General features: G+C 49.2%; 5 protein-coding genes across 7 annotated transcripts; 2 read left to right on the top strand and 3 right to left on the bottom strand.

Annotated features, from left to right (window-relative positions):
* Nucleotides 1–6,792: 6,792 nt before the first annotated feature.
* LOC135882600 (vitamin D3 hydroxylase-associated protein-like) lies at nt 6,793–40,447 on the top strand. The gene is made up of 15 exons (XM_065409557.1): nt 6,793–7,002; nt 8,705–8,818; nt 12,351–12,494; nt 17,441–17,574; nt 19,764–19,970; nt 22,369–22,409; nt 25,376–25,500; nt 28,024–28,149; nt 30,359–30,456; nt 31,648–31,747; nt 34,094–34,137; nt 36,313–36,352; nt 38,752–38,860; nt 39,846–39,991; nt 40,319–40,447. Exons 1-15 carry the CDS (start codon nt 6,793–6,795, stop codon nt 40,445–40,447), a joined length of 1,767 nt encoding a protein of 588 aa, XP_065265629.1.
* A 7,282-nt stretch (nt 40,448–47,729) lies between these two features.
* On the bottom strand, nt 47,730–51,469 carry NSUN4 (NOP2/Sun RNA methyltransferase 4). 2 transcript variants are annotated; one of them, XM_065409288.1, is made up of 6 exons: nt 51,078–51,444; nt 50,058–50,212; nt 49,565–49,719; nt 48,964–49,088; nt 47,927–48,239; nt 47,730–47,846 (listed from the first exon to the last, which is right to left on the bottom strand). In XM_065409288.1, exons 1-5 carry the CDS (start codon nt 51,434–51,436, stop codon nt 47,963–47,965), a joined length of 1,071 nt encoding a protein of 356 aa, XP_065265360.1. In that variant the 5' UTR covers nt 51,437–51,444; the 3' UTR covers nt 47,730–47,846; nt 47,927–47,962. The 2 variants fall into 2 exon arrangements, with proteins under 2 accessions (XP_065265360.1, XP_065265361.1); XM_065409289.1 differs by having other exon boundaries at nt 47,730–48,239; nt 51,078–51,469.
* Nucleotides 51,470–57,100: 5,631 nt separating this feature from the next.
* LOC135882523 (cytochrome b-c1 complex subunit 6, mitochondrial) lies at nt 57,101–60,437 on the bottom strand. Its single transcript, XM_065409457.1, has 4 exons — nt 60,308–60,437; nt 59,282–59,314; nt 58,375–58,536; nt 57,101–57,384 (listed from the first exon to the last, which is right to left on the bottom strand). The coding sequence occupies exons 1-4, from the start codon at nt 60,356–60,358 to the stop codon at nt 57,352–57,354; spliced, it is 279 nt and encodes a 92-aa protein (XP_065265529.1). The 5' UTR covers nt 60,359–60,437; the 3' UTR covers nt 57,101–57,351.
* Nucleotides 60,438–61,338: 901 nt separating this feature from the next.
* LRRC41 (leucine rich repeat containing 41) lies at nt 61,339–71,812 on the top strand. 2 transcript variants are annotated; one of them, XM_065409068.1, is made up of 9 exons: nt 61,339–61,417; nt 62,379–62,449; nt 64,240–65,467; nt 66,664–66,906; nt 68,260–68,424; nt 69,197–69,295; nt 69,799–69,921; nt 70,897–70,972; nt 71,513–71,812. In XM_065409068.1, the coding sequence occupies exons 2-9, from the start codon at nt 62,423–62,425 to the stop codon at nt 71,745–71,747; spliced, it is 2,196 nt and encodes a 731-aa protein (XP_065265140.1). In that variant the 5' UTR covers nt 61,339–61,417; nt 62,379–62,422; the 3' UTR covers nt 71,748–71,812. The 2 variants fall into 2 exon arrangements, with proteins under 2 accessions (XP_065265140.1, XP_065265141.1); XM_065409069.1 differs by lacking the exon at nt 68,260–68,424.
* A 640-nt stretch (nt 71,813–72,452) lies between these two features.
* RAD54L (RAD54 like) lies at nt 72,453–88,328 on the bottom strand. The gene is made up of 12 exons (XM_065409070.1): nt 88,103–88,328; nt 86,742–86,866; nt 85,143–85,293; nt 83,128–83,254; nt 81,507–81,581; nt 80,787–80,917; nt 77,860–77,970; nt 77,319–77,442; nt 76,824–76,902; nt 76,538–76,717; nt 75,265–75,428; nt 72,453–73,562 (listed from the first exon to the last, which is right to left on the bottom strand). Exons 1-12 carry the CDS (start codon nt 88,326–88,328, stop codon nt 73,361–73,363), a joined length of 1,695 nt encoding a protein of 564 aa, XP_065265142.1. The 3' UTR covers nt 72,453–73,360.
* Between the last annotated feature and the right edge of the window lie 38,247 nt (nt 88,329–126,575).

Genomic DNA, 126,575 nt, shown 5'->3' with positions numbered 1-126,575 from the left:
ATCTTTGCTGCCTCTTGAGCAATCCTTGGGCTTTTCCTCACAGCTGGTACCTTTCACTCCCCCTCCAATTGATTATGTGGTGAGCAAGCCCTTCGCAAAGGCCTGTACTGACAACTTCTCCAATAAAGGGAAGGCTCCGTAAGTCAACAGCGCACTGTGGGATGTGTTCTGGAAAGAACCCTGGGCAGGTGCATTTTGGATCCAAAATGACTGTTCAAATCCCAAGTGAAATAGGCCTCACAGTCCTGCCTTATTTAACTCACAGGAATGGAAGAACCAATGCCTGTGTTTCTAGCCAGGAAGCAGATTCTTTAGCTGGAAGAGCTAAGATCAGCCGGGAATGGCTAGGGAGGATGGATTGAGTCAGCCAGCTTTATCCACCCATCCCACTGAGATGTATTCATGGATCACTGTTAGGACACTGGTTTGGTCTGGCAGGGGATAATATAAAGGGAATTACATGTAGGTTATGCATTCCCAGTCCCTTCGGACTCAGCGTGCTAAGTACCGAGCACCTGAGCTGTGCAGGGCCAGCTGGTCTGAAGAATCCAGCCTGCTGTGGGACATGGTGATTGCATTGAGTGCAATTATTTTTCCATTATCCACGTCCAATCAAGTTCTGGTTAGGAACCGGCACTGCTTAGTGTAGGTATCAAACAGCTGGATTGCCCAAACTACCTCCTTTCTCCCTTACCTCCCAGTGAAGGAGATGTTATGGATGCCATGTTGAAATCCCAGATCCGTTGTTCCAGCCTGCCAGTTTCGGTGCGGAGGATTTTGGCTCTGATCTTAAACCCCATGGTGAGTCATCTAGACGTGCATCTTTCTCATTCCCTCACATTGTCGTGGCAAATGCTCAGAGATCTGCAGTAAGAAAAAGGGTCAAGCAGATGGAGATAGGGGAAGAATTGCCTAGTGGTTAAGTTACTGGCCTAGGATTCAACAGGTGTGGACTGAGCTGGGGCAAGTCACTTAATCTCTCTGTGCCTCATTTCCCAACTGTAAAACAGGGATAACAATCCGGCCTTTCTCCCACTCCTATTTTGATTATAAACTCTTCAGGGCAAGGACTGCCTTTTACCATGTGTACAGCACGACGGGGCCCTGAATTTTGGTTTGGACCTCTCCATACTATTGTAACACACCTAATAATAAATATCTTTGGCTTCATCGTGTTAGCTTTGTTAAGTATTTTAATGCTCCATGGGCATCGAATGTACCTCCTTTACGGGGAGCACCTGAGTGCATCCCTGTATTTTGTTAAAATAAACACTATCTTTCAACAACAGTGAACATGTACAACACGCTGGCTGATTAGCGGGCCAGCTGTTGCATTTTCGTGCTGATTGCTTTAGGGACGCTTTAGGAATGACTGCCAGGAATAAATCAGCGAGGCTGCTTGGGGAAATGTAAAGACCGCGTTTTACATTTGAAAATTTGATCTCTCAATAGTTTCCTAAATGCATCTTATACAGCAAGTGTTTGCCTCCGTATTTGCATTGATGACTGTTGTGAGATGTAAATGGATAAGCACTTCTGGATCCTCAGAAATGCTTGCCATTTCCCCCAACCGGTATTACATTATGAATTTATATTTGTGATCATTTCCCTCATGCACCGTCTGAAAATGACTCGTCTGCTCCGAGCCCTACTGGGTCAAGCTCGCTAACTGAAATCAAGCTACAGCCGCTTCTTCCTCAAGCTGAAATAGGACAATAATAATAATCATAAACTTTATGGAGTCAGTGTTGGGTTTCCATGTCCTGCCTGTTGATGATCAAATTCTGGGCTCAATAACGCAGCTAAAAACATAGTTAAGGCATAGAGGTGAGAATGTCCTTTGTTGTTTGGAGTGGAATTTTTTCTGTAACAATCTGCATTCCATCTTCATATCCCTGACTGGATTATTTGTGGTTTGCTTCTGGTCTATCGGTGTGTGCCCTTTGTTATCTCTCTGTAAAGCAGCTGGCAGCTCACCCTTGGTGCTGCCCCTAGACAAACAGTTCCCGGTAATGCATCTAGGCAGATAGACTTAGAAGAAGGGGTACTTGTGAGTAGCAAAGAGAGGAGAAACACATCTGTTTTAAATTCTCATTGAGGTAGATCCTCCGCTGGTGTAAATCAGCATAACTGCACTGCAATCAAACGCGCTAAGGAGCTGGCCCCTAGTTCTTGAAAATTCAAAAGAGAGCAGTGAACCATCCACCAGTAAAATCATATTGATGCAGAATAAATGGAGCTCAGGTCTGATCCAGAGTCTGGCTGATTGCTATGCTTTGCTATGCAATTGCTATGATTGCTCTGTTACCGGGCTAATCTAAAATCGAATTTCCTCTTAGTTTCTCTGAATTGCCAGAGATCTGAATGACCTGTGTGGAGTAGAGTCAGAGGCTTTTATTTCAGACTTCAGTGCCAGCATCACATTCAAAGAGCTGTACTGAAATGGGGTATTTGTGTAAGGAATAGTAAGAAAGGGCAGACAGTTCGTTAGCTTATAACAGACCACGGTTGGATATATATCCCTGAGCTGGGTAAAGCTTGCTTCATTTCAGATGCTGCTTGTTCTGGCAGGATGGGATATGAAATAGGATATGAAATAGGAATTCAGAAGCAAAATGGGATGCTGGGTTGGTTTCCATTTGTATATCGGTATCCAGGTTGCTGTTGTAGCTCACAGCTATGCTGGTGTCCCAGCTCCGGGAGCGCACACTATACGCTTAAGTTACGCGTGTATTTTTCAAGGTAGAATTACAGCAGGATTTCCACACTGGTCCTCTAGACCGTTATTCTACACGTGTTTTGACAGGGCCGGCTCTAGCGTTTTTGCCGCCCCAAGCAGCAAAAAAAAAAAAAAAAGCCGCGATCGCGATCGGCGGCAATTCAGCGGCAGGGCCTTCGCTCCGAGAGGGACCGAGGGACCCGCCACTGAATTGCCGCTGAAGAGCCGGACATGCCGCCCCTCTTCGTTGGCCGCCCCAGGCACCTGCTTGCTATGCTGGTGCCTGGAGCCGGCCCTGTGTTTTGATTGGTTTTGGCCTGGGGCCAACAGAGCACCTCTGCAGGTGCTTAACTATAAGCACTTGCTTAGTCCCAGTGACTTCAGTGGGACAACTCAGGTGTTTAAAGTTAAGTGGGTACTTAAGTGTCTGCTGGGCTGAGACCTGCAGGTATTATGTAGAGGGGTACGTCTATACTTACCTTCGGGTCCGGCGGTAAGCAATCGATCTTCCGGGATCGATTTATCGCGTCATGTCTAGACGCGATAAATCGATCCCGGATCGATCCCGGAAGTGCTCGCCGTCGACGCCGGTACTCCTGCTCCGCGAGAGGAGTATGCACAGTCGACGGGGAGCCTGCCTGCCGCGTCTGGACCCGCGGTAAGTTTGAACTAAGGTACTTCGACTTCAGCTACATTATTAACATAGCTGAAGTTGCGTATCTTAGTTCGAAGTGGGAGGTTAGTGTGGACCAGGCCGAGGTTGCAAATGTCTGCGGGTTTTCACGCCCTTTTAAAATAGGGGTGGAAGAATAACATGGAGATTGTAGTCCCTGGTCTGAAATTTGCCCCATTTAAGTTTGAAGGTGTTAGTGAGACCTGAGTAATGCATAAGCTTTGTGCTACTCCTCTACACAGGGGTAATTTCATCCTGGATGAAGCTCTTGCAACAATCCGTGGCCAGACTCTGCGGCCAACAGATGGCAGCAAAACAAGGACTAGGACTAGAACTCAAGACATGTGGCTTGAAATACGTAAGCCTCTGCCCAGGGAGCAAAGGGAGAGCTGTCATTATAGTAAACTGATATATTCCAACCATGATCCAATAGAGGTGGGGTTGCCAATTTTGGTTGGATGTATTCCTGGAGGTTTCATCACATGACATATGTTTAATTAAAGATTAATCTTCGATTCCCGGAGATGCCAGGACAATCTTGGAGGGTTGGCATAGAGGGGAGCAATACACATACACACAGATCAGTTAATTTACACATTGTCTTTATATCAGAGGGGTAGCCGTGTTAGTCTGGATCTGTAAAAAGCAACAAAGAGTCCTGTGGCACCTTATAGACTAACAGATGTATTGGAGCATAAGCTTTCGTAGGTGAATGCCCACTTCATCAGATGCAAGCGTTGCGTCTTTATAGAAATTAAAGAGCTTAACACACAAACATCTATTCAACTAATGTGTGCTAAGGAGACTAGAGAACAGAAGGCGCTACCATAAAGGTTCATTGTAAATTGTGCCATGGAGAAAGATGAGTGAAAATGTTTACCAAGTGACCCAATCAAGACAAAACGTACAGTTGTGTTCCTTGTCCTCGTTACTAACGTCGTGCTAGGTTTCCGAAAGCCAAAAATGTCTGGAAAGAAAAGCTGGTCAGGGATTTTTTTGACAAAATGATTTTTCATCAGAAAATGCTAATTCGTCAAAACTGAAACTTATTGGGTCAGTTTAGATGAACATTTGGTCGGGAAAGTTTTTTCAGGGCCGGGCTGGAGTTCCTGAGAGAGACCGAGACCAACCCACTGCTCCCAAGATAACCAGCAGCTTGGTAAGTCACCTGAGATGGGGATACTCAGATTCAAGTCGCTGGTTTGAAGGAGGCAGAGCAAGGATTTGAACCTGGATCTCCTACACCCCCATTGAGTGCCCTAAGGGCTGGGCTATAAAGTCAGTGTAGGGCTGGCTCTGGCCAATGAATATTTAATTATTTATACCACGTGGAACACCTCCAACACGAGAGATCCTATAGCACAAGGTTTTGCACTTGGGTCTCCCACATGGCCGTGGCCATTCTGGGGTAGAGCTCCCTGGTGTCTTCTTTCCGTTTGTGGAGCAAAAACAACTGTCAAACCCCCGTTTTTGGCAGAAGAGAATTCTTGTTTGCTAGCCAGCCCTACGTGAAAGTGTCCTTTCCTTTTCTTTGTTCGCGCTCTTTGTTTACTTTGTGCCTCCGAGGCACCATTCTAGTGAGCACTTGTGCCGGGGAGTAACTTGACGTACATGAGTAATCCTACTGAGTTCAATGGGAGGACTCGCATGTGTAAAATTATTCACGTGCACATGTGTGTGCCGGATCAGTGCCTCCATTTGCACTCCCGTGCTTGAAGTTTGGCATGTGCTTAAGCATCTTGCTGGCTCAGGGCCTTAGGTGCTGATGCAATGTGCATCAAGGGTTTGATTTAGTTGTGGTTGGTCCTGCTTTGAGCAGGGGGTTGGACTAGATGACCTCCTGAGGTCCCTTCCAACCCTGATATTCTATGATTCTATGAAGGTCAGTGAGAGCCTATCCCTTGACTTGAATGGGCACTGGGTCACCTGGAGTACTGAGCCCAGAGTTGGGGGTCAGGAGGGCATTGGCTCTTATTCTGACTCTGCTACTGACTTGCTATTTGGCCTTGGGCAAGTCCCTGCACTTCTCTGCCTCAGTTTCCCCATCTGTGAAATCAATAGGGATAATAATACTTGCCACTCACTTCCCAGGGATGTTGGGAGGATGAATTAGTTAATGTCTGTCCTGTGCTCTAGGCATGGGAACAGCAGTATACATTCTAGGTATTACTTGTTTGACTGTGTTCTGTGAACTTTCCAGGTCAGTGAAAAACCTCTGGGAGCAGAACATTGCCCTGACAGTAATTGCATTTTCTCCTTGTGAGGTGGGGGTGGGCAGGGGGAATCAGCAAATAATGAAGACTTTCTATGGGGGTTGATGTTTCACCGCCACTTTGCTTACACAGCAGCTTCTGAGCTGAAATGGATCATATTAAAATAAAGCAGATACATTTCTCCCTGGGAATTAGGCAGGTCCAGAAAGGCTCATGCATGGGGTGGGGGGAAAGGTTGCATTGTCCTTCATCCTTGGAAGGGAAGCCTTTAAATGTACCTGAATGGGGGGAGGGGGATATTGAGAGGGAAGTGGGGGGTTGTGCTTTGTCTTAGGCTGTATTTTGTAGCTGTTGGCAATTCTGGGTTAGGCAGAGCCGCCTGAGTGACCCAGTTAAGCACCAGCTAATGCTGTGCGCCCCCTCCTCCCGCAGGTGGCGTGTGTGTATTTGGGGAGGGGCTGAGCGTTAGCCATGAGTGGGGATCCCATGGGAGCAGGGCTCCTGAGGAAGCCGTGGGAGAGAAGTTGGCTCAAGGCGTTGGCTGGGGATACTGGGCTCATATGTGCATAGACTTGCCCTCTGCTTCTGTTCTTCCCCTGATCCCCTCCCAACGTGGGGGGAAATCCATGGGGGGGGGGGTTCGTACCGTTTCCAGCAGGATCTGATCCTTTCCATGGGCTCCTCTAAGGCCACAAAGGGGGACTGGGTGTCAGCACTGGGATGAGAATACAGAAGATCCTGTTGCCTAGATCCGCGGCCTCAGCCCACTAGACAGCTTCACCCCAGGGGTAAAAGTCTCCCCAATGCAACAGGCCAGCACCAACCTATGTGCCACTTACATCTGCCTCTTCAACAACTAGGTTCATAGGTCCTGTGTGGGCCCCCTGCCCGGGGGTGAAGTTCATTCTCCATGTCCCGGGCAATCATTTCCTAAGCCACAAGGACTACGCAGATGTCAGCTTTGAACTTTCAACCCATTTTGGAGCTATGCAAGAGCAGAAAAAGCATCTGAATGAATCTCAACGCTTGGAAACACGGGGGGGGGGGGGGGTTCCAGCTGCTCCGGGTTGGTGGATGCTGCGTGGGGTTAAAGTGCCCTGCCTCTGCCTTGCTTTGGCATAGCATCTGAGGAGTAGCCTGGAGTTATAGCAGCTGCTCCAGGGTCACAGTGCAGAGCGGGTCTCACTATGATCCTAGATATGCTGAGGCAGCTGCTACCTGAGGTGGAGGTGGATCCTCGCCTAGTCTCAGCCCTGCTCGGCAGCTCGGCTGCAGCCATCCTGGTACTGAAATGGATGGGGCAGAGACGGATGCAGAAGAAGATGGAAGAGGCGAGGAGAAGGAGAGATCTGGGTTTGGGGCAAATGGAAAAGGCTGTTCAGCAATTTAAACAGCAGGTAACTTTCCCCAAGTAGGGATTCAAGTCAGTCTTGAGGCGTGGGTCTAAATTGGTGGTTCTTAACCTTTACTGCAGCCTGCACCCCTTTGGGTCTCAAAATATGTTCTCGCACCCCTCAAACCTAGATATATTTTTGTTTGTATATTACAGTAATTGTTTAAAAATGTATAATGTTAATAAATACACAGGTTTGATGAAACAAAGTAGTTGCACTTACGTGCCTGTGCTTAGTTTGTGTTTTCGATGATTTACTATCTAAAAAAATCTGGCATGTCTCGCACCCCCAGAAAGGGCATCTCGCACCCGCAGGGGGTGGGTGCACCCCAGGTTAAGAACCACTGGTCTAAATTGTCCCTAAACTCCTTCTATAGATCAGTATTCCTCCTCTCCAAATGCCCAGAAAAATCCACTCCGTGAGTTATTAATTATTATTCTTTTATTATGATTTATTATTTGTATGACTATAGTGAGACCCAGGCATGGCCCAGCACCCCCTTGTGCTAGGTGCTGTGCAAACATAGAACAAAAAAGTCCCTACCCCAAAGAAATTACAGTCAAAATAGAAGAGAAGATAGAGCTGGGGTAGCAGTCAGGAGATCTGAATTCAATCCCCTGATTTACCACAGACTCCCCATGTGACTTTGGGTAAATCTCATGAGCTTCAGTTCCCATCTGTAAAATGGGAGTAATGAAACTTCCTTTCTGCCACCCTTTGTCTGTCTTGTCTATTAACATTAGAAGCTCTTTGGGCTACTGAATGTCACTCAGTGTTTGTACAGCGCCTAACACAATGGGGCTCTGATTAGAGCCGGTCGGGAATTTTTCAGCAAAATGCTTTTCCAGCCACAAATGCCCATTTGTCAAAACCAAAAGGTTTAATGGGAAAGAATCTGTTTCAGGGAATTTCCCACTTCCAAAAACTTTTTTGGGGAGGGGGGGGAGAAATGTTTTGAAATTGTTGAAACGTCCTGTTCTGACATTTTCTAAACCAAAGGTTCTGTCTTTCGGGTCAAACCCCATTTTCACTGCAAAATTTAAGTTAATTTATAGTATAAAAATTAAAGAAATTAAGTCAAAAGGTCAAAATGAAATATTTTGATCGACCGGAACGGAAATTCTTTTGGATCATCGGTTTGTGACAATTTTTGCAATTTCAACTTTTTGTCCTGACTCGAGATGGGACATTTTTTGCAAATCTTGCACATTTTCCTGGCATGGGGAAATTGTTTCTGGCCCAATTCTAGCCCTTTTCTCCATAGAAAAATAGTAATAAGTTACCTCCCTGAGCTATTTCTCTGTATTTATTTCACCACTCCAGCAACCATTCTCAAATATAACTTATCTGGAGAGTAAATAGACCTGGTTTGTATTTGCAGGTCGAGAAATGTGTATTTGTGTTTTATTTAAAATCCAGTTAATAAAAACACAACAAAAGTGGGCAGGGCTGCAAAACTGAGGGCTCACCCCGGCTCCGCTGAATCGTCCTGTTGGCCTTAACTGGACTACTTGCAGATGCAAAGGTTGGACCTCGGCATATTTAAACCAGTTTTGGCTGGCCCCTGTACTTGTAGACACTTAACAGCTTATCCCTTCTTAGATGGGCTCAGGACCATTGCTATATGGAAGAGAGGCCATTGGGTGGCTGGAGCATCCCTCTCTCATCCTCTTCATAATGACTATAAGGCTTCTTCCCCTTGCAGAACCCAGGGATACAGGCCAGTCACATCCTCTCCCTGCCGCTTGTGGAGCTGGCTGAAAAACTGAAGGAAGGTTCCCTGTCTCCAGAGAGTGTCCTCTACACGTACATGGACAAGGTGAGCAGCACGGGTAAAGAATTAAGTGTGATTTGCTTGACTTTTCTCTTGTGTTCTCTGCCTGAAGTCATCCTCGTAGCCCTGTAGCATCCTGGACCTCAGAAGCTGCTCAGACATCACCGGTGATCAGCGTGGTGTGAGACAGATAGAAAGATACCCACCCAGCTGTATGCTTTGAGATTCCCTTGGCGGGGGGGGGGGGGGGGGGGGGGGGAAAGGGAACGACTCCATGTAAATCCAAAAGTCCATTATTTACTTGTTTATGGACCACAAAGGATCCAGGACTGTTGAGGAACATTTTAAGGGAGATTCCATAATCAGTCCATTGAAAGAGAACAGAAGACTGATGGCCTGTCGCCCCGGCCCAGGGAATAAAACAGTGCCCTGCCTGAGCCTGCTTCAGGCCCGTTTTCTCAGGGCTTCAACTTTATTTCTTCCACATAACATGAATTCAGCACATCAACCATCCCTTCCACCCTAACCCAAGGTCTTCTACAGGGGGCCATTTAAACCTTACAGGTCCCACTCTACTGGCCGCTGGCCTGGGTCACATCCAGCTCCAGAGCCTGCTGCAGGAGCCAACCTGCTTCCTGTAGCTCTCCAAATACTTGTATTTAAAGGGGAACAGGCTGGTCCAAAAAAGGAGCAGGCCACCCTCTTACCCAACCCCCATTTCCTGGGCCTGGAGTGTAGCTGTGGCGCATCACACTTCTCTCCTCCTTACCAGGCAGGGGAGCAGGGCAGAGGACAATTCCAGGGTTCTTCACCCTCCTTTCTCCCTTCCCAAGCCTGGTACTGCACAGGGGAGGATCAGAGGACAGACTGAGGAATTTGTCACACTGCCTTGATTGCCTGCAGGGGGGATAGAAGCAGAAGTGGGGGGGGGGGGCTGACACAGGCTAACGGGGTTCAGAGGATGTAGGCTGGGTGGGAGGCAGGGAAAGAAAGGTCTTTAACCACTCCGCCCAATGCCTTTCAGACCCTGGAATAGAACCCCTGAGCAGGGCCTGCAGCCGGGACCCCAGACCTGGGGGCGGGGGTGTTTCGGGGTCAGGGCAGAAGGCTGGGGGGGTGTGGGGGGGGGGGTTCAGGGATCAGGGCAGAGGGCTGGGATGTGTGGGGGGTGTAGGGCAGAAGGCTGGGTGTGTGTTGGGGTGTGGGGGTTCAGGGCAGAGGGCTGGGGGTGTGTGGGGGTGTGGGGGTTCAGGGCAGAAGGTGGGGGGTGCAGGGCAGAAGGCTGAGTGTGGGGGGGGTTCAGGGCAGAGGGATGGGGCTGTGGGGGTGCAGGGCAGAAGGCTGGGTGTGTGTTGGGATGTGGGGGGTTCAGGGCAGAGGGCTGGGGTGTGTGGGGGTGCAGGGCAGAAGGCTGGGTGTGTGGGGGGGTTCAAGGGTCAGGGCAGAGGGATGGGGGTATGGCGGGTACAGGGCAGAAGGCTGAGTGTGTGTGGGGGGGTTCAGGGCAGAGGGATGGGGCTGTGGGGGTGCAGGGCAGAAGGCTGGGTGTGTGTTGGGGTTGGGGGGTTCAGGGCAGAGGGGTGGGGGGTGCAGGGCAGAAGGCTGGGGTGTTCGGCTCGTGGGGGGGCCGGAAGGGATATGCCCTGTTCCACCCCCTTTCCCCAGGCTCTGTCCCTACCTCTCTCTGCGTCCTCTAAGGAGCAGGGAGCACGCTGCCGCTCTTCCCCCTCCCCCTCGCTAGGGCCATCAGCTGATTGGCCAGGGACGGAGAGGAGGCGGGGCAGGAAAGCACCACACTGAGGGAAGAAGCGGGGGAGGGGGGAAGCTTGGGTGCCGCAGGACCAAGCTTCTGCCTCCTGCCCCCGCAGGGGAGAGCAGTGGGCGGGGGGGGCTGAGTGGGGCTGGGGGCCGGGACCACAGCAGGGAGCTGCGTGCCACTCAAAATCGGCTCCCGTGCTGTGTTTGGCACGCGTGCCGTAGGTTGCCAACCCCTGACCTAGACCATTCCTGCCAGATGTTCACTCTGCAAGAGGAAAAGGCAGGACAACCTAGCTAAAACGCAAATATTAACCTACCAATATATTTCCCCCCTATTGGAGTGTATGCAAATATTAGTAAGATGAGACATCAGCTGGGAAGAATCCAGGATTCGTTCCCAAGGCACTGAGCTGGGACTCAAGAGATCAGGGTTCCGTGCCCAGTTCTGCCATAGACTTTGGGCAAACCACTTCATTTCTCTTTCTGCCTTGGTTTCCCCATCTGTAAAATGGGGATAATAACCCTTCCTTTCTCTCACCCTTTGCCTGCCTTTCCTATCTAGATTGTGGGATTTGGAGGCAGGGACCATCTCTGTGTGTACAGTACATAGTCCATCAATAGCTGTTAGCCAAGATGGTCAGGAACCCAACCCTATGATCTGGGGTCCCTAGCCTCTGATTGCCAGGAGCTGGGAATGGGCGACATGGGATGGATCACTGGATGATTACCTGTTCTGTTCATTCCCTCTGAAGTACCTGACATTGGTCACTGTTGGAAGACAGGATACTGGGCTAGATGGACCTTTGGTCTGACCCAGTATGGCTGTTCTTATGTTCTTGTGTTCTAGCACAGGAGCGGGCAAACTTTTTGGACTGAGGGCTGCATCCGGTTTCGTAAATTGTATGGAGGGCCAGTTAGGGGAGGGGGTCGTGGCCCGGCCCCCACCTCCTATCTGCCCCATCCAACCCCTCTGTTCCTTGACGGCCCCCCTGGGACTCCTGCCCCATCCACACACCCCCACTCCCTGTCCCCTGACTGCTCCCAGACCCCCGCCGCCCCATCCAACCATTCCTCTCATTCCTGACGCGCCCCCCCCCCCGGGACCCCTGCCCTATCCAACCCACCCCTTCTCCCTGTCCCCTGACTGCCTCCGGAACCCCTGCCCCTGACTGCCCCCATACAACCCCCCTTCCTGACCGCCCCCCCGGGACCCCTGCCCCCATTCAACCCCCTGTTCCCCCCCGACCACCCTGACCCCTATCCACACTCCCACCCCCTGACCACCGAACTCCCCTGCCCTCTAGCCAACCCCCCCGCTCCGTGCCCCCTTATTGCGCTGCCTGGAGCATCGGTGGCTGGCGGCGCTACAGCCGCACCACCCGGCTGGAGCTGGGCCACGCCACCGCCACCACAATGCAGCACAGAGACCGCGTCAGGCCGGGCTCTGCAGCTGCGCTGCCCCAGGAGCTCGCAGCCCCACCGCCCAGAGCATTGCGCCGGCGGTGGAGCGAGCAAGCTGAGGCTGTGGGGGAGGGGCCGGGGGCGTGCCTCCCGGGCCAGGAGCTCGGGGGCCAGGCAGGACGGTTTCGTGGGCCGGATGTGGCCCACGGGCGTAGTTTGCCCACCTCTGTTCTAGCATGATGACACCTGGCCTCTGTTGAAGGCTCTAGGCGTCTGGAATATCAATAGTTAGGTTTCTTGTTGATTGGTTAGTTACTCTTTGCACAGCCTATTGAAGGTATAAGGCGCTGTGGAAATGCCGTGTATCTAATTTTGCGATTATTCCTTAACGCCCCGTTCCCGGTCTTTCCGCGGAAAGGCCTTGGAGGTGACCCGGGAGGTGAACTGCCTGAGACATTTTATTCCGGAGTGTGAGGAGCAGCTACAGGAAGTGCGAAGGCAGCAGGAGAAAGGGTTATTGTATGGCGTTCCTGTCAGCATCAAGGATCACATTGGCTATAAGGTGTGTCCTTTATCATTTATGAAATAGCCCATCACGAGATGGAGGGGGCAATACGTTAGATCTTATGTGGGCCGTTGAGTGACTAAATAGATGCAGAGGACAAGGCGTGGGCTCAGTTCACTTCTCACATCGGTAAAAGGATCTCCTCTGAGGTCAGTGGAGTCCAGCTCATAGGCGTAGTTTGACTGCTGTATTTGGGGGGGCAGGGGAAGGGGCTTAATACTATTAATAATAAGTATAGGTCTGTAATGGTGCGGGACTCGCCCCTGCGGCGCCTCCTGCTGGTCGTTGGGAATTAGCTCTTTTCCAGCCTGGGCGCCCTCTGCAGGCTAGTGTTCCGCTTGTAGCTGGCCCCGTGTCCCTCCCGGACCCCGGTGCCCCTTTACCCTGGGGCTGCCCCCTGGCAATACCCCCACCAGTCTCTATGGGTCTCCCCTCTCTGGGAAACCCCCCAACCCTCTAATCCCCACCTTGCCTCAGTCTGGGCTACTGCCCGTCATCACCAAGGCCCCGCCCCCTGGGGCAGACTGCAGTGTAAAAGCCGCTCATCATAGGCAAGGGGGTTCGGACCTGCTGCCTTCCTCTGCCTCCCCGTGCCTCTGTGGGCCTTGGACCAGGCCCTGCAGCCTGGGGAGTTGCCAGCCTGGAGCTCCCCTGCTCCCCTGGCTCTCCCCAGCCCTGCTTCACTCCCAGTCCCCTTCCTGCAGGCAGCCAGGCCCTGCTCTCTCCCAGCCTGGAGAGAGAGTCTTCTGGGCCTCTGGCTCACAGCCTTTTTATACAGGCCAGCTGTGGCCAGACTGGGGCGTGGCCCAGCTGCCGCTGCTCTGCCAGTCAGCCCCGCTTTTCCCCTGCCCCAGCCCTCTGCCAGGGCTGTTTTAAGCCCTTCCGGGCAGGAGCCGGGGACCACCCCGCTACACAGTCTAACTTCTGGACTTACTGATTGTTAGAACAAATACCGTTCAATCGCCCTTGATTTTTTTTTCGTTTTAACGTAATTATTTGCCACGTTTCCCAGCGACCAATTAAAAATCAACATTAGCATAAAATCAAAAACTTGACTAACCGGACCCGAGCACTTTCAGGTAACTATGAATCACGTCTCCCTGGCTTTAGAGATACGTAAACACGCAATGCGCGCAAACCCGTTGCTACAACCTGTCCCTTTGCCCCCCTGCCTAAGCACGGTCCGCTCCCATTGACCCTTCCCTTTCACTCACCAGGGCTTGACACACTCAATGCTGTACACTGCACAGGTGCTTGGGACACTGCTCAGATCTTGTGTTCACTTGCTACCATGTTACCAGTGCTAATTAGAATATGAGCCCTATGCCTTGGTGCCGCCTTTCTGGGGCGGCTGGTAAAACCGAAACCGTCCCAAGCTGGAGCTCTGCTTAGGGTTGCCAACTTTGTAATATTTAAAAAACGGACACTCCAGCAGGAACCTCTCCCGCCTCTTCCCCCGAGGCCCTGCTCTTGCCCCGCCTCTTCCCCCGAGGCCCTGCCCCTGTTCACTCCTCCTTCTCCCTCCCCCTGTCGCTCATTGCTCTTCCCCTCTCTCCCCCACCTCTGCTGCCCGGGTCGGGAGGGACTTGCCTGTGGAGCCGGGGCTGGGAGCTGCAGCCATCCAACGCAGGTAGGAGGTGGCCCCAGCCGAGTAGGGGCTGGTGCAGGTGATGACTCGGCAACTCCCCCGCTCGCAGTAACTGGACGTTGGGTGTCCGGTCAATAGATCTGACCGGACACTCTCAGGTCCCCTTTTTGACTGGACTTTCCAGTTGAAAACTGGGCACGTGGCCACCCTAGCTCTGCTGTGAAGGTCAAGAGCTGCTCTCCTGCCCTCCCCTTAGGCAGCCCACATGGGGAAACTGACCTGGATGCACAGAGCACCTGACGTTGTTGGTTGCCCTCCCCCTCAAAGATACTCCATGGGGAGGAAGCCGGGCCAAATAGAAGGGAGAAATCTCGGGGGGGGGGCATCAATTGTCCCCTGGCAGCTCCAATATCAGGGCCAGGTCCCCAGACCCTACATCAGTTCTGCCCCTCACAAATCCCCCACATCAATTCTACCCCTTCAGGGCCCCCAGATGCCACAACAATTCTGCCCCCAAGTTCCCCACACATCAGTTCTGCCCCAACATCAGGTCTCCCCACCTAGTCCCCAACATCCTGTTGTGCCCCAATCAGTTGAGCTCCCCCCCCATAAGTTCTTCCCCCCACCCCAAGACCTCATTCTGCCCTCCCAACCCCCTGGCATCAGTTCTCCCCTGCCAGCCCCACACATCAGCTCCTCCCTCCAGGTTCCCTGTCTGCCTCTCTTTCCACCAGCATCAGTTCTACCCCCCCCCCCAAACCCGTATTCCCCAAATCAGTTCTGTCCTCTCTATTCCCAACATCAGCTCTGCCCCTGCATCAGCATGGAAAGAGAACCCAGTGCATGCATCAGTGCATGTGTAAGCGGGGGAACTGTTCTACTATTGTGGGGAACTTTCCTGGCTTATACGCTCCCCCAGTGGAATTGGCTAGTGAAAGGATCCGAATCCTCGCTCCCACTCCCTTTACCCAGAGGCCTGCCTGACCTCAGGGGCTCTTCTTCCACTCTCCCGTGTGGCAGAGTCCTTGTAACCCCAACAAGGCTGGGCCCAGGATTCCTGCAGGGCTCGACCCCCAACCTTGTCGTGGTCACTTAGGGCGGGGCGAGGGTGTCCCCACTCCGGGGTGCTCTCTCGGCACTGGGCACCTCCGTGACCCACTGATCATTACATGCAGTTCAAAGCAAATACAATTTATTAAACAGCAACCAATTTAAAAAAATAAGTTAAAAATGGGAAAGGTGAAAGGAAAACACGTCACCCCGCTCTGTGGCACATCACAGGAACGTAAGGGAAGTTCAGTCTGTTCCTCACACGTCCCAGGTCCCTGCCTAGGCCCTGGCTGTGCTGCAGGGATGCTGCGGGTCAGACACTTGCTCTGGCAGTGGCCACACGCCTCTTCATGCGCTAGGTGGCAGGACCCTTCTTCCCAGCGATCCCCCTCCAAGTCTGCAGGGCCTCTTGGCAGGGGGCATCTCCCTGTGCTGGGCCTGCTGCCCAGGGTCCCCCCTTGCTCTCCCCAGCTGCTCACCGCACCTGGCTCCAGACTGCTCCCACCCCAGCTCCACTTCCGGTTCCGGTCTGTGCCCTTGTCTGTCCGTGTCCCCGGCTCGCTGCAGGATGTTGGCAGCAGCGCTGGCGCTGGCCCAGGCTGGCCTTAGAGCTGCTGCACACCCTGCAGTGCTGTTGCAAGCTCGTTTTGAGGGGAGCTCCACAACAGAGACCCATCCCACCGTTCGACCAAAGGATGAAGTGGCCCAGAACCAGCTATGTGCTTTTGGAGAGGATGTGGCTGAAATTCTGCCCAAGTACATCCAGCAAGTCCAGGTGACCTGTTTCAGGGAATTGGAGATATTTATCCATCCTGATGGGGTTGTTCCAATTCTGACTTTTCTTCGAGATCACACCAATGCCCAATTTAAATCCTCATTCCTGCGGCTGCTCTGCCTCCAGCTCCCTGGGCTGCTTCTCTGGTTCTCTCTGGCTGGCACGGCTCTGCTCCCCAGCTCAGCTCGGGCCCCTGCTCTCTCCTTATCTCGGCCCCACTCTGTTCCAGGCAATTCCAGCTCACACGGAGGAAGGGACCCCCCGGCCTCCTGACTCCCTCATTAGCCTGCCCGCCCTGTCAATCAGGCTGACCTCTCCCCATTGTTCCTGGGGACTGTCAGTCTCAGGGTCCTGATTTCCCATCGACGCTACCTCTTCGTTTTGGTACTGGGAGCTGGCCAACCAAAACGCCCCCACGGAGTGTTAGTAAGGGGCCAGCAGTCCCCTTACACATGGATGCCAGTGGAGTCAGTCGCCAGATCACCTTGCCTTATCCTGGATCGGGGTCATTAGCGTCATCTGAAAGTGGATCCCTCTGTTCTACTCACTCCCTATCTCTAAGGCAGTGGTCCCCAAACTGTGGGGCGCACCCCCTTAGGAGGAGCAGAGGAATGTTCAGGGGGAGTGGCGGGGCCCAGGAGAGCCCCCACAGGGCGGGAAGGGAGCGCCACCCAGTCCCATTCTGCCCCCAGTTCCGCTCCAGCTCCAGCCCTAGACCCGCCCCCTGGCCGAGGCCCTGGCTTCAGCTCCCAGCCCTGACCGAGGCCTGGCCCTGGCTTCAGCCCCCGGCCCTGGCTCTGCTCCTGGCTGCCGCCAAAGCTGCAGCGCGGCCCCAGCCTCAGCTCCTGGGTAGGGTTGCCAGGTGTCCGGTTTTGGACCAGAACGCCCGGTCGAAAAGGGACCCTGGCGGCTCTGGTCAGCACCGCTGACTGGACTGTTAAAAGTCTGGTCATGGCGCAGCGTGGCCCGGGGTAAGGCAGGCTCCCTGCCTGCCCTAGCGCCACATGGCTCCCGGAAACGGCCGCCAGATCCCTGCGGCCCTTAGGCACCTGGGCGGCCAGGGAAGCTCCGTGTGCTTCCCGTGTCCCGAGTGCTGGCTAAGCAGCTCCCATTGGCCAGGAACCGCGACCAATGGGAGTTGCGGGGGCGGCGCCTGCAGACACAGAGGCAGCGCGCGGAGCCTCACTGGCCGCCCATGCGCCTAGAGGCTGCAGGGATCTGGCGGCCGCTTCCGGGAGCCACGGTAAGTGCCTCAGCCTGGTGAAAGTGAGTGAGGGTGGGGGGAGAGCGAGTGATGGAGGGAGGGAGGGAGGATGGAGCGAGCGGGGGGCAGGGTCTCAGGGTAGGGGTGTTCGGTTTTGTGCGATTAGAAAGCTGGCAACCCAGGTGCCGGGGGTCATGGACTGATTACATTTCGGGTAACGAGGCTCGTGATATAAAAAGTTTGGGGACCACTGCAATGTTTCTGGCTGACTGGAACGGTAAGAGTTTGAAATGCGTCAACCCTTTTTGTGTTTCTCCGCCCCTCAGGGCCACCTCTCCACCTGTGGCTTTGTGCAACTCCTCAGCAGGCTGGAGCAAGAGGACAGCGTGATGGTCAAGGTCTTGAAGAGACAGGGGGCCATTCCGTTTGTACTAACCAATGTCCCACAGTCCTTATTCAAGTAATGTATTATTACAAATATTATCTGGCACACTTCTCTCCCTACTCAATAAGATAAAAGCCCGGGTCTAAATTAATCCTGGGAGAAAATTGATGGGCTCTGCTGCGCTCCTTGAGCTTTTCCCTAATCAATTCACGTTCCATCAGCTATGTATTGTCTCTAGACACAAAGCAAAACTACATCTACTCTCTGTCTAAAGTGGCTTCTGTCTGGGATTAAGGGAAGCAGCAAGAAAGAAAATAGAAATAGGTCTCTGGGAGAGAGAGCACTGTGTGAGTGTCTCCTGCAGTACAATCTGCAGCCGCTCTGAGAACAAAATGTCCCCACACACAAGGCCTAGAGGCTCAGATCTTTAAGGTACTCAGGTTCCTATCGGCCTCTTTAAGCATCTAACTCCACCATTTATGTGATTCTGACATTATCAAAGCCACTGCTCCACTGCCACCTAACCTCGCAGGTGCCTACATTTCTGCTCTTCAGCATTTTCAAAGGCACCAAAGCCCGGATGCCGCCCCACAGCTAACGAGCTGCTCAGAGCCCTTTCTCAAGCCGAAGCCCCAGGGGAAACATAGGGTGAGTGTGCGAGAGGTATTGAGTGTGAGCAGGAGACGGCGTTTTGGCTGCTGGGGCATGGGCTGCCGAAGCACATGTGACCTGGCTCAAGCGCCTAACTCCAGGAGAGGGTTCGCAGTTGAGGATCCTGAGCAGAAGGAGGTGCCTATCTCTGGACTGTCAGCTGGGTGCACCAGGTAGCCACTTGGGCACCTGTGATGAACATGTCAATTTCCTGCAATATCTATAGGAGATCGGAATGTATCGGGTTTGTGTATCATTGTGGGCCAGGCATTGTATGTGATTCTGTGTGGGAAGAGCACCACAGCTCCTCCAGGGACTAAGAATGGTGGGGGGGTGATTAGGCGGTAGTGCCTCCGGAGAGGTCCCACCACCTGGAGAGGATCGCCTAGACTGGTTCAAAGTGGTTTCTTCAGATACCAGACAAAGAAAGGACTTCTGGATAAATAGCCTGAGTTTAAACTGCCTCAGCACCTGCTTTCTGCTTCAGCCAACGGACAGGGCCTTCTGTCCAAGGAGACCCCAGTCCTTCCTGGGAAGGGTGGGAAGGATTTTTGGCCTATTGAGGCCCTGTAAGACTGATGGGTGACCTCAGGTGAGCGGTTAGCATGCACGTAGGAGCTTTTATATGTTTTCTCTGTAATGCTTTTACTTTAAGAATAAATGGGCTTGCTTAGAAAGAGCTGCATGGGAACTTCTAACCATCGGCAGTTACGCTGTTCGTAAGCCTTTGAAGAGGCAGCAAAGCGCAGATGGTGGCCAGTTTAAGCAGTCTGGCTTGTTGGGGATATCCCAGTGTAGGCAGGGAATGTCGCCCGACTCTAGAACTTCCTACAGAGATGAGTTTACCGCCATTCCTACCCATTTGTCTGGAGGGAAGTTCCCTGCTGTTGCTGCTATTATTTATTCCAACTGCGCATCCTAGGGAAAAAACCCAGTCAGGAGAGAGAGAGAGAGACGCGGGTCTCTGCCCAAGAGAGGAGGTGGCTGGGGAGCCTGGAGCCTTGAGTGGGTGCCCTTGGTGGACCACAGAGGAGGGATACACCCGCAGTTGTCCTGAATTGTGACAGCGGCTACACGCCTCTTCTCTTCTCCCCCTCCCCTTGGCTTTTCACGCCTGGCTGGGCTCGGCAGGTCCTTGCTTGGCTGGCCGGCTTCTGAAAATCCCATCCTCAGGCACCTGGCTCTGCTCAGCCCCATCTTGGAGCTGCAGATTCCCTGGGGCAGCAGACCACCTGGGGGTTAGGCATTGCAACACAGAGCCCAGCAATGCCTAAGCCCCTTTAAAGATCTGGGCCCGAGTGACTTCAGATTGTCAGTGACAGTCCAGTGGTTGGGGTGCTGGCCTGGGGCTTGGGAATCCCAGGGCCAATTCCTTGCTGTGTCCTAAACCTTGGGCAAGTCAGAGAGTCCACCTGAGCCTCAGATTTGTTCTCCGGCATTGCAAGGATACATACATTAAAGACTGAGGCGCTCGCATTCTAGAGGGATGGGGGCCAGATCATTATGTTGGGCAGAAAGAAAAATGTCCAGCAAACTTCCAGGTTACTCCTCCCTCCTGGCAAGGATGTGAAGTAGAGATGTGACTGTCCGACCTGCTCCTTTCCTCTCTCCAGCTACGACTGCAGCAACTTGATCTTCGGCCAGACGGTGAATCCGCTGAACCACCAGAAAAGCCCCGGCGGCTCCTCCGGAGGGGAGGGGGCGCTGATCGCCGGAGGAGGGTCCGTCCTGGGCTTTGGGACAGATATAGGTGGGAGCATCCGCCTGCCGTCCAGCTTCTGCGGGCTGTGCGGGCTCAAGCCGACGGGCAACAGGCTGAGGTAGGTGCAGAGACCTGCCCCCAGCCTGCTGAAGGGCTGCACTCCGTGGTAGGAGACCTGCGAGTGATGGTGGCTTTATTGATTCAGATGGAGCCCCTCTCCGTTTCAAGGCGTATGCAGTACTGAAATCACATTAGTGACTCAGGGGGGCAAAAAGGCAATGGCTATCTGGTCACTCCAAAAAGCATTGCCCCTTTAGATCACAGGCCTTGTGCTTTTAGTACCAAATGTCGGGGGTTACCCCGGGACCTCTTCCACTCGGTCCCCCAAGAATTCAGTCCTCTCCCGTCTCATCACCCAGGTTCCTTTATTTGGCAGACAGCAATGCTACGCTGAGTTGATCAGATTCAAGCATAAGGGATGGGTCTAGGGCATGCCACACCTCCAAAGTTACACAGCAAACCTCTTCCTTTATATACATGTACATGTTACATTGCATTTACTCTGCATTGCATCACACGTTTTGGGATTGGCTTGATCACTTCGTAAAAACTAATCCCCATACAGCACACACTCTCCATGCGTGACCTAGACCTGCTCTACACTACAGAGTTAGGTTGATGCAAGGCAGCTTACCTTGGAGGTGTCTACACTTAAATTTCACTCCCAACAAAGTCACCGCCCCACTAGGCCAACTTAATAACTCCGCCTCCCCGAGTGGCGTAGAGTCAAGGTTGAGGTGGGTAGGCCGACGCAGTGTCAGTGTAGACCAGAGGTGGGCAAACTATGGCCTGTGGGCCACATCCGGCCCGCGGGACTGTCCTGCCCGGCCCTTGAGCTCCCAGCCGGGGAGGCTAGCCCTGGCCCCTCCCCTGCTGTCCCCCCTCCCCTGCAGCCTCAGCTCGCCGTGCCGCCAGCGCTCGGGGCGGCGAGCTCCTGCTGGGCAGCACGGCTGCGAAAGCCGCCGGCCTGCCCCGGTGCTCTAGACTGCGCGGCAGCATGGCTGGCTCCGGCCGGGCGGTGCGGCTGTCAGTCCTACTGCTCTGAGCAGCATGGTTAGGGGGCAGGGAGCAGGGGGGTTGGATAAGGGGCAGGGGGTCCCAGGGGGCAGTCAGGGGACAAGGAGCAGGGGGGGTTGGATAAGCGTGGGAGTCCCATGGGGCCTGTCAGGGGGCAATGGTGTGGATAGGGCGCAGGGCAGTCAGGGGGACAGGGAGTAGGGGGGGTTGGATAGGGGATGAGGTCCCATGGGGGGCCGTTAGGGGCGGGGGTCCCAGGAGGGGGCGGTTGGGGGACAAGGAGCAGGGGGGGTTGGATGGGGCGGGGATTCTGAGGGGGGCAGTCAGGGGGCGGGAAGTGGGAGGGGGCAGATAGAGGGTGGGGTCCAGGCTGTTTGGGGACTCACAGCCTTCCCTACTTGGCCCTCCGTACAGTTTCGGAACCCCGATGTGGCCCTCGGGCCAAAACATTTGCCCACCCCTGGTGTAGACACTGCATTGCTTATGTCGACTGTTACTAGATTTCAGGAGCCTTCCCACAATGCCCCCACGCTAACAGTACGAATAGGGTGACCAGATGTCCCGATTTTATAGGGACAGTCCTGATTTTTGGGTCTTTTTCTTATATAGGTTCCTATTACCCCCCACCCCCTGTCCCGATTTTTCACATTTGCTGTCTGGTCACCCTAAGTACGAACGTTACAAGCGCTGCTGGTGAGGATGTGCACTGTCGGCAGAAGGAGCAAAGTATAGACACACGAGCAATGTAATTACTGCTACAGCTGTGTGCCAACCTGTTCGGTTGCCTTAATTTTCTAGTGCAGATACGTCCTCACTCTTTATCTCTTCTTCGGATCCAGGCTTATTTTATCCACTGTTACCTTGTCCATTGTAAATGTGTCCCTTGGTGTTCTCCTTTATTTTAGCTAGCACAGAGACATTCTGTCTCCAGCCTGCTGATCCCTTTACCTCCCTAATCCTGTCTCCCAAGAAATGTAATTACTCATGTCAAGCCAGGCCTACACCAAACACCCAGAATTCAAACCTCACTGATAGTTTTGAAGCAGCCAGATTTTGTTACATTCTTATCTGGGGAGAGATACAATTCATAGAATCATAGAATCTCAGGGTTGGAAGGGACCTCAGGAGGTATCAAGTCCAACCCCCTGCTCAAAGCAGGACCAATCCCCAACTAATTGATGGGTTTCTCTGGATGTATCTTTCTGTGGTAATAATAATAATAATAATTAATAATAATTAATAATAACAGAACTTCTCTAGCTCAAAAATAAGTTGTGGGCTTGATGGAGGAATTGCAGGGCGAGGTTCTCTGTCTTGTGTTCTGCGGGAATTCAGATTACATGACCCTAAAGCTTGAAATCTATGAAATTCTGAATAATCTTGGGTGAACCCCTCTCTTTTAGCAACGTGACATGTTGTTCTATTTCTTCCTTTCACAGTCTCTCTGGAATTAGCGGCCCTATTGATGGGATCCTATCAGGTACATGAATTTTAAGTAACTTCCTCTTAAATATTGTGATGAACAAGAACATTAGGAATGAATCTTGATTGAACAGAAGACATCCTACTTCCAGGGTAGGGCTCTCAGCTGGAGAGTGCAGTGTGGTGGATGATTGTTTAATGGAATTTCTAACAAGAAGAAATGTTCAGAAGCTGTAAGTTCTTCCTAGAACTGAGTGAATTGGGGATGGTGGGTTTGGGTTGTTTTTTTGTTTGTTTGTTTGTTTGTTTGTTTGTTTGGCGGGGGGAGGGCGTTATTTATTTATTTTGGATCAGCACTGAAACACCTGGGAAAAAATAGTTTTTTGGGTCAACCTGAAAGGATAATTTTTCAGTTTTTCTCACCTAAGAACCAGAAAAAAAAAAATCATTGCAGGTCAAACAAAATGCTTCTTTTCTGTGTGTTTTTTACACTTTGTTTGTTTTTTTAATTTAAATCAAGCTAAATTTCAAAACAAAACGTCAAAACATTTTCTTCTGAAAGGGTCGAAACGAAACATTCAGACTTTTTCGGAAACTTGTTTCCCCATTTCCCCCCCCCCAAATAAAACGATGTGTTGAATGGGACCCAAATTCGGGACCGGTTTCGGTTGACCGCAAACTGCATTTTTCAGCAAATAAACTATGTGCTGAAAAAATGCCACCCAACTTTAGAACTGCCAGCAGAGATGAGCTTGCCTCAATTCCTACCCATTTGGCTGGAGAGACGCTCACTGCTGTTGTTGCTACACCTCTACCCTAATATAATGCGACCTGATATAACACGAATTTGGATATAACGCGGTAAAGCAGTGCTCTGGGGGGGCGGGACTGGGCACTCCGGTGGATCAAAGCAAGTTCGATATAACGCAGTTTCACCTATAACGCGGTAAGATTTTTTTGGCTCCCGAGGACAGTGTTCTATCGGGGTAGAGGTGTATTTATTATTTGGATTGAAATAGCCCTAAGGGGCACGTCTACACAGCCTGTGGACGTGAGCCTCCAAGCCTGGGTTGACAGACTCAGGGTGAAGTTGCACTTTGAAGTTGCATCTTGGTCTGGAGCCCACCTCCCTCATAGAATCTCAGGGTTGGAAGGGACCTCAGGAAGTCATCTAGTCCAACCCTCTGCTCAAAGCAGGACCAACCCCAACTAAATCATCCCAGCCAGGGTGACAAGGTGGGCCTTAAAAACCTCTAAGGATGAAGATTCCACCACCTCCTTAGGTAACCCATTCCAGTGCTTCACCACCCTCCTTAGACTTCCTTTCTGTCCTCCCACCTGTCTCGTCTGTTTAGACTGTGCGCCCTCTGTGGAGGGACTCTTTCTTACCACACGTGTATATAGTGCCTAGCGCAACGTGATCCCATAATAGTTGGGACTCCTAGATTCTACTGAAATACATCTAAAGAAGGCAATAGTTTTGCAGTGAGAATTAGGCGTACCGTGACCTCCCGGCAGGCAGCAATCGAGAGAATAGCTCTGCAGTGTGACCAGTGAATCTCTCTGAGAGTTAGTGGCAGCATCACAGGGAGACACTTGGGTGCTGTTCGCGCTCTCTTTGCTTCTGTTTTTTGTTAATCACAACCTGGAGAATACAGGAGGCCAAATCCCAGGCTCAGTGGGATTTTTGCTGGATCAAAGACTCAGTAAAAGCAAAGCACAGAGCTCAGGATTTGGCCTCTAGAAATTGGACATGGAAGGGACCTGTTAGTAGTTCATTTAGTCCAGTGATACCTAGTGGTTCATGAGCCAAATTAATGATCAACATTACCCAAAAAACCACAGTTGTGTGAATTCATTGTTTCATTTACTATAGTACTATATATTCATATTTAAACAGTATGATGGGAAATATTTTGTATATATAGAATCATAGAAGATTAGGGTTGGAAGAGACCTCAGGAGGTCATCTAGTCCAACGCGCTGCTCAAAGCAGGACCAACACCAACTAAATCATCCCGGCCAGGGCTTTGTCAAGCCAGGCCTTAAAAACCTGGGGGGGGAGGGATAGCTCAGTGGTTTGAGCATTGGTCTGCTAAACCCAGGGTTGTGAGTTCAATCCTTGAGGGGGCCACTTAGGGATATGGGGCAAAATCAGTACTTGGTCCTGCTAGGGAAGGCAGGGGGCTGGACTCGATGACCTTCAAGGTCCCTTCCAGTTCTAGGAGATGGGATATCTCCATTAATTAATTAATTAATTTATTTATTAACCTCTAAGGGCTGGTCTACACTAGGGGCGGGGATTGATCTAAGATACGCAACTTCAGCTACGAGAATAGCGTAGCTGAAGTCGACGTATCTTAGATCGATCCTCACGGCGCGGGATCGATGGCCGCGGCTCCCCCGTCGACTCTGCTACCGCCTCTCGCTCTGGTGGAGTTCCGGCGTCGACGGGGAGCGCGTTCTGGGATCAATTTATCGCGTCTAGACGTGACGCGATAAATCGATCTCCGATAGATCGATCGTTATCCGCCTATCCGGCGGGTAGTGAAGACGTACCCTAAGTGTGGAGATTCCACCACCTCCCTAGGTAACCCATTCCAGTGCTTCACCACCCTCCTGGTGAAATAGTGTTTCCTAATATCCAACCTAGACCTCCCCCACTGCAACTTGAGACCATTGCTTCTTGTTCTGTCATATACATATATGTTTTTAGTCTCACAGCAAATAAGTTAATAACTTACTTAATTGGTTAATAACATAGTAAAAGCATCCTACTGGTTAACAACTTAGATTGCAGCACATGATATTAAAACACTGTGTGATTTCATTATTAATCAAGGAGCTGCATTAAAGAGCCACTTGTTGCTCTCGAGTCCCTATCTGAGTATCACTGATTTAGTATATCCCGGGTCGGAGCAGGATTGTTCCATACAGAGTTCAATCTCTAGGCGAAAATCGTTTTTTTGCCACCTCAAATCCCATTGGTTAAATTATACACATGTTCTTCCATATTGATTCCAGTTACAGGAGCGGTAGGACCAATGGCGAGGGACGTGGACAGCCTGGCTCTGTGCATGAGAGCGCTCCTGTGTGACGACATGTTCCGCCTGGACCCCACCGTGCCGCCCCTGCCCTTCAACGAGGAGGTAGGTCATTGGAGAGTGAAGTAGCACTGGTTTCCTCAAGCGGCTGCTGATAGGATCTTCTCAGAGACCAGGCTCTTGAGGGTCTGTTGGAGGCAGGCAGTTGTTCCTATCATGCAGCCCGGAGCAAGCTTTAAATCCCCGTCTCTGTGCATTGAAACGGGCGCTCACCGTCCAGCACGAGTCCCCTCCTGAACAAAGCTTTCCAGGGAGAGGGACAAAGAATATTGGGGGTGATGGGAAATCTGCCCCAAAGGGCTTCCCGTTCCGGTGCACAAAGGCAAAAGCCGCCTGCAGAGTTGGCCTGCAGCGTTCTCGCCTGGCTGTACAAAATGGCTGCACTTTCTCACACTGCCCGCTTTAAACTTCCCCTCCTGGGAGGAAGGGTTGGGCTGGAAGGAGGAAGCAGGAACATGGGAAGTGGAGAAGGTGGGGGGAAAGGAATGAAAAGGAGACCTCCACTAAGAAACCCAACTGAACGGACAGGAGTGTTGCCAGCTCTTGGGACTGCATCGTGACGAATGTGATCGCTGGCTGCAGGCAGTCCGGCGAGGGCATGAAAAATTCCAGCCGTCCCCCGATTTATTGAGGGCGCTCCCTCAACACCCTGCCGCCCAGGTGTGACATTGGAGACTGGGAGTTCTCGTCCTGGCTCTTCCATTGACATATTCATCTTTCCAGGCCCCTTGTAACCCTTATTATTAAGCAAGCCTCCAAACAGCTCCCTTAGGGGAGGTAACAGCCATTCACCCATTTCACAGGTAAGATAACTGAGCACTTGCACAAGGGAACCATGGGTATGTCTCCACTGCAACATAAGTCAGTGTTTGAGCCTGGACTCAAGCCTAACCCCCCTTGCATCTACATTGCAATTGCACTAACCCAGGGCTTGCACCCAAGGTCCCAGAACCCTGCAGGGCTGGTGGGTCCAAGCTCGAGTTAAGCTATGACCCAGGGTCCTAGTCCTATTGCTTTGCAGTGTGGACACAGCCCCGCTTGACTCCCAGGAGTCAGCCGGATGTATCCCACAATTCCCTGGGACAGCTTCCTTAGTCCTCTCTATCCCAGCAATCTGCCATCCACTCCGCTCCCACCCTTTGTGTGTCTCCCATTCCACCATTTGCCCTCCCATTTGCCCCATGCCAAGGGCTCTGTAGGCTCCCCATTCCCCTCTTCCCCCATGCTAAAGGTTTTGTGTGCCCCCATTCTCCACGGCACCAGCAGTGCTGAGTGCCCCCCAATCCCATCTTCTCCCATGCCAAGGGTTCTGTGTTCCCCCTATGCCCCCCAGCAGCAGTGCTGTGTGCTCCCCAATACCCTCTTCCCTCCTGCCACAAGCTCAGTGTGTACCCCATTCCCCTCCCACCCATGCTAAGGATTCTGGGTGCTAGCCAATCTCCTCTTCTTCCAGGCCATGGACTCTGTGTGCCCCCCATTCCTCTCCCCTTCCCATGCCATGGGCTCTGTGCCCCCCATTGCCCTCTCCCCATGCCATGCCCTTTATGTGCCCCCCATTTGACCCTTTCCCATCCATATCAAGGTCCCCCATTCTTCCTTCCTGCCAGGGGCTCTGTGTGCCCCCCCATCTCCCCAATCCACTCTGATATCATTTCTTTCTGTCGGGGGGAGGAGGGGATAGGTCCAGGGGTCAACATTTTGTAACTGTCCCAGCTCGATGGGCAATGTGGAGATATTAAGCTTTGTTTTGCTGTTGTGTTTGTCATGTTTGTATGTTGGGGACTGGGAGTCGCTCCTTTAAGAACAGGGCCCAGTGGACTGAGAGCGCGTCTGAGATGGAGGCAGGGGGGCGTATTTGGCCTGTGTGGCTAAAGAATGGCAGAGCCTGCCTGCATGAGATTCAGACAGTTGCCTCCTTCTCAAAGGGGCAACGTTAATATTCTTGGGGGCTGGATGCCTGGGGGTTGCTACTAAGCGACAGACCATTTCACCTGGCCATCACCAGTTTGAATCCTGGCTGGCCTGGCTCAGGAGAGGTTAAAAATTAGCTGTTCCCATCAAATGAGCTGAGTTTGGTGAGACCAGTATCAGCAGCTAGGTCACAGACTAAGGGAAACGGAGGAGTACACAGATTCCCTGGCACAGGGCAAACTGGGGGCAGAGACTTGGCATAGATGGCAAGCAAAGATTGTCTGTTCTGTGTTTGTACAATGAGAGAACTCGTCTATTGAGAGCTTGTGTGGCCAGGGCTAAAATATCCTTACACTGCACGTTTGCAAGAGATGTTCCCCGCACACACTGTGAATGGGCAGGGGGAGTTTTCAATCAAAAGCTAACCCTCCCCCCCAAAATATGATTAAGGGTCTTTATAAAATCTCAGGCTTTGGGGCGAATCTCATGATTTTGGGGGTCTGACTCCTGGTGTTTTTTTTCACATTTGGGATTGGCAAAAACGTTTCCCCAAAACCTGTTGAGGTCCACCCAAGTCTGGGAAAAGTCCGATTTATGTTCTAACCCCAATACACGCCCAGCTTGAACTGTTTTTAAAGAAGGCTCCCTTCACTTCAGGTGTACTCCAGCTCTGCCCCTCTTCGGATCGGATACTATGACACAGACGGCTATTTCCTGCTACCTCCCTGCATGAGACGGGCTGTGCATGAAACCAAGGAGATTCTCCAGAAAGCTGGACACACAGTGAGCTTGGCCACTCCAACCTCTTGTTCTGAGCCTGTTTCTTTGACCTGGCCCATAAAAGTGAAATTGCTCTCCAGATGATTATCTGTCTTTCTATAGCACAAGAAACCATCCAGCAATGGCTGGTGGAGTGGTGCACGGAGGGGGGCAGGATAAATGACTTAGGTGGCAGTAGCAGGTCTCTTAGCCTGTGTGTGGAACCAGTCACTGGAGGGCAAAAGATCACTCATTCATATACACCAGTGGTCCCCAAGCTTTTCAGGGTCATGCCCCCCGTTACCCCTGTCTGCACCCTGCCCACCCGGGGCCTGGAGCGGGGCCGCGGCTCTGAGGGGTGGGACGCAGACAGGAGTAAGGGAGCTGAGTCTGGGGGCAGGTATGGGGCCAGGAGTGGAGTCCTGGTTGGGGGCCAGAGTCTTAGGTGCAGGGTCAGCAGCCAAGGATGGGGATGGGAGCAGAGCTGGGTGGCACTCCCTCTCCGCTCCTCATGGGGGATGGCCCGGGCCCCAGCTGTGCCCCCCAAGGGAGGTGCACCCCACAGTTTGTGCGTGGGTGTATATCAGAGGTCCCCAGAGCCAGTATGCTACAGAACTGTTCTGTTCCCTGCCATAGCAAAGGGAGCCCCCTAGTGGAGCAGCAGCACAGGGCAAATACTCTTGCTGCGGGATAACGAAAGGGGCCGGGCGTGGGGAACCGGTTACCCCTCTGTGGCATGTTCGTCTGGTTTTAGCAGAAGGGTTGACAGGACGCAAAGGTTGAGCACAGACGGGCCCGTGTGGGGCCAAGCGCTCTTGTTTATTACTGGATCCCAGCTTTAGCAGCACCACTACGGGGGTCCATAAGCGAGCCAGCAAACGCTCAAACGCTTCCGACGGTGGACACGGCACCTGTCTTGCTCCAGGGAGACGCTTCTCCCCAGAACAAGGGAGGCAGGGCAGAGAGAGCCATGCCCTTTAATTAGTGCTACAGGGTGACCGTGTTCTCTTGGGGACCCACCTCTTAGCAGGTGTCCGTCCTGCTGGGCCGTTCTAAAGGAGTTCTGCTGACTCGCTGTTGGCATTGTGGTTCATCACCAAGGCTACGTTTTAGTCACGGGTATTTTTAGTAAAAGTCATGGACAGGTCACGGGGAGTAAACAAAAATTCACGGCCCGTGACCTGCCCACGACTTGTACTATATACCCCTCACTAAATCTTGGGCCAGGGGATGCTGCAGGTGCTTGTGGGGAGGGGTAGCCTGGGGGTGCTGCAGGTGCTCATGTGGGGGCACCTTGGGGGTGCAACGGATGTTTGTGGGGGGCAGCCTGGAAGGCGCCATGGGTGCTCGGGGGGGAGCAGCCCAGGACCCCCGCTGATGCTGGGGGGGGGTGGCCCATGGCCCGGAACTCCTGCTGGTGCTGGGGTGGGGGGATTGGCGGCTCCCCGGAAGTGGCGACATGTCCCTCCCTCAGCTCCTAGCTCCATGTGCTGTCCCCGCCCCAAGTCCCAGTTCTGCAGCTCCCATTGGCCGGGAACCATGGCCAATGGGAGCTGCGGGGGCGGTGCCTGTGAGCAGAGGCAGCACGTGGAGCGAGGTGCTGAGGGAGGGACATGTCGCCACTTCCAGGGAGCCCCCCAAGGTAAGTGCCGCCCAGAGCCCTCACCCCCTCCTGCACCTAGCTGCGGCGGGTGCAGCTGGCCCCGGGGGCTGCCGGAGCTGCTCAGGTAGCCCCCTGGCCAGCTGCCCCGGATGCTGCAGAAGTCCCGGAAAGTCCCGGAATCCATGACTTCCGTGACACACTCGCAGCCTTACTCATCAACTCTGCCCAGGACGGAATGGAAGTAGGAATGGCTCTGGGAGGAGAGAGGATCTAAGGTCTGGGCTGAGCAGTCCCGAGGGAGGAGCAGCCACACCTACACAGAAGGCTTGAGCTGGAATCTGCTATATTATTAGATTCTAGGCAAATATAGCCATACCCCAGGAAGGGGGTGAGCTCTGAACCTGTACAGAGAGAGCGTGTCTTGGAGTGGGCTGCAAAAGCCACCAGCTTCTATGTTTATTCCCAAGCACGGCGCTTATTCCTGGGAGAATTCCCATTGAAACGAGTGGGGAAGCCACAGCAGTGAGCGTTAAGCCTGGTGATGTGTGTTTGCAGGATCTAGGCCCTGAGCTATTAGTTACATTCCATGGAGCCCGGCTGCTGGTCGAATAACCTTTTGCTCTCATGTAGCTGGTGCCCTTTGCTCCTCCTCGGCCTGACTACGTCATGAATGAGCTTTTTGTGAAAGGTCTTTTTGCTGATGGAGGCTGCACTTTACTGGGCATGTTGTAAGTATAAACCCTCTGTCCTTCTGGTGGGAGTTAAACTGTCCCCAGCGAGCTCATGTGTGACAGCCCATTAGCACAACCAGCAGCTCTATGTCAGGGCAGCAGGGCGTCTCCATGCAGGGGGGGACGGAGGATGGGTTGGCAGAGCGGAAAGAGGTGGAACGCGGGTCTGAGACTAGAGACTAAGTGACCTTTCCTCCTAGCCTCACCGGACTCACAGGCATTCAAAGCAGTCATTGCCCATAATGGATGGCAGACGACGTGCTGCTTCTAAGAGAGAAGCCACGGGGACTGGAGGGGTTCTTGCCAATAAACGAGTGACTGGACTGGAAATTTACAGTGGAGGCTGATAATGTCTGCAAGTGGGCGGGTAAAACTGGCCCCGGTGAGGTGATCAGAGTCAATATGCATCGATGGATAAATGCCAGACAGCACCTGGCACGCAAATCAACACCCTGCCTGCCACGGAGATGCCACTATTTATAGGCCATTAAATCAATGCAAGACACTACCTGCCCCACAGTGCCTCCCTGAGTCAATCAAGTACAGCCTAAGGGCCAGCAGCTCTCTGCAGAAGTTGTGGACACCACAGGTGGTTTGGCACACGTGGTACTGAAGCTGTAGGCCCAAGTTATACCACTTTCCAAACCTGCTCCAGCGAGTGACAGGGAGTGTATCTGGGCCAACAGACGTGGCTGCCCCGAGTTAGGCACCTAAATGCAGTCAGGCCTCCAGACTTACCGTGATGCAAATCTGGAGAATAAGGGCCAGAACTGGCGCTCGGTGGCTTATGCCAACTCACGCTAGAGGCCAAAACCCTGCAGTGCAATTCCAGAGTGACTCCAAGGAAGGCAACAGAGCTCCCCAAGAATCACACCCTCTGGATCTGCTCTTCCTCTCATTTCCAGGAGCGTCACCCCAGGGTGACTCCACTGATTTCAGCAGAGTTACCCCCAACCTCCGGTGGTGGAAGCTGGAGTAGAATCCGGCCCGTGGGCATTCTGCAGTGCAGTTTGCACCCATGCGTCGGCTGCTGCCTGCATCCCCAGCTGCGGGAGATGAATGCCATGTTTTATAGCAGAGGGAGTTTGTTTTCAGGCATTGAGACAGCAAAATTCTGGTTAGGAGTCAGCCAGCTGTTAGGTGTAAAGCAGTTGGCTTCTGCCCACCCTCTCCCCTGTTCCCTCCCAGTGCAGGGGACGCTGTGGATCCAGGCTTGGAACCCCAGGTGAATTGCTACAGGATTCCAACGCTGGTGAAGAAAATGCTGGCTCTTATGGTTCGACCTCTGGTGAGTCCCATCTTCTTATCTCAATGCTGGCTTGCGCCCCAATGGCCCCAGCTCACATTCCAGGGGTTTGTGTCCATGGGAAGCTGGTGGAGTTTGTAGCACAATGACTGAGGTGAGGCCTCTTAAGATGAAGGAAAGTGCTGCTACTTTTCAAACTCTCTTCATCTCACTTCCCTAGTTTTTCCCCTAGGCCCACCCCAGTTAGGTTTGTCGATGGCTATTGCTGGAAATTTGGAGAGGATGCAGAAAAGAGCCGCAAAATGATCCAAGGGCTGGAGAAAATGCACTATGCTAGGGGTCCTCAACCTTTTTCTTTCTGAGCCCCCCACCCCCCAACATGCTATAAAAACTCCATGGCCCACCTCTGCCACAACAACTGGTTTTATGCTTATAAAAGCCAGGGCTTGCATTAGGGGGTAGCAAGCAGGGTAATTGCCTGGGGCCCCACGCCACAGGGGCCCCCACAAAGCTAAGTTGCTCGGGCTTTGGCTTCAGCCCCCAGTGGTGGGACTCAGGGTCCTGGGCTTCAGCCTCATGCAGTGGGGCTTCAGCTTTCTGCCCTGGGCTCCAGTGAGTCTAACACTGGCCCTGCTTGGCGGACCCCCTGAAACCCCTTTTGAGGCCCCCCAGGGGGCCCCTGCCCCTGGTTGAGAACCACTGCCCTACAGTGAGAGACTTAATGGGCTGTGTTCAGGTTATTAAAAAGCAGATTGAGAGGTGACTTAATAGTGGGTGTATAAGTACCTTCACCGGGGGTGGGGGACCAGGTACGAAAGAGCTCTTTAATCTAGTGGAGAAAGGCAGAGCGAGAACCAATGGCTGGAAGCTGCAGCTAGCCAAATGCAAATTAGAAAGAAGGCACCAGTTTTTAACAGTGAGGGTGATGAACCAGTCAACCAAACTCCCAAGGGAAGTGGTGGATTCTCCATCTCCTCATGTCTTCAAATCCAGCCTTGGATGCCTTTCTGGAAGAGATGTGTTAGCCATTGAACTCACAACAAGGGGAGCAGGGCGAAATCAATCCCGTGTTATGCAGGAGGTCAGACTAGATGATTGAAAAATCCTTTCTGGCCGAAAAATCGATGAATCTCTGAGCTCAGTTACAAACTTTGGTTTGAATTTCCTTTCCCAGTGATTTACTCCGTATGTTTATTACTCTCGGCCTGAAGTAATTTTATCTTCTCAGGTTGAACCATTTAATTTCTCTGTGTTCATTTTTCCCATCTGTAAAATGGGGATAGCGCTGACGGACCTGTCAGGGGCATTATGGGGGTGAATGAGGTCCTGTTTGTGCAGCGCTAGCACCGGATGTTATAATGGTAATGTTAAAGAACACACAGGCGTTGTTGTAAAAGGGGGGCAGGGGCGTCCTTGGCCCAGAATCAGTGGGTGGCGTTGTCGTGTGCACTGGTTTGTTCCGCACCCTAGAAGTGGCTGCATCTCAGTGCTATGTATTTTGTTTGTAAAGGGCTTTGTGTCTCTGGGCAGGAGCTAAAGCCCGTCAAAGAAGCCCATTGACTTCACTGGGCTTGGATCATGTGCTATATAAATTATTAATTATTTATTATTAGGCTCAGCAATCTCTATGAAGTGCCATCCAAACATAACCAGGGGGCTATTGACTAAAAAGTCAGAGCCTCAGGGATGGTGGGAATCCAACTCCTTCCATTGTGACATAAGAGCGGCCATACTGGGTCAGACCAATGGTCCATCTAGCCCAGTATCCTGCCTTCCAACAGTGTCCAATGCCAGGTGCTTCAGAGGGAACGAACAGAACAGGCAATCATCCAGTAATCCATCCCCTGTCGCCCATTCCCAGCTTCTGGCAAACAGAGACTAGGGACACCATCCCTGCCCATCCTGGCGAATAGCCCTTGATGGGCCTAGCCTCCATGCATTTATCTAGTTCTTTTTTGAATCCTGTTGTGCAGTGGTTCTCAAACTTTTGTACTGGTGACCCCTTTCACACAGCAAGCCTCTGAGTGCGACTCCCCTTATGAATTAAAAACACTTTTAAAATATTTAACACTATTATAAATGCTGGAGGCGAAGCGGGGTTTGGGGTGGAGGCTGACAGCTCGCAACCCCCCAGGTCATAACCTCGTGACCCCCTGAGGGGTCCTGACCCCCAGTTTGAGAACCCCTGTGGTAGTGTCTTAGTCTTCACAACATCCTCTGGCAAGGAGTTCCACAGGTTGACTGTGTGTTGTGTGAAGAAATACTTCCTTTTGTTTGTTTTAAACCTGCTGCCTGTTAATTTTATTGAGTGACCATTTCCTGCAGGCTAGACAAGACTCTGGGTGCCCAGTTCTGATCCCAACTGAAATGTAATTTGCCTCTTTTCAGTTTCCGCGCCTGGCGGGTTATTTGGCTGCTCTGTGTGGAGTGAGGTAAGAGAGAGCGTCCCATTCGAATAACCGCACGGACATGGTGCATTTGCACAGCATGAGTTGTAGGGCCAAGGAAAGGTGGGCGTGTCCTGACCCTCTGGCTTTCACTTTCCTTCTGACATTGGCCCAAATCCTCGGTTGCTGCAAATCAGTGTAGCGGTGTTGACATTGACAGTGCTCTGCTGATTTACATCAGCTGTGGTTCTGTCCCATCAGCTTGAACTTTTGCACATCGTTTCACGCTGCTACCGGTAAAGTGCCATGAATTGTAACATCTGCTGCTTGCCAGAGTCCCACGGGCAGAGGCGAATGGATTGTAACCATGTAAATGGAATGGATTGTAACTGTGTTTAGGGAGTGGGCTGCAACTGTGTTAATCCATAGAGCGCACACGTTACGTGTGGGAAATGGAGACCACGTCTGACCAAGTGACTTACCCAAGGTCTCACGCTGAGTCAGTGGCTGAGCCGGCAATAAAGCTCCCGAGTCTTGAGTCTCATCCACCTGTTCTCACCACATTAGAGGCCACTTACCTAGTGTTTTGGGACGAATCTTGAAGTTCCCAAGATTTTCCCTGTGCCGTCAAGAGGAACTTTGACTAATTAAGGACTGAGAAAATACCCATCATGTCCTGAGCCCTCTATTCTGTATGAAGACGGAGCTAGAGAAGAGTATCTACAGAGGCCACCATCATCCTAGTATTGGAGTACCTCAAAATATAGGAACCCAGAACATAGAGTGGAAGGCGCCACCTGGGTCCTCGTGTCCAGTTCCCCTGCTGTCGCTGGCCATCCCATCATATAATCCCATTCATAATCTTATCAAGTTCCACCTTCAGATGAATGAGGTTGTTTGTACCCACAAACTCTTACTGGGAGGCAGTTCCAGGACTTCCCTCCTCTGATGGTTGGAAACTTTCTAATTTCTAGCCTGAATTCCTTCCTGGCCAGTTTAGCCCCATTTGTTCTGGTGCTAGCGTTGCCCTTTGGCTTGAATAACTCTTCCCCCTCACTGGTGTTTACCCCGAGGGTGGTCAGATCCCCTGTCAGCCTATGTTTTGCTAGGCTAAACAAGCCAAGCTCCCTCAGTCTCCTCTCAGAAGATGGGCCATCCATTAATGAATTTAGCCTCACAGCTCCTGTGGTGAGGTAGGCAACTTTTATTGCCCTCCCTGCACGGACGAGGAGCAGAGAGATGAAGTGACTTGCCCAAGCCACACTGGGAGTCTGTAGTGTTGGCATCCGTGTAGTGCTCTCTCCATATGCTGTCCCAGCCCTGCACAGTTAGGTGGTTCAGCAGACTTCAATAGTACTGCCCAGAAAGAAAGACCATTGGCATGGTGCAGTGACAAAGGCACTCAACCAGGTTTATTGTCCTTAAGTCGCAGTACTAGTGCTCTGACTCTGTGGTTACAGGTTCATTGACACATGACTGCCCAGGCGCAAGGAGTGGCTCCATCAGCAGTAGGAGGATCTGCTGTCCCCTAGGCCACACAAAGGGTTAAGGCGAAGTACCCTGTCATTTATAGACTGAGACAAACAACTTACATATTTCGTGACATCTGCTTGTTACCTCCCCTTGGATTTTGCTCCAGGGGAAAACATCTCTACGCATCACTTCTGTCAAACTCTCTTATCTGGTGTTAGGTCAGGGCATACCTGGCTAATCATCTGGAGTGTGTTGATACACATACCCCAGTATCTGTTGCTTCTTTGGAGTACTTGTGTTTTAGCAACACTAGCAATACCTTTGCCAAGGTCACGTATCGGACAGTGAACTTGTTAGCATTTGCTATAATACATGGCCTAACTTTGCTGACTACAGGCCTCAGATTTTACACCAAGCCCAGTGCTCAGGCGCTCTCTCTCTCCAACATGTGGAAGAGCTGAAAACTCAACCCAGATCTCCTGAGGCCCAACCTAGTACCTTAACAATTGGACCACCCTTCCCCTCTTTGAGGACTTCACTGTTCATTTGCTCGGAGGATAGAGTAAAACTATTTATCTAAACTGGAAACAGAATCCATTGTTCCTTCTTTTTAAAATGATTGGTAAAATAACGGTGTCTTATAATGGTAGCATCTCATCAATGGAGATGGGGGTATTCAATCACCTGTTCAGCAATATTTTAGTCTTATTAACTGCAGTCGTTTTAACATGTTCAATTACATTTCAGGTCCGAGAAACTTCTGTGGAAGCAGCACGCCCAAGTGACGGTAAATGTGATTTTTCTCACTGCAAAGAGGAAAGCGAAAGCAAAGCGCCACCCCTGAAAACGAAGTGCAATCATGAAGCTTCATTACTCAGCAGTGCCCACCTCCGAAGTTCAAAAATCAGGAGTGGTGCCCCCCAAAATCATGAGATTGGCCTAAAAATCACGAGATGATAAACAGTTATCAACTTGGGGTTCTTTTTATTTGCCTTTTAGTTTCCTAGTCTTTGGGGATGCTCCGGAGTCATATTTTCATGCTTTTCTCGGCAACTGAGAGGGCTAGAAATGTCCTTAGAGAAATGAGAGTGGAGATTTGCATGAATTCACATGACTCCAGGAGCTCAAATACCAGTTGTCGTGTGAATAGCAATAACATCACAAGAGTTGGCAACACAGCGTGATTGTAATTGCCTCTCAGCAGAGCCCGTCGCTTGTTCTGTTTGCTGCAGTCCTTTGGATCAGCGCATTGAGCTAAAGTGACTGTTACCCTTGTCTTACACACAAGACACTGGCTATTTGTGAAGTATCAGGTTGACTTTGTCAGCCCTGTTGGCCTTTAGAGCCCTAAATGTGTGCTAGCCAAGGCTGATCAAAACTCAACTGCTTTTCCTGCTCAAGACAAACCTTCCCTTGCAAGGGCTGAGGACAGAAATGAGGTGAGATTTGGGGAGAGAATGGGGGGGGGGGGTCTGTCTTCACTGTAGAGTTATCCCAGCTCTTACTCGGGGGTCAGTCTAATCCCCACTCCCATCCACACACACAAACTTCTGACCTGAGTTTAGTGATGATTTCAGCCTGGGCTAAAACCTGAGTGCTGCCTTCACTCGAGCTGGAACCTGCCCACAACTCCCCCGGCCACCCAGAAGGGCAGACAAATTCTACCACTATTCACTGGAAAGGAATCAGAGCTTAGTGCAACCCAGAGAACCCTGGGATGTGCCCCCAGGAGTCCTAGCAACAGACACAGGGGAGTATGGCCTCATGAGGATACAGTAACTCGGGAAGGGCTTTGCATTGTGGCTGCTTGTACCCACGGGCGATTGCCCCGGGTAACTCTGCAGCGAAGACATAGCTTGGGAATGTCTTAGGCGACGTGTGGTGCTGATGAGATGCTTAACTACTCATGTCCCTCCTTCAGCATCCCTCCTGCTGGGAATAAGTTGGCATACCCGATCCTGCATCTTGCTTGACCAGCACTTCTTCCCACGCATTTATACACTCAATACGCTGCACAAGCACGGGGCTCCATCCAGCTTGCTGGAGACCCCAGCTTTCCATCAGAGCAAGCAGTCCTGGGCTGTCGTGGGCTCTAGTGGGTGAAGTTCGTTCCCTCTCTCCCCACTTTTAGGATCCACTTTGAAACCTTCCCCGCTGCCCCATAGGTAATTCTATTATGACCACTGCTAGTTGCATATATTTAGACCTCCTATTCCCCCCCCCCATTAGCTTGCATTCATCTCAGTGATTAATGACACCCAAAAAACTATGTTAAAAGGACATTATTAGGGTTGCAAAGTCAAGCATTCAAAAGTTAGAAAAGCCCAGAAATAAGGTTGCCTGTGCAATCTTAATTCAGTTCTCTTGTGCGTATGCATTATGAGACAGTCGTTAATTACATGGTTGCATCCTATTTATTCCCCACCTCATTCAGGGTTAGGCCTCACCCCAAATCTCTGGTCTCAAGCATGTTCAGTCGCTGTGTGCGGATGGCCATGCACAGACTGGTCAGCGCTAGCAGTCGTGAGGGGCTGGAGCAGGCTCATTGAGGATGGACTCTTCCGAGATTTTAGCTGCTAAAGTCTAAGAAGTCTCCGCTGAGCATGTGCCAACTGAGATTTGTTCAAAGACTTATAAGTTGGCCAAAGTTGGGATAGCAAAGGGCACATCCCTGACACACCGCCCAGCCTCCTGCCACATTTCCAGCCCCTGCTCCCAATCACAGGGGTGGCAGAACTTTCCGCAGAAAAAGGTTGCCAGGACGTTTTAATATGGGCAAAACCATGTATTTTTCTTGAGCCTTGTTCTCAGAAAGGACTGGGCTAAAATTGTCCCCCAAAAAATTCAGACTGAGGCAGACACCCAGCATGGAAAATTTCTGCCTGAACGATTCAAGTTTGGCAAAATATCAGGCAGCTTTAATAATAGATGGTGCTACCAGCTCCGCCTATAGTAATCCTCTTATCGGGAGAGGCAGAAACTCTGCCTTGGCCTGGATAAAGCAACTGACAGGGCAGCTAGATCCTGTCTGCCATTGCTTTCTGGAATGCCATTCGTAGGGGTATCAGTCTAGCTCCTTTCCCAACACACACGTGGCTCTGCCTGCTGTTAGGCTACACAGCCATGCTAGGGCTGGGTCTAGAACCCGGGATATAACAGGGCTTCCGTCTTGCGTTCTCCACCCAGGCTTACCGCGTGGAGTTCATCGCCGCATGGAGGAAACTAAAGCTGGATGTCGTGCTGTGTCCGGTTCTAGGTCCTGCCTTCACGGTCGGCTATCCTGGGAAGTTATTCGGTAACCTGGCACTGGCTGGTTCCGTGATGTGGCAGCCATGAATCTTACCCTCACGGCCCTTCTGTTTGCACAGAAATGGCGCAGCTCTGAGAATCAACCTGCTAGAATTGTTAATACTGATATTTACTGCCAGGGATATCACTACCCGCCTCAGGAGACAGTGTGGTCTAGTGGGCAGGACAATGGCCTCAAAAACAGGGGGTCTGAATCCTAGGTCTAGTCTAATCTAACCATTGGTGTGGACTTTGAGACGTCCTTTTGGTTCGGTTTCCCCTCCCACCTCTTGTCTATTTTGACTGTGATCTCTTTCTTCCGATGTGTTTGCATATCAGGACTGGATCAGGCTCAGAGCCACTTGATGCTCCCGTAATGCTAACAACGAAACTGCTTTTTTCCCCCCTTTAAACTAGCTAGCTCACCCAGCTACAATTTGTTTAATTCCAGAATTCATGTAATTAAAACAATAGATACTATACTTGTGATTATCTCAGCCCTGTACAAGTGTTAACTATCAAAGTTCCCAACACCCTATAATGTCGATAGGGATAAATAAGCTCCATTTTACAGCTGGAGAAACAGGGACACAAATGTTAAATGATTTGCCCAAGGGCTTTGGAGGAAGTCCGTGTCAGAGGTGGATCTAGACGGCCAGAGATTCTGCCTTCTCAGTCTGTGCTGAGGACTTTCAACCACACTCTCTCTCCCCGCGGTGTAAACAGAAAAAGGTGCAGATCATTGCTGGTGCGGATCATTTTGCGTGAGTGCGGGGCAGACGGCTGTGTGAACAACGAAAGTCCCTGTTACCGATTTGCAGGGTTTGAGGGACGGCCCAGATGGTGATTCTCAAAGTGGAGTGCAACGCGTCTTGCGTTCGCAAAGCGGATGCACGCGACCTCCCTTGCGCACTGTCGAGATCCAGAACCCCGCGGCTGGTGCTGCCTCGCTGGATTCCCACTGGTGATATTCTGTGTTTTGCTCCTCCCAGCTGCTGTTTCCTCTACCATGTTGTACAACGTCTTAAACTTCCCCGCGGGGGTTGTGCCAGTCACTACCGTTACGGAGGCTGATGAGGAAGATCTGAAGCATTACACAGGGCACTACGGTGACCCCTGGGATAGGAGACTGAGCCAGGTCAGCAGACATGAAGAAGAGGGGGTCATGGATGGAGTGGGGGACTGCTGGTGCATGAGATTAATCTGTTGCTACACTATGAGAATATCTTCCCCCCTCTCGCTCTCCTTATTAGAGCAGGAACTAATTGAACATGAGAGAGGCCCGAACTGTGCAGTTCAGCTTCAGATTTCCCCCACATTTGGGGGGCATTGGGATCTGGTATTTGGGTTCACCCCATTGTCAGGATGGGTCCAGCTAGGAAGTTCAGATCAGGATTCCAAAGGCTATTTGGATCCAGAGCCTGACATCCCAGGTAACATCCCGCGGCTTGTCTCTCCTCTGCAGGCTGTGGAAGGAGCCGTGGGGCTGCCTGTCGCCGTTCAGTGCGTGGCTCTGCCGTGGCAGGAGGAGCTGTGTCTGCGGTTCATGAAGGAGGTGGAGACGCTCGCCCGAGGGAGGAAGAGAAAAGTGTGACCTCTCGGGGGGGGGGGGGGGAGGGTGTCTCTAAGGAATCCAGCTATTCCTTCCCAGCCAATAAAAGGATTGCAAAAGTCCTTTCAGCAAAACAATGCAAGGTTTCTCTCAAGTATTTACTTGGTGTCTAAAGTGCAGAATGAGAGCGTGAGAATCAATGTATAGCCGGAAACCAGCAACCAACCAACCCAGAATATCACCCAGCAAAACCAGGAGGGTGTGGGAAAGAGGAATTCCCCTGTCAGATCAGACATGTACAAACAGTTCTGGGTCATTTCTCGAACATGAGTGGGGGAAGAAAAGCTCCGGTCTCTTCTCCCCTCAGTGTAAATGCAAATGATTCCAATTATTGATGTCCTACATAATTTATACCTTGGATGTTCTTTGCACCACCACCATCTTTAGGTCGCTCAGTAAAATACACCCGGCGCATCTGACACAAGGGAAGCTGTGTGGTCCCTTTAAGAAAAGGGACGGGACAATGTTTCAGGGCTTGAGGCAGACTTAAGATCAGACTTCAGCCCGGGGAAGTTTTCAGTCTGATGCAGGAGGTTACGTGACTGCAGTGAAGACAAAAGAGAGTAGAAAATGCTTTTAAAGGAGCACAGCACGCCCTGATTGGTGTCAGAGCCAGAGTCCTCAAAAAGAAAATGGGGACAAGAGAAGGCATGAGGTCTTGTCCTGTCTTTAAAGTGAAGCTCTGCTCCAAAAATGGGACTGTGGCTCCTTTTTACTGGTCATCACTGAACTAGGAATCACAAGATCTGGGCTTTGTTCCCAGCTCTTCCAGTGTCTTGCTGGGTGAACTTGGGCAAGTCACTTCATCTCTGTGACTTGGTTTCCCTATATGTAAAATAGTGAGGCAAGGATGTGGGGGGGAGCAGAATTGATGTGGGGTCTCTGGAAGGAGAACTGATGTTGGGGCGGTGGGGGAGAACTGGCATCTTGGAAAACTGATGATGAGACTTGGAGGGGGCAGAACGCATGTGAGGACAGAATATTGTTTTGGAGGATTGAGCATGATCAGGGGCATAGACAATTCTTGTATGTGGGGGCTAGAGTTAAAAATAAAAAATAAAAAATAATCAAATGAAAAATTGTAGACGGTTCAGAGAAGAGCCACGAGAATCATTAAAGGGTTAATAGTGATAGACAAAAGGAGCTCAATCTATTCCTCTTAACAAAGAAGGCTAAGGGGTGGCTTGTTTACAATCTAAATATCTGTATGGGAAACAAATAGTTAATAATGGGCTCTTGAGTCTAGCAGAGAAAGGTCTAACATGATCCAATGGCTGGATGTTGAAGCTGACAAATTCAGACTGGAACTAAGACGTACACTTTTAACAGCGAGAGCCATTAACCATTGGAACAATTTACCAAGGGTTGTAGATTCTCCATCACAGACAATTTTTCAATCAAGATTGGATGTTTTTTTCTATAAGATTTGTTAGAGGGCTTTCCCTCAACCCGCCCACTTCCCTGGTTCTTGTCACACAGACGGCAAGCAGCAAAAGACCAAAAGTCCAAAGTGCAAACAATGCGATGTTTATTGGGGTTAATGTCCAAGCAAGCATATTCCGAATCCCTTCACACCAGTCGGGCTTATCTCTATATGCCAATAGAATGTGTTCCCAGCTCTGACGCCTCAGAGCGTTTACCCCGCGTCCCCCTTCCCAGCTGACGCCGTAGAGCCTTGCCAGTGTCCCTGTTCCCCGTTCCCTATTCCCGTTCCTCCCCCCCCCCCCTAGCAAGCATGATTCCAACTTCCCTTCCATTTCCTGTTTGACCCCAGTTTATATAGTAATATTCTCAGCTATACCTTAACCAATCATTTTACTGAAATTTAACTAAACAATCCTAACATATTGTAACATAATTCTCTAACCAATTATATCCCACCACCCTAATTAACTTACACCCAGCATAATTAATTATACAGCAGACAGAAACAATTAGAGAACCAGACCGATTAACAATAGAAAAGTGGGGGCTATAAAGATAAAACAATACAGAAATGAGGGTTTCACAACCACAACCATTGATAAGTGATTTCTTGCCAGACAGGATGCTGTCAAACTAAGTTTTCTTTAACCATCTTAAGATCTGTCTCTTTCTCTGGTGGCGATGGGCATTATCGGGACAGGATCGTCTTCCTAACAGCACCTTATTTCAGTGTGACTGGTTTGGGATGTGAGGATGTGACCGTTCGCTTCCCAGCGTATGGCTGCCCCTGCTGCTTAGCCAAAGGTCTTAACCTAAGAACAAGGCCTCAGACTCTCCTAGTGAGAGACGGCCCATACTCAGGCCGACTGTGATTTTGATTCTTTGTTTTTATACCCCTATAACTAGCTAAGTGATAAAAATACACCTAAGTTCTTAAAGTACAGGCCTTTACAGGCAGGCCTGAATATCTATATCCTAACAAGATTATTTGGGGAAGTTCTCTGGTCTGTGTTATACGGGAGGTCAGACTAGATGATTCCAATGGTCCCTTCTGGCCTTGGAATCTATAAATAGCTGTTGAATATCCCTTTAATGAGTTTTGTACCAGACTAAATTTGCCCAGTTTTAAGGAAGTGAAATAAACAAATAGCTGTTCCAAACTCACTGTTTCCTTTGTTAATGCAATCCCTACCTTTTGGGGGGAGCAAGCCGCCAGTTGTTTACATGCATGATGCTGCATACGCATAACGGGGCTGAATTAAAGTTGCACAGATGATTTTAATTCTGGGATTTCCTAACTCTTGAGTGCTTGACTCTGCAACCTTAATAATGGGCTTTTAATGTTGTTTTGTCTGTAATTTCTTAGATTTTTTTTAAAAAGCAAAACTAAAAAAACCAAATTCCATCATGTAGCTTCATTTTGACACCTACATGGCTCATCAGCAGGGTTGGAGCCATCATACAGAACTCTACCACTTGAGCTAATGCAGTAACTGATAGAGGATAACAACCTACTACTGCTATGTGGACCAGCACTGGAGGAAGGGGGATGAGACTCCCACTTGCCCAGTGTGTTTTCATAGATTTGCTGGTAGCAGAGTAATAGTGAGACATCAATAGTCAGGCATCTTGGGTTCCATTCCAGGCTCTGGAGGGGAGTGTGCTTTGGTGGGCACAGACTCGTCTGCCCATTTTCCCCAAGCTTGACCCCTGCTGTCCCATTCCCTGCAGCCCATCCCTGGCCTGCATTTTCCCCACCCCTGGCTCCTTTTCCCAGGCTTCTCATCCCAGTCCCAGTCTCCTTGCACAGCCAGTCCTAGTTCTCCTGCTCCGAGCTTGCTGTCCAAGTCCCAATCTCCCCCTCTCCACACTCATTCCTGGTCTCCTTGCTGTACCTAGACTTCACACAAAAGTAGTGAGCCAGCAGCCAAAAACAGGTGGAAAGTGCTTTCAAATGCACATACTAATGAAGCTTAAACAAATAAGATTTTTTTGTTAGTTTCTGAATAAATACAATAAATTCACAATGGGGTTTGTGCCTTTTTAAAGCTTTTTTTTTCTAAAATACAACGTACAGCCAGAAACTCTCAAAAACATGAATTCTGTACAACTCTGTAGATCACCCATAAAAAGGATGTTTTCTCCCTTATATAGAATGTCAACTTATGAACATGACATGAAGTCAGCATATCTTACTGCCATTCACAAAAATCCCTCTGAATTTCATAAAAATATAACATACAAATACAAAATACCCCTCACCTACCCCACAACGCCTGCTGTCTCAGAGTGGGTCCAGGAGAGTTCTGCTCCTCTTAAGCCTTGGCTCTGCAGGTTGGTTTGCCATTGGAGGGGAAATCATTGACGAGGAGTCTGGGTATGTTTTTCGTGCAAATGCTTTGCATACACACCAGTCCTGGAACAGGGGTGGTCAGCAACTGCATGCAGGTGAAATGTAGCCAAGTCAGCTGATTAGAAGTAACATTTGGCTTGTCCGTGTGGCGTTGGGTGGATGTTTTCAGGCAGTTGCGGCCTGTGGTTTTTCCACTTGTCACTGAAGTACATTCCCCCCCCCCCTTGACCAGAGCCCTGCGGCATTTTTTGCAGCATGGAGTCATGATGCAAACCCCACCCAGCCTCGTGATGTTTGGATGCAAATTCCCACCCAGTGTCATGACACCTGGATGCAAACCCCGCCCCCTGATTTTTTGGGCTGGTTTTTCCATGTTTTGGGGGCCAATAACACTTGGTTTAGGGCAGTTTTCTAGCAAGCCCTAGGCTGGTTTCCGGGATAGCAGCTCCGCCCTAAGGATTGACTCTAAGGGTATGTCTACACTACCCGCCGGCAGGTAGTGATCGATCTATCGGGGATCGATGTATCGCGTCTTGCGATACATCGATCCCCGAACGCGTTCCCCATCGACTCCGGAACTCCACCAGGGCGAGAGGCAGAAGCGGAGTCGACGGGGGAGTGGCGGCCGTCGATTCCGCGCCACAAGGATGCAAAGTAAGTCAATCTAAGATATGTCGACTTCAGCTACGCTATTCTCGTAGCTGAAGTTGCGTATCTTAGATCGATCCCCCACCCTAGTGTAGACCAGGCCTAATTAGCGAGATTAAAACACAGCAAACTCCCTTGCTGCTCACTACAGCTCTCCCCAAGGAATCCTCTACACCAAACTAAAAGCAGCACAGCGATTTCTTCCAGCAGTGAAATACAACTTGCCTAACAGCACCATCTAGTGGCTCCCCAGCCCTCATAACTGTATTAATTGTCTATGTCCAAAGACAGCTAGCATTTGCTAGAGGGGTTGAGCTAGAACTAGAGTCCTCAATGCCAACCTGCTATTGGTCAAATATGAACGCAAGAGACTTGTTCCATGAAGTTATGGGTGAAACTCATCTCGTTGAAGGCCAACGCAAGGCCTCTGCCCCACGTGAGTCCCATTGTTTTAAAGGCGTAAGAGGGGCATAGGAATGAACTCCAGCCCACGTCGCCATGTTCCCATGGAATTGTTTCTGCCTGACAAGCTTTTTAGTGTTTCCATCATTCTTCTGCACAATACATTGTAAAGACTGACTCTTCAGGTCCAACCTGTGTAACTTAATTATTTAAATGTAGCTTCTAATTGACTGGCTGGTTCCCTTTCAATTTAGAGGACTTATTGAAATAGACTAGACAAACATAGGGCCCAGCCCCATCCTCCGTCTAAACCCCCAGGGTGTACATAGTCAGCTCCCACCACTGGGATGAAGTCACCATCCCCATGGGGAACTGGCTCCACCCTCCATAAGATGCATGGGCCCCTCTTTAGCCTCCACCCCAAGCATGATGCATGGTCAGACGGTGTTGGGTCATGACCCAGGCTCTGCCCACGCTCTGTTTGCATTCATCCCCGGTAACAACTCCCCCGCCATGTGGCAAAGCCCTAGAGAATTCAGTACAGCTGTATATCCCTTTGGTAAGATTCTCTGTTCCATTCCAGAGGGAGATGGAAGCATTTCTCCAGAACCCTATGACATTTCTTTAAAACCCTGATTTTTTCATCCCTATTAAGCTTTGCAGAACTTTTCCATGAAGGCCTGCAGCTCAAGAGAAACTTATGCAAAGGTTCAAAGTTCCAGCATTCCCACGTGTTCCATGTTCCCTCAAGTCACAGATACCATGTTCTATAGTCAGCCACTTCGTCACCTGGTAAAAATGTAATTGCTAATTGTAGCTGATGCTAATATACACAGGCTAACCTATATCCATGTTATGCTGCTAATACTACCTGTCATACATATTCCAAGTAGTTAAGTATTGTATACAGATTATTAAGCATTAATACAGCAGTTATATAGCCCAAAATTGGCCTGTACCTTTGTTATAATCCTGTACACGTACGCTACGTAACCCATAACACCTTGCATTAGCTGACGTAAGCCTTGGCTTGAGTAGATAGGAAAACTGTCAGTCTCAGAGCATATGATTATTTCCTCATGGCAACAGGAAAGGAGTTACCCATACAGACCTAGGTGTCTTCATACCTCTTTGTACATGAAATGCATGTGTTCAGAACAAAGATAAGGGTGCATCATGACCTGGAATGCATGGATTTAGAACAAAAGTTAAAGGGCTACACCATGATACCAGAAACAAACAAGGTAAGAAGCTGATCAATTGAATCCAGTTTCAGGTGACATATACAGTACCTTTTGCTGGTAAACAAGTAGGGTATAAAAAGATGGCTTAAGGGATGCAACTTCGGGGAGCACACCTTCTACGTAAGGTGAATCTCACCGCATGGGACTCCTCTTCGCAGACTGGTAACGTATAGAACTGTTTTCCTGTACCGCCTGAATAAACCTGACTGACATTGGTTCCTTAAGAAATATACTCAAGACCAACTAACCACAGTGTAGTCAAGCAATTGACTATGCAATTGATCAACAACTGAGTTAGGGCTTAAGTCTCTTGTTTCTATATGGGAGGTTCTTATGGTGCAGAAGTTCTCTCAAGACTCCCTGCCCTCTCATTCATGGCACATCCTCTCCCATTCCTGACTGCTGACAATACCTGCAGCGGGGATTTTCAAAGGAGCCTAAGGGAGTTGCACCCCTAACTCCAATAGCATTTCAATAGCAGCAGAACCCCTATCTCCGTTAGGCCTTTTGAACACCCCACAACAACTGCTTCCATGGGGAAGTACAGGTAGAAGTTATTTCGTGTGGGTGTGGCTCTTGGCTACTCTTGTCTGCTAACAAAGGAGGGGACATCTGCTCACCGCAAATCAACTGAAACTACCACGATAGGACCTGGGACCAAGTTCTACCCGCCGCTCTGCTATTAGCTCATTGGGTGTCCTTGGCAGCTCTCCCACCCATCAGACCTCATTCTCCCTATCTAGAAAAGGGGATAGTGGTACTTACTTGCCGTTAAAAAACACTTGGTGATCTCCTGCTGGGAAAGCGCTACACAAGAGCTAATACATCACGTATATAGTCCTATCCGGATCTGACTGCAGGGGCGTATGTAATAGCATGCGTGTCTATAGAGGCTTTTACCTGAGGCTGCACTTCCAAACGCCAGCAGAGGTGAGGGAGGAAGTTATCACTGCAATGTTACAGATGAGGAAATGTAACACACAAAGTGACTTGCTTAAGGCCAAGCGGCTGCAGAACCAAAAGCAAACTCCAGAGTGCTCAACCTCCGCTCTAAGCACTAATTCCCTCTGTGGTTATTTTACAAATAAGCAGAGGAGGTTGGAGAAGAAAAACAATCAAGTTGCAAACAAATTTTAGCTAGATCCTGGGAAGTCCTGTTTCCAGAAACAGAGAAGACACATTACACTCTTATCATGTCTGCATCATTTATTCTCGGTGTTTGTGGCACAAAAGCAGACGTCCCTCCAGGTGTTTTAAAAGAATCACAAAGCAGTTCTCTCTCTGGAACCTCTGGGTATTTCATTACAGCCTGGAAAAGAGTGAGATCACCTCAGTTCAGAATGTCACAACAGAGATGCAGCTGGATGAAGACGAACTGCCCAATCTCACCTCCACCAGAGATAGGGGGTCAAAAAGCCAACACCCCTACTGTTCCCGGCGTAATTTGCAGAAGTACATAGGTCCAAAGTTTGCCGTGAGGTGGGGAAGGACAAGCTCCCCCAGCCTGCAGTCTGCAAAGAAAGAAAATGTGTCCTGGAAGAGTCTCCTGAAGTAGCTTAAGTCTTCAACGTGGACATTGATGTTGTATTCGGTTTCTGCTACCTCAACAGCTCTCTCCACTACGTACTCGTTCTGCAGCTGAGACAGGGAGCACGTGGAGTACACCACTTCCCCTCCCGGTCTGGCAGCGAGGAGTCCAGCGCTAGATGGGAGGGGAAGAAAAGGATGATTATGGGATGTAAAGGAGTAAGGCCCTGCTGTGACTCTGTGTGTCATTAGCACAGATTGTCTGCTGAAAAGGGGAAGCCAACCACCTGGCTAGTGAGAGATGGACAGGGCTTCTGGATGCCACAGTCTAGCCGGCTCCACACTATCACTGCAGTTGCAGGAGAATTTAACACTGCAATGATAATAAGCATTTGTCCCACAGTGAGGCAAATAGTAAACAGAAGCAGGATGGGTCATTCTGCTGGAAAGGAGACCATAAGCAGTAGGCTTAAGAGTTCATTCAGCCACATGTTCCAGGGACACAGAACAGGCTGAGAAAGGATGCAGAGGAGGAATAGTCTTGCGGTTAAGGGACTAGGTTGGGATTTTAAAGATTGGCTTCAATATTTGTTTTTTTGCTATAGAATCCCTGGGTGCCACCTCTGTGCCTCAGTTTCCCATCTGTAAAATGGTGATGCTAAAGTTTCCTGTCTCGCGGAGGTATTGTGAGGATACAAGTTTATTAACGTCTGTAAGGCACTCAGATGCTGCAGTTAAAGGAAGCTACATGAATTCTCCAAACAAGGTATCATTTGACTCCAATCTCTCCCACACGACATGCCCTGAGGGATGGTTTTCTATACTCAGCCCAGCAGCCAGTATGAGAACTTGGGTGGACAGACAGATCGCCTGCCTCAGATAGGGTCAAGCTCACTCACAGAAGCAGCTGCATCTGCAGCATTGGCAACGTCTGACGCTCCTTCAATCTCATTCGACTGAAAATGTTGTTGTCCTCTTCCATGACGGAATGTCTATCAGTCGTGCACGGCACATCCACAAGCACCTGCGTGATAGAGGACTGGGATCTCAGCTCAGTTCTTCACCTGATTAAAGCTTAGAAATTTGTTCAGAGTCCTTTTCCTTTGCCCAATTCCTCCACTATTCCTGCACACATTCTGATCTAGTCAGCTGTTTAGATAGTGCCCATCACCATGGTATCAGAGCCCAGGTACACACACTGGATTGTCATTGGTAGGTTGCTCATGAATCTGGGGGATAGGCAGATTGAGAGCTAGATTTTAAAAGGGCTGATAATTTCATGCTATCGCATTTGTAGCTATGTCAGCTAAGAGAAGGGAAATTAAACAACAGGTTCTCTCTTGCAGATCAACAGTTAAGGGGAGAATTCCCCCTTCTCCACCATTGCATAGTTGGATAAATAAATTATTGCCTTCCTCAGAAGCATCCAGCATTTTCCTCTACCAATGCCAGGAAACTCGGATAGACAGATCTGCCTTTTTCATATTTTCAGTCACTTACCCGATTGTAAGTGTCCCCCTCCAGTTTCCCCCAATTCCTTCCATCCCAGGATGTGATGCGCACATCAACGCTGATGTCTTTGGGAACGTAGCTACAGAGAACTCTGCGCAGCCTGTTACTACGGGAAGCAGAGATATCGTTGGCGGCCAGGTGCCCTGTCATGAGAGATACAACAGAACACACACTTAGAAAGAACGTGAAGAAAACCAACACATAGAGACAAACTGACCTCCCAATTGCCCAGCTCCTATAATCACAGGAGAGTGATCAGATGGGAAAACCCACCTGACATTAACAGATGGGCTTTTGCAGAACACTCCATGCCAATATAACTTGGGGAGAGGGAGCAGAAAGTCAAATTGGGGTCCATAAGGAATTTATCATTTCAACCCTGTCATAGTGAGCAAAGATCACCTGCTAACCATCTAACTCCATCTATACCCTGAAGCACCTTTGTGAACAGGTGAAGGGTGGGATTGCCAACTTTACTTACGGCAACATCCTGTCTGCAGAAGAGCCAGTGACTTGCCACCAGGTGCTGCACAGAGGTCAAGGACTAGGTCACCAGGCTGCACATTGAGAGCCAAGACAGGTAAGAGCGATGCTGCATCCAGCAGATAGTAGCCAAGGGTTCCTGAAGCGTCTGGTCTAGAAATCCCAAGAGATAATTGAAAACCAAGTGTGTTATGAAAATCTGAAGAGAAGTAAAGATACAGAGCTTGAAAAGCTCAGGTTAAAACACATGAATGCCATGTTCCCAGAGATAGTCACCCATCAGGTATGTTTGATGAAGGAACAGAAAAACACAATCCCAGAAAAATACAATGTTCCAGATGGAAGACACCAATTCGATGATGACCTAGGTCATCTCCAGGACACCAAAGAACAATTACTCAAAGTACATTGCTTAGTCTGCTTTAAATATCCCTATATTGTACGTATTTTACAAAACCCTAATACGCTTCTTCACCTCACTCCAGCACAACGTTTTCACAAGCTCTGGTAAAGCTGTGTAGAGCCAGCAGCTAAGCCAAAGAAGCAACATGTAGAAATTAAGTTCAATGCAGCTAAATACAATGCTGCATGTGATGAATTTGGGAGGGGAGGGGGCGAATGGCTTTTATTTCTGTTACTCAACAAGTCCTAGCTTTGAAGACGATTCCTACAAGGTAGCCTCAAACCCAGAGACTGAACATCCGCTTTCGAGGAGGGGTTAGGGGAAAAGAATTGTAACAAGTACACACACAGCACAACCGCCTCAAACTTTCCAATCAGTGTTACAAAATAGTTAATAATAATAATACCTAGCTCTTATACAGCATTTTTCATCAGTAGATCTCAAAGTGCTTTACAAAGGAACGCAGTATAATTATCTCTATTTTATAGACGGGGAAACTGAGGCACGGAGTGATTAAAGCGATTTCCCCACACCCACCCAGCAAGCCAGTGACAGATCCAGGAACAGAACCCAGATCTCCTGAGTTCCAGGCCACAATGCTTCCGAGTGCCATACCTTGCCGGAGGAAACCGACTGACATCTCCTTTGGAGAATGTGTAACACTTGATGTTGGGGCTGATGGACGCAGAAAGCGATGATGGCGTCTGTGTTTGTTCCACAGACAACTGTTCACTGTGGGTTTTTTGGGACGCTGTTTCCTCACCCCTCACTCGTTCTACAGGCGAATCCCACTGCACGGGCCTAGCTGCTTTCTGAGATTCATAAACAAAATCCACAGCGTTTAGAAGTTCCAGCTCTCGGCTGACCCTGTCGGCGTCAGAGAAGTTGTTGACGAGGGCACTGTATTTCTGTTCTGAGAGGAGGCTGACACGGATCGAGGGCCACAGGCTGCCAAACTGCACACTGTAGTTCATGTCGAAGTTCTGCAGAGCCAGCCGGATGGCCGAGATCTTGGGAGCAGTGCCAGCCTTCAGAGGAATTAAAACGTTAGGCACGTGAAAGAACCAAACACTTTTATACTGTGACCTTTCACCACTTCCGTGATTGGAATGATCAAGAGCGAGGCTCTGCTTTACCACAGTTACACTTGGCACTTCTGCCACCGCCTGTCCCAGGAGGAACGTTAACTGAGTCCCAAACAATCCAGCCACAAAACACAGAAAAGCTGGGTTAATTTGCACTCAGTCTGAAAATAGCAAGACTGGGTGTGCAGAGTGGAAAGGGAAGATGGCCTCACTTCAGCATGTTTTTACAGCTCCATTAAAGCCGTGTGGAACCAGTAGTTGCTTCTGTGGCTCAACATGTGGAAAGGAGGCCTTGGGACTGGTAGTGGTAGGGTGTTACTGGTAGGGAAGGGACAGAACCCCTGGGGCTGGAGAAAGGAGATATTAGACAAGGGGCTTTGGGAGCTGGGGATGTATGGATTGGAAGGAGAATGAGGGGGATCAGCCATTAGCTGGGAGGATTCAGGTTTTGCGGGGTTAAGTAAGTATCAGGGTTGGAAGGAACCCCAGGAGATCATCTAGTCTGACCCCCTGCAGACTTTTGCCCCAGATCCCTAAATGGCCCCCTCAGGGACTGAACTCACAACCCTGGGTTTAGCAGACCAATGCTCAAACCACTGAGCTATCCCTCCCTGGGGTGAGAGGAAAGGGATGAGGGGAGGGGAGAGAAGAGAATTTTGGGCTGGTGGAATTAGCAGAGGGGTGGAGACATGACTAAGGGTGGGAAGGAATGATTTCAGGGGGAGGATTTTGGGGGGATTAGTGGAGGATGTGGGGGAAAGTGGACTGATTTTAGGGGTGTGATGGGAGGATTTTAGGGGATTAACAGGGGGCTTGTGGAGGGAAGAGAACGATTTTGAGGGCAGGAGAGGATTTGGGGGGATTAGTGAGAAGGATAGAGGGGGCGCGGAATGATTTTTAGATGCAGACTGGGTTAGTGGGGATGGGGGGAAGGGAAACATTTCAGGGGGTTAGTAGGGAGTGCAGGGGATGGATTTCGGGAAGTTAGTGGGGCACGGGGGGCAGGAGGCTGGGTCAGGGTGTGGGGAGAGAATTCCGTGGGGGAATTAGTGGGGGGGGGAGCTTTTGGGGGGGCAGCGGGTGAAGGAGGATTTCGGGGGTAGGGTTAGTGGGGGGAGGAGGATTATTTCGATGGGGCGGGGAGGATTTCGGGGAGTCCCTGGGGGAGGTGGGGGGGGGCAGTGCGGGGCTCTCACCCATTTCTCCTTGTACCGGTACCGGCGGGGGGGGAGCCCCAGGCCCGCCAGGCCCCCCGGCAGCAGCCGCCGCGCAGAGCCCCTGAGCGCCGCCATGGTGCGCGCCGCTGGGCCGGGGCCGGCCGGGAACCGGGGCCGCCGCTGCAGGTTCCGGCCTGGCCCCCCCGGGAGTCAATTCCCGCCAGCCGGGGGCGGGGCAGCCTGTGAACCCCTTCACCCCTCCAGAGCCCCCCACAGCTTGGGGACCCCCCCAGCTCTCTGCTAGGGGACCCTCTAACCCCCCAGAGCCCCCACAGCTTGGGGACCCCCCAGCTCTATGCTAGGGGACCCTCTACCCCCCTCCAGAGCCCCCCACAGCTTGGGGACACCCCAGCTCTGTGCTAGGGGACCCTCTACCCCCCTCCAGAGCCCCCCACAGCTTGGGGACCCCCCAGCTCTATGCTAGGGGACCCTCTACCCCCTCCAGAGCCCCCCACAGCTTGGGGGTCCCCCCAGCTCTGTGCTAGGGGACCCTCTAACTCCTCCAGAGCCCCCCACAGCTTGGGGACCTCTCACTCCTCTTAGAATCTTGATTTTTAATAAGCTTATGATCGGTTTCACCATAAACATAACTCAGTACCGTGGTATTGTAAGAGGAGCTGATCCAGACTTGAATTATTCAACTTGGTGTGTACACTGTTCCCTTAGGCACAGCATAAGAACGGCCGTACCGGGTCAGACCAAAGGTCCATCTAGCCCAGTATCCTGTCTACCGACAGTGGCCAATGCCAGGTGCCCCAAAGGGAGTGAACCTAACAGGCAACGATCAAGTGATCTCTCTCCTACCATCCATCTCCATCCTCTGACAAACAGAGGCTAGGGACACCCTTCCTTACCCATCCTGGCTAATAGCCAGTAATGGACTTAACCTCCATGAATTTATCCAGTTCTCTTTTAAATGCTGTCATAGTCCTAGCCTTCACAACCTCCTCAGGTAAGGAGTTCCACAAGTTGACTGTGCGCTGCGTGAAGAAGAACTTCCTTGTATTTGTTTTAAATCTGCTGCCTATTAATTTCATTTGGTGACCCCTAGTTCTTGTATTAGCTGGTATTACTGGGAGCGTTCAGTGGGTAAGGACTGAATGCGAAAGGCAGATCTTCACAGGGGCTTACGGTGCACCTGTTGTTAATCTGCAAAGCAAAGGTGTAGCATTGGCCTGAGGAGAATGCTTGGGTGACTGACACCCACTTAAGCACAAGCAATCCTCCCTCTCACTGGAGGGGATGGAAAGAAGGTGACTCTCAGTCTTGGGCACCCTGAGAAATACCACAGCATCTCAAAGCAATTTACGGTATGCTTCCCAACAGACCCCAGGCATAATAAACCCAAAAGGAGGATCTTCCAGTTCAGCATTGAGGCAGATTGATAGGGAACCACCTAGGGCCAAATTACACTTTCACTGCTAGTGCTATGCCTGCTGTGTGCATTCACCAATGAATTTGGTCTCCATAGGTGACAAGCCAACACACCTTTCACAAGCATAACATTCACTATACCTGTAAATCTTGGTGCAGAGACAGCTGTTTAGAATACCTTGTGTGACAGGTTTCTAGTCAAAACCCAGCCATCCAGTTTCCAGTCTTGCAATTTTTCCAAAATAATTTTTTTTAAGGCATATGATGATCAGAGCAGTCCTTCAGCAAAGAGTTTTTATGCACAGTATGTTTAATACTTCAAAGCACTTTATGAGCTAGAAATTATTCTCCCATAGTATTTTAAAATAGAGTCATTTTCAGTTTCTGTGGCCCACAAAATATTTTCTTTAACGTGAAGCTCTCATACTCACGCCAGGGTTGTGAGAAGGATGCTCCATTTAATCCATTACTGATCAATTTACAGAACATTATGGTAGTAAGAAAGACTGCAGCTTTTAAATCCAAGAACTGCTATTTTACATTTTGTGCTTTGAAGCTCCAGGCAGGAGGGAAAAATATTCATCAAGTTACTTGTGAAGTGTCACAATGCACTTGTGGGCAGCATCAGCATGAAGAATTATTAGATGCTAAAGATGCTCCCTTAAATCTTAATTCAGCACAAGTCCCATTTGTACTACAAAGAGCTACATTCTGAGTCAGTGCTGTAGCTGACCCCACAAAACATGGGCCCACACTTGCAGAAATGACTAGTGGTTTTGGGTGTCCCACTTGAAACCTTAAAGCAGCCTGATTTTCCAAGAGTGCTAAGCACCAAGCCTCAAGTCCAGTCCCCATTAAGGTGTGTGAAGTGGGGCACCCAAAGTCACTAGGAGCATTTAACCGTGATGGGTGTATAGTGTTTTAACCCTGTTCCCAAGCAGGGCTCTAGCACTATTGTTGAACTGTAACTCCATTTTGGCTCTTCGAGGGGGAGGACTTGCCTAACCACATCTGTGACTATACCACTTTGCCCTCTTAGGTCACACTGTATGTCAAGATTGTAAAGTATATTGCAGCATATAAAAGACACCCACAGCCCCGGCATTAGCAGCTGAGCCAGTAAGGGCTAGATGCCAAGATTTTCCTCACACTGCACTTGATGGGTGTGCATCAAGACAGCTTTGTAGAAGGCAATAAGGCCATGATAAGTTACAGTCACTATGGATTTGTCAAGAACAAATTGTGTCAAATCAATCTGATCGCTTTCTTTGACAGGGTAACAAGCCTTGTGGATGGTGGGGGAAGCAGTAGATGTGGTATATCTTGACTTTAGTAAAGCTTTTGATACTTTCTTGCATGAAGTTCTCATAAACAAACCAGGGAAATGCAACCTAGATGGAGCTACTGTAAGGTGGGTGCATAACTGGTTGGAAAACTGTTCCCAGAGGGTAGTTATCAGTGGTTCAGTCATGCTGGAAGGGCGTGAGTGGAGTCCCACATGGATCAGTTCTGGGTCCCTTCTGTTCAATATCTTAATCAACAATTTAGATAATGGCATAGAGAGTACACTTATAAAGTTTTCAGACGATACCAACCTGGGAGGGGTTGCAAGTGCTTTGGAAGCTAGGATTAAAATTCAAAATGATCTGGACAAACTGGAGAATTGGTCTGAAGTAAATAGGATAAAATTCAATAAGGACAAATGGAAAGTACTCCACTTAGGAAGGAACAATCAGTTGCACACATACAGAATGGGAAATCACTGCCTAGGAAGGAGTACTGAGGAAAGGGATCTGGGGGTCATAGTGGATCACAAGCTAAATATGAGTCAACGGTGTAACGCTGTTGCAAAAAAAGCAAACGTCATTCTGGGATGTATTAGCAGGAGTATTGTAAGCAAGACACAAGAAGTAATTCTTCCGCTCTACTCCGCGCTGATTAGGCCTCAACTGGAGTATTGTGTTCAGTTCTGGGCACCACATTTCAGGAAAGATGTGGACAAATTGGAGAAAGTCCAGAGAAGAGCAACAAAAATGATTTAAGGTCTAGAAAACATGACCTACGAGGGAAGATTGAAAAAAATTGGGTTTGTTTAGTCTGGAAAAGAGAAATCTGAGAGGGGACACAATAACAGTTTTCAAGTACATAAAAGGTTGTTACAAGGAAGAGGGAGAAAAATTGTTCTTCTTAACTGCTGAGGATAGGACAAGAAGCAATGGGCTTAAATTGGAGCAAGGGCGGTTTAGGTTGGACATTACGAAAAACTTCCTAGCTGTCAGGGTGGTTGAGCACTGGAATAAATCGCCTGGGGAGATTGTGGAGTCTCCATGACTGGAGATTTTTAAGAGCAGGTTAGACAAACACCTGGCAGGGATGTTCTAGATAATACTTAGTCCTGCCATGAGTGCAGGGGACTGGACTAGATGACCTCTCGAGGTCCCTTCCAGTCATGATTCTGGTGAAAAAGCTGCTGTATCAATGTATTGAATATGCCTATCTGACATGATTGCTAACGTGGTTCGAGTCTGCATACACTGTAATTCTAGCTGTAGTGGAGATACCAGGGAGGGTGTCAAAGTCAGAGGGGTGTTTAAAACAATGGGGACCTTTTGTATCGCATAAACACGATTCTACTCCTTTTCTTAAGTATAGTCTGGAGGTAGCACATCCGTCCCCTGTACAAGGGGCATAAATATCTTTGTGCCTTCCTGCTGATTGAGGTACTGACAGATTTATGAGTAGCCCTATCGTCTCCACATACCATAAGAAAGGGGCCCAGAAATCATCTCTTCACAGTTCCAACTTTGTGCTTGTTGGATCTGTGCTTGTCCTTGATCCTCATGCTGCCAGTAATGGTTGTGCACAAGGGAATTCCTACAACAGGGAGGAAACCTCCCCTCCCTACTGTCTAGTGATTAATATTAATTAACAGTCTTGATTAAGCAGTCATAGAATGAAGCCATTTCCACAGGAACTTTGAATATGTTTAATATGGAAAACCACAGAAGATGGTTTGTTACAGCTGCACGTTTTTCACGGAAGATAGATGCGATGACACGGTGGCACCTGGATCACCGCAGCACAGTCAGGAAGCTGCTCACTTATACTGTACATTCACAAGAACAGGCAGCAAGCAGCACTTGGAATCCAAAAAGAAACTGCACCGTGTTCCAGCTGAACGATGGAGGCAGATGGTGGGACTTGCTCCAACATTTACTTCAGATTCTTAAAGAGTTTGTGAGCCACCTAAAACGGCATGATGAAGAAAGCTTTCAGTAACTGACAGGTTCTCTCAACACAAAGGTCTTGAGAACTGGACAGACATTGTATTCTCTCTCTCCTCTCTTCCCTATCTTTATGTCCCTATCTTCTGTATCTCAGATTCATTAAAACTGCAGCAACATAATTAGAGGATTGATCACAGAGAAGATTGTCTCCATCGACCACCAATAATTTTCTAATTGTCTATATGGTCCCACCTTTGCCTTTCTTCAAACAAACTTACGAAGGCTACAAAAGTGTAGCTCAAACCAATTACTAGAGGTTGACAAACAAGCAATACTGAATTGTTTTTTAAAGCCAAGGATTCTTACAAACTCCAATATTTCAAATTAATCCATCTGCTTCAGAGATGAGCTGTATTTAGTAGTAGTAGTACAGTGCATACTGATCAGCACAGGGCCCTCTAAAAAAACCCCAAACCAAACCACTCCCCCGAGTGTTCTCTCTCATTATAACCATTACATTTACTGGACTCTATGGGATAAGAGTTTCAACTCAAAAGCAGGAACAAATAAGTATTTAAGAGAAAAAAAAATCACCTCACAGGATCAAGGTTCAGAGTTCTTCAAAATTAAAAACAACATTGATTCAGTAGATGCTTGTTCTTATTCACCCTATATTGCAATCAAACAAAGCTTTTTAGGGCATCATCAGCTTTACAGATGCAGTCTGGGCTGATGGTCAGGGCACTGGACTGGGAAGTAAGAGACCTGGTTCTATTCCTGCCTCTACCACTGGCTTGCTGGGTGACTTTCACCTCTGAGCCTCAGTTTCCCAAATCTGTAGAATGGGGATAATGATACTGACCTCCTTTGTAAAGTACTTTGAGATCTACCGAGGAAGAGTGTGATGTAACAGCTAGGTATTACAGAAATAAGGTACTGATTCAGTCACGTCCCATTAGAGATTGCAAACCAACACACATGACTAGGTATCAGCCTCCGTTGGACTTACACAGTGGTCCCTGGCATGCAGGAAGTCAAAAAGCTCTTCCGTACATTCCTCCTGTGTGTGGGACCTTGAAGACACTCGCGCATCACACAGCTCCAGCTTCTCCCGTGCCTTCACGCACTTCTCAGTCTGCTCACAGTGCTCCCTTATTGTGGTTAAAGGATCCTGAGGGTCAAGTTAAAAGATATCAGACTTTTTGTTCTCAAACATAGTTTGTAGAGTTACTTATTCTACATGGTCAGATGCAAATCATATGCAAAGAATAGGCTTTGAGAGTTCAGACAATAGTTCCAAACCAAATTTCCTTGTATGCTAACAGCTAACATTTACATAAAATGCTACACATGCACATCCAAGCCCTAAGCTGGGGGGCATGTCCTCAGCTGGGTAAATTCCCCCGCTCTGTACCTCTTTTAAAAAGAGATGAGCAAAAAAACACCACCACCACCATTTGTGGTGCTAGAAGCCTCTATGGCTCTCAAAATGAAAGCATTATCACCATATAAACTACACATCATATCTAGGGCCAGATAATCAGCAAGCCCGTAGAAACACACTGATAAAAACCCCACACATTTGCACATGTACAAACAAGCACTTTATTTTGCATACACTACCAGATACGCCCAAGCACGTGGTAACCACGATACAAAATTGTACACACAAGTGTACATCTACAAGTTCACTGGAAACCAGGTCTTTAGACATTAGTTCATTCTATTCCCTGTATGCTGCAAAGTAAAATGTTCATTTCATCAGCCCCTTGTTTGGAATAAGTTTGGTTAATCAAAGATAACAAAAAAAATAATAATAAAATACAAGCATAGTTTCACATCCATTATAAAAGATTTATGCTTCTTGCACAGTTTTTCCTTGGTGGAAAAGGTTTCTAAGCTTCAGTAGTTCTTACCACTAGTTCTGCCTCCTCCTCCTCTTCCTCTTCCTGGGGGAAAGAGATACCAGATAAAAGTCAGTTATATTATGCCATAGAGAAAGCCTTTATGCCATTATACACACTTAAGAGTCTATTGAGTATAAAAGCTATTTCCACAAGTGACACGCGGATTTTAGGAATTTCTCTTTCAGCTCTCTCTATTTTATATGGCTTGATTAATTCCAGAAACTGAACGAATGGGAGGTTAAATGATTTATGTCTGATTTAAATACACTGTTTTCACCTCAAAAGCTTAATCTTCAAGCCGGTTCTTTCATGAAGAGATTGTGCAAATTTGTCTGCCTAGATCCTTTACATCTCCAGCATAAGACTCTCCCCTGCGCCACTAGAGAGCAGTTTTGTTCTGTTTCCTACAAACGTTTCCACTCTTGCAGTTGAAACTGAATTGCTGAGTCCTGTCCCCCACGCTGATCAGTGCGGTCTCGTTACTTCCTTGTGCTCCCCCATCGTCTCCACCTGCTCTCTCCTGTCAGCGCTTTGATCCCAGTCTGTACAGCGCCTAGCACCAGGGCTCCAGACCTGGGGGTACTGCGCCGGGGGTGAGCCCGCCCCACCCAGGAGTTGCGATGGCCTGGGGGGTGGGCATGGGAACGGCTCGGCGCCGAGCGGCTCCCCACACTCCCAGGGCCTGCAGCGGGAGGCTCCGCAGCGCAAGCCCAGCCAGCCTCGCGGGGCTCCCAGCGGGCAAGGGACGCTCCCCACCCTAGATCCAGGGGCCCATCCCCCCGGGACGAGCGGGTTACGGGGGCCGGCAGGGGACACGGCTACCGGGGGTGGGGGGGGGAAGTTGTGCCAATACACCGGGCCCTGGGGGAGGGATGAGCAGGGTACGGGGGCCGGCAGGGGACACAGCTGGGGGAGGGGGGGTAGAAGCTGTGCCGCGGACCGGGTCCCGAAGGCGGGTAAGGGATGAGCGGGGCGGGAGGGGCGGCCCCCGGCCTTGCGGCCCGCCGTGCTCGGGGCAGGCTACGTCTGCCTCACCTCGGGTTCCCCGCTGCGGCTCCCCAGCATCTCCTCGTCCCGCAGCCCCATCGCCGCTCAGCTCCAGACTCCGCCGCCGCGCAGAAGGACTCGCCAGGGTCACCCGCCGGAAACCCCGCCCCTCCGGTCCCCTCTCTCACCCGGAAGCGGAAGCCAGGCCCTCATGACCCTCCCAAGATGGCGCCGCCGCCCGGAGCTGTTTTTCTCTGTGCGGCGGGCCCGCCCCTAGAGTGCTCGTCTGAGTGAGGGCGGCGGGGGCTGCCATGGAGGCCCGGGCGGAGGGAGAGGCCGCTGCTGGGAGCCCCCCCAGCCTCTTCGAGCTGAGTGGGGTGGTGGTGAGCTCCGCCATGGGGACCCTGGAGAGAGAGGTTTGGGGTAAGGGGGGCGCGGGGGTCCCAGGCCTGTCCCCGGGGGGCGGGGCGCTCAGGCCTGCGCCAGTGCGGGCGGGGGGGTTGGAGTCCTAGGCCTGTCCCAGTGCCATGGGGGTGTTTCACGTCTGTCCTAATGCCGTTTGGGGAGTCTGAGTCCTGGGGGATGGGGGGCTCTTAGCCCTGTTCTAGTATATAAATATATGTGTGTGTTGGGGGCGGGTCCCAACTTAGGGGGATGACACAAGTGTTTGGGGAGAGGCGGGGGTCCCAGGCCTGTTCCAATGCAGCGTGTGTGGTGGGACCTGAGTTAGGTATGAGACATCTGTGATGGCAGCACATTGAGCGCTGAGTGCCCCATAGTTACCAGGACAGCCCCATGCCCAGGGGCTTTGTGAGGAAGGTTTGATGCCTATAAGGCATCCCTGTGGAACCTGACTGGACCAACTTGTGCATGGGTGCAATGGTGATGGGTTCTTGTCTCTGCTTTAAGTGCAAGTGCCAAAATGCACATTTATGTGAACATAATCCATGCACCAGAGTGTTACCCTATTGGGAGCTTCAGTCTCCATTTTATTTTGTTGTCTTTGAAAACCTTTTCCACCTCTCAGACTTATAAAGCATTCTGCATCTGTTCTCTTCCCCCATCCCAAAGCACTCCCTGGACAGATACTCCAAGGCATCCTGCCTTTGCTTAATATCTATTACCTGGAAAGGATTGAGGAAACTGCTGTGAAAAAAGGTCAGTTTTATTCATAGAAATTTATTCTCTAAAGTTGAAGGGTTGTTTGGTCTCCACTGACCATTTGGTTCTTGGCCTCTCTGCTGAAACTGTCAACAAGGAATAGCAATTACTATCTGCTACAAGAAGTGTTTTGGTGTGGACGCTTTCCCTAAATGGAACTGGATTTAGAATTTCAAATACATTTCTTATAGAGCACTGAACAGCATTAAAGATAATGATTTTCAGTGACTGCTAACCATGGCTGATGAATAACAATGAGATTAATAATAATATTAAAAGGGGCTGATGGTATCTGATACATCCAGTCTGTTTAAATAGATGAGAATTCAGTGAAAATCCCTAATGTATAGTTTTTAAAAGACACCATCAAGTCAAATTTCATCCCAAACTTTGGCTTTCTAAAAAATGACATTTTCAGTTCCTAAGACAAGAAATACTTAGTATATTTGATTGTTTAAATTCCACTGGAAATAGTTTTGTAAATAATAACACTGCCTGCAATATTTGCAATCCAAACATTGCTGCTTTTTGCTTCTATGTAAGTATTCAACAGTGAAAATTATTATTTAGTGTCCAAAATGAGGAATACTAAAAGTACATAGGCAGGATTAGTACAGAAAAGTTTTAATTAATTTATAATAATTAATTAGATTACCAAAACTAAAAGAATAACAATCTGATATGTAATAGGTAACAGGGGAAAAGATGATTTTTGTACGAAATGTCTTTTAAAATATTATTTTAACCTCATAGTGCCTCTTTAGCAACCATAAAATGTGTCATTTCTTTTAAATCTGTATCGATCTAGTGCCCTAAATGTTCTCCAAAAAATAGTATTTGATGACTCATGTTTCTAATCTTATTTGTTTTAAATTAACATCATTGTGAAACCCGAGAAGGGAAAATTGAGTAAACCTTTTGAGATAGAGGATTCGGTGTAAAATTGTTTGTTTTTCAGGACTCTCAACCCAGCCCATATGGCACAAACTCTGGAACGATGTGATGAAAATCAGACCACCCAAGTCAGAGGTGAGTTGGAAAGCTGCTGATGGACCAATTTAAAAAGGACACAAAGTTTACACCTCAATTTTGCAAACACTGATGCATATTTTTCACTTTGAGCATGTGAATAATTCCATTGATTTGAGTGAGACTACTGAAGTGTCTAAAGTTAAACATGTGTAAATATTTACAGGATCAGGGATTAGGATGTCACCCTGGTATTCAAAACTTTCCATAAAACACCTTATCTTGTACTTATATAGAACTTTTCATCCAGAAGGATGCTATAGCACTTTGTGGGCTTAATATATTAGGATGAAGCCCACTACTGGAGTGTATGCATGTGTGCTGTACATTTTGGGCCTCACAAAGAAGGTGCATGGAATTGGGATGAAAATAAATTTATTTTATTCTGATTTTATTACACTCTAGGAAGGTCTTACATTTAAGAACCAAGAATGCAGGTCATACTTATAGGATGAGGGACTGTATTTTGGAAAGCATAATTCAGTAAGGGACTTGGGGGCCATGGTGGATAGCCAACTAAACATGTGCTCACAGTGTAATGGGGTGGCTAATGGAACAAATGTAATCCTTGGATATATAAGTAGGGGAATGTTGAGTAGAAATAGAGAGGTGTTGTACCCACTGTATATGGTGTTACTATGTCCAGTTGTGATATCCATACTTTAAAAAGGTTGTTGACAAATTGGAAAGTGAAAAGAAAAGAACTACAAGAATGATTTGAGGTCTGGAAAACTTCCCTTTGAGCCTCTTTATTCTCTCTATCTATCTGTTTAGTTTAACAAAGAGAGGGTTAAGAGGTGATTTGATCCTGGTCTATAAGTACCTGCTTGGGGAGAAGATTTCTGATAGTAGAGTGGTCTTTAATCCAGCAGACAAAGGCGTAGCAAGATCAAACAGCTGGACGCTGAACAAATTCAGAGTAGAAATAAGATGCAATTTTTTTTTACTAGTGATTGTAACTCTCCATTGGAACCAATTTACTAAGGGACAGGGTGAAGTCTCCATCATTTTTGTCTGTAAATCAGTATTGGATGTCTGTCTAAAGAGATGTTCTAGCTCAGCTAGAAATAATGGGCTTTTGATGCAGGAGCCACTTGGTGCAATTCTGTGTCTTGCGTTATATAGGTGGTCAGACTAGACGATCATAAAGGTCCCTTCTGGCCTTAAAATTCTCGCCCCTATCTCTGTTATTGCTGTGTGGGTGCTACCCCCAGATGCCCCAGTTGTAAAGCCTCTGCTGTGCAGATGTTGGAGTAAAGACACATGGGGAATAAGCTGTTGAATTAGAACCCTGAATGATTAGGGAGTACAATATGTCGGTAAGCCTGATTCTGATACCCTGAGCCCTCCCACTGATTTTAATTAAGACCTTCAATGCTAGTTGACGGACTACAGTACTTTTCAGGATCAGAACCTTAGCTGGTGTCAAATGCTGCCTTGCAACATGGAATCCATGTGGCACAGGCTGTGGCAGTATAAGCTTGTTTATCACCAATATCCCCCCAAACTTTCCTGAAGGGACTGCCTGTTGGGATGAGAGGGTATTTCAGTCTCCATGGCACATCCTTGACCTCTAGAGACTGATGACCACTGGGAAACTAGTGGAAGTGGTGGTTTCTGTGATACTGACTGAAGCCACTAAACACTTGTCAGATGATAACAGTTTATGGTCACTGTTGACCTGGATAGAATCTGAATTAGCATCCTAGGGTGAAAGTCCACTCTCTCTTTCCCAGTGTGTTCTTGTTTAAATGAGGATAAAATCCATTAATTCTGGGATTTTATTACAGAACATAACAAGTTGGAGGAAGAAGTTCCTTGAAACTTTCTTCTCAAATGTCCTGCATGGAGTTTTGGATGTTTCTTCAGATCAGCGCCTGAGTGACCGTCGTTTTTCACCCCTACTCCACAGCTCACGGCATGTTACGCAGCTCACCATCTGTAACATGCTGCAGGGGGTAGCAGAGCTCACTGCTGAGCCCAACCAAAGAGTGCTAGAAAACCTGGCTGGCTCATTGAGAACCTTGAAGTTCCATCTGCTGACCTCCGATCTGTCCATTAGACATTCACTAAGTTTGCTGCTTCATCATCTGATCCACCATGGAGCTGTCAGCCAGGTGTCCATGTGTTCCTGGCCAGTTCCTGACAAAGTACTTTTAGTCCTTATTCTGAGTATGAGTGCTGGGTTTTGGCACCCAGGTAAGACACTTATGCACCAGGACAGCCCTTGCAGTCTTTGCAGAGAGGAGTCTGATGCCCAAGGCCTGCTAACTCAAGAGGATGGTGCCCTGCTAGGGTCAAATCAGCTGTGCTGCGGGTCTACTGAGCAATCAGAGACTGGCCAGTGGGGTGATAGTGAGTCAAGAAGCAAGAAGGTCCAAACTGCTTCAGCCAAAGTGCTTCAAGAAGCTGATCCAGATTCTCAAGCGTCTATAGAACTGTCCAGGAGCAGTAGTGGCACTGTTAAAACTCCAATGCTCTGTGGATTAAGGAGCCACCCTTTGCAAAACCTAGCATGTCAAGATGTAAGCTGCGAGGTGCCCCCTGAGTATTACAACATTAAAGGAGAGTCTTCTCCTTCTCTACCAGAAAGGTCTTCTGTTGGCCCCGCTTTCCGAAAGCCCTATAGACGGTTTAAGACTGCAGTGGGGAGGAAGCGCCGCAGCCCCAGGAGAAACCGCAGAGCTCATGCAGACCCGGAAGATCTTTATGATTTTGTCTTCGCCGTTGCTAGGGAGGAGGAGGAGACGGCAGAGTCGCTCTATGAAAGCAATGCCCAGGAGGGGGAAAGCATTGATGGCTGGGCCTCTTCCCCAGCAGACACTCCTAGCTTTGAGGGTGTGGGCTGCACGGAAGGAGGCTCTGTCGGAATCCTTCCTCTGAAAGCGGCTTGCCGCTTCCGAAGTATCTCCACACTGGAATTGTTCTCCATCCCTCTGACTGGGGACACCTGCCGGGCTTTGGGGAACCTGCTGAGCTCTTGGGTATCTTTAGAGAAGCTGGTTCTGTCTTACAATGGTTAGTAGTAATAACAGAGCTTTTAATTTCAGGTGTGTTTGACAATCTGGTGTCTGACTGTAGCCAAATTCTAAAAACTGCTAAGATCTGCACTGGAATTTTGGTTGGGTGGAACAGACATTATTGGGCACTCTTCAACTCACCCTGAAAATATAGGTAGCAAGGACGCTTCAAACCATGCCAGGCTTTCTTTAAGTAGGGAAAAAAGCAAGGGAAAGCTGGTCAGCAGCAACCGGGCTTAAAATCTGAGGGGTGTGTCTATGTTAGAGGAAAAGGTGCCAAGATGCAAGTAGAGAATAATGAAGAGGATACAAGCTGTGAGAGAAGGGAAAGGAAGAAATGGACAGCACAATGGGGCCCTATTCTTGGCTGGCCCTTAGGCACCACTATATTATCCATCATTAATACTAAGAGTTTAATATTTTAATGGGGTCCAGAGGGGATTCTTCACCGCAGAGTAAAAACATCCCGTAACATTTTTTTGTTCCTGTAACTTTACTTTGGAGAAGGAACTGGGATGTAAACCCATCAGATTAAAGGGACAAATGAGTCTAACTAGGAGTAGTGGGGGTGAGACAGAGCAAAAGGATAACTTCCTAATGGTGAAGTCTGATAGACCCTGATCCTCCAGACTTTTGCATGCAGGCAGATTCCTGCACCCACGCTGAGCTCTACAGAAATCAGTGGAGTTCCGTGTGGGGGCAGGTTACAGGATAAGAGCCTTAGATTATAGAATAGTTCCCGAAAGGAATTGTCGGAACCCCATCACTCAGAATATTGCACTGGGCTGGATACAGCTCTGCTGCTAAGAGTTCTGCTCTGGCTAGTGGAAATGGACAAAGTGACCTAGTCAGTCTTTTATATCTAACGTTGTCAATATGTATGAAAGACGCTGGCATTCTTAAGATGTTGCCTAGAGTTAATCACATATTTTACTAATCAGAGGCCATCTAGTCCATCCCTGAAGTGCAGGATTGTTCCCTGTAATTTATTGTCTAGTGCATTGTCCAGTTTTAAATTACTAAAGTGATGGCTTCTACCTCTTCCCTGAGGAGACCGGTCCACAGTCCAACACTGGGATCTGTTAGAAAGGTGTAGATGATATAGGCTGTGTCTTTGTTCCAGCCTTGCTGAATTATTTGCTCTCTCTCTGTGTGTAACACCCATCTTGCTTGCTATTGAAATGTTGGTTTCAGGCCTGGGCGCTAATATCTTCTGCATCCTGTCTGGGCTCCGGGCCCTCTCTCACCGCAAAGACTGCAGCCTCCACGTGGTGCGTGTGAGTGACGTGTTCTCATACATCCCCTCAGTGGAGCTTGTTCGGTCCATCCTGACTGCCTTCCCCCGCCTTCGCACACTCTCGGTCAGCTTTGATCTCAAAAACCAGCTAGAGGGGAACAGGCCAGAAGGGCATTCGAGCTCGGAGGCAGAAATTCCAGGTAGGTTATAGATGCTGACTAGTAAATGAGATCTTACTGTTTGTTTAAAGCAATAAGTTCAACCTCCTTTGCACACAGGGTAAGAGTTCAATCCTTGGGGCCATTTAACGGTCTGGGGCAAAAATCTTTCTGGGGATTGGTCCTGCTTTGAGCAGGGGGTTGGACTAGGTGACCTCCTCAGGTCCCTTTTAACCCTGATATTCTATGATTCTATGCATAAGTCCTGGCCCAGTTTGCACTTAGCTAGGTGATCGTGACCATTCCTTTGTGAGTCAGACCTTGCCACAATTGTCTACCGCCAGATTGATTGTGACCTCCAGTCTGTTGTATGCTCTGACATGGCACAACTTTTGAGGGCTCCTGGACAGAACGCCTTTAATTGTGTCACATAAAATACCAAACACAATGTCAGCCCTAACAAGGCCAGGCAGAACCTGTAGTCAGTGCAGAAAGTGGCTGTTGGCTTGCTTACCTGTGTGGTCCAGATCTGCTGTGCTGGCTTCCTGTTCACTTGTGTGTGCAATTCATGCTATTGACTAGGATATATAAGGCCTTATAGAGAGAGGTTGGCTGATGTCAGTCAGAAAAAAAAAAAAAACTGTTCACCATCATGATAGCTGAGATCAAGTGCAAGGCTATTGCTAAGCCCCGGGATTTCCATGTCTGAGTGCTGTAGCAGGGCAGGGACCCACTGCCTCTTTCAACAGATATGTTGGTCTTCAGGGCATGGCAAAAGGCCCGTTATGTCTACACGATACAGCCTCTGCTGCCATAGTCCCCTAGTGTAGACACAGCCTTCGCTGACAGAAGTTCTTGTTCTGTCAATGTAGGAATATCCCCTCCCTGAATGATGTTAGCTAAGCACTCTTCCGTCAACACAGCTGCCTCTATGCTGGGGGTTTGGTCAGTGTAGCTGTCAGTCAAGGGTGTGGTTTTTTCACACTCCTGATCAACACAGCTATGCTGGTATAACTTTTAAGTGTAGACCAAGCCGCAGGCTTTTGGCTTTGAATGAGATCTGTGAAGAACTGTGTCCTGGAATGAAAGTCTGATTCAGCTATTTGTGGATAAGGGGGTAAAATTTTCAAATGTGACTTAGGTGTTTAGGGGCATAAGTCCTACTGAAAATTAATAAGACTGAGGCACCTAAGTCACATAGGAAAATTTTACCCAAAGTCTGTATATTCATTCCTGTTCCATGCACCCAGACGCTGGTGATGGGTACATTCTACAAATCTAAAATGACAAGTAATTACGATGGATAACTTAGTTCCTCCGGGAACCAAATGCATTTATCAAACATTTTTGAGAGAAAGTGTTTGCAGACAAACATCTTTTCCCCCCTCCCTTTAGAGAGCTGCCTGGAACAGTTAGAGATCCGATTCCCCAGAGAACCTCTGCAGACCAGTCTCCTTTGGCCTGTGTTGAAAGCCTCAAGGTCTCTCCAGCAATTGTCCTTGGACAGTGCTACCATTTCCTGTCCCCTGGAGTTTGGGCTCCTTCTGCAGGCACTCAAAGGTAACACAATAAAACTGCGTAGTGAGCTTCTTGGACAAAACCTATCATGGTCTCCTGTGAGCAGCTTGTCTAGGGGCCTCCCTGTTCCTCTCCCACCCGTATTGTCTAGGGGGACAGGTGTACACTACAAAGTTTTGTGGGCATAGCTGTCTCACTCAGGTGTGTGGAAAAATTCCACACCCCTGACTGAAATAGCAACGCTGGTCAAAACCCCGTGTAGACACAGCTATGCCTGCAAAACTGTTCAGGCAGGTGGTTTATCTATAGATCTCCTTATGCCGGTATAAGTTGTATCTCCAGTAGGGGGCTCCACCAGCATAGCTGTCTCAGCAAAGCCTTTCTAGGGTGGAGCAGCCCTAACCATTTGCCTTTCTGTTGCTTTGGACTGTAAGCGCTAGGTAACATTTTCAAAAGTGCCTAACATACTCAAGTCCCATTTTCAAAAGTGAATTAGGCACCTAAGGGCTTTTGAAAATTTTACTCTTTTTTGTCTCTACGATGCACACACCTGGCGCGATACACGGATACAGAAAAATGGAAAAGGCAGTAGGGATTTTCTTCCCATTTTTGTTTTAGTGAAAATTACCGTGGGAAGTTACTGTATCGCATAAATCTGAAGGCAGAATTTGGCCCTAAATTTGTAAGTTTAAGTACTGTGAATGGTGAGCTGTTACTTATCCAGGAGTGGTTGAGATTTCATTAGCAGGTAGCCCGTCTCTTTTGACACACAGGCACACGATACCTGACTAGTAAGGTTTTGTCTGTCTTGCAGAGTGTAATCCAGGCCTGAAGAGACTGAGCTTCCATGATGTGAACCTTGCTGACTACCAGAAGGAAGTTCTCCTCCTGCTGCAGGACCCTGTCCTTCAAGGTACAGCGAACACCCGCCCACCCACAAGGGCTGCACCACAGACTGCTGGTGGGGCCGAGGTTGGAGTCAATGTGTGATCCCAGGAGTACAGGATTTGTCCAACAGTTTCATTCTCTCAGCAGTGGGAAGGAGATGTGTGAATTGGGGGGAATGAGAACGCACCTGGGTTGTGGCTAAGGAGCGGTAAAGCTCTGAAGCCAGTCTGCAGTACAAAACAACCGAGTTACGGTCTTGGCTGTTAGACATAACATGCATGGTGCTATAACCTTATAATCAGGTCACATATGATCAGGATTTTCCCCAGGTAACAGAACACCATTAAGGGTCCTGCCTACACTATTCATTTTACGCGTGTTGTAACTAGGTACCTAGTAATGGTGGTTTCAGTTCTTGCACCTTAAACAGGGCCTCCAAAGTGATCTGCAATATGTAATTAAATAATTTACTGACTGTGGTGAGAGAGGCCAAAGATGCATCTATCACTGTGTGTATTTTTTTGGTAGAAATTACATTTTCCTTTTGTCGGCTGTTTGAAAGCTGCACCACTGAGTTTCTATCCGACATAATCCAAATAGTGAAGAGAAATTCAACTCTGAAGAGCCTCAAATTGCCTGGAAACAGACTTGGTATGTACCGTCAATGCAACTATGTGGGCATTCCCTTACAGCTAACTATCAGGATAGTAGTCAGAGCCATTGCTGACCAACTTCTACCACTGAGTTAAACACAGCAAGTGTTAAACAGTGGTATTTGTGGAATGAATATTTTTTCATGGAGGTAGATAGGGCATTCCAGCCATGTGCTGCATTGTACAATTATCCAGGTTTCCCCCTCTTTCTCTGAAGCACTAGATTTTGGCCACTGCCAGAGATGGGATTCCAGATGTGGAAGATTAATGGCCTGATTCTAGAATAGCTAGAAATAAAGCGGATAGCACTAGCTCTAGCCGGGTGTACTATGCAGACACTCTGCCTCTGAAACTGACTGCATCGGCTTACTCAATGCAACTTCAATCTTTCTAAAGTTACAGGTTTCTTTAATGATTTCCTACACAACCTTGTTGCTTTAGTAATGTTCAGGTAACAGTTAAAGGTGTAAAAGCAGCAAAGAGTCCTGTGGCACCTTATAGACTAACAGATGTATTGGAGCATGAGCTTTCGTGGGTGAATACCCTCTTCTTCGGATGCATGTAGTGGAAATTTCCGAAGAAGTGGGTATTCACCCACGAAAGCTCATGCTCCAATACGTCTGTTAGTCTATAAGGTGCCCCAGGACTCTTTGCTGCTTTTACAGATCCAGACTAACACGGCTACCCCTTTGATAGTTAAAGGTGTAGTGAGGATGAGGAATTGAATGGCTCAGTGGACTTGTAATGGACCCATCAAACCTCTCACTGCTAGGCCCCCCCAGTCTGAATGAGCCCAACATTCATAGTGACTTCCACGCTTTGCTGTTTGGTGGTGTTTGATGGCAGCCCAGTTTCTAGTAGTAATGGGCCAGCACTGAAGCTGCTTGAGTCCCTTGGTGCTGCGCCTCCCTCTGTCCTTTGACACTTTCAGTGGTTGCAGCTTCACATGTCATTTGTGTTTTCCCATCATTAGGGAATCACAGGTTGGTTGCCTTGGCTGACATTTTCTCTGAAGATTCATCCTCTTCCATCTGCCAGTTGGACGTCAGGTATGCTGGTGCCTCACCATAGTACTCTCCAGTCACGTCCCTTCTTAAACTTCAGTGCTCCAGGCAGCAGGGTAAATCCTGAGCATAGTTCTGTTCACTAGCTGAGCTGATACCCCTTCAACTAAGATTATGTTTTAGGGAACACCTTGCTGCCATTACCCAGGATTTGAGCATTCTCAAAGGTAGGTCTCCCTGCATACACCGTAAGGGAAGAAAAAGAAATACAAACTTCTTTCAGTGTGGAGCAGCTAAGCCCCAGTTTTAAATGGCTAGGAATTAGTTTAATAACAAAAGCACCGTTGCTTGCCACCTGGTGGGAGAATGGATGGAACAGCTCAGCCCTTTATAGAGGCAGAATATAACCAGCTCTTACGCATGACCTGTCTCCATCTGATACAGTCAAGCTGTTCGGTATCTACTGCCTACCATTATTACAGTGATGCTTGAGAATAAGCACACTCTTCCCCCCTCAAATGAATCTTAACTTGTAGGCACCTAAGGTCTTAACTGCATTTTACTCTTTGTTTTACCTCCTTAAAGCTCAAATTGCATCAAGCCGGACGGGCTCTTGGAGTTTGCAAAGAAACTGGAGAGCCACATCCTGCAGAGAGGCGGGCAGATCAAGTTTACCCACCTCCGCCTCTTTCAGAACTGGTTGGACCAAGATGCTGCAACGGCTCAAGAGGCGCTTCGGCGGCTCAGAGCTGTGTGCAGCGTGGTCAGCAACACATGGGACTCTTCGCAGGCCTTTGCTGACTACATTAGTGTGATGTAAAGAGCGCCCAGGAACTGCTGTAAAATCGATAGCAATAGCTTGAAATAAAGTTGTACAGAACAGTGCTCCCACAGACTCTTTGACATTGCTGTTCACATTGTGTGCAGGAGCAGGCCCAGCTGGGATAAGAAACTAGTGTACAGTACTAACAAAGTAGAGGCTCTTACACCCCTCGCCCCCAAGCAAGGTAGAATTGATCATGCTGCTTTCATAGTGCAAATGGGCTAGGGAAACAAACTCAGCAACAGTGAGGATATATACGAAAGGGATAAAGAAGGGGGAGGGAGGAGTATCTTACCTGATTCTAGCCCACTGAACAGGACACATTTAAAACAACATTCTTGTTCACCTTACAGACTCTGAGGACTTTAAGCTGCAGTTGAATGGTTATTACTGTCTGCTAGAATCTTGCAGTTACTGAGCATTCGAGGAGCAGCTCTGGGTCAATCTTTCATTTTGTGCTTGGAACACAAACTACCCTGAACACACTCACCCTCTCACACTGGTGACTAGAAAATAAAAAGCTAAACCAAGCCAATGCACTGGCCTGTCTTATTTGTGGCAAATAGAGCTCCCCCTTGCAAGAGACACTTCAGTACAACAAAAAACTTTTGCTTGCAACCATTTTACCCTTGGAGAGAAGTCCTTTCTTAGGCCCTGCTTTCCTTAACTTGTATTTATTTAATACGTATACTTATTTTATAAAAATGTTTTAAACAGAACAGTTTGCTTGTCTTTCAGCAACTTTATTTTATAAAATGTAGTTGAGTAGAAATTTTGGTACATTAGGGACTATTCTTTTACTGCATTGTCGAAAGATGATCTTGCTAAAAATGATGCCAACACAAATTAGAGAGTTGTTTCTGCCAAGATTTTCAAAGTGAAGAGTGATTTTAATAGGGCCTGACTGATGCACTTTCTGAAAATCAGGCCCTTTGGAGGTGTCTCAGATTGGGCCATCCAGAAGCACAAGTCATTTAGACCAAGATTTTCAAAAATGGCTTAAGTTGGATTGCTCTGGAGATGAATGATTATATTTCCCAGAGTTGTCTACTAAAGGTCAACCCTGCCAGCCGATTCCAGATCTCATCTAGCCTGTAAACTGTGGCTCCGAGAAAAAATCTTGAGTGGGTGGTAGTTGCACATGGAAAACCAGATCTGCAGCCAGGAATTAACCTACACCTGAAGATGGAGCTAGCTTGTTTGTAATGGGACTTAGGTAAATAAAAAGACGATACAAATTGCAAACTGGATCTTGCATGTGCTCTCACAGATGCAGAACTGGTTATGTCCTGATGCTATTACAATAGATCCTAGGTTAGACTGAAGCACATCACTACACAAACCAAACAGCTGTTTCTCCAGTACACATTATAGACACAAGAGTGGCACCGATAATACCTTGTGCTTGCTGCTGTCCCAAGCACAGTTTAACAGTTTTCAAGACCTACCAATTTCTTGGTGGAAGAAAACAGAACATTGTCCTGCTGTTCTGGATCCAGATAACAGCACAGGCTGCATTGTTATCAGACCCCTGCTTTGAAAGTGATTGAAGTGGGCTTGACTGACTTCCATAGGAGCCTTCCCTCATCCCCACCATCGGAGGCGCATTGTCAGGGAATCCCTCGCTGCTCCTCATGGGAATGGTGATGGAACGTGAAGGTGACAGCAGCATCCCACGTGGCCTTCAGCACAGAGTCCTGAAGCCCACGCTTGTCAGCACAGTGGTTCCACTGGGAGAGGTCAGAGGTGCAGTCAGAACCTTCAGGAGGTGGCTTTACCTGGTGGCCATTCACACAGCGGCGACACTTAATCCTATAACACAAAGATGTTCTACAGGTGAGGACCAGGGCACGTTCTACACCTGCTGGGCTAGGTACAGAATCCTAGCGTTTCAGATTTGGGCGAAAGGGTGTACAATTAATGGAGATTGCATAAACAAAGAATGCACTTCATCAACATTGGGGTTAGCCTGCTCCCATTTGTCTTTAACAATTGGTGCAACAAAAAGCCCATGCAAAATCAAGTGTCTAATCTGCGCGCACGCGTACTAGAACAGCGTGTGCAAATAACCGGAGACATGTAACTGGTCATTTAGAATTTTTGGTTACCGTGATTCCATTTGGAAAATCTGGGTTTTTATTTCCAAAGCACCCTAGGCTCCCCACGTGAACGTTTATACATACAATGAAAGCGTTATAACAAAATCCATCCACATTCGAAGTCGGGCAAATTGTGGGAAAAGAGGTGAACTACATGGAGCCAGCAGTGGCTCCAAAGGGAGTTGAGAAAGTGCTTCATTTAGAAGGTGAACAATATTCTCTTTAGTTTACTCAGAGCAGTAAGACCTCAAACTTAATCACCCGTAAAATCCTAGTTCAGAAACAGAGCATGTGTGTAGACTTGAATTACAAGTCAGTTTAGAAAATCCTCCTTTTCCCTTCCAGGACCTAAATACTTTGGTAATTCCCTTGCATCACCTAAGGACATCACCATCTCTCTCAGCCCAGCACAGCTGTTTTAAGTGGTTATGGTGCAGTGGGTTTTAAATAAGGAATCCTGAACTCAGGACTCAGCAGGACACAGGAATGATCTAATTTTCATACATTTACATGGGGTTAATTGTCAGTTTGCATATAAAGCATCACTACCTATGGCAATGAACATCTACCGGCCTCCCAAGGGAAGTGGTGGAGGCCCCACTGTGCATTTAAAACCAGACAAGCCATTTGTTAAATGCACAGTGGTGAACAATCTTGCAGTGCTGGGGGGGGGGGTGGGGAGTGAGCAGATGAACCAATAGGGATTGTCCATCGCTGGACTTTCTGTGCTTGAAAAGCTTTGGGAAATTAAAAATAACGTTCCCTTCCCCGCAATATCTTACAGCCTCTTGCCCTCCCGAGGATGTAGGTGGATGCATCAGCAGGGGTGGTTTGAGTACTTGTCTGATAATAGAAACTTCCATAATAAAATGAGAGGGTGAGTAGGAAGTGTCAGTTTCCTTATGAATAATGGAGTGTTGGAAATAGAAGTCCATCCTAGACATTCACCTCTTCTAACTCCCCATCAACAGAGAGGAAGATAGTCACGTGCTTAGGGCACTAGCCTAGGATGTGAGTGTCCCAGGTTTAATTCCCTGCTCTGACACATATTCCCATGGGACCTTCAGTTAGTCACTTAGCTGCTTTGTGCCTCAGTTTCCCCTCTGTACAATGAAGATAATAGCCCTGCCCTGCCTCACAGAGGTGTTGTGAGGATAAATCCATTAAAGATCATGAAGTGCTTTGAAATCTACTAATGAGACACTCTGTGTAATATAATTATCTTCCTGCTGCACCAGCAACTTCTGAATCAGCAGATCAATAACTTCACGAGTCTGAATGATTCACAAAGTGGTTCTCAGCCAACCAGAGCGCTTGTGTCTCCACCTACAGCCTCTGTGTCAATCACAAAGTCAGCCACTGTTTATGCCATGGTCACTGGCTACCCTAACCCATCACTGTGTTTATAAACGTACTTGTCATGGGTATCGCTGGCTGTGGTCTCATTCAATGTGAACAGCTCCTTCAGCTCCCCTAGTGAGAAGTGCCTCTCCACATCCTGCTCCTCATCCACCACACAGCTGCTGAGTGCCTTCTTGTGGGTCTGACGCTGGAAAATCTTCTCCTCAATTGTCCCTGTCTATGAGAGAGAACGGCCAATGGGATTAAGCGCAGCATGGAGAAGGCTAAAGCTGGGGATCTGGCCAGGATGCTGGGATTAAGCCTTTATCTGTATAAAAAGTACCATGAGATCTTTACTGGCCATAAGTGCTCAGAGCCTCAATTCCACCTTCTTCCCGAAGGTAACTCCTCCAGCTGCCCAGAGCCACCTTGCTAGGGGCACAGGTTCAGTACAGAATCCAAGGGACGCATCATCACCACTACTTCATGCAGTGCCCTCAGCGCTCCAAGCACTGACCCAGCCCAATCCCACTTATTTTGCAACATGTGACATGCTCACAGCATGAGCTGATGAAGCCGCAGGCTGTAATAAAGAGGCGACATGCAGGAAAACCAGGGTACACAACTGCTACACCATGACAACAGTGTTTGAATTCCTGCTAGAGATTCCCCTTCAGGGAACTTTCCCCGACAGCGGCATAGCCCCAAGGCCCCTGCTGGGGGAACGCAGTGGCTGAGAAGGGGAACGCTGCGTCACAGGGGCAGCCGACGGAGGAGAGGGAGTGGTTAAAGCTCTGAATATGGACTCGCAGATTCTGTCCTCAGCCCAGTTAGCATGGCAGTCCTGAGCCTCGTGGGCTGCGGCGTCAGAGCTGCACAGATACCCCGGACGACAGGCACGTAGGAATTCCAACACCCTTTCAACAGGAGGGAGGGGGGCTCGCTCATAACCACCAATGGGAGCACATCTACAGGAGCAGCTGTAGGGTTCTGCAACAATGATGGGAACATGGTGCCCTGCCAACAGCCATGTCTCTACCCCGCCACAAAAGATTAATGTCCTATTTATAAAGCTTCAGTCACTTCTATTTCCCCATAAGCCAGCCACCATTAAAGAGCCAGGGCCCAAAAGCAATCCCATTGAAATCAGTGGCTACGCTCTCATTGGCTGCACTGGCAGACGATTTGAAGCCTGATGTCATCGAGTGCAATCCACGCCACTAAAGGGTTCTAAGCCACAGCGTCTCTTTCCAGTTGCAAGGTCTATTATTCTGCAGTATAATCAACTGCAGACTGGGCTATCCCCCACGTCCCGACACGGTTAAAAGGAGCTAACTCCGGACTCACTGAGAGCAACCTGTAGATGTAGCAGGTCTTCTTCTGGCCGTCTCGCCACACGCGAGCCATGGCTTGTTCGTCATTGGCCGGATTCCAATCCGGGTCGAACATGATGAGTCTGTTTGCCCCAATCAAGTTCAAGCCACAGCCACCTGCTTTGCTGCTCAACATGAAGACAAACTCAGGGCTCTGTGGGGCAAGACATAGTTAGATTAAATCACTGCCAGCCGTCACATGATCACACCTGTTAAGCCTGGCAGGACCAATGATGTGGTTTCTGGGAAGCTCTACTTACCGAGAGGCTGTTAAACCGCTCTACGATCTTTGCTCTCTTTTTAATGGACATGGTGCCATCCAGTCGGACATATAAATACCTGGCACAAGACAACACAATGGTTAATGGGATCAGATCATCATAGCCTTTTAATAGCCCCGGTTTTACAATGATAAAACCCAAGATGAACAGAAACAGTTCTGCAAATGGCCTTGTGTTTGAGTGCCAGGCTGTAGGTCCCTATAGAAACGGACAGAGCTGTTCTGCTGACTCACCCTGGAAGCCAGACCAGATGGGTCACATTAGTTCCATTTCCAGGGCCTCCCTTTGAGGCTAGAATTCAGAACAGGAGGTCCTGCAGGGAGAAACCTCAAAAACAGCCACCTCAGGCTAAGGTTTATATTGCAAGAATAAAGAACAAGGAGACTGGTGGCACCTTAAAGACTAACAGATTTATTTGGGCAGAAGCTTTCGTGGGTAAAAAACCTCCCTTATCAGTTAAGACCAACGACAAACCTCCTAGTCCTGCAGAGCTTCTCAAAGAGGTCCAGTGTTTGGGTGTAATTGGAGACCAGGACTACCTTGTCGTTGCTCGTGCTTCTAGTCACAGCCAGGATGTAGTCCAACACCAGCATCTTTCCTGGAAGGAAGAAAAGTTAACATGTTAAAAACATCCCATTGCCAATATGTAGGGAGGCAGCACAGTCCAGTGGACAGGGCATTGGACTATGAGTCAGAAGACCTGGGCTCTATTCCTAGCTTTGCCTGTGTGTGACCTTGGGCAAGCTACTTAATCGCTCTGTGCCTCAGTTTCCCTATCTGAATAATGGGGATAATATTTACCCACCTCTGTAAAATGCTTTGAGATCTACAGATGACGTGAGTATTAACAGGGTTGGAGAGGACACATGCAGAGATGTACACAAGATCAGCCTCTTCCTAAGAGGTCACCCCAAAGTATCCTTGGTCATTGCATAAGATTCCACATGCTCCCTGTCACAGGGGGCCACCCTCTCTCAAGCAATCGATTCACACAGCGGAGTTACAGTGCGATTACCTGACAGCTGGGGCTCCAGGGACTTGGGACTGTAGCCAGCAGGGAACAATTCCAGTGCTCCTGCAAACCCTTCCTCCTCCTCCACACACTTCTCGTAGATCAGGGCAGGGTCTGAAGAACAAACAAAACCTGGAAACCACTGTGGCTTTGTGAAGTTTGCAGGGCTCCCCCCTAAGGAGGGAAGCAGGACTGCGATGGCACCAAGACGACTGCGTCCTCGTCATCGTACTGACTGTATAATTACATATAAACGTAGCGTAAGAGTCACCCACCCTGGCCTGTCTGGCTGGCTCCCAGATCTGCTGCTGCTGCAACTTCCTCCTTCCCCAATCTTACCTCATATCCTACTGCCAGGATCACTCCTTCAAACACCCAGCAGACAGGGCGTTGCATGCTGACCATGCTCCCCAGGCTGGGGGAGTGACGACAACCCCAAGGCACAAGGAAGGAGAGTTTGGCATTGCTAAATGACCACCTCTCAGGTCAGCAGTACTGATGGGCTCTGTAAGGAGCACACGCATTCCAATCTGGCCAGAAGGATGGAGGTGACAGCTTGGGGACATCAGGGGAAAACCCAAGAGCTCTAATAGAATCACGTATCAGAGGGGTAGCCGTGTTAGTCTGAATCTGTAGAAAGCAACAGAGGGTCCTGTGGCACCATCATATCTACACCAGCAACACCATCACAGGACCTAACCAGATCAGCTACAACATCACCGGCTCATTCACCTGCACGTCCACCAATGTTATATATGCCATCATATGCCAGCAATGCCCCTCTGCTATGTACATTGGCCAAACTGGACAGTCACTACGCAAGAGGATAAATGGACACAAGTCAGATATCAGGAATGGCAATATACAAAAACCTGTAGGAGAACACTTCAACCTCCCTGGCCACACAATAGCAGATGTAAAGGTAGCCATCTTACAGCAAAAAAACTTCAGGACCAGACTCCAAAGAGAAACTGCTGAGCTCCAGTTCATTTGCAAATTTGACACCATCAGATCAGGATTAAACAAAGACTGTGAATGGCTAGCCAACTACAGAAGCAGTTTCTCCTCCCTTGGTGTTCACACCTCAACTGCTAGCAGAGCACCTCACCCTCCCTGATTGAACTAACCTCGTTATCTCCATACTGATTTATACCTGCCTCTGGAGATTTCCATTACTTGCATCTGAAGAAGTGAGGTTCTTACCCACGAAAGCTTATGCTCCCAATACTTCTGTTAGTCTTAAAGGTGCCACAGGACCCTCTGTTGCTTTCTAATAGAATCACGTATCATGTGCTGGGAAAAATAACCAGCTTAAAGCATTGTCTGGGAGTGGGCCTCATGGAGACCCACAGCAGGTAGCTCCATTTACAAAGGACTTTCTGTTGCACCTAGCAGCAGTAGTAATGCATGGTTCTCTTGCCAGACCCTTGTATTACACTAACTGGTCACCATTGGTAAAATAACTATACGGCACCGATATTGCTTGGGTCACAGAATTTGGAGATGTCTCATATGGAGTCCATTACCCTTGAAGGCCAGAAGAGTCTCCAGATGCAGGAAGTACAAGATACTGATCGAATACTACAACGGTTCTTAGCCAAGAGACTGCGGAGCAGCAGTACAGTGGTCTCCGTGCATTACGTCTCTCTCTTTCTCTATGAGTCCAATCCAGTTATGGGAACAAAAATCACCTGCATGTCTCGGAGCAGCTTGCTGTCTCCATAAAAGCAAGCTAACAACCTCCTGGGTCTTCCCCACCCCAGGGAAAGGGTCAAGTGAGTGAAAGGGCAGCACCAGGGAAGGAAGAAGCTGCCTCCAGAGGGTGCCACAGAAGAGCATGGCAATGGTGATCGGGGCTCTAACCTTGCATCCACTGGAGTTTGAGCACGGATTTCAATGGCAGCAGGACTGGGCTCTAAATCACCCTGGCTGGCTTCCCCCCTTCCTCTGCATCAAGTTCAAGTTCCTCATCCTCACTTCAATGGCATCACAACTCTTCCCTGTCTACAGTTGTGTTCTTGTCTCGCCCAGCACCCCCTCTCACCTCTGCTCCACCTAGCTGGATCTGGCTTCCTTCTCCCACCTGTAGTTTTGCTCCTCTCCGGTATGCCACCCCTTTTGCTGAGAACTATCTCCCATTCGCTAGCCATCAAATCCTCTCCTTCCTGTCCCAACTCAGCACCTACTTCTGCAGGATCTCCTCCGACAGTGTCTGAGTACCTGGGGCTGATGTGCCTGCTGCGTAGGGCTGGGCGGGAAACGGTTTTTCTGTCCTGCAAATATTCTTGAGAGTTTAAAAATTCTTCCCACCCAAAAGGGGGAAGAAAAATCAAAATCTCAAAATTCTTTTGAGAACCAAAGAAGGTTTCGGTTCAACTCCATCGAAATGTTTCCTTTCGATTTTGACCTTTTCTAGTAACCTTTTTTTCATTAATCAAAGTTTCAAAAGAAAAAGTCGTTTTGAACCAGAAAAACAGAATATTTGGTTTAGACAATTTCAAAAAAAATTTCCCCAAAACATTCCGGGTCAGGAGAGTCATCAGAACCGACCCTGCTTCACAAACAGTTTCTGTTTCAACGAATTGGCATTTTTCAACGACAAAACGTTTAGTCAAAAAATTCCCCACCACCTTACTGCTGGCTGTATTTGAGCGAAGTGATGTTGCCCTGTAGTGGCTGGACCTTAGCCCGCCTAGCCACAGGAAATCTCCTTTGGGTCAAGTGACAGCGGCCTGGGTGAGTCAGGAGGCTCCAGGGTCTAGTTCCAGCTCTCCAGATGTTGGGGTGATTTATCCAGGGAGTGTATCACATAGAGTCATTAGATTACACGCTCTTTGGAGCAGAGCGCTGGGCTTAAGTGTTTCGTGAAGGTCTGCATCCAACGCTCTGTAGATAATGCAGTAATAGCATTAAACCAACCCCTCACTCACGGTTACAGAGCTTCTTCAGGGACGTGATGGAGGAGAGAGACGACACGCTGATCTTCCCCTCCTTCAGCTCTTCGGCTGGCTTCGCTTGCTTCAGGAAGTGTTTGTACAGCTCAGTCTGCAAAGGTGTCAGCCTGCAACAGAACAAGGGGCTTAGCACAGTGCAGCAGTGTTATACAGCTGGGGGCAGATCCGCCAGCTGATCTCCATCTTCCTCCTCCATCTCTGCTATAGTTTTTTTGGGCCACAGAAACACACCCCTAACTGGGAAGAGCCTTAGTCCTACACAGATTCCATCACGAGACACCACTAAAATCCAAGCCCCTAAAGTCAAGACTATTTTTTGTGAGTTTAGCCCAGGGGTAGGCAATCTATGGCACGCATGCCGAAGGCGGCACACGAGCTGATTTTCAGTGGCACTCACACTGCCCAGGTCCTGGCCACCGGTCCGGGGGGGCTCTGCATTTTAATTTAATTTTAAATGAAGCTTCTTAAACATTTTGAAACCTTATTTACTTTACATCCAACAATAGTTTAGCTATATATTATAGACTTATAAAAAGAGACCTTCTAAAAAGGTTAAAATGTATGACTGGCACACGAAACCTTAGAGTGAATAAATGAAGACTCGGCACACCACTTCTGAAAGGTTGCCGACCCCTGCTTTAGCCTTTACTTTTGTTCTCTCTTTTCTGTCCTTGACTTGGGCAGACTGTCCCGTACCTGCAGCAAACCACCTGCTCGATTTTCACAGGTAGGTATTTGGACAGGATATCTGAAGTTCTCCTGATCAAACATCTGCAATGAAGGAAACAGGGATTAGAAACACAGATGACATGAAAATCAAAAAGCCAGTGGTGAACTGCAATATTGTCCCTGACTAATATGACTGTACAAGTCCCTTAGAATCTAGGCCCGAAGTGCCTGAGAAAATGCCTCACCCCTATGTTGGCAGGTGTGATCAGCCAGGATGGGTGTATTCTTGGTTCCTACATGCAGGCATGGGGCAGGTGTTTCTAGGCTGAGGGTTCTCTGCTGTGGAAGTGCTACACAGTGTATTTCTACCAGTCTCTCTCATGTGCTGCCTTGACTATAGGCACCACTGATTTCAACTGACCAACCTTTGACCTTCTCTGTGTGCCTTGCTTTTGTATGATTCCCGGATGAGCGAGTTAGTGAAACCTGGGCGTGCGCACTGAATGGGGGATAGTCGGGAACTCCCCAAGCAGGAGAGACTCCATGAACAAAAGCAGCGGCCCAGCAGGATCAGAAGGAGTACGTTCTACCCCTCCCGGCCACATGTTTCACTGAGCCTTTTTACTGCTGGGCTGTGTCAAGGTCATGGCCAATTTTGCAGAGCGGCCGTACGGTGTGAAATTAAATTTACCGTGAATATAAACTGCTCTCTGGCATTTGCAGTGGTTGCAAAAGCTTATATAGAACCAAGACTCCAGCAACATTGTGAATGCAAAGGAGACTCTAGTGAGGGCTCTTCTGCTGTCAGTCAGTTACCTGTCAAAGATTTCGTTAGCGTGGTTACTTACGATTCGTAATCAGAAAAGTAACTGTGTAAAACAATGAAACCATCTTACAGTGTGACCTAGTGGACAGAACACTGACTGGGACTTAGGAGTCCTGAGTTCTAGCTCTAGCTCTGCTACTGGCCTGCTGGGTGACCGGGGGCAAGTCATTTTCCTTCTCCGTGCCTCAGTTTCCCAATCAGTAAAATGGGGATAATGATACTGACCTCCTTTGTAAAACGCGTTGAGATCAGCTGACGAAACATGCTAGATAAGAGCTAAGTATTAATAATACTCAACAGATTTGCTCCTAGTGCCACAACTTCTTAGCTAACTGGCACGAATATGGTTTATTCTTGTTATCCCCACAGAGCCAACATAGCTATGGGAGAGTGAGCTGGGTTCTATTCTGCCTTATGTATCATCATGAAAGTTGACAGCTGTCTTCGTTGTCGAATCTTTATCATAAAGGTTGACGCAAGAAGCAGAAGGAAAACAGTGGGATGCTAAGGCACCAGATGGAGTTTGAAACATGGGACAACTAGAAAAATCTTCATTTGACTTGTAATCTGAATACACGTGATGAACTGGGGATTAGTGGGAGCCGTGAATGTCATTCTGACAGTCCCTTTGCAGAGTATAACTGCACATTAAGTATATTCCTTATGTCTTAGTGTTAACAGGGCTTTATTGACTCATCAGTTAGTCAATGTGCAAAATTCACAACAGAACTTGTTCCGACACCGGACTGTAGTCTTCAAAAATGGCTGTATGTGGGAGGGGGTTTATGCTTAGCTTTCCGGGGAGAGGATGTTAGAACTCACCTGTTCACAATGCTGATCAGCTCTTTGAGTCGCTCCTCCCCTTTATGCCTCTCCACTTCACTTGCATCTGCATCCCTGCCTTTTAGGATTGGGATTTCAAAATGCTTTTTAAACTCCTGCGCTGTCCCTGTCCAAAACAGAGGGGAAAGGACAAATGTTACAACAGCATCTCATCTGCAGGCATGTGGGCCTTTGATAGAAAAGTGGATTTACCCTCCACCCCTGGCACTGCCACAGGGTATGGGCCCTGGATGGAAACACTTAAACCCTAGCTTGTCGCATCAGAAATGATTCAGGCAATGCAGGTGAATGTGAGCAACAGAATAACACTTAACGTTTATACAGCATTTCCATCCCCAAAGGACTTTACAAGTATAATTAACCCTAACCCCCAGAAGCTATTAGCTTCCCAATCTATAATATGGTGCTGAGGCACAAATTGGTTCCATGAGTTGCCGAAGTCAAGGGACAATCGATCACGTTGCCTCCCTGTACTAAGTCCCCAAGCCAAATCAAAACTCAGGGAGAAAAAGAGGAGGAAATAAAAACATCTTCTATCCCCATCCCATCCTCCCTCTGATGAAATTCTGGGGGCAGAATCAGACACAGCCCACATATTGCTCTTGGACTGGGGAGAGAGTTCTGTGTGCGAGGAAGGGCTAGATTTAATGCCACGCCATTACGGTTCACCACAAAAAGACCAGGGCCTTCAGAGGAGCAACAAAACATAAAAGACTGATTTTTGGATTGGTGTATTTATTCTTGCCCTTGAACAGAACGTGGCCTTTCTGGGACAAGCCTTCGCCCTCCCCGCCAGACAGCATCAGAGCCAATCTGAACCTGTTGATTCAGCGGAGAACATAAAGCACCAACAGATTAGTTATGTGCTTTGCTCTTCAAATAAATCAGACCATGGACTACCAAGGGCAATGGACACAAGATGGAGCCCAGAGACGGAACATTTTAATCTGCAGAAGCAGCCATAAGAAGCATTAGATCCGCCAGCAAGGAGGAAATAGAAACAAATCAAACCATGCCTCTGTTCAAACGCATTTCTCCTTTCCCCTGTAAATGGGGTGACGAGGTGATTCACAAGCTTCCTCATCTTTGGAGGAAACAGTCCCAAATCAAAACCCTGGATGTGACCATCACTGGATGAAGAAATCAAGAGGAAGGGTGGTCTTGTGGTTAAGGCAGTAGGCTGGGACTCCAGATCAGTGTTCAGTTCCCAGCTCGGACACACAATCCCCGTGTGACCCAGGGGCAAGTCCCTTCATCTCTCTGTGCCTCAGTTCCCCGTCTGTGAAATGGGCATAATTAATCCTTCCTTTGTCTGCCTACTCTATTTAGCTTGTAAGTTCTTTAGGGGCAAGGTCTGTTTCTTACTATGAATGTGTACAGCACCTAGCACACTGGGGCCCAATCTGGTTGGTGACTAGACACTACTGGAATACACGTACTATAAAAGAGGATAATGCTCAGATTCGCATTTGAACTTTGCAGTTCAGGCCCATCACGAAGACCGGTGCTGCTGACTTCTCCAGCACTGGTAGCTGGGGGAGGTCCCTGCCAGTTAGGCCACCTGCCTCTTGATTCACAGTTTAATCATGAGAAAAGAAGACTGAGGGGGGTCTTGATAACAGTCTTCAAACATGTTAAGAACTGTTATAATGAGGACGACGATGATCACTTGTTCTCCATGTCCACTGAAGGCAGGACAAGAAGTAATGGGCTTAATTTGCAGCAAGGGAGATTTAGGTGAGATATTAGGAAAAACGTTCTAACTCGAAGGGTAATTAAGCTCTGGAACAGGCTTCCAAGGAAAGTTGTGGAATCTCCCTCTTCGAAGGTTTTTAAGAGCAGGTTGGATAAACACCTGCCAAGGATGGTCTAGGTTTACTTGGTCCTACCTCAGCGCAGAGGCCTGGACTTGATGATCTCTCCAGGTCCCTTCAAGCTCTACATTTTTATGGTTCTAGACGCTGCACAGGGGTTAACAACTTCACACTCCTTACCTAGGATGCCCGAGTTAACGAAGTGCACCAAGCTGAAGTATTCGAGCAGGTCATTCTGAATGGGGGTCCCTGAGATGAGAACTCGCCGTGGGGTGTTTAAGCCGTCCAGAGCCTGGTATGTTTGGTTTTCAGAGTTCTTCAGCCTATGGCCCTAAAAAGAAAAAAAAGCAAACAGGAAATCCCATGGCACTTGATGAGAGGAAGCAGGTCTGAGAGATCTCTGTCAACACTGATTTATTTGAACTGTAAGGACACGATTGTCTTTGTTCTGGGTATATACAGGACCTGGCAGTGTGAGGCCCTGCTCTATGACTAGTGCTACTCCTAGGTGTTCCCCTAATAATTATTATTATATGGCCCAAATTAAGAAAACATTTTGTAATCCCCTAGCTCCCAGCGATAGCAGGGATGGGTCATATATCGCTATTTGTAAATTGCTGCAAGATCCTTGGATGAAAGTTGCTACTCATGGGCAAAACATTAAGGTGCTCAGATACCACGGGGAGGGGCCCAGTATAAATACATAGAGAGAAAAGAATGTGCTCCATTTTCAGGATCATCTCAGTCTGCATTATAGCGGATACAGAATCAAGCCACTGAGTGTCACTAGCATTCAATGAAACTCCTCTAGGGGAGGCAGAGGAAGTATTAAGTGCATGGGCAGAGTGCTGTACAGCTCTTCATTGGTCTGGGGCTGGGCACGGGCTTGCTTTGCTTGCTTTCCCTTTAGGGAAACGAAGCTCTAGCACAAACGTGAACCTGGATACTGATACGCAGCATCGGAGAACAAAAAGGGGAAAAGGTCTGAACGGAACTACATTTTACTCATGTGAAGGCAGCTCCCGAAAATCCAGCCCTAGCAAAGTAGAATCCAGCGCCGGGAGAGTACGAACTCGTTAGCCTAAGCAAGGATCACTCAGCTTGCCCGTTCACACATTCTCCCCCTGTATCGCCAGCCCACCCCCAGCAGTGCCAGGAGACCACTCAGGGGCTCCCCTTCAGGCACGTATTCTCACTTACAGCTCCACAGATCAGGCTCCTCCTGCTAGCCCAGCGCTCAGGAAAGTGATCCTTTCTCACGCACAAGAGTCCAATGCTCCTGTAGGTCCTGATCCAACTTCCATGGATGTCAATGGACACTGGAGCAGGCCCTTTGTTCTCTAAACTGTACTGTGTTGTCCTCAGCATAGTCAACACTTGACCTTCTACTGTTGGGGGGACACAGATCCAGCCTGACAACACACGCCATGTATACAACATATGGGAGGCAGCGTGATCTAGTGGTCAGAGCAAAGGATTGGGGGTCATGAGACCTGACTTGCAGCATGAGCCCAGGCAAGTCATTTAGCCAATCTGTAACTCAGCTTCCCCATCTGTGAAGTGAGGACAGTGCTACTGACCGCCATTCATACTACTGACCCGGGGAGCTCTGGCTGAAAGGGGCTGGATATTATCACACATTCCATTTGTGGGCTAGCCACCAAGAGCACTTCCAACACAGGGATGCAAATGCTGCCAGGCCTTTCTGATTATTTCTCCATATGAAAGCAGAAAAAACTCAGCACGGGACTAGGGAAACACCAGCTGCCTTCTCTGTACCTCGTCACATATGACCAGCCCGACGCTCCCCTTCTGGAGAACTTCGGCGTGAAGGCGGAACGTCTCGTAGGAGATGATCAGGATGGGGGAAGGCACCCGTAGGCCACGCTGGTTCATAAAGCCGGCTACAGGAAGGAAGAGGAAGACGTGAGCGGCACAGAGAACGGAAAAATATTTGACAGCCAGGCAGAAGATAGTAACTGAGCCTGATTCCTCGCCCTCTGAAGTCCAGGGGAGTCTTTCCATTTATTCCAACTGCTTTTGAGCAGGCCTTAAACCAGGGGCAAGCAAACTTTTTGGCCTGAGGGCCACATCTTGGTATGAAAATTGTATGGCGGGCCATGAATGCTCATGAAATTTGGGTTGGGGTGCAGGAGTCGGTGAGGGCTCTGGTTGGGGGTGCGGGCTCTGGGGTGGGGCCAGAAATGAGGAGTTCAGGGTGTGGGAGGGGGCTCCAGGCTGGGGACAGAGGGTTGGGGCATATGGGAGGGGGTCGGGGTGCAGGCTCTGAGCGGCGCTTACCTCAAGCAGCTCCTGGAAGCAGCGGCATGTCCCCCCTCCGGCTCCTATGTGGAGGTGTGGCTAGGCGGCTCTGCGCGCTGCCCCGTACACAGGCACCGCCCCTGCAGCTGCCATTAGCCGCAGTCCTCGGCCAATGGGAGCTGCGGGGGTGGTGCTTGGGGCGGGGGCAGCGTGCGGAGCCCCATGGCTGCCCCTAAGCGTAGTAGCTGGAGGGGGGACATGCTGCTGGGAGCCTCGGCTTATGCACGCGGAGCGGCCTCCAACCCCGCTGCCTGGCTGGAGCATGGGAGCAGGGCAAGCCCCAAACCCCGCTCCCCAGCAGGAGCTCGAGGACCAGTTTAAACCGGCTGTAGCTTGCCCACCCCTGCCCTAAACAAACCCATCTGAGACACTTCTCTCCATTGGCTCCCTTCCCTGCTGGCCTTCTGCTTCCTCCCCTCACATCTTCCTCCTTTTCCACTAACCTCCCCTTCCCGTCCCTTCCCTTTACCTCCCACTCAACGCCCTTTGGTCTCTCCCTCAGCCTCCCATCCCCTGCCCTTTCCTGCGCTGGCTGCTCTCCAGCAGAGGAAGGCTCAGAAACCGCCCTAACCAAACACACACATGTGAATCCCATTGGGGGTTCACACCAGGAGATCATCCATTGAATGAACACAGAGGTGTAGGGGCCTGAGCCAAAGACCACTGAAGTCAATGAAAAGACCCCCAGTGAATTCAGTAGGCTTTGGCTCTGGCCCTAGATCTTTACATCAGCTGTTGAAGTGTCTTTTCCTTCTGCTAGAAGACACCCCTCCAGACCGAGGGGCAGACAAGCCACCTGCGTGCAGTTGCCTCCACACCTAGTTTACGGTCTATCTCGTCTTTGGAGCCTCCATCGATGGCCAGCGGCTGAATCCTTCCTCCGAGCCATTTGCCGACTTCATTGTACCAGTTTTTAACCAGGCTGGAAGGAGAGACCACCATTGCCTTGTCGATTTCAGGCTTGCCGTCGGGGCTCTGACGCAGCAGCGTCCACATCAGAGTGATGCACTGGAGGGTCTTGCCCAGACCCATCTCGTCAGCCATTATGCAGCCGTGGCTCCCAGGGATCCTCCGGCTCGTGACACATTCCCAAAGAAACTTCACCCCCTGCATGAAAAGCGGTGCTTGTTGATTAGAATGGACTTGTGGATGCAGAACGAAAGCCGTGTGCAGTAACGCAGTCTCCCTGCATTGTGGGACTGAGGTTATCATACACAGTATCTCAGATTTACACAGCACATCTCAAAGGGACTCGAAGCGCTATACTAACTATATAGTGGAATCCCCAGAGATGCTGCTGAAATGCAGCTACCTCTGGGGCGGAACAAGCAATACAACTGGTTAACAACGCATAGCGATGCTACACACCAGTTTGAGACAGGAAGTGAAGAAGTGTCCAACTGAAATTACAAGAGAGATATTAAGGCAGGAAGAATCTGATTGCTCAGACTAGCACCTACATACTGCACTGACAGGTAAATGAGGAACACCTAAGATGGCAATGGTATGCAGCTGTAGACAAGCACTGTGCCAGCTTGCACAACTGATCGGTCCAGTATCGACTCAGAAAGGAAAACACAAGCTACTGAGCTGCCTAAACCAACCCCTTCAGGTCTCCCATCTGGGCACAAAGCTAACTTGACCCTGCTTAGCTTGGAAGGTCATAAGAACTCACAGGTTGCACCCAAACAGCCTCTGGTTATAAGTCTACCGCTGACAATGTCCTGTCTCCATTATGATGCTCAACAGCTTATTAGGCACCTAGCCTGTTGTGTGGCGGTTTTTTGTTTTATTTTAACACATTAGCCTTGGGTTTTGCTGTTTCTGGTATTTAGGACTGGAGATGTTTTTCACTGAAAGGCATATATGCAGCTACACTGGCTGACCCAGGATCCAAATATATTACTGACAGGTGACATTTAGGAACAGAGATTTCGGAGCAAAGCTTTTCAGATAATTTATGGTTAGAGAGTCAAACAAGTTAACATGCAATGACAAAAGGTCTTGAGATGTGGTTCTATCCTGAACAATGACTGTTGCACTGGGGGATTTGTAAGCCAAGGTGGGCTCTTCCTGACTAGCACACCACGCTATTAACACAAACCCTACCGAGGTGTGTTGCAGGTGAACACCTCTGTATAAATACTGTATAAATAGGCCCCAAGCCTCAAGGAGCTCTGTGTAGTGCTCTACGCTGAGTTCCTTGCAGGATCTGTCTGTTCCTTAAAGTTCTACTGATGATGCACAAGCCAGTGCAGAATCCACCTCATTTGGCTCTGCGGGGCTAGACCGAAGTCATGAAAACATCGGTCACTAAAGTGAGCAGATCGGACACCAGGAGCAGATCTGTGGAGCGAGATGGTGTCATTTTTAGACAGTAACTTTTCTGATGTAACAGATAATTTGGGGGACTATTACCATCAGGAAGCAGGTAGAGTCACAGATTTTTAAGGCCAGAAGTATGATCGTCTAGTCTGACCTCCTGCATAACACAGGCCAGAGATTCAACCAAGTGATTCCTGCATCAAGCCCATAACTCGTGGTTGAGCGAGAACGTATCTTGACTTAAAGACAGATAGATACTGTGTAAGTCTACTGTAAACACATATGCATCAGATGTGTGTATAGCAGGCCAGAATGCCAGATAATATTAATTATTACTTGGAAATTACAATCATAAATTGATCCCCTATAGTGATTTTTGGCTAAGGTCTAGCATTGTATCAGTTTAACATCCAACTGACCCTGAACCTCTCTGAGTGTTTCTTACAGGGCCCCACACCACAATATCTCAGCACTTTTATATGGGGAATGGAATGTGCCACAGCAGAGGAACGATCTCTGTGGTGTAATAGGTCTTTGGCATATTTAAGGATGATCTTAAATCCATTCAGCTGCAGTTACCATTACTGTAGTTAGAAACAGATCTTCCTAGTGAAGGTAGCGGTGTGGCTTTGTACATCCTCCCTCCACCCATCTGCCCAGAATTCTCTAAAGTTTAAGCACTTGAGGTGGAGATTAAGGAACTCCTGATGGACAAGTTCAAAGTAGTTTCCCACAAAACTCACTTCTCTCTGATGAGGCCGTAAAATGCGACTGAGAACGGGGTCCACCACAACATGGATTGGCACTTTGTCCCTGCAGGAGGCAAACAAGAAAGGAGACAGAGAAGAATGAATGCACTGATCCAGGCTTTTTTTTTTTTTTTGCTATCTGCTCTGCAAAAATCAACCACGTTAGGGACTTGGTACATGGTTGCCCTGACAGTTAAATACCACAGTTCCATTTTGCAGTGTAGGTGGAACCATGTTGTAACTGTGTCCCTGAATGCAAAGCTGGAACACAATTCTGATACAGAGCCCGCACCCACCACAATACAGGAATGGGTGGTGACCATGTCACGGGGCAGCCACATTATGACTAGATGCTGTGACTTGAGTACTTTTGTAACATATTTAGTTAGTGCTAACCTGAAATATCCTGCAACTCCTAGATGAAGGTTACAGGATATATCTAGCCTAGGTACTTATTACCATAGGATCTGAGCACCTCACAGTCTTTAATGTAGTTATCCTCACAACACTCCTGTGAGACAGGTAATGCTGTTATTCCCATTGTACAGAGGGGGAATAAGTGACTTGTCCAAGGTCACAAATGCAGTCTGTGGCAGAGCAGGGACTTGAATCCAGGTCTCCCCAATGTTAGGCTAGTGCTCTAACCATTGGACCATCCTATCTCTCTGACATACTGTTACTGGAAGTGAAGCAATGATTAACAAAGATAGCCTCGCCCCTGCAATGGGAGCATCAGTGACCACTATAGGTAAGGTTGCCTGACGGTTCCCATTCTAATGCCCAGTTTTCAGTTCCTCATTTTGGTTGGCTTGTACCTTAATGTTGACATATCCTGACTGAGCACTGAAATGTTCAACTGACAGGGAATAAAGCCCTCTTAGGAATGGACTGAAGTGTACAAAGGGCCTTGGGCTTATCCACGAGTCAACCCTGTGGGTAGAACACCACAAATGATCTAAGATGGATATGCGCCTTCTTTTGGTTACTATTGCTACAAGCTAGAGACATTCTAGAGCCACAAGGCTCGGAACCAAATTTAACTCCAAAGTTCTGATCCAAATTTGGTTCAGAGCCTTTTGGGAATAGAAGACTAGCCAATGAGGCTGGAGCTACAATACCTGCTTTGTGGGTAACTCACTTGTCTATTTTCAGCTGGTCGTGTGCACTCAGCGGCGGGGGCTCATAAAGAACCAGAGCCCCTTCTTCAAAAGGGTCATGGAGAGCGCTCCTTCCCCCTGTCCGTTTGATGCCCAGGGCCCTCAAGCCCAGCGACCCTGAAAACAATCACAGGCAGGACTCAAAGGATTGCCAGTTGCTTCCGCCCAGAAAAAACTGAGCCGTGCAAAATTCAGATACAATCAACTACCCTGAAGGAGGAGGCTCAACATGCTGTTTACAGTGTGGGTGTGCTGCCGGCAGAATACAGATTCAAGAAGAAGCCAACGCTGCATGCACCAGCAGCTTAGATGTGCTCTACGAGCCAGCTCTCTATGGGTGCATTGAGAGGGAGGGCAGGGAGCCCTGTCCCCCACTGCACTCACACAGAGGCAGCAATAATCTGTGTGCAAAGTGTGGGGGAGCACTGGTGGGGCAGGTACACAGTCACAACCCAACCCCCTCTGCACACTGGGTAACACTGACTGAGCTGGCTATGGAGGTGCTGACTACATTCTCCTGCCAGTCCTGCAGATGCATTACATCTAATACAGGCACTTCCACAGCATTTGAATGCTGAAGATGTCCCTAGGCTCAAGGCCATAATTTAGCCTTGTATGACCACAAACAGGGCCAAAGGCTGTATGTTCTAGGAGTACAGTAAATATACAACTAGGCATCTCACAAACCACTGGCCCAAATCCTCCTCTCAGATACCAATTCAGAGCTCAGTGGGAGTTGCATGCATTTATCCCAGGGCAGGATGTGACCATTAGCAGCTACCTTTACAGCACTACATTTAACAGTGGACTGCCATATCTTGTAATGATATCACATAGTCTACTGTACTGTCACCCTCCTCTGCCGTGCGGTAGCAGATGTTGTGGCCTTGCAGGTGAGCTTCCCGTTAAGAGTAGAAATTAGTGACTTGGAATCTGGGCATTTTCATAGTGTAATTTATTTATACAGATACACCAGTGATTGAACAGAAGACGGCATAACCTCTCCTTCAGAAATCTTTGCCCAAACATCAATGCCTGGTTCCCAGGAAGCAATTCTGCTCTCTAGTTAGGGAGATTAAAATGAAGCATAATCTCCTGCTGCTTGCAACACCTCCCCCAAAAGAGCATTGAGCACAAAACAACAATCCAGCTTCTCTTAAAAGACTGCACATTGCTCACCTGCTAAGAAAAGATGACTATGTGTAACAGTGCCATCTAGTGATTCCCACCATAAATATATGCTGTGCAGGGATGCACTACACCCTCTACAAATAAGGCTTAATTCCAACATCCTTTCAAACCTGCTTTTTCAGCTGCTCAGCATTGTATCAATAAATTCCTTTTGGGTTGATAATTACCATTCTTGGTCTCAGTCCAAATGTGGGTTTTTTATTAAATAATGTTTGAGTGAAACTGGTTGACCTGTTATTGAATCAAGGGGGGAAAATGGTCCCATTTGTTCCAGTCAGAAATTTGTGCTCCAAATATTTAAGAACAGCTGAAGCGATCATACACAGCTTATTAAAAAGATCACCTTGAGACTTAATGTATCAAGCCAAGTATAAAGAAAACTGGTGCAAGTTGATTGGTTTCACATACATTGTTCCTCCGGTTAGTGATATTGGGGGTATTATTTAGACTGTAAACTCTTTGGGCCAGAAACCTGTCTCACAGTTTTGTTCAGTAACTTGGCATACAAGCCTATGGTACTTTGTAAAATATGTAACCGTCGTAATACAGAATCCATGAAATGTAGGATTATCCAAACTAAATACTAATAAGAAATAAGACTGCTTCACTAATGGGGCTATATTTTTCTGTTCAAACTAACAAACACATACAAAAGGAGGAAAATATCACTGTCTGACAAACCAAAATGCCAACTTTTTCATGGGAGGCAGATTTGATACAGATCTGTTAAACCCCCTTCATTTTACCTTGATAATTTGGAATGGGTACTTTGAAGGGTTTTGACAAAATGCTGCGGATAAATGCCTCCTAGGAATGGAGAAAGAAAAATATACATTTTATCAGAGATGGCTACATAACAGACAAAGAAGCCATTTGCTAAGGCCCCAATCCTACAAAGTGCTGAGCGCTCCCAATTCCCACTGATGTTTCAATCCCAGATATTTTAAAGTCATATTTAATATGTTTTCAATTTGGACTCTCCAAAACATGAAACTGACTAATACTGCTTCATCTGATTAAACATCTTAGCATCATACACTTCTTGCTTAAACACGTTACTACTACTTGACTGCATCCCGGAATATTTCCATAGGTAAGTTGTGTGAACTTCATTATGAATAAAGTGCCTGGCCTAGTGGGACCCTGAATTCAGGTGAGGCCTCTAGGTGCTACTTTAACATAAATAACGGTGCAAGCCCTCATTACGTGGAATTCCCATTGACTCAATGCAAGTTTTCATAAATGCAACATGTACAGATCATGCCCAAGGTGTATAACCTAATAGAAGTGTGTGAGCCCTTCTGATTACAGATGTACAGTGCACAACTACTCATTGGCATGTGCTGATAATATGCCCTCGAGTGATCCACTTACATGTTTGCTGCTATCAAGGCAGTGAGGTTGATTGGTCAACTGGGCCAAGGGTTTCCGGAAAGGTGACACGTAACATTCCCAGCTCTGGCTCTCACTGCCAGGTTTCCGCTTCTTCGGAGTCTAAGAAAGAAAATCAGGACAGGCTGCGGATGATTCGGAGAGACCAACACAGGATAAATGTATCATCGTCATGCTCTATAAGCATCTAACCACACAGACAATGAAGCCAGACAGCTGAGAACATTTGAAAACAGAACATCATTACTCACTGCCATCGTAAGGGCACTGCCAAGGTCGATGGGCCCAAAATTGTACCTATTGAGAATTGAAAGTGTTTAAAACACTCCTCTAATTCTGAATATATCCATCAGCCCCTCCCAAACTAGTGCTGTCACGTTGCTAAGCCATGCAGTATTTGGGTGCACCTAGCAGAAATATGGGTCGGCAAAAATGCATTTGTTTTGTTTTCAGTTAGCAAACTTCCTTCATGAAAAAAGTTAGCACCCCATGCTGGCTAGCACACTGATTATAGTGTTTTTAGCATCCCCATTGGCTCCTGATGAGAGTTCTTATTGGGGAAGCAAAAGGGGTGCAAATTTCAACTGAATGTTAGAGACTCAGGAAAGTGACAAGATAAATACATACATACATACATACATAGAGGGGTCAATGATTTATAATGATCCCATTCAAACCATCTCTCCCTCCAGAGAGGGTATCTTTCTAAACAATATGCTCTGTAGCTCAAATAGAAGTTATGGGTTGGATGGAGAAATCACAGGGTGAGGTTCTCTGACCTATGGTATACAGGGGGTCAGATTAGATGATCACAATGACCCCTTCTGGCTTTAAAATCTATGAATCTTTATTTCTGGTAATTTAGCCTCCCCCAGCACATCCAGTGGTTCTCCTGGAGGGCGAGGGTTTGTTTCTATCCGAGAAGAGAGACCAACTCTACTGAGATACACATACTTTGACTTTTAAAATATGGTCCAAACCCAAACATCCCCAAACTCTAGTGAAGTCTGGGATCTAAACTTTGGACCGGACCCTAGAGACGCTCTGAATTCCATGGGACTTCATAACTGCTTTCTTAAAATGATGATCAGGTGCCAACAGCTAAATGCCCAGGGTCAGTGTGTTTGGGGTCTCCCTGGGTGTCTAGAGAAACACCTGCCTAAACAACTGGGACTTGTACCTTGGTCTAACAGTGGAGCGCCTTAGGCTCAGCCCGATTTCCAATGGACGTGAATTCCATAATCCCAGCCCTCCAGAGTGGGAATGCCCTGCCCTGACCATCACGCATTGGGACCTGTGCTCTGTCGGCCAAAGTGTCACCGCTGAGCATCCCGAGAGGTGGTGGCTACTGAGAAAACTGGGCCTGCTCATGGGAGAGGGCAGGATGGGCAGCAGCACTGGAAACAGATCTCCACCCAGCCAGACGACAGAGGGAAAGGGGGGTCTGGGTGCGGAGCTCACCGCCTCGGGGTGCCAGTCCTCCTCATCCTCTGAGCCATCGCCCCCCGGCTTCCTCTTGGCCAGCTGGCTGGGGGCCAGGCTTCTCCTCTGCAGGAAGGAAGGAGAGAGAGATGGCGATGAAGGAGTGCGGCAACCCCATGGGAGGGGGGGGGGGTTTGCCAGTGATTGCATGGGGGTGCTGCCCCCCCCTTACCATCGTAGGGGGCTACAGCACCATCCAGCCCCACGCAGGGTGCAGCTCGAGGGGAGGGGGCGCTCAGGCCAGGGGAGGGAGTCGGCCAGCGGGGGGCTGGGGGCTGTAGGGGGGAGGGGAGCACCCCGGGAGTCTGTATGGGGGAGGGGTCTGGCGGAGGGGAGGGGCTGTGTGGGGGGCAGGCAGGTGTATGGGGGGGGTCACCCCTGGTTCGGGGGTTCACGCGCCGGAGGGGCTGGCGGGGGCAGGGTCTGTATGGGGGGGTCACCCCTGGTTCGCGCGCCGGGGGGGCTGGCAGGGGGAGGGGCTGTAGGGGGGTCACCCCTGGTTCACGCGCCGGGGGGGGGGGCTGTATGGGGGGGTCACCCCTGGTTCGCGCGCCGGGGGGGGGCTGTATGGGGGGTCACCCCTGGTTCACGCGCCGGGGGGGGGCTGTATGGGGGGGTCACCCCTGGTTCGCGCGCCGGGGGGGGCTGGCTGGGTCCGGCCCGTCCCCGGCTCCTCTCGGCGGTGCGGGGGGGAGGGGCGGGGCCCTGGTTCCCGGGCTCTTCGCTCTATCCCGAGCGGCCCCGCTCGCCGCCAGGCACGGCCAATCGAGCGCCGATACCTGCCCGGCTTCGCCCCATCGATCCGCTCCGGGCTCCTGCACAGCCTGCCAGGGCACCGGGGGCGGGTGAACAGACAGACAGACAGAGGGGAGGGGGATGGACAGGTGGATAGGAGGGGGACAGACAGACAGAGGGCTGGGGGGTGGAGAGGAGGGGGACAGACAGACATGGGTGGGGGATGGACAAGTGGAGAGGAGGGGGACAGACAGACATGAGTGGGGGACAGACAGACAGAGGGGTGGGGGATGGACAGGTGGAGAGGAGGGGGACAGACAGACATGGGTGGGGGATAGACAGACAGAGGGGTGGGGGATGGACAGGTGGAGAGGAGGGGGACAGACAGACATGGGTGGGGCACCGACAGACAGAGGGGTGGGGGATGGACAAGTGGAGAGGAGGGGGACAGACAGACATGGGTGGGGGACAGACAGACAGAGGGGTGGGGGATGGACACGTGGAGAGGAGGGGGACAGACAGACATGGGTGGGGGACAGACAGACAGAGGGGTGGGGGATGGACACGTGGAGAGGAGGGGGACAGACAGACATGGGTGGGGGACAGACAGACAGAGGGGAGGGGGACGGACAGGTGGAGAGGAGGGGGACAGACAGACATGGGTGGGGGACAGACGGACAGACAGAGGGGTGGGGGATGGACAGGTAGAGAGGAGGGGGAAAGACAGACAAATAAAGCAGGCAAAGCAAGCCGACAGGGTGGATAAAAATGAACGAAGTGCCCAGGGAGCAAGAGCCCACTGGAGCGATGGAAAATCAGAGAGGAACAGAGAGAAACACTCAGCAGAGGGACTAAACTAGAGGGCGAGGGGCAAGTGAGGATGGGTGGAGAACAAATACTACGGGATGGGGAGAGCAAAGGGGCGCTGACATTCCCCAAGCCCTTCCTAGGGGCAGATTAGAGAATGAACCCTGCGTCCAATTCAAACCGGCGGCAAGACCCCTCCCTTGGCTTCCATGGCTGCATGATGGAGCCTGTTATTCCAAGTCCTCTAAAAGTCTGTACCTGTTAGCAGCAGATTTACACACCCATGTGCCCCGGCCACGTGCTGTTCTGAGTTGTGCCCATTTCCCTGGTCACTCGCAGTGCAGAGACGTGGCCTGTCGGAGAAGCAGAGCTGTTAAAGTTGCTCTGAAAGCTCTGTTCCAACAAGGGACTCACTGCAGTACGGCAAAGGCTCTCCTGTAGCACTGACAATAGAGCAGCCTGCAGGAAGGATGGCCTGTGGTTAAGGCACTGGTCTGAGACTCCCTGATCTGTCTCCATATTACCTGGCTATGTTACTTCAGGGCCTAGCAGTCATGCCAGGGGTCTGTAGTAGAGTGAAGCCTGGTATTTTACACTGTCAGGGATTCTGGGTCAGTGATCAATGCCTGCCCGGCTGCCTCAACCTTAGGAGCTTCACCCCATCTAGCCTGTTATTTTCATACACCCCAAATCAGTTCACCCTGGTGTTTGCAAGCAGTTGACAGGGACACTCACTCAGCCAGGGCTCCAGGCAGATTTACTGCACACAGACACTAAGAAACCTCTCTGCAGAGATGTCTGCGGAAGAGCCTCTTCCATCTAAACAGCAACCATAATGCGCCGTGTCATATATAATTACACAGGGCTAAGGAAGCACCAGTGAATCTCTGTCAATACCGAGAATCAGGTGCTGGCAGGAAAAGAAACGTGACGCGTCCAACGCTCCAGCCTTGAACGCAAGTTCCTCAAAACTGCTTCCTGCTGGAACTCGGGATGAGTTAAATTAGTTTGGAGGGGCTGTGGCTCTTGTCCTGTTCACTGCATCTGTGTCTCAGGCACTCAGGCAGGGTACACCTGCCACAGCCTGGTATCCCTTTGACTTTGATGGAGCTACTAAGAAATGTACAACGGAGCGTAGGGGCTCCGGGGGGATTTCTGATGCGTCCCCAGAATGATGCCATAGCAGGATGAGGATGGGGATTATAGTTTCAAAATCAGAGCAGCGGACATTCCTGCTGAATCCAGATCCCCTCCTCTGTCCTGGCTCTGCAATGTTAACAGGAGTTGAAATACTGGCTTTTGTCACGAAAGCAAGCAGATCTGACTCTAAATACACAGGGAGGCCATCTGTGGAGTGAAGAGAGGCCCTTTCAGAGCACAAAACACTGTGCACTAAAGACAAAGAGATACTGTTTATTTATTTGTATTGTGGTAGCACCTAGGAGCCTGCCCCCCCCCCCCTTCCCCAGTCATGGACCATGACCCATTGTGCTAGGCACTGTACAAATACTGAACAAAAAGCCAGCCCCTCTGGTACGTTGTCAAGGGCATTTCTGGTCTCTTGGGTGAAAAACAAACCAATAGCGCTAATGATTTGGGAGCAGATACATTACACTTGTAAGTGGAGGCCAGGCTACTCTTCAGAACAGAATGAGGGTGTGTTACTTGTTCCATGGATCACAGGTGGCAAATGATAAATTATGACTCTTCAATGCTACACTGAGCATTTGTAGGACAGGCTTTCTGTAAACTGCAAAATCTCTCCGTTTCTGAGATATTGGGCCAAATTCTGCTCTCAGTAACTGCCCAGTGACTCCACTGATGTCACTAGAGTTATTGTCTTTATTTATTTTTTTACCAGCATAACAGCAGAATTTGGCTTGTGCACGAATGGGTCGAGAAGTGCAGGCGTTTAGCTACAATTCTACAAGGCACTGGACAACTTTTGTCCAGTCGTTGCCTTGTAAGCTGAAGCCTTCCATCTCTTGTCAAGTCCTTACGGCTGTCGCAATGTGTTTTTCTCCCTGATGTTTCAGCATTAGTGGCACATTGAAGTTTCTCATGTTCTGGTGCTGCACAGTGCTCATTGGGAAGCATCGTTACAGTCCTTGCGAGCGCTGCACTGACACTTGTGATAAAGCCAAGCAGCTTAGAATGCAGCCATCAACTGTGCAGCGGAAGGGGTGAAATGTTCATAGACACTCCAATGAGGCACTCTAGCAGGGGCGGCTCTATGTATTTTGCCGCCCCAAGCACGGCAGTCAGGCAGCCTTCGGCGGCACGCCTGCGGGCGGTCCGCCGGTAACGCAGATTCGGCGGCACGCCTGCGGGAGGTCCGCCGGTGCCGCACCTTCGGCATCCCCGCCGCTGAATTGCCGCCAAAACCGCGGGACCGGCAGACCTCCCGCAGGCATGCCGTCGAAGGCTGCCTGACTGCCGCCCTCACGGTGACCGGCAGGCCGCCCCCTGCGGCTTGCCGCCCCAGGCATGCGCTTGGAGCGCTGGTGCCTGGAGCCGCCCCTGCTTACAAGAAAGTCATTTGTGCCTTTAAGAGGCAATATGCCTTCCTTTCTGTGAGTGTGAAGGAGCAGAATATTTAGGTGTTTTTAAACCTATGAAATTAAGTAAAAAAAAATGTAGTTCAGGCCCCACCGAGGTTGTACGGTTGATATTTTGTAAATAGGAAACACAAAAAAGGAAGGGCCCTTCCGTAAAATTAACTTGGCCACCTTGCCTGTATGTTCTATCTTCCACTCATCTGTTTCTTCTTAAATATATGCGTTAATATATGACTATGTTCTTAAATATATCCCATCAAATATACAGGCTGTACGATAACGCCAGGTCAGTTCCTAGAGTAGGAACTTTGTGGGTCTAGTGGAGCTAGGTTCACCAGCCGAGGGCCTAGCCCCTTGACTTTTACCTTTCCTTGACTTTTTATTTCATCTTCAACCTTTTTCAGTATTTAACTTTAGAAGTGCTTCCCATGCTCAGTGACTAATGTTGGACATGGCGATTACTGGCTCAGTGGGCAGAAAGTGGTTATGTATAAAGATAATTGGCCATTTTTCCTGGCTTGATAACATTGGTACTAAATTTTCCTCTCCCCAACATGGAGGGTAATTCTGCTTTCTGCTGCTTGGTTCTTCTTGGAATATTCAAGTTTTGTGGTCTAGCAAGAGTAAGGGAAAGATCATGGAGGTAAAATGTGCTTCCTCTCATTGTATAACCATGACTGGCACTGCAATACAGGGGCTGTCAGCCTCCAGACACCCCACAGTCACCCCATTCCCATTAGATGCCGGTTTTCTGGGTGATTCAGAAGGGGCGTCATGGAAATCAGAACAGTGTGGTTTGTGGGGGAGGGGGGTTTCTAGCATCTGAGGAATGATAGCGCAGGTCACTCTTAAGGCATCACATTAGCACAGGCTGTTGCTGGTGAGATCAGAGCACCATTAGCAGACGCACAAAATGCCCCAAGGAGTTTAGTGTCAAATAGACTTGGCAGAAATGGTTATTACCACCCTTTTATAGCTAAGCCACAAGGGGATTTAGTGGCTTGTCCAGGAGCAAACAGGAAGTCTGGAGTAGAGTCAGTGATCTTCTGAGTGCTAGGTCAGTGCTTTAACCACCAATCCATCCTTCTTTTGGATAACCCCCCAACACTGGCTAGCTAGCGCCATCGCAAGCTGACAAGCTGAAGAAGCTCCCGCAGTTGATACTATCCACCGATTCAGACATTTGTACTCATTGCACCGCTAATACTTAGCAGAGTTGCAGGGCTTAGTTATAACTTCTGCTGACATTGAAATTCATAGTTAACTTTACCCTGATGTTTCCCCCTACTTTGAACATGCTCATAACTTTCTTTTCGGCTGAAATTTTCCACCATTGGCCTCTGCCTGAAGGTGAATATTTGGGGAGAAATCTGAGCACACTCCATTCACCCATTTTTGAGTTACATAAAGGTGAAAAGAAAGTCTATCCTGCAGAGGTGATCAGTTCCCTTCTATAAAGCTCTTGGATTTGGTTGGGTAATAGTTACTATGGGGCTCAGTCTCGTGTGGTGCCGGGTTCCATCAGCTACCACTGAATTCAGTAGGAGTTGAAGGTGGCCAGCATCTCTTAGGAGGACTCTGTACCTTACAGGATTAAGCCATAGAACTGCAAAGAATTGTCGTGTTGGGTCTTGATTGTTACACACTTCCCATCAATAATAATTGTTACACACTTCCTATCAAGTCTGACGCCCTGTAGAACGCAGGCCAGAGAACTTCCCCCAAAATAACTCCTAGAGCAGAGCTTTTAGAAAAACATCCAATCTGGATTTTAAAATTGTCAGTGATGGAGAATCTACTACAACCCTTGGTAAATTGTTCCAGTGGTTAACTACTCTCACCATTAACAATTAATGCCTTATTTTCAGTCTGAATTTCTCTAACTTTAACTTCCAGCCATTGGATCATGTTGCACCTATCTCCGCTAGATTGAGGAGCCCACTATTTAATATTTGTTCCCTATGTAGATACTTATAGACTGTAATGAAGTCACCCCTTAACCTTCTCTTTGTTAAGCTATTTTCTATTATGGCCTGCACGTTTCCCAGAGTCACTACCCTTGATATCACCAGGTCTTTCATTGCCCTGGCAACTTGGATCACAGCAGCCCCCACAGTAGATTTGCCCACTCCAAATTGATTCCCGACTGACCGGTAGCTGTCTGACGTTGCAAGCTTCCACAAGGCTATCGCCACTCGCTTCTCAACTGTGAGGGCTGCTCTCATCCTGGTATTCTGGCGCTTCAAGGCAGGGGAAAGCAAGTCACAAAGTTCCATGAAAGTGCCCTTACGCATGCGAAAGTTTCGCAGCCACTGGGAATCGTCCCACATCTGCAGCACAATGCGGTCCCACCAGTCTGTGCTTGTTTCCCGGGCCCAGAATCGGCGTTCCACGGCATGAACCTGCCCCAGTAACACCATGATTTCCACATTGCTGGGGCCTGTGCCTTGTGAGAGGTCTATGTCCATGTCAATTTCCTCATCACTCTCGTCGCCGCGCTGCAATCGCCTCCTCGGCTGGTCCTGGTTTTGCTTTGGCATGTCCTGGCTCTGCATATACTCCAGGACAATGCGCTTGGTGTTCATAGTGCTCATAATTGCCGCGGTGATCTGAGCGGGCTCCATGATCCCAGTGCTAGCTATGGCATCTGGTCTGAAAAATGGCACGAAACTAGTATCTGACGGACAGACGGAGGGAGGGAGGGAGGGAGGGGCGAGTGACGACATGGCGTACAGGTACAGGGAATTAAAATCAACAAAGGTGGCTGTGCATCAGGGAGAAACACAAACAACTGTCACACAGAATGGCCCCCCCCCCAAAGATTGAACTCAAAACCCTGGGTTTAGCAGGACGTTGATTTCACCGAGGGAGGGGGAAGCAAATTAATACAGAACAAATCTATTTTTTACATCTTAAGCTGGCAGACGACGGTGCAGCATGACTGATAGCCCTCGGCACCTTCTGGGTGCTTGGCAGAAAATACTGAGCGCTTGGCAGAAAATAGCATACTACGACTGATAGCCATTATTGTCAAGACAGTTTGATAGGACTGAGCATGTCTGCCCAGGTGCCCATGATTGACAGCCACTGCAGTACGACGACGATGGATACCAGTCGTAATATACCATCTTCTACCAAAAGGCAAGGGGCTGCTGCTGTGTGCAATGCAGCCCCACGTCTGCCAGCACCCAGAGGACATATGGTGACGGTGAGCTGAGCTAAGCGGGCTCCATGCTTGGCGTGGTATGTTGTCTGCACAGGTAACCCAGGTAAAAAGGCGCAAATCGATTGTCTGCCGTTGTTCTGACGGAGGGGGAGGTGCCTGACGACATGTACCCAGAACCCCCCGCGACACTGTTTTGCATCATTAACAATGTTTAAAAGGGGACTGGATAAATTCATGGTGGCTAAGTCCATACATGGCTATTAGCCAGGATGGGTAAGAATGGTGTCCCTAGCCTCTGTTCGTCAGAGGATGGAGATGGATGGCAGGAGAGAGATCACTTGATCATTGCCTGTTAGGTTCACTCCCTCTGGGGCACCTGGCATTGGCCACTGTCGGTAGACAGATACTGGGCTAGATGGACCTTTGGTCTGACCCAGTACGGCCTTTCTTATGTTCTTATGTTCTTATCATTCAGGCATTGGGATCTCAACCCAGAATTCCAATGGGCGGCAGAGACTGCGGGAACTGTGGGATAGCTACCCACAATGCAACGCTCCGGAAGTCGACGCTAGCCTCGGTACTGTGGACGCGGTCCACCGACTTAATGCACTTAGAGCATTTTATGTGGGGACACACACAATCGGCTGTATACAACCGATTTCTATAAAACCGGCTTCTATAAATTCGACCTAATTTCGTAGTGTAGACATACCCTTAAGTCTCCCAGCTGCTCTGGGACTTGTTACGGAAGAAAACTAGCCAAGCGTGATCAGGGTCAGTGCCTTAGTTTTCATTTAGAGGCATTGGTTAAGGCCAGTTTGGGAAGCGTATACCATATGGGCCTGATCCAAAAGCCATTGAAGTCTATGGGAGGTTTTCCATTCACTTCAGTAAACTTTGCATGAAGCCCTATGGTCCCCGCTCCCCCCTCTGCGGCAAAAAAAGTCTCTCTTCTGTACTCCAGTAATTGAATTTCTGGGGCAGAGAAATGATTTTATAGGCAGTTGTAAAGATAAATTAAAGGTGGAATTGCATTTGCCACTGTGTGCCCTGCCAGTCAAGAATTCATGTGTAGTTTCTGCTAGCATTTTCATGGCCATTAGATTCCAAAGCGCCTGCATTGCAAACAGCACAGTGTGTGCTGTCCGTGTGGTCCCTTTAAGCCAGAGGTCCCCAAACTGTGGGGCGCAACCCCCTAGGGAGACGTAGAGGAATGTTGAAGGGAGGATGATGGAGCGGGGCCCAGGCCAGCCTGCACAGGGGCAGGGAGGGAGTGGCACTCAGCCCCTCCCTGCCCCCAGTTCTGCTCTGGTCCTGCCCCCAGCCATGTCCTCGGCCCCAGGCCTGGCCCCATCCCCACTCTCAGCATGGTTCCGGCCCCGCCCCCACCCCCAGCCTCAGGCCTGGCTATGGCCCCGTTCCTGGCCCCCAGACCCACCCCAGCTGCTGCCCCAGCCTCAGTCCCCTTAGCCCTGTCTGCATCTTGCCCCACTCCCAGCTCTGGGGGGTGGGGGGGTCGCAGACAAAGGTAAGGGGGGGCATGTCTCTCAACATTTTGGGGACTGCTGCTTTCAGCCTTCATCTTCTAAGCACAATAAAGAATGAAACCGCTTGGCAGGAGACCAGAGTGGGTTCCAGTAGAACAAGTCTGGTGTAGAGAACCCAGGTGCTGTCACTGCAGGGTGCTGGAATTCCCCTTTTAAAGTCTCTCTGTCCGTCTGCCTAGGGGAGCAGCCAGGAAAACACGTCTTCATCTCTGCTGTGGCAGGGTGTTGTGGCTTATACTGACAATACCCAACTTTGCTAAACAGTCAATTTCCAGCATGGAGGTAGGTTCAGAGCAGGATGCCCCAAGGAGGCCAGCACTGGTGAGCGTGCAAATGCTACAGGGGCACCAGTACCAGTCTTTGCAAGGTGTGCCCACCACATTAGAAGAAAACACTTTCCCCCCGCTCCCAAACGCACCTTCTGTTTTGCATATCTTGGCAATCACGTTTTCAAGGAGCATTGGCCCTAACGGTGGAGACTGTGCGACGTGGAAGCTAATTAGCAAAGCAGGCACACTCTCTGCGTAGAAAAATCTGGCTCGCCTTTTACCTTAATCACGACTGGTTTGATCTCATGAAACGCATGGTGATGCTGTGAGTAAAGAGAGACGGGTTCAAAGAGATCAGCAGGGAGCTAATCACAAAGCAGCGTGTGCTTTCCAGGAGGGGTGGGGGGAAGTAATTAAGAGCAATACAGTTCCGGAGCTTTAAAATAAAGGGCATCAAATCGCCCATAATTCACTCGCTAAGGTGAGCAGCTCCCCAGCATACCTAGTACACCTTAAGCAGCAAGCTACGGGTAGATTTGTATTACTTGGCCACTGATGCACAAATTGCAGTTCTAATTCTCTCCAGTAGGGGGCAGTGTTTCACAATTCCCCTCTCAGCATTACAATCCCCTGTACAACCCCACTGATCCTGGACCATTCTGGAGTTCGGGAGAGCAGAGATGCTTATCATGGGGTCACGGGATATAGGTCACTGGTATCTCTCCTCGCTCCCCCTGCCTCCGGCATAAAGCTCCATCAGCCTGGGGATGCAATCACAGGGCACCTTCGCAAAGGTTTCACAGGCCTCTTTAGAAACGGGGCTGCTGGCATGAAATGGGCCCACTTCCCACTGTGAGCGCCGATCCTTCCTTAAGCCTAAAGTGATTGCATTGCTCAGGCTGTTTCAAACTAGGCCACGCTGAATGCGTTTGAGCCAAGGCTGACAAGAACGAGGAGAGAAGTGCAAGGAGATTATAAAGCAATCGCCCTTAATTTGGTAATGTTGCTGAAGATTGATTCGAATAGCATGAAAGACAAGGAGAATGCTCCTGTCCAAAGCTTAAAGATTCTCTGAGTCACATCTCAGAGGCCTGACAGTTGCTAATTCAGGAGAGCTGTCTGCAAAGACAAGACTTCGATACAATTTTCCAGGGCCATTGAAAGTTTGAAAAATAGAGACTTGGTTAGTTTAGTCCAATAAAAAGAAACACGACTGCAGATCGCTGCTAAGAATCCCTGTGCTTTCATATCCGGGATTTTACATCTTGCCAACCCTGCTGTGGCACTGCAGATCTATGCTCGGGAGCAACCTTTGGGTTTCTGGTTTCCCACAAAGGTAGATTATTATTGCACGATGACAGACACAAACAGAGCTAATTAACCAGCAGCATTTCATTACAGGCCACCATGGAATGCCGGCCCGGCTGCCTTTCATATCCTGTTGCCCAGGGGATCAAAACGCAGAGACCACTGGCTAGTAAGCGAAGAAGAATGGATTAGATACTGCCCCGAATTGTCAACCCCAGCTGTTCAAAGATCATGAGTTGGGCACCCTCAAAAAAATGTGAGCTTGGCTGAAAAAAATAATGAAATATAAAATAAACCACCTGGGTTGCTTTGTATTTGCATTACGGCACTTGAGCCTTTAGTGGTCACATTGTCAAGCTTTCTCTCTCCAGCCCGTGTTAAGCAGATCAGACTAGATGATGACCAGTGATCCCTTCTGGCCTTTAAATCTGGCAATGAGAGTTTTGCCGTTGACTTTCACATGGCCGGGATTTCCCGCTAGAACTGAAAAATGCTGTATCCAATTGGAACTGCGGCAGGACTGTAACAGTTTGGTGTGCCCCTTTAAGGGTGTGTGTGTGGGGGGGTGAAGACAGTCCTGTTCTGGAGAGGAGCCCAGCGGGCAGCTGCTGGGCATTGACTGACCCAGCTGGACAGAATTTAATGCTTGGGGTTCATGATTCCTAGCTAGGGGCTATACAAATCACTAGCCACTTAGGACCCTCTTGTCCAGATTCACTCAGGGAGTTTGTGGTAGAACCAGGAATGGAACTGAGATCTTCTGAATTCTAGCCTAGTGCCTTGATCACAGAACCATCCTTGCTTTGAAGCCAGACTGCTTTGCTGTGTCTGATGATGGGATTTAGGCATTCAAGGCCATCTCAGCTGGATGTCTCCTGTGAAAAATCCTCTCTGGCTGACTAAGGATTGTCTGGGCCTTTCAAGTGCAAACATTAGCTGTTGAGAACTGTCCCACCATCTGTAAAACCCCGAGCTACAGATCAGTGGGGCTGGTGGATGCTCTCATTGATTAGCTGGGCTCTGATTAACGTGCAGCCCTTGCTGGCGGGCCCCCAAAAAATTTTTCCACCGGGGCCCGAACCTGCTCTCGGCGGCCCTGTTTGTCAGTGACTCCCATTAGCTGTAATGGGCATTGGATCAAGCCCTAACTTCCAATCTTGGTAGCAGGCAGAAGCCAAATTGGGAATGATCCATGCGTCTTCCCGTCCATTATTCACTTTTATTGCTATTTTGATTGCAGTGGAAGGCCTAAGTGCCAGGCAGAAAAAAAAGTGTGTTCTTAATTCAGATTAAAATAGCCGTGAAGACACAACCACTCTGCTTAGCAGTTCAAGTTCAAGCCCAGGTCCCCCTATAGGCTTAAACTCCAGCTGCTGACTCGATTTACCGGGTCATCACAGCTACTTTAACCAAGTTTTAAAACACACTTTTTTTTTTCAGGACACTTACACCAAACTCAGGCCTCTTTACTCTTGAATTTAAGCAGCCACACAGGGGATTTATGCATTTTAGCTTCACCCCTGGAGTTGATTTGCCTTTACATTCCTGAGTGTCGCCATATAGGTTATCTGTCCTTAATGACTTGGCCAAGGTCACTCAGGGAGACTGTGGTTGAACAGGTACCTGAACCCACTTCTGCAAAGCCCCTGTTCTAAATTTTCACCTCAAGGACGTCTTCCTTGCTGTAGCCCGTTGGTAGATCAATAAAAGACTCCAGTCCCTGGAGCTGTCAATTCAACACCTTTAGCCATCACTACATAGATAATAAGAAGTTGGTTCAAAGTATGTGTCATGCTCTAATCCCCAGGGCTGCTGGAGAGACACATCTGCTCATTTCTGATCCGTCTGGCATCCTTAAAGGCCAGACTGGCAGATCCTCAGCTGGTATAAAGCGCCCTCGCTCCAGTGGAAATCAATGGCGCGGCACTGATTTACACCAGCCGAAGATCTGGCCCGCAACCTAGCCTGATCCAGAAAGGAGCTGCAACTCCAGCTGAAGGCCCTTTGCAGCCACAGCATTGTTTGCTGCTCTGTAAAAACCAAAGAGAGAGGAAGATGGTGGGAAAGACTCAAAGGATGTCACAGGTTTATTGTTTTGCTGATGTTAAAGGGCAAGAGCCCACCAGGGTTCAGGTATCTTAGGCAATTTATATTGCATTAAAAAAAGAAGAAACTAGGAAAGAGGTAAGGGGATGGAATCGCACTGTAAAACAGAGACCGCTCTGTGCCCACTGCTGTCCTGTACATTGGAAGAAGAGTAGCAATTACTCTGACACTCAAGAGGGGGCATGCGGCAAATTCCTTTAATGTCTGCCTCAGTTCCCAAGCCCACACTTTCCCTAATTCAGTGGTTCTCAAACTTTTGTCCTGCTGACCCCTTTCACATAGAATTGGAGAGATATCACAAACAGGTTTCTGATGTGGGTTTAATTAAATGCCTTTTGCATGCCTGCGAGCAGGGTGAGCTTGTGCATTCTGATGGCGGGGCCCTAAACCCGGGGCTGTTGTCTTTATGGTTTAATAATAAAAAACCTTTGTAGAGGGTGCCACCAAATGACTGAGCAACGCCCTTTAAATAGTCATCTTGAATTATTGCCATTTGTATTACCATAGCAGCTGAAGGCCTGAGACTGAAGTCAGGGCAAAGGAAGGATTCATATCCCCACTTTACAGATGGGGGACCGAGGCACAGAGAGACTTGCTTGAGCTCACCCAGGAAGTTTGGGGCAGGGCAGGGAATTGAAACCAGAGTGTTAACCATGAGACCACCCTTCCTCTTTACACAGGGCTCTTCTAAAAAACATGTTCCCTTAATTGTAGAATTCATTGAGTGCGCACTTTTTGCAAGCAGTGGGTAACAGCTTGTGGCCAGGATTGAGTGACTTTTCAGAGGAAGGCTGCGGCCTCTTTCCCCTCTGAACAGGACCAACCAGCTTTCATTTGCAGCCTCTTCTCACAGACTAAGGAAGCATTAGCAGCAGCAGCCATGCTGGACTCCTCGAAGGAGGCGGGGCGGTGTCATGACTCCTCCCTCTCCAGTGCAGGCTGCAGGACGGAAGAAAGGACGGAGGAAACACACACTACACAGCTCCAAAGGAGAGCGGTGGGAGCTGGCATGCTCTCCTATGACTCTTTGTGCTCCACAAGCTCTTCCTGCACGCACCATGGCTGTGTCTGGTAAAGGGCCAGTGGAGCCTTGGGGGCTTATGATCAGAGCCGTGTGACTAATGGATTTTCCAGTTCGCCGGCAATGCCAACAAATTGGAGGAAACGTTCATTCTGGGTCAAATGGGAAATGACATTTTTCAAAATTGTTGGCGAATGGAAAAGTAAAAAACAACAACCCCGTTTCGGGTCAAAGAAAGTGTTTGTTTTGACAAAATAGGATGTTTCATGTTGATTTTGGCCATGGCTTTGATTGTTTTTTAAAAAAGAACATTCACAGAAATTTTGAAACCAAACAAAAATTTGTTTCAGAGCAAAAAATTGAAACGTTTGATTTTTGTGGGGGAGATTTTTTTGGTTTGTTTTTTGGACTGAAACAGTTCGACAAAACTGGCATGAATTCAGTGTTGCCAAACTTGCATTTTTCACTGAAACAAAGTTTGGGCAGAAAATTTTCCCCCAGCTCTGTTATTACACACGGGGCGTTAGTCATAACAATTACAATTACTCAGCTGTTTCCTGGCTGAAACATTTGGTAGGTAACAAGCAACGTCAGGACCGAAAGGTCCATTCTACTGGCAGGTAAATGCCACCCCCATTTCCAGATGCCCCTGATCTACAACTATTTGAGGGGTGTAAGCACATAGGAGGGAGGAGAACTGTTTAGGGCTATCCCCAGGGGTAGAATTGGAGAAATGAGCAAAGATAATCCTGGCTGAATATCAGGAAACACTGTATAGGACAGGGGTGTATAGATGCAAAGGACCAGCAAAGGTCCTTTGCACCCAGAGTCCCAGGAGATCTCAGCCATTAGCAGTAGCCAAATCCCTTACTCTTTCCAGCCCCTGAATGGCAACATCAAAGACTTAATTTAAAATGCATAGAAAGCTTTTCCCTGTATTTACTGGGGGCACAACTCGGGGTGTGAAACGTGTACCACCTCAACTGTGATCTGGGTTGTCAGTGTCGTCAGCTCTCATGATTTTCTCGCAAGTCTTGCGATAGCTGGTGAAAAGCCTTAGCTCCTGGAGTCATGTGATTAGGTGACATTTGCAGCTTTCATTAAAAAAAAAATGTTTCTAGCTCCCTTGGTTGCAGAGAAAAGCTTGAAAAGGTGACCCCAGTGCACTCTAAGGCTCAGGAACCTGAAGTCAAAAAGAAAAATCCCTAATTGTATTGTGTTTTTTAAAATCTCATGATTTTTAAGGGGTCTGAGTCGTGATTTTCGAATGCTTGGGGTTGCTGATTCTGCATGACATTCCCTCATTGGTCCATAGGCTGTCGATTTTGCATGACATTCCCTCATTGGTCCATAGGCTGTTTGCTGGCTATCTGCACTGGGGAGAATTCCCCCTGTAGAGCAAAGAAAAGTCTCCTGAGGTTATGAACAGAAACACCAGTGCTTGGCAGGCTTGAAACTAGACTGGACAAAATGCATCTTGCATTGGCCAGGAGAATTCTATTCTCCTGACGTTTTTCTCCAGCATCCATCCTGCTGGTACTGGAGCACCTAATAGGAGAATGGCCATGAACTTCTAATTATAGTTTTTTCCACCTCTAATTTTCATATTTAGCATTTTAACTCATTCATTCATTATCACAAAATGAAGACCCTAAGCCCCCTGGCTCACGCAGGGATATCCAAACAAATCCCTCTTTATTGCTGCGGGGTGTTGTTATGTTTTTGTACAGCTGAGTTTAATAAAGGAATGATTTTAACAAACAAACGGAACAAGCCTGTTTGGGCTCAGGGAATTCTTTGGAGATGAAGCCGTTATTAAAACAATTGCAACTTCAATATAAAGGACTTTTCTGGGATGCTCTGCAAGCAGACACTGCGGCTTATTCGGTATCACGGTAAAACCTCAGTTCAGATTAGGTCTTGGAGAGCTTTCATTTCTGCAGTGGAAAGCAAGGCAGGTAGAGGAGGGTAGCCAAGATTAATCAGCATGCAGGGTACAGAGGAATCCATCTCAATTCTCCCTGCTACCACGGGCCATGCAAAGTGCTGGTTGTCACCCCTGCACCTCTGACCTTGGTTGCCTCTGATCCCTCCTGGTCTTGTCAGGTGCACCCCTTCTGAGGCCCAGGCCATCACCTGGATCCAGGTGGAACCACGTGATTCTCCCACTCTCAGACTGGGCCCTGGGCTGAGGTCCCCTGGCACTAACCGGGATCACCTCCACAGGCGACCAGTGGCTAACACAATCACCAAACACCCTCCTGACAGCAAAGTATTATTTATTTAGAACAAAAACATTTCAGAGGAAACATGCTGTTACCCCGGTTGGCCCGAGCAGTTGGCCAAAGTTTGGGGCCTTGTGGGTTGTTTTCCTTAGGAGGAGAAATTGAGTCGGGTATTTTTGATGCAATCCTGTTTATTTACAATGGATGTGCATAGTCCTGTTTCCCTGAACAGCAGGTATCAAACCACAGGAGATAGCTTCCTTGCCCACCATTCCAGCCCCCTTTCAGCCAGCACTCTGCCCAAAAGCTCTCCCTCCAGGCTTTTCTCAGGCCCGCCACACTCTCAGTGCTTGTTCAAGCCGTGCCTGGTGCTTCCTTCTCTGTCTGTTTCTGCGGTGTATTTTTTCTACTCCTGCTCTCTCTCTCTCTCTCACCCCCCCCCCCACTACTAAAACAATACCCAGCCGAACCCCTCGGCCCACATGTGCTTGTGTTTTGCACGACTGTGTTTGGGGGGACGCTGCTATTGAGTCAGTGGGCTGGTTCTGCAAAGGAGCTCAATGGTTTCTTTCAATTCACTTTGATGACAGGTGATGGTTACCTGTCCCATCCCCCCAGCTTCAAGGACATTTTCCCCACACAACACTATCATAAAAACACTAAACCAGCCTATATCCATGCCTGCTTACCAGGCATTGATCTTCTTCATGTGGGGACTCCAGAGACTCTTCTGCAGAACCTCCCTCAGTGTCCGCTTGTCTCCCTCTCCGAGCTCACTGACAACACCCTTGACACAGCCCCTGGCAACTCATCCCCCCCCCCTTCTTTTCCTCAGAAGGCTTTTTAACTCTTTAGTGTCCTTTTGATCTCCAACCTCCCTGCCTGGCAGAACAGCTGGGCCCCTTCAGCCTAGGGCCCGGAGGCATGGCATTGTCTTGTAACCGCCCCGCAGTGTTTGCTTGTCTGGGACCATTGTGTCACCTTCCTGCTTATTCTCCACACTGCTCCCTATTGAGCAGGATTGATGCATTCATATAGGAAAGACTAATAAACCCCATGTCCAATAACGTTCCCTCTCTGACCGGGTCACATACATCTCAGCACTCAGAACATCAGTACGTACCAGTCCCACGTCTGGCACGCTGGTCGTGAAAAGGGGAGCAGCTGGGGGTGGCCTGATGGTAGGATCAGCCCCCAGCAGACCAGCGGCCTAACCACTGTGAGTTTTTCAGAGGCATCCCAGGAGAGGAGAGTTTGAAGGAGGGGGAGGTGGCTGTTTATGGAAAGCATCTGCTTTAGGGAAGTCTTGTTGTGTAATGTTCCCACTGGAGGCCTCACTTCTAGGTGGCGCTCTCTGGTGTGAAGGGAGAGGGGACGTTCTGCCTGCACTCTGGAAAGACTCCGTGCCCTGTAGATGACACAAAAATTAAATAAGCCACGCAGGGGCTCTAGAATGCGTCTCCTTTCATTCAAGAGCACAGCCCTCTACCACCTCAGTTAAAGGGGACCTCAGCTGAGAGCAGGCTCAGGTCTCTTATGCTCTCTGTGTACCCGGCATTATCAACCTCAGGTGGTCACAACCCAGGAGTTTCAAAAATCATGGATTTTAAAATAATAATAATAATTAATAATACATTTGGGGTTCATTTTATTTCTTTTGTCTGATTTTTCAAGCTTTTCTCCACAACAATGAAGGCTAGATTTTTATTTTATTTTTTAAGAAAAAACAAAATGGAAGCCAAGATTCTCACATAAGCTTCTGACTCCGGGAGCTGGGGCTTTAACAAAACCACCAGCTATCATGTGACTCAGGATCAGAATGTGAGAGTTGGCCACACTGTTGACCAGTCACTGGATGACAGCCCGAGCCCAGAAGTCTACACAGCAATGAAACTAAAAATAAGACATCCCTCCTCCCACCCTTGCTCCCCCACCAATCACTGCAGCACACCTCATCCTTCCACCAGTTGGATGGGCTTCGACTACCTGGCCACCCATGCTTGGAGGTTCTCTGGAGCTGTTGGCCTGACCTCCCCAGGAGCCCTTTCTTCTGAAAACAGAGTCCCCGGATTTGCTAACTAGTCCCAAACTCAACCCCAGATCCGAACACGCCTGGGCTTTGAGGAGGTTTGAAAGGCAGATCCATGAGGATCTGTGTGGCTGGAGCCCACCTCTGGAAGACATCTTGGCCCCTGGCTGGAAAACTTGCTCTGTGTGGGTGGGTGTATACAGCCATCCAGCCTGCATATTAGCACTGCGGACACTCAAACTGGGCCTCTTGCAAGATCCACAGGCAGGAAGATGAGCCAAGCAGGGAGCCTTCCTTATGGTGTATAAAGGAGTCTGCCTCATTTGAATGCCACTCTTGGTGTATCTTACATGATAATGAGTCTACGTTGCTACGGTAACAAATCCGTGGCTACTTTGGACTTAACCTTTGTCACTATACTACCCAGTGTAACCCCTTGGAACTTCACAGCAACAGCAAGGTCAGAACTCAGATCCTGGCTGCCACCACTTGGGTGACAGGAGAATCTCCATGTCCTGTTAGCAGTATAGGCCTATGACACACATTAAGTCCATCCGGCAGAGGGCCATGGTGCACATAGCCCTGTTGATTGCACTATCCTCAAGTGCTTGTACTGTTGGTTGTCTGATTCTGCTAGGACAGCATCCCAGAGCAGATACAACCCTCCCTCTGTAGTACAGGCACCACATAGAAAGGGCTGGGGAGAATCTCATGAACCACAGGGCGATTTTTTTAATTGCTTTGGCTACATGGGAAATTGAATGCTGGGAACTTCAAGGTCCTGTTTGATTTTAGCATTCACGCTCCAAAAGGGCGGATTACTCAGTATGTCTTTTATGCACTGGGAGAGCATGAAACCGCTTTCAAATTGAGCCACATGACCTTTAATGTGCCACCCTTGTTTAAAAAGCTCCTTCTGCAGATGCTGACGGCAGTCGACTCCTAAATGGAATGTGCATGAAGGGGCAACTGCCCCCAGCACAAACAGCATCTAGGGGCCCAATCCTGAGGGATGCATCCCACTGGCTGCGACTGAAGGCACCTATCATCTCACAGGTGGAGATTCCCCAGGCGTTTCGTTGAAGGGAGCCAGCACTGCGTCTCAAGGCTCCTCTTCCTCATGCTACCGTGTTACTGGGTCCTCCTGCCTTTCCACACCTCGTGGAGCTGTTGCATTAACACTCTTCTCTGGCTCTGGTACAGGCAGCTGCAAGAACTCGCAGCAGGCCAGCGGGTCATGGGGTGGGGCTCATTCCGAGCAGGCCCGGTCCCGCCCACCCGCTCAGCAGCACATTTGGATGGCACTGGCACTTTTTCATTTTCACCCCGTGGCCCCTGTAGGGCTGCGCCATGCTTGGCTGCGTGGGATCCGGGCTCCGAGCTTACAGGCAAACAAACAAACTGCTTTAAGGTTTTCCAGCCAGGGAATTTGCACAGCATTCACTTCCTCAAGGAGAGAGCGGGGGTCTTAGGCCAGCTGGGTCGAATGGATGCAGAAGGAGAAGGGGAAGCAGCGGGATTTGCGAGCTTGGATTTTCTTTTTTCCAGGCACAAGGAGCCAGACCCTCACCTGGGGTGAAAGGGTGTAGCTCCACTGAACCCATCTGAGGCCTCTGATCGCTACCTCAGTGCTAATAATCACAATTAATAAGTCCCACCATTGGAGGTGCTGGTTATGGCATGCTCATCCTCACACTTACCCCTTGCATCTCCTGCTGATGGAATGTTTACGAGATGAGGCTGAAGCAAACTGTCCGCCTCACCTGGAGAGCCCCGAAAGGTATCTTTGGATGCTTCAGTGTCTTGCCAACTCCACACCTGCAGGGCGGAGAGAGAACTGACCTGGTAATGACTGCACAGTGCCACCAGCCCCAGAGGTTCAGCAAGCAGGAGTCAGGCCGTACTCAGGAGACTGGCTTAAAATCACGAGATTTTAGAAAAATAATCAAGCTGGGGTTCTGTTTATCGACTGTCTGGAGTCATGTTGTCAAGCTTCTCTGTAACCACAAAGGCTAGACATTTCCTTTCATTTTTTTGGTAACAATAATGCAGAGCTCTTATCAGTAGATCTCACAGCACTTTATAAAGGAGTATCATTATCCCCATTTCACAGATGGGAAAAGTGAGGCACAAAGGATGGGCATGGCTTGCCCAAGACTGCCCAGTGGCTAAGCCAGGCCTAGAACCCAAGCTCTACCAGAGTCTTAGTCTAGTGCTTGCACCTCAAGCCAAGTATGATTGTCACATGACCCCAGCAGCTTGGGCTTTAAGAAGAAAACCAACTATGGCAGGAGAAAATGTGAGGGTTGGAAATGCTGCCCGTGTCCCATTTGTCCTGGCCCCATCACCGTAAATGGGAGTTTTGACACTGATTTCTGTGGGGCCAGGATTCCCTCAAGCAGCGCTGGCGTGGTGAAGCAACCCATGAGAGCTCGCGGAGAGAGTGAGGATGGGAAGAACCACCTCTCTGGAGAGGGAAATTCACAGAGACGGCAGCACAGGCGGGCCAAATGGATTCCCCCCTTTGGAGTGTTTTCCACGGGACAGTGTGTGCCTTGTAATCACGGGGCTGGTAAATGCAGGTTAACAGGCCCTGTGCAGCTGGCGGCTAATGCCATCCTGCTGAATGGATGTCACAACCTCTCCCAAACCAGTGCTACCCCTAAGCAGCAGGGTGGAGACAGCACAGACGCATCCCCGCCTCGCTGCATCCTCACCACAGCAAGCTGTTAACATGCAAATTGCTTCTGCTGACCCCACCCGGTGCAGGTCAGGCCGGAGGGAGGGTTTTAATGACTCAGAGAATCCCTGGGCTGATTCCAGCCGCTGGTAAGCGGCATCTTCAGAGCAGCTCTCATCATCTCCAGCAAAAAGGATGCAATTAGAACCCAATTGCTCTGATGTGAGACAGGGGTCACGACTGCCATGCCCAGGGAAGGGACTCGGCTCCTTCGCCCACTGATGTTGAAGGTGTGTGGGTGTGCGGTGGAGGGGGATGGTCGGAAACGTAGAGATGAGACGTGGCACTGAAAAGTGGTGCTACTCCCAGGCCCGGGGAGAGGGACCACCCCCAGCAATCACGTTGTGCCTCCACCGACTGCCATGGCATTGCAGGGAATCGCAGATCAGATCCGTCTCTCATAACCTCTGAGCCTTCTCTCTGCTGGCTCCCTGCCGGTCCATTTCCACATGGCCGAACCACCACCACATACATAGCAAAAAGATCAAGAGGTGACTTGATTACAGTCAGACCCTGTGTGACGCTGTATGAAATAGGGGTAACCATTTATAATATTAGTGATACTAATATTGCAAAATGGCAAAGCATCTTACAAGCTTTCCTGGGTGTCTGGCTGGTGAGTCTTGCCCACATGCTCAGGGTTTTTCGCCTTCCTCTGCAGCGTGGGGCACAGGTCACTTGCTGGAAGATTCTCTGCACCTTGGAGTCTTTAAACCATGATTTGAGGACTTCAATGGCTCAGACACAGGTTTGATACAGGAGTGAGAGGGTGAGATTCTGTGGCCTGCGTTGTGCAGGAGGTCAGACTAGATGATCATAATGGTCCCTTCTGACCTTAAAGTCTATGATTCTATGATTCTATGAAGCTTGGCCATGTAAGGTATCAATGGAAAAGCTATGATTGGCTAGCTATGATAATCATATTTATATGTATGTATCGCCTTTATATCGTGAGTTATAAATGTGTGGTATATTTGTCTCTCAAACTTGTGCTGTGTTTTGGGTGATGCTCCGGACAGATTGGCATCAGCACTATCCAGCCTGTTTGATGGCCAGTCAAAGGCAATCAGCTATACCATGACCCCACTGAGAGAAGGCAGGGGTGACCCGATGAGTCAGCAGGACATATAGGGACATGTTGGTGGACAGGGGACTACATGTGCTTTTCCAGGCCCATGTGCTGTGAGCTTGTGTTTGGGACAAAGGAAGTACAAGCCACATGGCAAAGGATATAAAAGGCAGCTGCATCATCTCTTCAATCCTGCTTCTCGCCTCTGGAACAACTTCTCTACAAACTGACGCTTTGAACAAAGGACTGACAGGTCCATCCAAGCTTTGGATGTGTTCTAGAGGGACTCAACAAGCCAGCAAACTCACCAATGCTGCTAGGAATCTGATATATGGACTTTGCAGTCTCATGGATGTGTCTGACTGCTTTGCCCATTTAACAACTCTCTTCTTGTCCTGTTCTTTTATAATGAACCTTTCGTTTTAGATGCTAAAGGCTTGGCTGGCAGCGTGGTATTTTGGGCAAGAGCCAATAATATTGACCTAGCAATGTGCCTGGCCCTTTGGGGTTCAGAAGAACATTTTGTAGAGTGAGCAGAGTTTTTAAATAATTCCTCACCTTACTGGACCTAGGTGCTGATTGGGAGCCAGAGAACTGGAATGCAATAAAGGGGCTGTGTGATTCCCCTCCCCCCCCCGACCCCGCAGCTTCTTGATAACCATTGTGGGGATCAGGAGCACAGTTTGTGACTGGTTGGTGAATCTAACTATGGTGTTAACCCCCAGTTTTGGAGGAATCTCGTCTCCTTTTTGCAGCCTGCCCTGACCTCGGTATTTTCAGTGAGGGCTACCCTAGGCACCCCGGGTCACACCCAGGATTTGGGTACACTAGGAAAAATGGCCAGTGATAGCTGACATGTAGCTGACCTTGACCTTTCCCCTAGTGTAGACCAAGGAAGGGTGAAGGCTATATCTTGATTTAGCTGGTTGTGATTGACCATAGGGGGAAGCCTAGGGTTGACCTTGAGCAGCTAAATCAACTGGAAGATGTTGACCTGTGTCTGCACTAGAGAAAAGGTTGAGGTTAACTATGACTTGTTAGCTAACCTTGACCTCTTTTCCTAGTGTAGACGAGCTTTAGTGGTTAGGGTTAGCGTTGCCTGATCCCTTCTCATGGGCTCTATTTCCAACCGTTTCCGAAATCTACATGAGTTAGAGAATGAAAGAAATAACAAAGCAGAAGGGCAATGACAGTACAGCCACAATTGTTCTGCTCTGAGCAAGGTCATCCTTGGAGCACCTGGTGGTAGACGCTCCACCCAAGAACAACAGTCAGAAGACAATTAAGAACAAGACGCTGATACGCAGCGTTGGCTTCTCTGGAATCTATTCAGCCCCTTAACAGCCAACGGATTAAGATTATTGAAGAGAAACTCCATGGAGCCTGTGTGAGTCTCTAAATGGAGAATGATGGAAAGAGAGGGAGGAAGGGGAAAGTATTTCGTAACACAATTTGAGTATTTCTTCTGGCCAGAACTGAGCTTTTCCTGTCACCCCTCATCATGTCTCCTATTTCTGTTGTTAAACCCTGGGGGAGGGGGGGTTAATGGGTGGGGAGGTTGCAATACCTTTTTCAATGCAACAGACAAAGAAGCATCTCTAGGATGCAGCTGCCTCCATATTCCATCCATGATAATTCAATAACTAAATCCCAAGCGTCAGGCAAATTGCTACATGCTGATGCCATGCAAAAGAGGGGAACCGGGGAAAGACTGTAATTTCCTGGCCAACTTGTAAATGCCCCGCAGCAGGAGCAGCCCTGGAGCCACCGTGGGGAGCTGCCCGAGGAGGGAAATGAGGGGATGGACCCTCCATTTATGATCGGAACTGGACAGAATTTCTCTCCTTGCTGTCTGTGATGCATGACCAGAAAGGGTTAAGCATCCTGCAGGATGAATGACTCACGTTCAACCCTTAAGACATATGGGGAGATAATGTTGATGTTTTTGTGTATTTACATATATACATGGGTAGTGGTCTACAATGTAATCAACAGTCCCTGTCTATGCTGTATTCTGAAAATTCAGAGATCAAAAGAACATCCTAGCATTTAAATGAATTGTCAACGCGGGATATCACTGTATTCATCTCTCTTTGAAACGTATAGCAAATCATCTGTGATTGGTGGAAAGACTGGCAATTGCCTTATGTTAATTCGTGTAGCTAATTACCGGTGATGGACCTAAAGTTGCTCTGCTTGCCCATTGTAAGCCTGTCAAAGAAGGCCTGAAATTGTATAAAAGGTCCTCAGGTCCTGATCCTGTCATCTCAGATCTGCTTAAGCTTCATCAGGGGAAGTTTGAGTCACAACACGAGCTTTCAATTAAGCTAGTACAACCTGGATATGATATTTGCAACTACCAGGCTAACCATCTCTGCTGTAAATCTGAACCTCAAGAGTTGAACTCATGTCTTTATGTATATTGATCTTTTAACCATACTCTCTCTCTCATTAACCTGGGAAGCGTGTATTTGGGTAAGAGCTGGAATATTCATTAACCCACTGACTTGGGTGTCTAGGTGGAAGCTTGAGGCTGGGTACTTTATCCACCAGCTTTGGGGTTGTCTGCTCCATTCTTTGCAGTTCACCCTAATTGAGTGACCTCAGCTGGCTCCCCTTGGGAATCTGGTCACGTTGTCTAATGCCGCTGTAGAAGTCTTTGCCATGGTCAGTGATGAGCTGCCAAAATCTTAGGAACCGGTTCCCTACCGGGTCTTCGGTGGCATGGCTCCGGCGGCTGAAGGACCCACCACTGAAGACCCGGTAGGGAACCACCCGGTGAGTACACCCCCCACCCATGTCCTGCCCCCGACTGCCCCCCTCAGAAACCGCAACCCATAACCCCCCCCGCTCCTTATCCCCTGACCACTCCTTCCCAAGACCCCCAACCCACCTGCCCAACTCGCCCTGCTCCCTGTCCCCTGACTGTCCCGACCCATCCACCACCACCCCGACAGACCACCGGAACTCCCATGCGGCGCCTACCCAATCCCCCCCCCCTTCCCCATCCCCTGACCATCCCCCAAGAACCTCTGCCCCATCCAACCCCCTTCACCTCCGCTCCCTGTCCCCGCCTTATCCAACCCCCCCAGCCCCAGGCTCTTACCCCCGCCGGGCCCGGGCCGGAGCCGCGCAGCCGGAGTCAGGCCAGGGCCCGGCCCAGAGCCGTGCAGGCGGAGTTGGGGCCGGGCCCGACCCAGCCCAGCCCGGCCCGGCCCAGAGCCACGTCGGGCAGTGCTGCGCGACCGGAGTTGGGGCCAGGGCCGGGGCCTGGGGTCAGGGCGGGGCCGGAGCTGGGCAGCGCCGCACAGCCGGAGTCGGGGCCGGGGCCGGGCTGGAGCCAAGCAGCGCCACACGGCCGCAGCCCTCCTCGCACCCTGCACCTGCCCCAGCTCACCTGCGGGAAGCAGGGGAGGGGGAGGAGAAGCCAGGGGGAGCGTCAGGGGAGGAGGCGGAGCTAGGTGAGCTGGAGCCGGGAGCAGGGCAGGGAGCTGCCAGAGATTTTATTAAATTTAAAAGCCCTTTTAGAACCGGGACAACCGGTTCTAAAAGGGCTTCTAAATTTAACAACCGGTTCCCGCGAACCGGTGGGAACCAGTTCCAGCTCACCACTGGCCATGGTGCCTCTTGACTGAGGTGTTTCCTTTCCAGGCACTGCATCCCATATTCTTCATAGTGATATGATTATGGTCTGAGTATGACCAGAACCGTCCCTAGGGTGTTGTGGGGCCCTGGGCGGAAGTGACATCACTTCCGGGACCGACCGACCCACCGCTGCTATGACTCAGCAAGGCAGGCAAGGGCATGTGACCAGACCACATGACACTGAACTCCATTTTGGTACTTGTATTTTTCCACAAACTGGACTGGGAACTGAGTTTGGAACAAAGGGTTCCCGCCATATGGAAAAGCTACATAAGGTGGGGTGTGACATCATCTCTGGGCCTCACTCCCCACACAAGAGAACTCCTGGAAACACCTGAGGAACAAAGACTGAACTGGGGGAATTGCAGGGATTTCTAGCCTGTGCATGGGCTCAGGGTGAGAGATTATTGATTCAAATCCTATCTAGTATTTTAGGCTTAGTTTGCAGTTTTGTTTATTTACTAGGTAATCTGCTTTGATCTGTTTGCTATCACTTAGAATCACTTGAAATCTATCTTTCTGTAGTTAATAAACTTGGTTTTTGCTTTATCTAAACCAGTGTGCTTTTAAGTGAAGTGTCTGGGGGAAATCTCAGCTCAGTGAGAAAAGGCTGTTGCATATCTTTCCCACGTCGAGGGGAAGACGAACTTCATTAATGAGCTTACATTGTACAGATCCCTGCGCAGTGCAAGACGGTATAGTTCTGGGTTTATACTCCAGCAAGGGTGCAAGGCGGGGGAGCTGGGAAATCGCCTGTTTGTCCTTGAGTGGCTTAGGTAAAGCACTCAGGTAACTCAGTTGGGTGTGTGGTGCCACCTGCTGTTGTGTTTGGTGATAACAGGGCTTGCAGAGGGTGGCTGTGTGTCTCCAGCAGAGCAATGTGAGAAAGGCCAGCCCAACTGGGTGAGTAGAGGGCCACAGCGGTTCCCACAGCCCCCAGACTGCACCCTGGGGGTGACAGCCCATCACAGCTATATTGGCTAGGAGTATGGGGAAAAACTTCACACACCCCAGCCAACACAGCTAAACCAGCAAAATCCCTGGTGTAGATGCCACTATGTGGACAGAAGAGTGCTAATATCATTCATAGAGTTGGTGCAGCTATGCCAGCAGGAGAATTCCTTCTGTCGGTTTATGTTGCATCTCTCCTGGAGGGGCTTTGCCTGCATAGCTAAATTGACAAAGCTATTCCAGCAAAGGTTCTATAGTGTAGACGAACACTTATTCCCCTGCCCACATGGGAATAGCTAGACTGGTAAATAGCACTTTTATTCTGACATAACTGCATCCACACTGGGGCGGTTGTACGGCTTTAATTATACAGCTATAGTTACAGCAGTACGGTTTTTGTTTGCAGGCCAGCCCTTAGACGGGAGGCTGTTCAGGGAGGGTCTGTCTCCATATGGGTGCAATCTCCACACCCAACGCTTGGCTGGGATCTCTATGTGCTGCTGTAATGCAAGTATCAATGATGATTTAATGAGGAATATATGCAGCTGGTGCCAAGGAGTTAAGTGGTGCTTAGCCAGTTGATAAGTAGCTGTGACATTCTAAGCACCCATATGTTCATAGAAAAGGTGGCCATGAAGGATGGAAGGAGGAGTAAAAATGAGATGTAGTGAATATCATTCTGAGTCTTGTACCTTTTTTCAGTAATGTGTATTATGCCATTTTAGTCAATTTATAAAAAAAAAGATTCCTTTTAAAAATTGTGACAGCTGCTTATTTGAGATAATAAACCACCCAGCAAGGTGAGCCTTATGTAACACACTCGATAAACGTATGAACCACTGCCTCCTGCTGGAGGGAATGGAGAATGGACTGTTGGGCTTGCACAAATATGTGTTACTTTGTCTCTGTCTAGTGGCCCTTTGATGCTACATTACAAGTCCATATGTGTTTCTGTTCAGGGCCGGCCAGAGCGCAGCCGGGGGGAGGGCGCGGGGGGGAGGGCGGCCAGAGCACGGGGGGGAGGGCGGCGAGCGCCGGGGGCAGGGCGGCGAGCCCCGGCGGGGGCAGGGTGGCGAGCCCCGGCGGGGGCTCGGCTCTCCCCCCGGTGGCCAGAGCGCCGGGGGCAGGGCGGCGAGAGGGCGGCGAGCCCCGGCTGGGGCTTGGCTCTGCCCCCGGCGGCCAGAGCGCAGCCGGGGGGAGGGCGCGGGGGGGAGGGCGGCCAGAGCGCGGGGGGGAGGGCGGCGAGCCCGGCTGTGGCCCCGCTCTCCCCGGCGGCCCGAGCGCCGCGCCGCCCCCCTCCAGGTGCCGCCCCAAGCACCAGCTTGGTTGCCTGGTGCCTGGAGCCGGCCCTGTGAGTAACACTGAGCACTTTGAAGCCATCTGGTGAAGCAAGCTGGGGCCCAGAGGAGGGGGAATAGGGCTGCTTGGGGTGCCTTCCCCCGAGAATGAAATCCAAGCCAGATGAAAAGATAACAGGAGCAGATCCCACTCTTACAGAGTCTGGTCCCATAGGCCTTTCTTGTTTTATTATTAGCAAAACCTTTGCCCAGCTGCAGACAGATTCCGAGGTTACCAGTAGAGATGGGCACTTAGCAAAGCCCTGGATCTGATCTCTAATTACCAGCAGGAATTTTAGTTTCTTGTGATTATTGAACTGAGAAAAACCAGTTCCCTCCACCCCCGCTGCTGCTCAAGGGTGGGATGGGAACCAGGAAGGAGACGGGGCGGATCAGCAGAGGATGATCTTATCAATCTTCCTCTGTAGACCGAATCTCTAATATATTTAGCTGCTGAGGTGCAAATCCCTTAGGCAAATCCAAGGTGCTGATAAGCGCAACAGTGCAGGCAAGTAGGGAAGCTAACAGTGATGTCTCATATATTACCACTGAGTGTACAGGACCTGATCAGTAGGGCAGGAGACACGGGTCCAAATTCACCCCAGTTGTAACTGTGTTGACTTCTGGTTAGTTATTTACTCAGCGCCAGATCTTCCGCTGGCCTCCGTGGTAGCTCCACTGCTATTGACAGATGCTGAAGATCAGGACCTTAGTTGAATGGCACTTTACAGACAAATACAGTGGCAAGCCCCTGCCCCAAGGGAAATAGCAAAGCCCAGCAAGGGGAGGTGAACAAAGGGCAGGAGTGGGCTATGAAAGTCCAAGGACTGGGCAAGGCAGAGATGAGATATGCTTGTTGTGCCCACAGCTTGATAGTTCCTGTTATGATATGATAGAGGTCTATAAAATCATGACTGGTGTGGAGAAAGTAAATAAGGAAGTGGTATTTACTCCTTCTCATAACACAAGGACTAGGGGTCACCAAATGAATTAATAGGCAGCAGGTTTAAAACAAACAAAAGGAAGTATCTCTTCACAAAACACACAGTCAACCTGTGGAACTCCTTGCCAGAGGATGTTGTGAGGGCCAAGACTATAACAGGGTTCAAAAAGGAACCAGATAAGTTCATGGAGGATAGGTCCATCAATGGCTATTAGCCAGGACGGGCGGGGATGCAAAACCATGTTCTGAAGTGTCCCTAGCTTCCGTTAGCCAGAAGCTGGGAATGGGCGACAGGGGATGGATCACTGGATGATTACCTGTTCTGTTCATTCCCTCTGGGGCACCTGGCATTGGCCACTGTCGGAAGACTAGATGACCTTCTGAGGTCCCTTCCAACCCTGATATTCTATGACAGGATACTGGGCTAGATGGAACTTAGGTCTGAGCCAGTATGGCCGTTCTCATGTCCCCCCACATTCATGCATTTATTTATAGAAAGTTTAATCCATTCCAGTGACCTGGCTGGTGTGTTTGTGGAACCAGTGCCCCTTACTGCATTGACTCAGAACCACTCACCTGTGTATCATAGGTCCTGTACTTCTAATGATGATTCTCCTGAGCTGGGCCGGGGAAGCAGGAGGAAGGGAGGTGCCACCTCAGCAGGGGCTGTGTAGTTCTGATGGGTGTCCCTTGATGCTTACAGATCAGCTACAATATTACAGCTTGACGGAGTGGATAGATCTGGAGTGGAGCTCAGTGCCAGGAAGAAGCAAACCTTTGGGAGAGTGCCTAAGGGTAGCCAGCCCTCTGAAGGGTTCATGGGCCCTGCCAACCTCTGACAGGCTCCACAAGGAGGGATGAGGCAGCTCAGATTCCTGGGGCTAGTTAACTCAGAGTAATTTGGAGGCAGTTGATTAGGCCGGGAAGCACCGGGGTATGGTAAATGGCTAAGGAGCTCAGTTGTGGGGGGCCAGGGGGGAAGAGCTCCTGAGGAGAAAGGCAGCTGCCAGAGAGGCAGAGATTGCAGAGAGAGGATCCCTCCAGCAGACTGAGGAAAAGCTGCCAGAGAAGCCAACACACCAAAGAGGGAAAAGCAGGACAAGCCTACAGAGGAGGAGAGGTAGGAAATTGGTCAGGGAAGAGCAAGGGATTGATGCCCGCTGTTCCAAAGAGGGGCCCTGAGTTGGAACCCAGTGGAGTGAGCAGGCCGGGGTTCCCCCACCTACTCCAGCCAAGGACTTTGGAGAAGAAGGCTCTAAAGTTAAACCCAGCAGACCTCGGGCTGTCCACCCGCAGGTGAATGACAAGACTTCCCACTCTCCATTACCCTGAAGGGGGCAGACTACGAAGAGCCCGGCCAGAGGGCTGGGTCATAACAAGGGCTTGACAAACACAAATTTGACTGTGGTGGCATAAGAGGGACGGAGTCAGGTTGGTGTAGTTCCCCATCCCACTGCCAGAGGGCGCTAGCAGACAACAGCCCCCGATTACGGAGGGATTTGAAAACAGTTGCCTGGAACAGTGGATCAGGGAGGGGAAATCCAAGGAAAGGGGCCGATAGGAGAAGGTAATCAGGTGCATTGATCCAACAGTAGCCCATGAGTGGGGGAGCGATCTCTCGTGCCCTAGCCTTGCCCGGCCTTTGCAGTGAGGATGCAGAGTTTGAATATGACCCTAGCGGACAAAGAATGGCTTAAAGGGGAATGTGTTTAATGAAACTCAAAACATTCATTAACCCACCCATCCCCACCAGGTTTTGAAAACCCCACTAAACTCACTTAAAAAGAAAGAAAGCTCCTAATTTTTCCCACCGAAAGAAGACAATGGTTCACATGAGACACAGCTAATAACACTGCTCTACAGCCAAAATGCTTCTGAAATAAATGTAGTAAAACTTTACTAATTCTGGGTCACTGAGAACGAAAATGATGCTTAAAATTGTTGATTGGCTCTAGTTTTCAAGATATGCTATTGGGTCAGTATATACGACCCTTGACTTGGGAATGGCGGAGGATAAGTGAGTTATAAAGGGAAGGGATCTCAATTTAAACCAGAAATGACTAAAATACATCTTTGACTGGATCTATGAATAAATCTGTGACTGGGTTTGGCCAGTACTTGCTTTTTAGGCAAAACAATGAATGATGCAATCTGAAGCTGGTATTGCGTCATACATGATATGAATTGCATCATGTTATTCCTAGAAGTCATGGATGATGCAATCATAACGAAGCTTACATCACTCTGCTGAACAAATTGCCCTATATCAGCTCTAGAAATCATACAGTGTCGTGCTCTCTTATTTGTCAGTGTTTGATTTTGCAAAGGGACACATTTCTGTTTAGCCAAAGTGAGCAGAGATGCCTCGTACTTGTGTGAACAGTGCAGATAACTTCTGCTATGTTTGTGGTGAAGTGACTTTTGCATCACAAAAGTGCAGTATAACCACTATGGTTAAGAAAGCCTATCACCTTTATTTTGGCTGCAAAATTGGAGATCAGGACAAGAGGTGGGCCCCACACATACGCTGCAACACTTG

This window comes from Emys orbicularis, chromosome 8 (genome assembly GCF_028017835.1).
Source record: "Emys orbicularis isolate rEmyOrb1 chromosome 8, rEmyOrb1.hap1, whole genome shotgun sequence".
Classification (NCBI taxonomy): domain Eukaryota; kingdom Metazoa; phylum Chordata; order Testudines; family Emydidae; genus Emys; species Emys orbicularis.
Note: the sequence above shows the minus strand (reverse complement) of the source record. Positions and strands in the feature narration are given on the sequence as shown.

What these genes read in the sequence shown, in the direction of transcription:
- LOC135882523 (XM_065409457.1), bottom strand. Translation starts at nt 60,358, where the DNA reads ATGGGGCTGCGGGACGAGGAGATGCTGGGGAGCCGCAGCGGGGAACCC. An exon ending in AGGAGGAGGCAGAACTAGTG is followed by an intron (nt 58,537 to 59,281) that starts GTAAGAACTACT and finishes CTTGACCCTCAG; the next exon opens with GATCCTTTAACCACAATAAG. An exon ending in TGCATGCCAGGGACCACTGT is followed by an intron (nt 57,385 to 58,374) that starts GTAAGTCCAACG and finishes ATGCCGTTTTAG; the next exon opens with GTGGCTCACAAACTCTTTAA.
- LOC135882600 (XM_065409557.1), top strand. Translation starts at nt 6,793, where the DNA reads ATGATCCTAGATATGCTGAGGCAGCTGCTACCTGAGGTGGAGGTGGAT. An exon ending in AGGATCACATTGGCTATAAG is followed by an intron (nt 12,495 to 17,440) that starts GTGTGTCCTTTA and finishes TCCGCCCCTCAG; the next exon opens with GGCCACCTCTCCACCTGTGG. An exon ending in CCGACGGGCAACAGGCTGAG is followed by an intron (nt 19,971 to 22,368) that starts GTAGGTGCAGAG and finishes TTCCTTTCACAG; the next exon opens with TCTCTCTGGAATTAGCGGCC.
- RAD54L (XM_065409070.1), bottom strand. Translation starts at nt 88,328, where the DNA reads ATGGCTGACGAGATGGGTCTGGGCAAGACCCTCCAGTGCATCACTCTG. An exon ending in AAGCTCTGCAGGACTAGGAG is followed by an intron (nt 76,903 to 77,318) that starts GTTTGTCGTTGG and finishes GTCTTGTGCCAG; the next exon opens with GTATTTATATGTCCGACTGG. An exon ending in AGCGGTTTAACAGCCTCTCG is followed by an intron (nt 76,718 to 76,823) that starts GTAAGTAGAGCT and finishes CTTGCCCCACAG; the next exon opens with AGCCCTGAGTTTGTCTTCAT.
- NSUN4 (XM_065409289.1), bottom strand. Translation starts at nt 51,436, where the DNA reads ATGAACTACAGTGTGCAGTTTGGCAGCCTGTGGCCCTCGATCCGTGTC. An exon ending in AGTCGGTTTCCTCCGGCAAG is followed by an intron (nt 50,213 to 51,077) that starts GTATGGCACTCG and finishes TGGGATTTCTAG; the next exon opens with ACCAGACGCTTCAGGAACCC. An exon ending in TCTGCAGACAGGATGTTGCC is followed by an intron (nt 49,720 to 50,057) that starts GTAAGTAAAGTT and finishes CTCTCATGACAG; the next exon opens with GGCACCTGGCCGCCAACGAT.
- LRRC41 (XM_065409068.1), top strand. Translation starts at nt 62,423, where the DNA reads ATGAAAATCAGACCACCCAAGTCAGAG. An exon ending in TCAGACCACCCAAGTCAGAG is followed by an intron (nt 62,450 to 64,239) that starts GTGAGTTGGAAA and finishes ATTTTATTACAG; the next exon opens with AACATAACAAGTTGGAGGAA. An exon ending in CCTTCTGCAGGCACTCAAAG is followed by an intron (nt 68,425 to 69,196) that starts GTAACACAATAA and finishes TCTGTCTTGCAG; the next exon opens with AGTGTAATCCAGGCCTGAAG.